Raw genomic sequence first — 144,179 nt, 5'->3', positions numbered from 1 at the left:
GACCCAGCCCTCTCCTTGGACTGGAATGCAGCTCCGGCTTGGCCGGAGGCACCACGTTCTCTGGGTGTTGGAAGCCCAGCTGTGGGGGGCCGAGCCCGTGCGGAGCCTGGGTCTCAGCCGCTCCAGAAAGGCTGCCTCCCTGCCCGTGGACATGACCTTCCAGTCCTGGTGGGACTGCGTGACACCCCCACTCAGCCCCGCGGAGCGCCGCGGCCCTCACCAGCCGCGTGAGCAGACCTGCCCCGGAGCCGTTAGGCAACACAAGGACCCCTCAGAGCGAGGGGGCTGCTCTCCCCCGAAAACCTCCTTCTGTGTTTCCCTTGTGTTCGAAGATCTCCTTCCCGCAGTGAAAGCAACACGTTCAGGACAGCTTTCAACTGATCACTGAATCAGGCACCGCCCGCTGCGCTGCTCCCCGGGAGGGGGGTGGCTGCCAGGACGCACCGCGTGGTGCGCTCCTCCCGCTCGGACCCGCCGGGACCCGGCCCCACTTCCTTCTCGTCGCTCTGCATCCTGAGGGCCTTCCGATGAGCACCCAGAGGCCTCCACTTCGTGCCGTTTACATGTGGTTGTTACAGGAAAATATCATTCCATGGGCCGTGAATGGGCTTAACAGTCTTGTTTAAAAATACTCAGAATTCCCACAGTTCCTGTTTGAGGGGAACTCGCAGGTAAAGCGTCTGCCCTGACCCCTCGTTTCCCTTCGCTAACATGGACTCGGCACGTGGTGGGCTCGCTGCTCTGGCACTGGCCCGTGCAGCCGCCCAGCAACCCTGCCCGGCTGGCATCAGGACCCCTTAGAGGGGGGAAATGGGTCCCCAAGGTTAAGTTCCTTTGCAAATGGCAGTGTCAGGAAACAGCAGTCATGACAGCCCAGGGGTCTGACTTCTAAGAAAGGTCTGTGCTCCTCCCACTGCACCAAGCAGCCTCAGAGAACCCGGCAACCGTGGTTAAGAAGCCAGAGTCTGGGGTGGGGCAGTGGGGTTCAGCGACCTGGGTCGCGTTCCTCTCGTCTGTCAGGTCTCCGTCCCCCAGCTGTAAAGTGGGTTTGATTATGGCGACTCGTCCGATTGCACATCCAGCCCCGGGAGGGAGCCTGGCACGGGCCTGCATTAGGCACGCGTGCCCACTGTTACCGTCCTCAGCCCCTCGCACCGCACCTTCAGCAGCAGGAGCACCGGCTGTGTGTGTTGCCATGGCTGCAACGGTCTACCTTAGCGCTGCCAGGACTTTGGTCCCTCCGGGACTCGTGTGGTCGATGGCCATGGATCTCTCTAGCTTTCCTGTGCATTTCTCCTCTTGCTCTTTGAAGCACTTTTACAGATGAAAATATCCACGTCTCTCTCTTCACACACAACTCCACATTTCACACCTGCTCCCAGCCCCCATGGCCTGGAACCTTCTTCCAATCCCCTTCTCCTGGCTGGTCCCCACTTGTTGGAAGCCTCCCCTCACCCCATCCTCTGGCCCCACCCACCCCGTGCCTCCGCTGTCCTTGGCCCTTGCCTCGAAAGCCGCACTGCCAGTGCCTTGAACTGCCCGAAACTGTCTCCTCCCATTTGGCAGTGAGCTCATGCTCCCTAAATGCCAGGGGGTCCCCAAACCCTGCTCCCAACAGAGACCTTTCCTCCTCACTCCGGGCATGTGCTCACCTCACCCTCCTTGTATACGGCAGGGGTACTGCAGAGCTATTTGAAGCTGTAGACACAGCAAAACTTGCGACCTTTCCCCTGTGGCTGCTGTGCCCCGAGTTCCCTGGCTCAGTAGGTGAAGTCTCCTTGGAGCATCCCAGAAGCAGACCCTGTACAGGCAGTGGGAGAAGTGGTCAGGTTCCAGATGTGTTTTGAGAGCAGCACCCACAGATGGCTCATGTGGTGTAAGACAAAGGGGAGTCAGGGTGACGTCAGGATTCTGACCTGCTCAGTGGGATGTGATAAGGAAAAGAAACCCGGCAGGTGGTGTGCCCCCCAGTATTGTCAGCAATGGCCACGTGGCCATGATTTGATATGCCACAACAGTCTCATCATCTCTGTAATTGATCCACAGCAAAGTAGAAAACGCATTTAAGAAAAGGGAGACACTCCTAGGAGACGTCAGACTGGAAGGAAGAGACTGGCCAGTTAGAATACGAGAGAAGGCTGAGTAGTCACTCAGAGGGGACAGGGAAGTCACAAGGCCACTGGCACCAGAGCCAGTCAGTGGGGAGGCCAGTCAGCGTGCCTCCGTGAGTCCCTGGGAATCTACACTAATAAAAGAGAAACATGCAAATTGACCATCACTCCGCTACACCCACCAGCCAATCAGGAGCAGGTATGCAAATTAACCCAACAAAGATGGCGGTGGCCACAGAGCTGGAGCGAGCAGGAGGCTTGGGTTGCCCCCGGTGATGGAGGAAGCCAAGCTTCCCGCCCGCACTGGCCGGCCCTGGCCTCCACTCAAAGCTACAAAGTTTCAATTATAGAAGATAAATAAATCCCAGATACCTGTTTCCAGCCGGCCTTGGCCTCTGCTCAAGGAGGTGCTGAAAAAGGAAAAAAAGGAGGGGCTGGGAGCTTGGGTCACCGGGGGCCATGGCCAGCCTGCAAACAGCCATTAGCCCCTCACCCAGGCTGGCCATGCACCCCAGTAGGGACCCCCACCCTGAAGGGGGTGTGGCCAGCCTGCAAACAGCCATCAGCCCCTCACCCAGGCTGGCCAAGCACCCTAGCAGGGACCCCCATCCTGAAGGGGGTGTGGCCAGCCTGAAAACAGCCCTCGCCCCCTCACCCAGGCTGGCCACACCCCCATGGGGTGAGGGTCCCTGCTGGGGTCTTGGCCAGCTGGCAAACAGCCATTAGCGCCTCACCCAGGCTGGCCAGGCACCTCAGTGGGGACCCCCACCCTGAAGGGACTGTGGCCAGCCTGCAAACAGCCATCAGCCCTTCACCCAGGCTGGCCAGATACCCCAGCGGGGATCCCCACCCTGAAGGGGATGTGGCCAGCCTGAAAACAGCCCTCGCCCCTTCACCCAGGCTGGCCACACCCCCATGGCCCATTCCCTGTAAACAAGCAGTTGAACATCCCTTGAGGTATCCCAGATTGGAGAGGGTGCAGGCTGGGCTGAGGGACAACCCGCCCCCCCCCCCCGTGCACAAATTTTGTGCACCAGGCCTCTAGTCTATATATATAAAAGGCTAATATGCTAAGTGTCCAACCTGTCGTTTTGATGCACACTAACCACCACGGGGCAGACATTCAATGCAGGAGCTGTCCTGATGCGCACAGAGAAATGGCACCATGGACCTGGTGCCCACAAAGCAACACTTGTCTTCCCCCAAGTGGGACATAGGCCCTGCCACCACCCTGGAGTGACAGCCCACCAAATCACAGCTGACACTGCTGAGACCCCATGGCACAAAATGTGGCCCACACCCCAGCCCAGCCCAGAAACAGTCACTGTGGGCGCCGAGTAATGACATCATGTAGCAATGCCTGGCTTCCTCTCCCTAACAACTAGCCTCCTTGCAGTTTCTTTAGCCCAGGAACATGACTTGCTTTATAGCCAGGTGCAAACATTTCACACTTTAACCAAATGTCTGCGATCCTCATAGAAGTCCTGGAGTAGGCGGATAGGAGACTTGGTGGAATCCTATTTTCTTTGCATTAGCCAGAAAAACGGAGATTTAGAAACTTGGCCTGACTGAAAATAAGTAAGAAGTGGTGGACCGTGAAAATGACTTCAGGTTTTCTCACTGCGCAGAATATAATCAAACACTGCTGAGGTTAAATATTTTACCCTTGGTTCTCCCTGTGTGATCTACAATAATAATCTGCTTCATGTTGATATTTACTGTTGTGTTGTTGACAATTACCTGAAAGAGAAGTTAGGTTCCTTCACTGGGCTGGAAAAAGTTTAGCTACATCAGAGAGCAGGTCTAATTAAGCAAGTTTATTCTATATCTATAAAAGGCTAAGTTGACTAGCACATGCACAATACATATAAAGCTCTCGCTGGCGCCAATCACACATGTGTGTCTCAATCTGTCATTGTTGACCGTGAATTTGGTTGACACTTCTATTATAGAGAAAGGGCGAATAGCGATATTAAAATATTTCTTCTAATTAATTTCCTTTCAATGGTCACAAATTCGAGCACCGAGCCACTAGTTGTCTTACAAAAGCTAACTTTCTTAGTGTCGGTAAGTCATCTAGATGATCAAGTTATGTTTGTTGTATTCTGCTTAAATGATCAACAAAGTATGAAACCCATTATAGAAAAACCCCATCTAAAATGCTTCACATAAAGTGTTTGCACTTAAAAGGACAATTCCTCAGGTACCTGGGAAAAGGGGGCTGCCTCGAGATTCTAGGAAGCTGCATTTCATTGTAACAGCGTAAACGCACCAACACTCAAACATGAAAGACAGTCACATCCCTTAGCTCCTCTGATGCCCATAATGGCCTATGAGATGGATCATTATCCCTAACTCCACAGGCAGGAGACTTTAGATGAGATTTGGGGGGTCACACTGCACAGTGGATCGGGCACTCCTCCCGCAGGTTCTCGTCACTGGGCCACGCCCTCCCAAAAGCCACCTGCTGAGAAAGCCGCCATGGTGGGAACATCGAGCCCCCGTTTTGCCACAAATGCCATGTGACCTGTTGTCATCTATGGACAGCCAGTCATTCTCATTTGCCTGCCAAGTCTAATTCCTCCAGATGCTGCCAGAAGTCGGAGGCTGAAGGATTCCACGGTCAGACAGACTTGACTGGAACAAGACAGGTGTTGTATTAGAATTGTCTTTCATCCCCGCTGGTGTGGCTCAGTGGTTGAACACTGAACCATGAACCAAGAGGTCGCTGGTTCTGTTCCCAGTCAGGGCACATGCCTGGGATGCAGGCTCTAACCCCAGTAAGGGGGGGGGGGGGGGTGGGGGGGGGGGGGAGGGGCGGGCACGTGCAGGAGGCAGCCGATTGATGATGTTTCTCTCTCATTGATGTTTCCATCTGTCTATCTTCTACCTTCCTCTCTCTCTAAAAATCAATAAAAGTTTATTTTTTTAATTGTCTTCCAGGAGCTGAGACGGGGGAAGAGGTCCAAGATGGCAGTGGCCAGGGGGACGCTGAACTTGCCCCTTGCTGTGAGAAAACTGAAGCATACACGTGCTAGTATACTGACACCAATTACTCCTGAGAGAGGACTGGGGCTCAAAGAACAGCTTCTGAACAACAAAGATGGAAAGAGCATGCAGGCCTCACAGCTGTAGGTCCTGAGGTTAGACAATTTACACATTTCCTTCCAAATCACATGTCAGGTGGTAAAGTCTAAACAGAAATGCCAGGATCGTGAATAAAGGAGGAAGGGGAAGTCATGAGTAGCGCCGTCTGCGTACATATTAATCTCTCTCCACAACGCCGGAGAGCGTCTGCCAGGCAGTTTTTGTGTCATAACCACGTTTTCAAATATTTATGCCTCGCGTTTTCAGACGAGCCTCACTCTGAGAAGCTCAAGGTAATACAGTCTGCTGACGCTTTTGGCTATTTTCCAATTGCCAGATGTAAACATTTTATCTTCATCTTAAACAGGAGCCAACCAGCCTTCGCTCGGATTTCCAGTTGGTGTGTTACTGTTAAGAGTGGAAGTCCTTTTATTGCCTCATCAGTTACTCTACACATCCTAATTTGTTGGATAGATGACATTTTTACGGGGACATAAAACCTTGGCCTAAACGCAATGAACCAACCCACAGAGGGGACGATGACGTCATTCCTACACCACCTCCACCCAGAGCAACGTCACACCGGACGCCGTGTGCTCTGTGGCCTCGCTGTAGAGTCTCACGGGACAAGGCGGGGAAAAACATCATTGACGTGTCTGTAACAAAGGTCATCTCTGACCATCTCAACAGGCAAAGGTTTAGCTCAGTTTCTTCGACTCTGACTAATGCCCCAAATCCCCTCTATTTATTCCCCCAAACAATCACACACCTGTGAGGGCACTTGCAGCAAGCAGGAACTACCCTTTGTGAGCACAAATACAGGTCCAGGTGTATTTTCCCGCTGCGGCATTTAACACACATTACATTCATGGCAGGTGATTCTTTTAAAACATTGCTTTAAAGAATAGTTTTTGTTTATAGAGAGAAAGGAAGGGAGAGGGAAAGGGAGAGAAACATCGATGTGAGATGTGAGAGCACAACATTGATCGGCTGCCTCCTGCACCCGCGCCCCCCCTAGGGATGGAACCGAAACCCAGGCATGTGCTCTGACCGGGAATCAAGCCAGTAACCTCCTGGTGCACAGGATGACGCCCAACCACTGAGCCACACCGGCCAGGGCGGTGGTTCTTTTTAATGGTGATATTAAAGACTAGAGGCCCGGTGCACGGATTCGTGCATGGGGGGAGGGGTCCCTCAGCCTGACCTGCGCCCTCTCGCAATCCGGGACCCCTGGGGGGTTTGAGGCCTAAACCAGCAGTCGGACATCCCCTGAGGGATGTAGCAGTGCACCAAGCGGGAGGCAGCCAGGGAGGAGCCCGAGCTGGGGCCAGGGGCTGCGCCGCTCACGCTCATCCCAGCCCACTGTGCCTGCTGCTGCTGCTCGGTAGCACTGCCATGGTGTTGGGAGAGGCTCCCGACACCATGGCAGCTGTGCTCACCAGCCATGAGCCCAGTTTCTGGCTGAGTGGCACTCCCCCTGTGGGAGCATATTGACCACCAGGGGGCAGCTCCTGGTGGCGCATCATAGAGACTGGTCGACTGGTCGTTCCAGTCATAACGGTCACTTAGGCTTTTATACATATAAACTAGAGGCCCAGTGCATGAAATTCGTGCAAGAGTAGGCCTTCCTTCCCCTGGTTGCCAGCACCGGCTTCCCTCTGGCACCGAGGACCTGGGCATCCCTCCAGCCACTGGCAAGCACCCAGGACTTGGGCTTTCCTTGTAGCCCTGGCTTCGTCCAGAAGGATGGAAGGACATCCAGAAGGACGTCTGGTCTAATTATCATATTACGATTTTATTATTATAGATAAGGAAACAGAAGCTCACTGGCTCAACAATACTTCTTGAGCACATATGAGATGCCAGAGACTGATTACATAATGGTGCCCGACTGGGTGCCTGACACTACAGTTTAGCTTCATAAATGTTTGTGTGTTTTTTAACATTTTTAAATATTTTTATTGATTTCAGAGAGGAAGGAAGAGGGAGAGAGAGAGAAACACCCATGATAAGAGAGAATCATGGATCGGCTGCCTCCTGCAAGTCCCCCACTGGGGATCGAGCCCACAACCCGGGGATGTGCCCTTGACCGGAATCGAACCTGGGACCTTCCAGTTCGCAGGCCAACGCTCTATCCGCTGAGCCAAACCAGCTAGGGCTTCATAAACATTTTTTACACTCAATATCTTCTTTTTTCAATTCTTAAACAATTTCATACACCACACCACCACCGACAATTGAAGATAAGAACACTCCCCTAAAGTATTTGAGTCAAACAGGAAATGAAAAATAATCACAAATGTTTTAAATATAAAAAATGAGAAAACATAATGTGTCCAAATTATAAATATAAAATCATAGTTTGAATCCTTTACTTTCAGTAAGCTAAGAAAATACCTTTACCTAAAAAATAGCAAGAGCACAATAGCATATTAAAATAGATATTAATGAACTAGAAAATTTTAAAAGTTTAGGCATTAATTTAAGAAAATATTAAAATTTTAGAAGTACTATTAGATGGACAGAGGTTTTTAAATATGAATACATGGCTGATGGGATGTAAACGGGGTCAGCCGGCTGGGAGGGTGGAGTTTGGCAGTTCCTTAAAAAGGTATTTCTTTAGTCTCCAGCGATCCCACTCCTGGGTATTACTAAAGAGAAATGAAACATGTGCACACAAAAACTACACCAATGTCAGGGCTCCATTACTCAAAACAGGCAAAGCTGGAGACAGCCCAATGTCCCTCTCTGGTGAATGCAGAAACGAGCTATGGTATCTGCATGCGAAGGTTATTATTTGTCAGAAAAAGAATCAAAGTACTGATACAGATGACAAGGTGGATGCACCTTGAAACATTTTATTTATTTTATTTTATTTTATTATTTTATTTATTTTTTTATTTTATTTTTTTATTTTATTTTATTTTATTTTATTTTATATTTTATTTTATTATTTTATTTTATTTTATTTTATTTTATTTTATTTTATTTATTTTATTTTATTTTATTTTATTTTATTTTATTTTATTTTATTTTATTTTATTTTATTTTATTTTATTTTTTAAAGTATTACATATAGTAGTACACCTTGAAACATTATGTTAAGTGAAGAAAGCCGGACACAAAAGCCAAGTGTCAGATGACTTCATTTATAGAAAGTGTCCAGAATAGGCAACTCCACAGAGACAGAAAAGTAGACCAGTGGCTCCACGGGCTGGTGGGAGGGACAAAGGAGTTACCACAGGGTTTCTTTTGGGGACAATGAAAACCCTCTAAGATTAGATAGCGGTGATGGTTGCACAGCAAAAACCACCACGTCGCACATTTTTACAAGATAAAGTTTATGGTATATGAATTGTGCCTCAATAAAGCCATCTTTTTGAAAAAATCAACTAGCATGTCACTGACTCTGGGCTACTAACGCTCTCAGTGAGACCACACCTAGATCAGAAGCAGAAGCCCACACAAACAAGCATCACAGTGTGAGGAAGGCAGAACAGCAAACACAAAGGGAGGAAGAGATTATTCAGGACACAGTAAAAAATACATCAAATTTACATCCGCACCGCCACCCTGCAAAATAGATCCTGTTTAACGATGCGCATGTACAAGGAGACGGGGCACAGACGGAAGAGCATTTATTGCTCCACGGATAGGCCAGACTTCCTCAGCATAAAAGCAGCAGAGGAAACCACAAATTAGAACTCCGAGGGGCATGCACCTATGAACAGAAATGCAAAGGGCAGCAACGACACGGCACAAAATGAGCCCAACAAACTAGCGTTTCCTGTTCTTATTTAAAGGCTTCGTTCAAATTGGATGCACCCTTAACTGGAAATGAATAAATCATACTAACAGAAGAAAAGCAAGTAGCTAATGCATATTCGTTTTTATAAGTAACAACAAAATATAGGAGCATTTTCGCACTTACCCAACGGGAAAATATCTACAAAGGTGGGCTGATGAGCAAAGAGATGGAAGCATGAATCGGTACGGAAGTTGTGGTGCAACACGGAAGCGCTTAAAAACGTTAACAGCCAGGCAAGCACGTATCAGTATTTGAAACAGATTTATTAAATTAAATGTTAAAATAACTCATTACCTGGTAAGCCTACTTCTAGGACGCTATCCCAAGGAAGCAAGTAAGATGTGTCAAGGAGGTGATGCGTGCGTATCAGGTTTATGCCCTGGACGGCACCTACTGAACACGTACTGGGTGCCAGGTCTGTCCTGGGTGACGGTGACCGTGGGGAACTGAGCAGACAGAAACTCTGCCATTATGCAGTCTTCATCCGGGACGGACAGCAGACAGATGTCATGTCAGAGGCTGAGGTGTACACTGGAGCGGGGACTGGCCTCCTGGTGTCCTGCTGGGTCCCGGGTTGTGCGGCTCCTTCTCCGTGTGGGTGCCCTCAGGCGGGCATTAAAGACACACACAGACGAGAAATCAAGATGGCGGCATAGGTAAACACCTAGACTGCTGCCTCGCACAACAATTTCAAACTACAACTAAAAGACAAAATTGGAACCACAGGAAGGCGGGCTGAGTGGAAATTCTACAACTAGAAGGAAAGAGAAAAGCAGGGAGACAAAAGCTCCTGACTGCGCTGAACTCCAGTTCTGGGCGAGACTCTGGGGACCCAGACTCATACGGGGAGAAACTGGACTGTCAGGAAAGAGAAAAGCACACTGAATTTTGCCTACTGAGACTCAGAGGAACTGCGGAAGGCAGAGGTACTGAGGCGCGCGCATGGAGAGGGCGGGCAACTGAGTACACGGCTGGCTTTCTCAAGCGGGAGGGAGACAAAAGCTCCCGACTGCACTGAACTGCAGTTCCAGGCGAGACTCTGGGGACCCAGACTCATTCGGGGAGAAACGGGACTGTCCAGCAGCAGGTGGAACTCGAGGGCGGCTTTCTCTCAGAGGTGCTTGCAGAGATTACCATGGGACACTGAGACACAGGGGCCAATTAGAGCAGGGCTGATGGGAAACCAATGCTGTCTGCTCCACCCTAAGACTCCGCCCCAGCCAAGCTGAGCACAGAGGCTTTTGCAAGTCTTACCTCATAAGGGTGTCTCCAGCACAGAAGTTCTCCCAGCATAGACACAGCTGATCCTCACAGCCAATTGGCCTGGAGGTCAATTCCTCCCAGTGATACCAACAACAATCAAGGCTTAACTACAACAAGACTGTGCACACAGCCCACAAAGAGGTGCACCAAGAGTGTCCACCTCAGGTAACTGGGGAGGCTGAGCCACTGGGCCCTATAGGACACCTAGCACACAAAGCCACTCTATCAACTCAGGGAAGCAGCCAAAATGCGGAGACAAAGAAACAGGTCACAAATGAAAGAAATGGAGAAAAGCAAATGACTGGATATAGAGTTCAAAACCATGGTTATAAGGTTTTTCAAGAATTTTCTAGAAAAGACTGATAAATTTAGCAAGACCCTCGAGGATATGAAAAAGGACCAACTAGAAATTAAGCATACACTGACTGAAATAAAAAATATTATACAGAGATCTAGCAGCAGACTAGAGCAGTGGTCGGCAAACTCATTAGTCAACAGAGCCAAATATCAACAGTACAATGACTGAAATTTCTTTTGAGCCAAAAACTGACTTCTGCGCATGGGCCACGAAGTTTCAGTCTCACTGTACGTGCGCGCCTGCATGTGGTATTTTGTGGAAGAGCCACACTCAAGGGGCCAAAGAGCCACATGTGGCTTGCGAGCCGCAGTTTGCTGACCACTGGACTAGAGGATTGCAAGAATCAAGTCAAAGATTTGAAATACAAAGAAGCAAAAAACACTCAACCGAAAAAGCAAAAAGAAAAAAGAATCCAAAAAGTTGTAGATAGTATAAGGAGCCTCTGGGACAACTTCAAGCGTACCAACATCAGAATTATGGGGGTGCCAGAAGAAGAGAAAGAGCAAGATACTAAAAACCTATTTGAAGAAATAATGACCGAAAACTTCCCCCACCTGGTGAAAGAAATAGACTTACAAGTCCAAGAAGCACACAGAACCCCAAACAAAAGGAATCCAAAGAGGACCACACCAAGACACATCATAATTAAAATGCCAAGAGCGAAAGACAAAGAGAGAATATTAAAAGCAGCAAGAGAAAAACAGTTAGTTACCTACAAGGGATTACCCATACGACTGTCAGCTGATTTCTCAATAGAAACTATGCAGGCCAGATAGGAGTGGCAAGAAATATTCGAAGTGATGAATAGCAAGAACCTACAACCAAGATTACTCTACCCAACAAAGCTATCATTCAGAATGGAAGGGCAGATAAAGAGCTTCACAGAAAAGAAAAAGCTAAAGGAGTTCATCACCGCCAAACCAGTATTATATGAAATGCTGGAAGGTATTCTTTAAGAAGAGGAAGAAGAAGAAAAAGGTAAAGATAAAAATTATGAACAACAAATACATATCTATCAGAAAGTGAATCTAAAAATCAAGTGATAAAAAATCTGATGAACAGAATAAACTGGTGAATATAATAGAATCAGGGGCATAGAAAAGGAGTGGACTGGCAATTCTCAGGGGGAAAGGGGTGTGGGGTGTGCGGGAAGAGACTGGACAAAAATCGTACACCAATGGATGAGGACAGTGGGGGGGGGGGGTAAAGGCAGAGGGGGGGTGGGAACCGGGTGGAGGGGAGCTATGGGGGGAAAAAAGAGGAACAATTGTAATAATCTGAACAATAAAGGTTTTTTAAATTAAAAAAAAAAGACACACACAGCCCTCCATCCTGCACGCTCACAAAAGGCTTGCCAGCCTCTCCCATGGGGTGCCCGCACTCTCCCGCGAGCGAGCGGCGGAGCCACAGTCAGACCAGGCTGCTCCTCTGCCTCCAAACGCGGAGCTCCGGCAGGGCTGCCCGGAGACGGCACAGGTGACCACAGGCCAGCGCTCCAGGACCCATGTCTGTGCGGCCGTCTGTCCTCCGCCCAAGTAACGTCTCTGGGTTACCGAGAGACGGAAATAAAATAAAACCCTAAAACAACAAAAACATGCCCTAACCGGTTTGGCTCAGTGGATGGAGCATCGGCCTGCGGACTGAAAGGTCCCGGGTTCGATTCCGGTCAAGGGCATGTACCTTGGTTGTGGGCACATCCCCAGTAGGGGGTGTGCAGGAGGCAGCTGATCGATGTTTCTCTCTCATCGATGTTTCTAACTCTCTACCCCTCTCCCTTCCTCTCTGTAAAAAGTCAACAAAATATATCTTAAAAAATAAATTTTAAAAAAACAAACAAAAAATAACAGAAACACAACAGGACGTAAGGGCTCTGCTGATGTCTGTGAGCGCCTTTTATTGTTGTCATCATCATCATCGCCTCAACTGAAAACCACGACAGGCTGAAGGGTAATGAGCCTGACAAGTAAGGAAACCCCTCCCGGGGCGCTTCCTTCCTACCCGGGGCTGGGAACCCAATGGATGAGAAAACTAACCTTGAGCCCAGGCGCGAGGGTTCATGCTGGGTGACACCAGCCCGGGTAGGAAGCGGCCCTGACGACACAGGAACTCCAAGCGTGATTGAATGCTTGGGACGTTCCGCGTGGAGACAACCACGGCATGAGGCCATTAACTCTGGATCACATGACCAGGGGGCTTCTGACCCCGGAGAGGGAAGCTGAGAAAGGCCCATGGAGTCTGCGGGGAGCTCTCCAAAGGGTCACAGCCCGTCATCAGCACCCCGGCGAGGGCGGGCGAGGCCCTGGCATCTGGCAGGAGAGAGTTACTTACCCGCGTATTTATTCTACCTCGGCACCAAGCATCTGGAGGCAGTGTCCCAGCACCTGTCGGAGGCTGTGTCGCAGGGTGGGGTGTAAGAGAGGGCATGAGAAAGGGAATACATTAGACATCGGAGAAGAGTGGGGTGGCCGAGGCAGGAGAGAGTGCACGCCCTCGGTTCTTTGGAGTCAGACACCGTGCATTCAGCCTCGGCCCTGACCGTGACCGTGGCTCTCAGACGTTTCCTTCAGCGTCCTGAGCCCTGGCTTCCGCGTTTCAGGACTGTGGGAGTTAAGGTAAGCTAAGGAACATGCCAGATACAAAATACAACCTGTCTTCTCGGCCATTACGACAGCCATTGTCATCGCGGCCTGTCCCTGTGGGAGGCTGCAGAAGAAGAACATGAAAACAGATGGATTGCTTCCTTTTAATTCATCCGGACATCTCCAACCAAAGCAGCTGGGATTCAAAGCCATCAGGACAGGCAGAGGTCGGGTCACATTCAAAGAACAACTTTCCAATTATTTTGGAGCAAATTCTTCACCCCGCGTGAGGTCCCCGCAGTGCACAGTGTGGCGTGGGCCACCTGTGGTCCTTGGAAAGGCGCCGTTGCAGGTCCTGCCCTGGCTCCACTAAATCGGAGTCTGCATCTCAGCCGGGGCCCAACGTGGTCTGGACACCAGGCCTGCATTTATCCCCAATCACAGCAGATCCTCTGGTGAAGGGAAAGCAGTGTCCAGTCAGCCAAGCAGCTGACCCGTTGTCACACCCGGTCCACTGACGCCCAACGAAGACACAGCACAGCTGACCAGCTCGCATGGAGCCACGCCCAGTGCCGTCAGCCTCGATGGGAAGCAGAGGGTGCTGTGAAGGGCCACCCAAACACATTCCAAAGGAGCCCGCCCCTCGCCCCAAGGCGGGGCCCCGGAGGATGGAATGCTGGTCACGTGGCTAGGTGAGCAGCCTTCTCGGAGGACGCAGCCGTGTCCACGCAGCGCGAGGAGCAGGATCCGCAGCAGAGAGAGGAGGACGGTGCGATCTGAGCAGAGGGACCCCTGAGGGGAACGGCGGAGAAGTGGGCGGTGCGTTCAGAGGCACCAATGACCACAGCGACCACGAGAGAGAAAGCATGAATGATGTTTGGGGGCTGGGGCATCTACAGTCTTGACGGCTGAATCGGGGGTCCCGCTGGACACCAAGGCAGAGAATCGGACCATTAGGGATTTTGCCTTAAACGGGAGATGATTTGAATATGTCTTTTGGGGCCACAAAGGGTAACTGCTTCCTTTAGCTTTTGCATCAGCAGTAGGTGCAACCTCCCTGCGCCCAGAATCGAGACAACTCTGTCACCCGGCCTGCTGTGTCCTGTGCGGCGTCCGAGCCCTGCTGGGCCGCACCTCCAGGTGCAGGGACCCCACCCCTCTCTTCTGGGACTCCAGCCTCGTCGATTCCTTTCCTACCAGATATAAAATGGGAACCTCCGGCCCTTACCCTGTGGTAGAGATGGTGACAGAGCTGTCACAGGGAACCAGCCGCTCATTCGAGCCCTTCCCTTTCCCGCCCTCCCGTGCTCTTACGTGTAACCGGGAGGCCAATTCTCACCAGCAGAGCGAGAGCAGGGCAGCGTGCTCGTGCCTGGCCACAGCTCCGACCACAGTGAGATCCGGGCCCTGCGTTACCTCACGGGGTAAAGGCAAGCACCAACCGGGGATGACCTCACAGCACTGCCACGTCCACACACAAGAGATAAGCTGCTACTGAACCTGAGCCCCTCTGTCTTGGGATCTGTATGTTACAGCAGCTAGCATGACCCTGATACAAGAATGACTGCTGGGGCCACAGGTCAGAGAGCGCTTTGTACATCACAGCATCCTGAGCAGCACTCAGGCTGCGTGAAATAGTCAACAAGGACGGACGGGCGGCACTGGGCACCAGGCCTGAGCTTGGCTCTGCGTGGCCAGCAATGAGCAGGATCGACACGTGCCCGCCTCCCATATGAGCGCTCAGCCATGACCCAGCAGTGCCGGCTGGAGCAGAAGCATCGCACCATCTGTCTTCCAGCAGAGAACACATTGCATCCCATCCACGTTTATCCCTCCGATGGGACAAAGGCAGGCAAGATTAGAGCCTCTCTCATCGAACAGCTTTCACGGAATTTCTATGGATTCCCTTTCAAACACCGGCTTGCTTTGTTCCAGGCGAGACCGAAGGCAGTGTCCCAGATAGTTTAGTTTATAAGGAGCGTGAGAGGAGGAAGCAGAAACCGGGTGGGGGGAGGAAAGGGAGCCATGAACATCGTTACACATGCATCGCTAATGACGGACACATTTGCCAAGATCGTAGCTCTGAGTTTTCTGGAAACTGTGTCGAAACGCGCTGTTCTGTAGCTGGGAGGATGCCTGTAATCAAGTAGCTGGTGCCTGTACCACCACGCACTGCAGCTTCATGGAAGACGGACTGCCTTTCACTCACATTGCACCTGCATGACCTAGCCACGGCCCTGGACCAGGGGTCCTCAAACTTTTTAAACAGGGGGCCAGGTCACTGTCCCTCAGACCGTTGGAGGGCCGGACTATAGTTTAAAAAAAAAAAAAAACTATGAACAAATTCCTATGCGCACTGTGGGCCCGGGACGCGTCGGCTGCTAAGCAGGACAGGCAGCGGCACCCGGCGGGCCAGATCAATGTCCTCGGCGGGCCGCATGTGGCCCGCGGGCCGTAGTTTGAGGACACCTGCCCTGGACCATAGCAGGTCCCCGGTCAGTACAACGTAAGGTAAAAGCAGATCAAGCCTGAGATCCAGTCATTCTTGGCACTGAAAGAGGCCTGTCCCCCAGATCCTCAGAAAGATGAGCCAGCGTGGGGGTGACCTGCCTCCCCATCATGGGCTCCCAGTGGCCCAGGAAGCAACCCGAGCTGGTCCTCCTTCCCCACCCCCACCCACTGATGGCATCAAACCAAAGCACAGCCCAGCAAAAGCGGGTTCTGCAGGGAATCTGGAACCCTGTGACCCCAAACGCCCGTGACTGCTGGTCTGCCAGGATCAAGGGGGACTGCTGGCTACCTGGGGAGCAGAGGGCCCCCTGGCTCCTTAGCAACACTGTCCTCCTGGCACATCGGCTCCCGTCCATTGGGCAGCCTCACTGTCCCTCCCGCCTTTGGCTGGTCCAGGTCTGTGTAAGAAACCACGTTCTGCCCTGACCGGTTTGGCTCAGTGGATGGAGCGTCGGCCTGCGGACTGAAGGGTCCCAGGTTCGATTCCGGTCAAGGGCATGTACCTTGGTTGTGGGCACATCCCCAGTAGGGGGTGTGCAGGAGGCAGCTGATCGATGTTTCTCTCTCATCGATGTTTCTGACTCTCTATCCCTCTCCTTTCCTCTCTGTAAAAAATCAATAAAATGTATTCTTTAAAAAAGAAAGAAACATGTTCTGAGACCGGACTCCGGGTCTCCGTGTGGAGACTGAAAGGTACGGTCTCCAACGGGAAGGCTTTGTGGGCTGGGTGAGTCACACACATGCGCTCTCTGCTGGAGGATTCGGGGAGCCTTTGCCTCTGCCCACGGGCCCTCAGGGCTGGCTGCTTCCCTGTGGCTTCGGCCCCCCACTCCGGAGGCCGCATGGACAGCTCGGCAGCAGTCCCAGGATGCCCCAGAGCGAGCGATGATGGCAGCAGGTTCAGCGCGGCGGTGGCGGGAGGCACCCCGCAGCTGTGCCATGCCCGTCCTAGGGCAGAGCGTGCGGGGCGCCAGCGAGAGGAGCGACAGGCACCCACTGGCACGTGCTGAGGTGCCAGGCCCCGTGCCGAGGACAGCTCCTCCCCCTCACAGCCCTGTCGGCAGGCACCCCTGTCCTTCCCATTTCACAAGAGGGGGCGAGGGTCAGAGAGGGTCACCTTCCCCCGTCTCTCTGCTGGCAGGTGAGACCAGAGGCTGAGCCCAGTGTCTGACGTCACAGCTTATGCTGTACCCACTCGGATGTACTGTCTGCCCAACGTTTGAGGGCAACAGCCACTTTTCAAGATCTTGTTGCCTTCTGCCCACGCCCCTGAGGACAGACCCCGAAATGTCACCTGCTGACCCCACCCCTCATCCCAGGGTCGGCCCACCCCGCAGCAGCGGGGCCCACAGATCACCCGCAAACACGACCGAGAGGCAGGTCTGGCCCTGCAGACTGCCCAGCGCAGTGGGCTGGACGCAGCCTCTGATGGAGGTGGACACCCCCTATCCCCCCCCTGCACGTGCTAAGTCCCTTCTGTTGCAAGCAGAGGGCCCGCTCTCCAGGAAAGCCAGGTGGACGTGGTCAAGCGCAGAGCACAGCCAGGCCACGTCTGAGGGCACAGACAGGACCCGAGGGCGGGGGGAGTGGGGAGACGGCTGGGACAGCGTCCAGAGCAGCGGTCCGTATGGAAGAACCCTGCCCAGTGGCTGGGGCTCCTGTGACCAGGGGACACCTCCTGCCACACGAAGAGGGGACAGTTCTCCACGGAAAGAAGACGCACCCAGTTCAGGTTCCAGCGAGTGTCCAGGCGCCCCGGCCTTTCTCCCTCAGACACGTCATCCTGGAGAGGTGCAGCCCAACCCGTCTCACCCTCCGTCTTCCTCGCAGGCGTTAAGCTCGGCCAGTGGTCGGCAAACTCACTAGTCCACAGAGCCAAATACCAACAGGACAACGATTGACATTTCTTTGGAGAGCCCAATTTTTTAAACTTAAAATTCTTCTAACGCCACTTCTTCAAAACAGACTCGCCCAGGCCGTGGTATTTTGTGGAAGAGCCACACTCAAGGGGCCCAAGAGCCTCCTGTGGCTCACGAGCCACAGTTTGCCGACCATGGGTCTAGGTCATCTTGTTCTCAAACTGGCATCTCAACCTTTCACATGTAGGTTCAAGTGTTCGGTCTATTTGGACCAAGCCTGGTGTGGTTCAGCTGATGCATCCTCCCTTCCCTCCTTCCTTCTCTCCTCCTCCTCCTCCCCCTCCTCTACTCTCTCTACCCCCTCCTCCCTCCCTTGACACCTAGAGCTTACCCTCTGGACCAGGTCCGGGGTGATGGGGACCCTGGCCCTCTGGACCAGATCCGGGGTGATGGGGACCCTGGCCCTCTGGACCAGATCCGGGGTGATGGGGACCCTGGCCCTCTGCACCAGATCCGGGGTGATGGGGACCCTGGCCCTCTGCACCAGATCTGGGGTGATGGGGACCTGGCCCTCTGGTCCTGGTCCAGGTCCAGGGTGATGGGGACCCTAGCCCTCTGGACCAGATCCGGGGTGATGGGGACCCTGGCCCTCTGGACCAGATCCGGGGTGATGGGGACCCTGGCCCTCTGGACCAGATCCGGGGTGATGGGGACCCTGGCCCTCTGGACCAGATCCGGGGTGATGTGGACCCTGGCCCTCTGGACCAGGTCCGAGGTGATGGGGACTCTGCTCTCCTGCACAGGAGCTCAGCACAGGAGCTCAGCACAGGCACGGGAGCGGGTGAGTGGATGATGGAACGTGGTCCAGTCAGCCCGCACCACGGCCCTCCAGCCTCGCTCCTCCAGCGTCTGTCCCTCTGGTTCCCTGCCACCCCACGCCCTTCCAGACCCTGAAGCCTACTGCATCTCACCGTGAGGCCACACCCGCTGAGCCCTCCGGAGAGCAGGCGGGTGAGGCAGCAGGCCGCCCCGTGCTTGGAGCTGAGAGGAGCGGCCAGTCTGGAGTTAACTGAACCCGCTTTCCCCCCGAGTCGCGTCTGAGGCTGTTTACAGAGAGACAAGAGGCTGCCTTTTCCGATGCGGCTGGATCCACCTGGAATATTGTTTTAAAATGTCAGGGTCTATTTTAAAGTTTCCCTAGATTCATTTGTAGGTTCTTGCCGTTTTGAATCTTTGTTCAAACAGCTCTGCAGGAACAGAAAAACGTTTCCTACATTGCACGTCTCCTAAAGCCTTTTCTGTGGTCCCGTGCACAGCCTCCTGGCCCTCCCCCTGCCGCTGTGAATCAGCCCTTCCTGCCCCTCCTCCTCCGCGGGGCTAACATGCTGGGGCGGAGCTGCGTTCCGCAGCGAGGCGCACCTGGCACAGCCTTGCTCTGTAGCAGGTGGCTCTGTTTTCCTGAGATTTGGCCAAAGCCGTAAGCAGAAGCTTCCGCTGCCAGGCCTGCGGACGTAACTGCGGTACGGGGACGGTGCACAGTGTTTTCTCTACCCGAGGATGAGAAACCCTGAGGGGGGGCATTCGTTCCTGAGGAGGCGGAGGGGGAGGCAGAGGATGGAGACAGGTAAGGGGGGGCTCTGAAGGTCACCTGCCTGTCACGGCAGGGGCTGCTGCGGGAATTCAACGATAGTGCTTGACAGTTCGCATGGTCTCGGGGAGACGAACTCTGCTCCTGCTGGTATCATTCCTTGGGCTCTAGCCACGCACTGAGCACTCGAATCGAAAGAGCCTGAATGGGGGTGAGCCACGTCAGCCTCTGCCCAAGGCTGTCCCCACGGTGACAGAGGCACACACCGAAACTCCTGAGAGCAGGCCTGCCCCAGCTGGGGTGGGCCCACAGCAGAGACCACCTCAGAGACTTGGGGGACAGCACCATGGGTGTCATAAGGATCCCAGAAGGGGAAGAAGAGGTAAACAGGACAAGAAAAAAAAATGTTTTTGAAAAAATAATGGGCCCTTGGATAAAATCCAGGATCCTCAGACCCTTAATAAGATGAAGAATTTACCAACTATGCGGAAGAGACGGTCATAGGCAGGCTCGCCGAGGTGCTGACCTGGCCTGTGTGCCCAGGAGTACCCCCAGCCCCCCGAGCTCTGCTCTCTAGGATTCGCTCCAGGAAGCGTCCTGCAGACAGGACACAGCTCAGTGCTCCCAGGAGCCGCCTGGGGTGTGCGTGACCCAGGCTCCCGGAGGGGATGACCTTCCGGGGTGGGTGAGGGTTAGGAGGTCACTCAGGAGGTCAGGGAGGGCACAGAAAGGGAAGTGGGGGGCCTGCTCTGAGTCAGGCCCGAGGGAGCCCCCCTTACTGTCCTCAGCTCCACAAGCACCACTCAGCGCCGGACACCGGAGTCCAGGGTCAGAAAACTCATCTCCCCCAGGGGCCTCGGGAACCCGGAGGCGCGCCGGACCCCGGGTGGGGAGGATCGCTTTGTGTTCGCGTTCATTTTCCGAAGCGACGGCACGGGAAGGAAGGCCGCCCGGTGCAAAGGGAACAGCAGCACAGAGCCACAGATCACAGCTCTGACCTTGGCGGGGCCCCACCCCTCCCCCGGTGAGGAACGGAGAGACCCCGGGGACCGTAACCCACACAAACCACAAACACGGGCTCCCGCAGCGACAGGACAGGCTGCACAGGAAACGCTGCCATGACCTTCCGCTCACAGAGCACCTGAGGGTTCATTACAACGCCTGATCGCCATGGCAACCTGCCAGGCATGAGGCAGCGTCTCCATTTGACAGACGGAGAAACTGAGACTCCGGAGGGACCACGAGTTTCCCAGGCCGGACAGGAGGATCAAGACCGAAGAGCAGCTCGTTCCCGAGTAACCACAGCCCGGGAAGGCACAACCAGGCCGGGCCCCGGCAACACTGTGGAGAGGGCCCCTCCGCCTCCTTACGATGTCCCTCTCCCACCCCAGGCCCTCCCCTCCCCCCTCCGCCGGACGCACTCCTCTAACCCACCCCTCCCCCTGACGGAGCGTGCTACACTGCCCGTCCCTCGGAGATGCTTACATCCATCCACTGTCATGTAAGCTGCACGGCCTTCAGCATAGGGGGAAGGCCAAAGCATTCGTTCATGCATTCATCCTTCATGCATTCACCAGCTGCGATTCCCAGAGCATCCGGGGAGCCTTCCCATCACTGCTGCATCTCTGCCTCCAAGGGGAAGAACAGCATCGTGGGGGAGGGGTTCGCTCCCTCATTTCAGTGAGTTTTCTCTCAAGGTACAGTGAACAGTGGGTAAGTCTTCACCACCCGGAATTCCCCTGTCCTGTTTGTGCTAACAGCACCCCATTTCCCTCTGGCGGGGCGCCAGGCCCTTCACACACCTGCCTGTGGGAGGAGCGCCTGACCAGCCCAGCCGACCGAGCCCCGCCCACCCTGCCACGCCCTCCCGTGCTGGGACAAGGCACGCGTCTGGGAAAGAAACGGGTCCACGGGGTTTGGAGGTCCAGGAACGTGGAGCTGGGGCTGTGGCGGCTGAGCTGTGAGCGGGAGGAAGAAGCTGCCCAAGAACAGGGAAGGAGCCGCGACTACGACGGAGGAAACTGTCGTCATGGCCCGGGGCCCTGAACCGGCCTGCACCTGAATGGAGCCCCGGGCTTCCCGCCGCGTGAACAGCAGGAAATCCCCTCTGTTCTTCATCCGCTGGGGTTCATATTTGTTTTGCTGGCAACAGAAGAGTCCAGATCTGATGTGTCAATTATCTAAGATAAACCCCCCCAAAAAATCCCTCAAAATGTAGACTAATTCCTGATGAGCTCTCCCCAGGGCTGTGTGAGTCCCCACCTCCACAACGTGCCCGGGACCTGATCGGCCGGAGCCAAAGGAAGAGAAGGGCTTGTTCCGCTCCGACCCGCAGTCCCAGGCCTTGTCCCTCCACGTTCCTCCCCCGGGTGGACTCGGGGAGATGGGCAGCGTCTCAGAGCCCCACGGAACAGGCCGTCGCCGTCCCTTCAGACGGGGACACTGACTCTACCACGTGACTGAGCAGGGGGTGCCCCATCAGTGTTCCCCAGTGGCCATGCCCTCAACCCCGAGGTCCCCCGAGTTACTGGGGCCCGAGTTCTTCGGGGAGAGCCTTGTGGAGGTGCCAGGCTGAGCCAGCCGCCAGGCCCCGGCACCGTGGCCACCACTGGGTGCCGGCGGAAGGAAGCGGATGAGGCGCCCTCCTTCCGAGCCATCAGGCGTGGCGGGGGCCGTGTAGCTGCACACGCCGAGCTGCTCCGCAGAGGCCCAGCCATCAGCCACGTCGCCGACCGCAGGCCGGGGAAGTTCCGGCAGCCCACTGACTGTCCGGGCCCGCTGTGCATGCTCCCGGGAAACGCCTCAGCAGATGGAGAGGATGTGACATGCATCTGATGTGTGGCCGGGGAGCCCGGTTAACACCGGAGGAGAAGGCGTGGGAACGGCAGGAAAACGGGGGGACAAGTGGTGACAGGCAGGGGGCGCTGAACATGAAGAGCAGCAGCTTGGCAGACGGGAACGGGAACCATGTCCCGTTCCTGCTGTTCTGCAAAGTCAGCAAACCAGAGGCGCCCTTGCAAGTGCACGTTCTCGCCGAAGCCGAATTCATTACCACGCGGCTAAAAGGCGTAAAAATGGAAGATTCCCGTTTAGACAGGAAGTAAGTTTAACCAAGGGGACGGCAAAGCACGTTTCCTGACTCTGATTTGCCGGCTTCCCTCAAACTGGCCCGGAGGATGTGCTCACAGCGTGACGCCGCGGCCCGGCTCCATGGCGCAGCCTCCCCTTCAGAAGCTCCAGAGGCACCGGGCAGGACGGAGTCTGCCCACCGCCCTGTCCTCGCCATCCTGAGCCCCGGCCAGGGTCCCACCGGCTTAGTCAGCAGCTCCTGGAACACGTGGCCACTCCCCACCCCCAGCAGCTTCCTTCAGCGGCCTCCGCCACTCCGATCCCTCTCCTAGTCACAGGCCCGGCCTGCCCAGCCTCCTCAGCGGGTTCCTCCCCATCTCCCCGACCTTGAAATGCTGGGGAACCTGGGTCCCAGGCCTCACACCTCTTCTCTGCTCTCCCCACTCTCTCCCTGGGCAATTCCCCCCAGGCCCAGAGTTTTAAACGCCATCATAGGGGGACAATTCCCGAATCGTTTGTCTGTCGCCAACTCGTCTCCCCAAATCCTTCATCGTATATCCAACTAATGTCTAATATATATAAACGTAGCAGGTCCAAAACAACTGTCCCCCTCCCAGTCTCCCCTCCAAGCATGTGGCACCCCCATCCACGAAGACAAACATCTCAGCGTCATCTCTAACCCCTCCCCACACTTCATGCACCATCCATCAGCAAACCATGCAGGCTCCGCCTACAAAATGTAACCCTAACCTGAACCGCCCTCCCCCCCCCGCCACTGCCTCCACTGCCGTCGCCCCGCACCAAGGGCCACCACCTTTCCCGATTCCCATGGAGCCTTCTAACTGGCCTCCTTGTCCTGCCGTTCCTCCTGCCCCAGCAGCCGAAAGGAACTCGCAACATTAACTGCCCCACTACACCGTGTCTTCTGCACGTGACCCTAACCCAGGCTCACGTTACAATGCCCACCGCTGAGCGGTGAGTGCTCTCGAGTTTATAATCCAGACCCGTGGGAAAGCAGTGGTGTGCAGAGTGTGTCACTGAGAAACACCGAGACAGTCAGGAAGAGAGGATTTTCTCCCTCCCCTGCCCCCACCAACACAGGGAATAAAAAGCCAAGAGCCTTTACAACTCACGGTTTAAACGAGAAAGTGTTATGGATAACTTCTAGAATCATTCTTACAAAGCCCTCTCAGAGACCCGTCCTTGCTAAGTTAGCCACGTGATCCTCAGCGCCACGTCCACCCCTCCACGCCTCCAACACAGGAGGCGGCCGGGGGGGCCGCGCTGGCTGGTCACCGGAGATGAAAAGTCAATTTCACATCACAGCAAGAAAATGATTTCCCCGCAGTTACACAAGCCGACAAACAACAATATTCATATTCCTAGCACTGGCCTTGTCCAAGGAAATAACTTGAATTTAAGGAGAGAAAGAGCCCAAAGAGATTGGGGTGAAGTCACCTGCCTAGAAATTGACAAGACCGGTGACAAAATGCCAAAGCCAAGCTCCCAAGCTTTGCGAGGCTAACGGAAACGGCGGTATAGACGGCCAACTGCAGGCCTCTGGACGCACGCACTCCTCCAACGTGAACAGACAACCTGCCCGTTATACGCCTGGGAGCATCACTTCATCCTAAGAGCCGTCAGATGAAAACGGGGACCTTCCTCGTGAGCCCAGCAGTAAACACTGCCAGGTCAGTGCTGCCCTGAGCTGGCCAGTGGCAACGAGCTCGCGGCCCTGCAGTTTGCCACGCGTGTGCCCGATACGCTCCAGGGCAGAAAGGTGGACGCCCAGCTGTAGAGAGAGAGCCGCACGCATGGCAGTTTCATTCTGCTCCCCCCCACTCAGCCCTTGGGGCTCACTCGGGGCTGACCACAGAGGGTCCATGGAGGGTGGCCCATCTCCTGGCCTGACCCCTGGGGAAACTCCACCCGCTAACAACAGTGATGGCTTCAGTTTGATCCCATGGTTCAAACCTGTTGGTCCCCAAACTGGCCCCATACGCAGAGGGTAGGAGAGACTGAAGGAAGAGCAGCCCGTCCAGATGGGCGGGGGACAGTTTCACAAGCAGAACACTTACTTACATGTGAGGCTTGTCTTGGGCCAGAAGAGAAGGAGACCTCCCCGATCTCAGCCAGAATCTTCAAAGTTCATGTAGAGGCCTTAACGGGGTTTGGTCACGGCCACCTTCCTCTCAAGGCTGCGTCCTTGAACGAACACGGCTCCCGCTGTGGGAATGACCAGCAGAGCGTAAGTTCCGAGGACGGGGCAGGGTAGGGAGACTGCCGGCACGAGTCCAGCCTTCGAGTCACCTCTTGATGACCTCCTTCAAGGTCATCCAAAATTTGCTCAGTCAAGTCCCTCCTGGGACTTCTGCTGGAAACACTGAGCGAGGGAGGGCCGTGCCTCGCCTGTGGGGTTGCTAAGCTGATGGGAGGTCACCGGGAGTGTCTTGAAGCCGGTGCAGGGACGGAGAAGCTGTGTGAGAGAGAACAAAGGTAACAGGGAGGCAGTGCAGTGATGGGCCCGCAGGGACTGAGCGGAGCCACAGTCCCCTGGTCCTGTCCCAGCTGAAGTTACATCCACCCTCGTGTTGCCAAGTGACTTCTCTTTTTTTCCCTTAGGAGGGTGTGATGAGCCACCCGATGTATCTACCAAGCACCCTGCCCCCAAAGGGCACCTCTCCCCACGCTGCAACCACAGACTCAATCATCAGGCTCATCAGAGACCAGCCCAGGAACAAGCCTGTTCTGACTCAAGACTAGCAGAGGAATTCGAGAAAAAAACAACAACAAACACCTTTAAAAGCTTTGATAACTTCACCTTGCACGTGGCTGGTCCCATGGTGGGCCCCTCTGTGTGACCTTAATAAGTATAACAAGACGCTCTAACTACCCAGTAAACTACCTGGATCAAAACTCAATACACGAGAGCAACATGTTTGCAAGAAAAAAAGACACCCTAGAGGAATTCCAAGTGATCTTTTTATTATACTTGGTATCTTCTCACGACCCATGGCAGTAAAGTGGATGTTTAATAAATGCTTATTTCGTTAATTTGTCCTCCCATCTGCATTTACTTTGTTAAGCTTCAGGTTTCTTATCTGTAAAATGGGACCAATAAAAGCCACTGTGCATTGCTTCACAGGCTTGTGTTAAATGAGATAATTCACATGAGATTTTCTTTGTAAAATCTCAGGCACCAGGCAAACACTTCCACCTTCTCTGAAAGCAATCACCCAAAATTACAGCATGCTAATTTTTTTATTGGTGGAAATGAAATGAAGGTCAAAACAGTGACTTAAGTATACTGCCAAGAACTCAAGAGCTCCTTGAAAAAAACCTGTTTGCCATGGAAAAAAGAATGAACCTAGGGCAATCTCTTTTTATTGTCTGCCTTGCACACTCTAGTCCAAGGTTGGGATAGTTCGTTTTCCGAGGAAGCAGATGGATGTTGGCGGATATGTGACCCTGCCCATGACGATTCACAGCTTTATGGTGCTTTAAATCATCCCAGAGATAAAAATCAAACACAAAGTTTCGGAGCTTGTTAAAACCAGCCTAATTAAAGCAGCAAATGTGCTAGCTAGCAACTGTGTCTCCTCAATGAGATAACTCAGGCACTGCTGGCTGCAAGGTACGCTGGGACCTCGCTGACAGGAGTCGGTGGGAAGAAGGATAAAGACAGTGCCCAGCGGTCCAATATGTAGTATTTGCAGGCAGAGTGGACTCGGGGGCCCAAGCTCAAGAAAGTCCAAGCCTGTGGGGGCAGCAGGTGGGAGACAAGAGGCAGTTCCTTTGGGTAGAAGACCCTGGCTGGTGGTTGGTAGCATTGGCTGCAAGGTGGGGTGGAGAGCTGTCCACGGTGCTGAAATACAGCTTGCCTCAAACCATCTCAGTGGCCAAGAAGCTAACAGGCTCTCGGGGAGGACAAAAGCATAAGCAGAGAATTTTGACACAATAACAACAGCCAATCCCGTTTGCTGACCCCTCCTCTGTGCCAGACAGCGTGCTAGGCCCCGCATCGTCTGACACTATCACCCAGGACAGCCTTCGCCCCGACCCTTCCCGGACGGGCCCCTGCTGGGTGGGGGTGATAACGCAGACCTGGTCACAGGAGGTCTGGCCATCGCTCCAGAATGTGCCATGCAGACACGTGCACTTGGCACCTAGGCCTCTCTGGAGGAGAGTGAACTTATTTGGTTAAAGCAGTGCCAGGTGCCTGGGGCTGGAGGGAGCTGGGCTGGAATCCAGAGGGAGGGAGGATGACATGGTGCTGGGCCTCTCCAGGCCTTCACTTCCTTATTTGCCAACAGGAATCGTTTATAAAATACCCACTTGCTAGGGTTGTTGGGAAAGTGTGACAATTAAATTGGACACATGTAAAGCAGGCGCCCCACCGGCGTCCCACCAGCTAATGGCTGGTGCACGAAAGCGCCAGCCCAGGGGAAATTCACCCCGACACCGCCCGGCTCTGGGCGACCCGTGGTGCCAGGGAGGCATGGGGAAGGCACCCGCCACCCTGCCGAGGACAGAAGTGATTTGGGGTGATCGCTTTCAGAGAAGGTGAAAGTGTTTGCCTGGTGCCTGACGTTTGACGAAGAAAATCTCACGTGAATTATCTCATTTAACACAAGCCTGGGAAGCTACGCACCGTGGCTTCATTGGTCCCATCCTATATAATAAAAGCCTAATATGCAAATCGACTAACCAGCAGAATGATGGGCAGAATGACCGGACCTATGATGCATAGTGACCACTAGGGGGCAGACACTCAACGCAGGAGCTGCCCCCAGCGGTGGTGACAGGGGGCAGGGTCGGCAAGCGGGCAGCACCAGGCCAGTCAAGGTGGGTGCCAAGGGGGGCCCCCCAATTGCCCCACCAGTTATCCCGCAGAGGGAGGTGACTGGCGGTGGCAGAGGGGGGCTGGGCTGGTGAGCAGGCGGTACCAGGCCAGCCAAGGTAGGTGCCAGTGGGGGCCTCCCAATTGCCCCACCAATCACCCTGCAGATCGGCCCTGGTCACCAGCCAGGCCTAGGGACCCTACCTGTGCATGAATTTCGTGCACCGGGCCTCTAGTTACAGATAAGAAACATGAAGCTTTGGTGATGACACAAGCTCTGCAACGCAAACCAGCGGCACACAGCTGCGCGGACCAAAGGAGAGGAACCCTGAGAACTATCTCTGAGGGCCTGGGAGCCCCCGGAAACTTAGGAGTTACCTAGTGCTGCTCTGCTGGGGGGAGGGAGTGACAGACAGCTGGAGGGGAGGGGCTGACCTCGACGTGAACTCTGCAAAGTGAGGCGGGAGCAGCCAGTGTTCCATCAGCAAATGGCCTCACCACGGCAGGGCCACCCCATGGGCGTCCAGAGTCCACGCCATCAGAGATGGCCCGACTGCAGCGTGTTAGGGGACCTTGGGGACACTATGAAGTCCTCTAGGAAGTGGAATCATGATGTCTCCGCATTGAATCCTTACTTAATGCGCCACGGGCCATTTATTGATTTTTGTTTTAATGACCACGAAGCACACAAATGTGCCTGGGGCACTCCGGGCCATCAGTCAAGGTTCCCTGAGCCGAATTACAACAGGATGTATAATTTTACGGCCTCAGGGATGTCATTTGAAGGGCTCTGGAAAATGCTTTTCTGTGATAAGCCGGAATGATTAGATATCTACAGAAACAGCTGCTGCAAAGAGGCAGGCGCTTCGGGGGTGCACGCTTCACAACAGTTTCCCAGCCACCTCCCGAGTGGATCCCCTCGCACTCACCTGTCGAAGGAGAGAAAAAAGGAATTATCACACACTGTGCAGAGGAACCCGAGGCACAGACCAGATAAACGCCCAAAGTCCCCTCGCTGGTGAGTGACAACACCCACGGGGGCACATCACACCCTCTCTGATAATGACACGGAGGAAATGCATTGAACTCGTTCCTTGGGCCGGGTACGCCTCACCCTCGGTATCTGTCTGAGTTCAGCTGCGATAACAAAATATCACAGACTGGGCGGCTCATAACCAACAGAAATGTATTCCTCCCACTCTGGCAGCTGGACGTCCAAGAGGCCAGGGCCTGGCTGGGAGGCATCTGGGCTGATGTGTTCTCGGACCTTGACCCTGCACACTCCCAAGCCTCTGGGTCACAGGCGGCTGTCTTCTAGCTGTGTCCTCGCATGGTGGAAGGGCCAAAGGAACTCTCTGGGGTCCCTCTCACCCCACCACACTTCATCTTCCAGGGCAAGAAAAGGCCTCCCCTGCATATGCAGACTGGGCGACAGGGAGAGAGAAGAACGGGAAGGAACTGCAACGGCTGAACTAGTTAATATTCCAAAGAGCTGAACCCGAACAGGGAGAGCTAGAGAGACAAATGGGGACAAGTAAATTCATGGGGTGGCTAAGACTCCCCCCAGGGCTGTGGGGGATGCTAGCTAAAGAGAGTGCAGTTTCTTTCTGAGATGTTGAAAATGATCTAAAATCAACACATTCTAGCCCTAGCTGGTGTGGCTCAGTGGATAGAGCATCGGCCTGTGGACTGAAGGGTCCCAGGTTTGATTCCAGTCGAGGGTGCATGCTTGGGTTGCGGGTTCGATCCCCAGTTGGGGGAGTGCAGGAGGCAGCCGATCATTGATGTTTCTCTCTCTCTCTCTCTCTCTCTCTCTCTCTCTCTCTCTCTCTCTCTCCCTCGCCCTTCCTCTCTGGAATCAATAAAGATATATTTTTTAAAAATTGACACATTCCCAGGACAACACATAGGAGCAGTCAATTCCAAGCATGCACTCCAGGAAGGCTGGCACGGGAGGTAGCGCCTGACTGGGCTCTGGAGGATGAGGTGACGCCTGTCCGGACACAGGAGGGGCTTTGCTGCAGGGTCCCTCCGGCCCTGAGAGGTGTGAGCACTGACAGGGAGCCGGGCCTGGGCCCACGGGGGCTGCCAGGAGCCCTTCTACCAGCCGGGCCCCGTGCAAAGGCGAAGGCCATCCATCGGTATCCACCCCGAGGCCCGGCTTGGATTTACGGTGACGCGCATTGATTCCGGCTCCTGGAGGGCGTCAGCTCACCGTAAATTAGGAGATTTATTTCCAGGTGCCTCAGAGAGAAGTGGCTTTGCACATAAATACCTTTCCTTTTTACAAAACGAAGCATGCTAATGTGCTGAGGAATTTCAGGGGGACAGGCTTTAGGGCACTCCTGTGAGATCCTAGATCAGTTGTGGGCAGGTACGTGGAATGGCCAGGACGCCTGCCAGGTGCCCACAGTGTCATCCGCCTCACCTAACCCCACCCAAGGAAAGGGGGCCGCCGGCCTCCCGTACCTCGCTTGGCTCTCGAGGGCTCCCTCACTCACACACTCACACGTCACCCGAAGGACCCGCGTGCCGGGCAGAACCAGGGACTGTGGGTGATGCAGAGGGGACCTACGCCATGTCCCGACCCCAGAGCTCACGTGCCATGGAGGACACGCGCAGTGTCAACAGCGCAGGACAGAGGTGGGCTCCCTGCTGTGAGGAGAGTAAACTGACTGCTGTGATGGCATCGGCCAGCCTGGGCGGGGGCGGGGGGGCTGCTCAGACGGTGGTCAGGGCTGGCCCCTCAGGGTGGCATCTGAGCAGACACCCCGAGGATGAGGAGGAAGTCGTCTTGCAAAGAGGAGGAGGGAGGCGCTGCAGGCAGAGGGAATTCCAGAGGCATGGAAGAGTGTAGAACGTTCCAGACACAGAAAGGAGACAGCCGTAAATGCTTGAGAACTTTCTGGAACACCTGCCCCCAGGACAGTGTGCACCCCACCCCTTGTTATTCACTTGCTTAGTTCCTGGCTGTGCCTGAAAAGACCCCCCTGTCTGTCCCTCTTTTCCCTGACGACGCACCCGGAGACGCACATTGCCCACCAGTTCCTGGCAGAGCGGGCAATGCGGGTGCTGGTCCCAGGGTTGGGGAGCCCCAGCCATGAGCAGCTGGGGACGCGGGGATAGGCACCCAGACAGTGAGTGGAAGGACCTTTCCCTCAGCTGAAGAATGGCTGGGGAAGAGAGGAAAGCGGGGAACGAGGTGAGGGGCGGGGACAGGGCCAGCCCAGGACTGTTCCGGGTCATCTTCACAAACATGCAGGTGGAAGGACAGTCATCGCAGTGGCGCCCTCTTCCTGGTCAAGTGGCACTGTCATCACACTACAGGGGCAGGCACGGATGATGCCGACACTCTCAGCCATGCACGCTTGCGTGTGTGTGTGTGTGTGTGTGTGTGTGTAAGTGTGCGTGCACGTGTGTGTGTAAGTGTGCGTGCACCACCATTAGTAATTCGTGCTGCAGCTCTAGGGCAGAGCCGGAGCCAGCCTCAGCACCCCCCAACCCCCAGCACCCGCCCCCTGTCACGGGCCCTTTGCAGGATCGCCCGTTCCTCTCTCCGCCTGGGACCAATGCTGACATTCTCCCTCAGGCCTCTCCTCCCACCCACCCCAAATCAGGCTGCTACAGTGTGGTGACCTATCCTCCCTCTCACTGCCGCTAGCCTCACCCCTGCCCCTGTCCTCCGGAACATGAGCTCAGTCCCCACAGGCCCCTGCACCTGCAGCAGCCTATCAGGCGTCCAGCTCTGTGACTGGCCTTTGGAGATGTCCCAGGCTTGTAAGTGGCCCTGGGCAGGACTCAGGGGGGCGACTTTCCTGTGTCCCCCCCGCCCCCAGTTCCTGGTGGGGTGTGTTGGGCACACCCCCAGGCAGCCCTTCCCCCACCCCTGATCCAGGCAGAAAACATTAATTGCTTTTGCAGCTCCAGAAAGATCATCCACTTAATTAAGACGGCCCTCCCTGTGAGCACTGTCAGCTGCTGACAGGGCCTTAACAGGAGGCGGGTGGGAGGGGAGGGGAGGGGAGGCCGGGGGAGTGGCCACGGCACAGCAAGGCCCCATGGGTCGGCTAAATGTTCCCGGGGGTCAGGCCTCTGGTGTCCAAGGTGCCGTCGTGGGGAGCAGGGAGCCCAGCGGCATCGTAATTAACGCACAGAGAGCGCCTGGCCCCCGCATCACCTCTGCTTCCAATCACTCCATCCTCTAATCTCCCAGTGATTTAATTAAAGGCTCTCTCCCCCCACAGCAATGTCTCATTTTCCTTAGAGCAGCACAGGCATTAGGAGCCACAGAGCTGGTCTGACGGGGGTGTTTCCCTATCAGGACAGAAAGGGGCCAACAGGTGACACAGATTCTCCCCACCCCGACCCCCGACCCAGAGCAGGAGATCCAGGCACAGCGGGAACCAGTGGCAGGGTCCCTCCATCCCCTCCATCTGGCTGTCATCTTCAGGCAGAGACCCCAGTCGATCCCTCTCTAAAGTGGCATGGTCTCTGTAAAGGTTTAACTTGCTTATGAGTGTAAACGTGCTTGGTTTCTGGAAGTCAAACTAAAACACAAAGACCTGGGCAGAGGCACGCCCCTGGCCCTGCGGACCAGCCCCTGCCACGGGGCTTGGGAACCCGATGTGGGAGCCCCCTGGGCCGCCACCCGGCTCTGTGAGGGCGGGTGTCGGGGCACACGTGCACTCGCTCGTCATGGACAATCTAGGGCTGCTCTCAGGCGGCAATGGCGGAGCTGAAGAGCTGGGGAGAGCCCACAAGACCGATCTGCTCTCGCCAAGAAACACTCGCCAACCCCCACAGCACGGCAGAGGCCGCGGCTCCCTCAGGAACCCTCCAGGAGCCCGGGAACCAAAATACTACCCTGCAGCCAAGAGCCTGAGGACACACTGTGTGCCGAGGACGCCAGAGGACAGCCACACCCTGCAGGAGGGTGAGGACACCCCCACTTACGGAGGAGCTAAGTGAAGCTCAGAGGGTGAGCGACTGCCCGAGACCACAGAGCCATGAGCTGTGCACAGGGCCTCTCTCCACCCACCATCTGATGCCAGGGAATGCCAGGCTCCTCTGCACCACGCTGATGCCTTCCTTCCCCAGGGGTGGGCCCCAGAGGTCCCCCAGGCCCGACCTTCTCACCATGGCACAAGAAAACTGAGGTCCAGACAGCAGGAAAGACCTCCGAGGTCACTCAGTCGTGACAGCGATGGGGAAAGGGCCCAAGGCTCCTGGCCCCCCAGTAACGCTCCCTGCATCCTAGCAGGGTGAGTACCTGCCCAGTCAGGCGAGGCGCTGGCCAGGTAACAGACCTCTCCCTCCACTCCAGGGGTGCGGAACGTCCAGCCCACGGGCCGTATGAAGCCCGCGAAACCATGTGGTCAGGCCCTGCCGAGGCATGAGGGGTGAGTAAATTAAATGTTGGACCAAATACAGCAGGTGAATTTTTAAGTTGATAATTCTGGATGGCCTGTGAGTGATGTTATAAACATCCAAATGGCCCTTGGCAGAAAAGGGGTCCCCACCCCTGATCGACACAATAACCATGGGTTTGCGTCTCATCACCCCATTTATCAGAGAGAGGTAACTGAGGCACAGAAATAGAAAGGGGCATATCCCAGGCCAGCGACACAGGTTCTCCCAAGTTCGAAGCCTGCTTTCTGCCACCATCCCCGGCTGCCTGATGCACTGCGCCTGTCAGAGAAGCAGCGAAGGGCCACCCCTCTGCTCCGCAGGGCAGTCAGCCTGGCCTCTGCACCACTGCCAGCTGGCACCAAGCCCAGGTCAGCGGCTTGGGTCACCAGGAGGCTCCTAGCTCCCCCTGCTGGTGTAGGGTCGCCACAGCGCCAGTTCTCACCTCCTAGGACCCGCAGTCACTCCCACAGCGGCCTTGCACATACTTGCAGATTGCAAAGAGGTTCCACAGGCCTCAGCATAACTGAGACGCAGCGAGCACGCGGTGGGGAGGAGAGCCGGAAGGAGACGGCTCTGCATGAGTTCCAGGCCCTGCCCGCCGCCTGCGGGCTCTGACCTCCACCCAGCAAATCAATGTGCTCCTCTCAGAGCAGCCTGACCTCTGGAACCACGATTCCACCCCGGAAAGGGCGGCCACAGGCCGTGCCGGGGATTCGGCAGAGGGTGTGGAGTCCTAGCTCAGTGCCCGCGCCAGTCCATTGCCGTAGTGTGAGAACAGCCCAGCAGCGGTAACACTGCAGAGATGCCGAAAGCACTGCTCCCGAAGGAGAAAGGAGACACGCACTTTGGAGGGGCGACCGGTCCTGAGAAGGAGATGCCCTGAGGACCCCTGGGGAGCCACCCCTCCTGATCGCTGCCCTGGGGAGTCACCCCAGCCTCTGGGGCGCCTCTGCCCTCCACGTGTGCAACGCAGGGACTTCAGAATAAAAATGACGACAGTGAGGATAACAACACTAATTGAACTCTGCCAAGAAATGGGCATACAGCCCTCACCGGTGTGGCTCAGTGGATAGAGCATCGGCCTGCGGACTGAAGGGTCCCAGGTTCGATTCCGGTCAAGGGCATGTACCTTGGTTGCGGGCACATCTCCAGTGGGGGGTGTGCAGGAGGTAGCTGATCGATGATTCTCTCTCATCGATGTTTCTAACTCTCTATCCCTCTCCCTTCCTCTGTGTAAGAAAATCAATAAAATATATGTATTTAAAAAAAAAAAAAAAGAAATGGGCATACATTAGCCTGGCCTCAGCGAGGACGGTGCTATTATGAGCTCCATTTGAGAGATGAAAAAACTGAGGCTCAGGGAGACACTGCGATGGACCAGCCAGCGAGGGGTGGGCCCAGGACTCCAACCCAGACTGGGCAGACTCCACTGAGTACCACTGTCCACACGCCGTGACCCACGGGGACAGAAACCAGCCGAGCACCCCTCCTCCAGGGCCTGCTCATTTCCGCCCAGGGGGCTGGGTGAGACGCGGATGACCCGAAGTACCCGTCACAGGAAGCCTTCCCTTAGTAGTTTCCCCTGCTCATCACCGGACCCTGAGGGGTGGGCTGCTGCCTGGGGCATCTCTCCCTCACTCTCCACCTGTCTGGCTCTGGGAAAGTCAGAAAACTGCGGAGAATGAAAGGACCAAAGCTGAGCCCTGGGGGCGACAGCGGGCGCCCGGGGCACTGGGCCTGACTCGGCCTCCTTTGGTCTACTAGGCCAGTGGTCGGCAAACTCATTCGTCCACAGAGCCAAACAGCAACAGTACGACGACTGACATTTCCTTTGAGAGCCAAATTTTTTAAACTTAAACTTCTTCTAAGGCCACTTCTTCAAAATAGACTCGCCCAGGCCGTGGTATTTTGTGGAAGAGCCACACTCAAGGGGCCAAAGAGCCGCATGAGGCTCGCGAGCCGCAGTTTGCCGACCACGGGACACAGACCTGCCTTTTCCTTTCGTCTGTTTTGTGATAGTTAACATAACCAACTCTCAGTGACTTCTCGGCCCACAGAAAGTGTAGCAACTGTTATCTCCCACAAACCCCGGAAGCCTTACATTGCAGTGAGAGATCAGAATCTTTAAAATCGTATCCAGGTGTGTCCCCGCCATGCCGAGCTGACTTGAAAGGAACACACTTGATTTTCTCCTTCCCAAATTCTTCCTGCTACAACCGAAAACCATGCAGCCTGGGAGGGGACCGATGAGCCTGCATTTCATCCAAAGCCGGGAAATACCCAAATGGCCTTGGCAGAGCTTTCAAAAGGGGAGGGGTGGGGCGATGGGCTTGCAATCAGTCCTTTTTCTCTCGCCTTGCAAGGTGGAACCAAAGAACAGGGAAAAAGTCGTCAGTGACAACAGCTAATAAATTCTGAATACTTATTACAGGAAAAATTAATTTGCTAAATTGGCCCTGTAGATACAGATGATAAAAATGCGTCACCGTCTCCTCCAAAGTGCAAAACTCAGGAGCAAGGGAGGCAGCAGGGACTCGCTCTGCGTGGCCACGTGGAGGGCCACCCCCTGCTCCCCAGCACTGTCTCCAGGCCCAGAGCCCGCCCTCCACCACCAACGTGGGCTGAGCACAGCACCGGCATCGCCCGGGAGCCTCACGGCCCCGGGGGCATGAACCCCCTCAGCATCCTCACCCCGTCCCGTGCCGCCCCAACTGGTGCAGAGACCCCTCCCAGTGAGGTGCCACTACCTGGCAGGGATATCCCCCAGCGCCCCGCTGTGCAATGGTGAGGTGACCGGCTTTCCGAATCACACAAGTGCCAGGAGGTGGGAGCCTGGCAGGGGGATCCACACACAGCAGGTCGGGCACCCGGGGACAGAGCCTGGGTCCCTCCAAGACACGGCCAGAGAGCGCTGCCCCGGGCTTCCTCCCCAGCCCCACAAGGCTGGCGCCCACCTCCCGCCTGGACCTGGACTGTCTGCGGACTGGCCCTGGGCCCCCTGTCCCGCGGCTCCTGCTCACACCCGCTCTTGCCTCAGGGCCACACGATTCCCAGGCTTTGCCTTGCTGGTGTCAGGGCTGGAAGGTCACAGGGGAGGCGGCGTGGCACAGGGAACCTCGTACTGGATCCATGTCCCAGACACAGCACTTGCTGGCCTCCAATGTCACCCGGGGCAGGTTACCTGTGGAGCCTCTGTTTTCTCGGGTGTAAAAGGGGGAGAAGAGCCCTAGCCGGCTTGGCTCAGTGGATAGAGCGTCGGCCTGTGGACTGAAGGGTCCCGGGTTCGATTCCGGCCAAGGGCACATGCCTGGGTTGCGGGCTCGATCCCCCATGGGGGACATGCAGGAGGCAGCCAATCAATGACTCTCTCTCATCATGGATGTTTCTCTCTCTCCTTCTCCCTTCCTCTCTGAAATCAATAAAGAAATATATTTTAAAAGGGGGAGAAGAGTTGGCAGACAGCGCTTTGATTCTGAGTGCAGATCTTGCCTGGGCTCAAATTCTAGCTCTGCCACTTCCTGGGTGACCTTAAGCAGGTTTCTTAACCTCTCTGTGCCGACAGCCCCATCGATAAAACTCCGAGGACGGCGTCTAACGTGCAGGGTTGCTGTGAGGATGAAATGAGAATGCCTGTCCTGCATGGAGTAAGCGCTGTCTTGGTGCCCCCGGTTCGATCGTAAGACGCCGGTGGGCGGGGAGATTAAAGACCCTGGTACGGGCCCCGGCACACAGCAGGCACTTAGGACACATTATGAAACAGAAAGGGGGCGTCCATTCGGGCTTTCAGCCCCAACCTTCCCTCTCCGGGCACAAAATCCTGAGCAAACAGGTGGATGGAAACGTATGGAGTAAAAGGCCCGGAGCGGGGGGGGGGGGCTAATAATTGCTTTAATTGTACCACATGAATCAGAAAAGCCAACCCCTTCCCCAGGAAAGAACCTTGGAGAACCAGACCCCTGCCCTGTCCGCCCCTGTGCCCCCCCTCACCCCCCAACAACACAGGAGTCCTGTGTCACTGGCCAGTGAACTTTCTAGGTGTCCAGTGACTCAGGGGTAGGCTGGGGTGGAAAACAAGGATCAACGGCCTACTGGCCAGCACCCCTGTGAGCCAACGCCCTGGACAGCCCCGCCGGGTAAGGACTAGGGCCTAGCCGCCAGGTGACTCAGTGGCTCCCAGGGAGACAGTCAGCAGCGCCTAAGAGCGCTGTGAATGGCATTCAGTGGCAAAATCCTTCCCTCCCCTCCCTCCCTCCCTCCCTCCCTCCCATGCCCAGCACGTCTTGGGCCTCGCCTTCAGGAGCCCTGCCTCCCTCCTCTGGGCCTTCTCCCGGGACCAGACGCCCAGGCCCCTGAGTTTCCGGCTGCAACCCAGGGTCAGGGGTAGGGATGCGGGTTCCAGGCCAGACAGCCCGCTTCTCCGCTGGCTTTGCCTTTCTAGCTGCAGCTCTAGTTTCCTAACCTCCTGCCTCGCCGGTGCCCCGCTCGGTTGGCCGAGGACGAACTGGAACTTACCCGCGGGCTGCGTGCAGAGTCAGTGATGGGACGGATGCCATCCTGGAGAGCTTGGCACTGGGCTGGGCGGGCCCACATTCATTCCTTCCTGACTTTACTGCTCGTGTCAGCTAAACGGCCAACCACAACCTAAAGCCACCAGGAGCCCCACTCTGGGGGTGGAAAGGGGGGTGAAAGGAGAAACTTCACTCAGGTAAACACTTTGCAAACAGGAAACGCAGCCTCTGAGGGAACTTGGGGTGCCTGCCTCTGAGAACCGGAAGTGCCTGCTTGGGTTTGGTCCAACTAGCACTGTCCTGATTGGTCAGAATCATGCACCCTGATTGGTCACGATGGAGCCGCTCTGATTGGTCGGTAAAGACGCAAATGATGTAGCTGTGCCCCTCCGATGGGGCTGGGGGGAGGGGCAAGTGTCAGCCTATTGGTCAAACATGATGCCAGGGCCTCCTTTATAAGGTTCAGGCTCAGTGGGCAGCTTCTCCCCCTTTTAAAATATATTTCTTTATTGATTTCAGAGAGGAAGGGAGAAAGAGAGAGAGATAGAAACATCCATGATGAGAGAGAATTATTGATTGGCTGCCTCCTGCACGTCCCCCACGGGGGATCGAGCCCGCAACCCAGGCATGTGCCCTTGGCCGGAATCGAACCTGGGTGCCATGCAGACAACGGGCCTCTGTGAACGAGGGCTGTCCCCCTCTGATTATGACCTTGGGCTCTGTTACCTAGAGCACTTTGGACAGGTGTATTCCTTCTTGCAGTCCACACTTGCCATTTCCTGGGCAGGTCATGTTAGTCCAAGCCGCTCTGATGCTGGCCCTTCTCTGCCTGGACCCGAGGGTGTGGTACCCGCCCCGAGACCCGCTAGTGAGCCCGCCCCGCCCCTGCAGACACTTTCACAGCCTTCCCACCACCTGTCCCATCCTCTGCGCTCACTGTGGTGGATTTCTTGAGACCCAGACCTGTGTCCTCGATAAGTTGGGTGCCCAGTTCCTGGCTGCTGGAGGTGGTCAGTCAGTCTGCTGCAGCGCTGAGTGCGTGAACACACAGTAGGTGCTGTGACAGGACTGGGAGAGGGAGGACAGCGGAGCACAATGCAGTTGCTCGGTGAGGCAGCACTGGGTGTGAACCTCGCTCTGCTCACAGGCGAGCAAATAATACCCCCGTCTGGGCTGCCATTTGTCTGGGACTCTCCTAGGAACTCACCACGGACAAGAGGGAGGGAAATATTGTGTTCCTACTATGCGCACAGCCCACCTGATGCATGGACACCACCACTGTTCTGGAGTATTGTCTGCCTTCACACCCTGGGTCTAGCAAATGCCAACTCCCCAGGGCTTACTGAGTAAACCAATATCCATCACCTCAGCTTGTTCTGGCTTCTGGCTGATCTTTGACTCTTTCCCCTTAGAGCTACCCACCAGCCACCGGGATGCTATGGCTCACTGCCTGTGCCCGTACTAGCCCGCCCCCAGGGGTCAGCCCCACTATTCTTTTCTTTGGAATTCCCTCCCCCTCCCCTAACCCCAATTCTTGCAAGTGCAACGCCCATCTAGTCTACAAACCCTGATCACAGGCCACCTCCTCCAGGAAGCTCTCAACTCATCCCACACGGGAAGTGTCCCTCCTTCCCTGGAAGGCCTCATGCACTTCTTCCCTTCCTGGCTTAGGGCAAGCCGCCTTCCCTCCTTGTATTAGAGCAGCCTTCAGGCTCCGCTGGGGTGGGCAGGATGGCAACAGTGAAGGCCAAGTGCACGGGGCTGTGGACTCGGCCCTCTTCAACCACACCAACGACCACTGCATCGGTCTGTCCACCTGCTGACACACCTGCATGAGATTGCCTTTCAAGAAAGGGTCCCTGGAGGGAACGAATCTTGACCTTGGTGAGCTGGACGGTGGGTGCTGTCAGGCGACCCAGGGCTGGGCAGGGTGCAATAGGACTCGCCCAGATGTCACCAGTGCTGTGCACAGAGCAGGGACTCAGAAAGGTGTAGGACTTACCCTCGAGCACCTGGACTGGAACCTTAGTCACACAGTGTGTCGCCAAGGCCTGATCGTGGGCACGAAGTGTGCAAAGCGGAAGGGACAGGTGCTGCCACATCTGGGCCGGCGGCAAGTCAAATGCTGGCACAGATGACAGTGAGGTCGCCAGCCCCCAACACTGGGCCCCAAAGCAAATCTAAATGCTTCCGAGAAAGAGCTCCAGGGCTGCCTCTAAGGGCCCTGGGTTGCGGACCGAGGGGGTCGAGGTGGGGGCCAAATCCAAGATCTTGATTCAGGAGGGGGGACGCAAACCATCCAACCTAAATACTCAGGCAGAGACTGGTTTTATTCTATCCACCCTGCCTCCTTAGAATAGGAGGTGAATAGTAAAAGTGCATTTTTTTAAAAAAGCCAAAGAATGCCAAGACTATAAGCTGAGACCCCACCTGGGATGGCGGAGGAAGAGTCACGGAATTGTGGTTACTCCATGATAAGCGCCTTGATACGGGGGGAGGGTGGACTGTGATACTGGGGGAGGGTGCATTGTGATAAGCCTGCCCCTCCTCCTTCCCGTGGGCCCCTTGCTCTGTGGTGGCCGCCTCTCTCACCAGGCTGCACGCAGTCCCAAGTGCAGATTCAGCACCTCAGTGGGGTCAGGAGTTGGGGCTGGGATTCGGGAAGATGCTGATGGGAACTGGGGGACAGGGGGGGTCTCTGAAAGGAAGGGGGCAATGCGGTGTGAGCCATGTCTGAAGAACTGATGCAGAAATCTTTCCAGAAGCAGGTCATTCAGGGTAAGGGGGGGCTGTGCTGGGGATGGGGATCCCGTATCGCTACAGATGCCCATCACCTTGCCCACCCAAAGCAGGGCCAGGAGAGCCCCCGTGGCGGCCGGCGGGGGGGAGGAGCACAGAGCAGAGCAGTCAGGACAGCACCGGGCGGCAGCCTCCCCGCCCGGCCCCCGGCGCCCTGCACAGCCTGGCAGCCGGCCCTGGCTCCAGCGGCGTCCTCAGAGCTCCGGGGCCGGCTGCGCCCCGGCCGGCTCCTCCGCGGGCTGCACGGCCTCCTGCACGTAGACGATGAACTCGGAGGGCTCCCCGCCCTGCGTGTACACGGTCACCGTCTCGATGCCCTCCACGTCGTCCGAGGACACAACCAGGTGGTGCTGCTCCGCCAGCCCCACGGACGCCTGCTGCAGCGTCTCCTGGATCATGACCGTGTGGTTGGCGCTGGGCTCCTCGTCGGTGACCTGTGGGGGGCGAGGGAGACGTCACGTCACGCAGGGCCTGCTTCTGGTCCGGCCGTGACAACGGCCACGCCCTGCTTACGGAGCATCTGGGACGCTCCAGAGCGCCTGCCCACCGCACGCAGACCTCTCCACGGGCGGCACTCGCTCCCGGGCACAGACGCAGCGTGAACAATGGTCCACAGCTGCCCGAGGCCTCAGGGCCGGTGGAAGCCATGGGTGCAGGGCTGGGTGGCTCCCACCACGGGGTGCAGTGCGGGGTGGGCGGGGCGGCCAAGGCAGAGGGCAGGTGAGCTGGTGGCAGTGACTCCAGGGGAGAGGGGAGAGGGGAGAGCTGGGCTTGCTCCCACGAGCTCCTGTTCATGGTGCCTCCTTCCCAGCCAGCATGGGGGCCTCCCCTCCCTGCCCACCCCGAGTGACACGCCATGACTCCACGCTATCTCTGGGCCCCGTGGCGAGACCATTCCCTGTGGGCAGGAGGGGCTGGCCGCTGGCAGGGGCCACGCTCACTCAGAGGAGCTGGAAAGGCCACTGGGGTGGCTCCACAGAGGGAGGACTAGGAGGAGCACTGAGTCGTGTCGCTGACAGAAGTCACCGGGAGCCAGCGAGCTGCTGGGAGCGGCATTACGAATGCATCTCGGCTGATGTGTTTTTCCGGAGTGAATTTGTTTTATTCCTTCTTTTCCTGCTTGTTTCAATTTCATTTAAATGGGAAAACGTACTGTGAACTAGGACTTCAGAAGTAAATACCGATTCATTTCACTCGGAGGGGGAGCGCCTGACGGAGGGCGGGGACTGGGGGAGGGAACACAACGCTTTTCTCTGAATGGCCCGTCATTTCCCCACGGGGGAGGGGTGGTCGGGGGCACTGGTGGCTTAGGAGGGGCCCTGACCTCGCAGGTGCCACACAAGCCTCCTGCTGTTCAGTGACCGGATGAGAGGGTGAGCCCAGAGCGGGCATGCCCATAGCCGTAGGCCGCCGGCCGCCACTCTATGGCCAACCCGCTGGACACAGTTCCCTGTTCACCTTTCCAGAAGTTTCTGCCGCCTGGCACAGCGTGCCGCCCTGCTAGCTGCTCCCACGGCCTCTCTTGGCCTCTATCTGCCCTCCCCCTGCCCGTCCGCCTGCCCACGAGGCACTCCCGGGCCTCCATCCCGACTCCCTCCGTCCCCACGGAACCCCACGTCCACCCGGCCCCTCGCAGCTTAGTGAGCACACACGTCCACACAACATCCCGTGGCGCGAGCGTTTCTGGCCCGGTTTACAAGTGGGGGCACGGGAGCTTCTAGGGGTCCGGGGACTCATCGGCGGGCAAACAGTGGGAAGTAGCAAGAGCTGGGCCTGAGCCTGGGTGACCCCGTGTCCTCAGACCTTCGCGGAGGGTGCAGTGTGGCGGCAGCTGAAGGGACCACGTGCCACAGTGAAGAGGGTTGAATTCGTGCTCTGACCTGTCCCAATCCCTTTACGGCTGGCTGTCCAGCTCTCACCATTCTCTGTTCAAATCCATCACTCCAGGGGCCTAACCCATTAGCACAGGCTGACACTGTTCTCCACGCCAGAAATCATACGGCTCCCAGTGTCACTCCCCCCGGGACGGCGCTCCGTTCTCCCCAAGTGCTGAGCTAACACATCTTGCAGATGAATTATGAGCAGCACAGAAAGCTTAATAGAAAACGTAACCCATGGGACGCACAGATTATCCATAAACCGCCGAGGCCTGCACCGCTACCGCCTCCAGGTCCACGGAGCCTGGACCGCATCGCTGTGGGACCAGCGCTCTGCTGGCTCCACTCGAGGCCCCAGGCCCCCAGCTCCAGGATGGCTGCAAGCACTCTCTCCTCCTTCTCCCTCTCTCTCTCTCCTTCTCCCTCTCTCTCTCTCTCTCTTTCCTCTCCCTCTCTCTCTCCTCCTTCTCCCTCTCTCTCTCTCCTTCTCCCTCTCTCTCTCCTCCCCACCCCCTCCCCTCACTGGTCTTGCTTTCTTCTTCCTCTCCTGCCTGCCCTGCTAGCACCCCTCACCACATCACTCGGGGGTCCCGACATGAAAGGCACTTCAAGAAATACCTCTGTCTTTCGTATGTAGAACCTAATGAACAACATAAACTGATGAACAAAAATAAATCCAAAGACACAGAAGCACAGAACAGACTGTCACCCCTCAGAGGGAAGGCAGGGCTGGGGGTGGGGGGTGGGAAGGCATCAACCAAAGAACGTGTATGCATATGTGCATAACCCATGGACACAGACAATAGGGTGGTGAGGGCCTGGGGTGGGGGGCGGGGCGGGCTGGCAGGGGTCAATGGGGGAAAGGGGACATATGTCATACTGTCAACAATAAAGATTAAAAAAAGTACCTTTGTGAGTGCCCAAGACACTTCCCCTTCCCTAAATTAGCCGTTTCACGTTTCCTTCTTGGCTTCCGTTATACAACTCTGCGCTCAATGCACAGAGGAGCTGGGGTAACTCTGAGAACACACCCCTCTTCCGGGTTTCTGCTCCCACGTCACAGACCTGCCCGACGACCCTCACGAACAGCCCAGCAACTCCCGCCCCCTCCGCGTTTCTCCAGGCTCCTGGCACCCCGTGACATCCTTCCTGTCTGCTCTGTGCGCGGTCTCCTTCTCACTGGAGTCACCGCCTGGACCCGCGGACCCTGCCGCAGCAGTGGGCACCTACTGAATACCTCCGACCGAGGGCGTGCAAGTACGGGTAACCACGGAAAAGACTGCGGCCAGCACGTCCCCTCCTCCAGAGCCTGAGCTCGACTCTAAGCCAGACGCCCTTCGTCCATCGTGGCTCTGAGGGGCTCCCTGTGTTCTTGTGTTTTTAAGTATTTGCAGCCGAGACTCAGTCTTCCGTACAGCGAAGCAGGGGACAGGGGAGAGCGGAGTGCGGGCAGACAAAGCCGATCGGGGCTCTGCACTGTGACAGAGCAGCCCCGAGGCTGGACGAGGAGCAGGCGAGCCGGTCAGTGTAACCTTCGTTCAGAAACGGAGCACCTCCCACCGGCACAGGAACGCGGTGGGGATCTGGTTGGGGGGGCTTGGTATTTAGGAGGCCAGCCCACGTGGCCCCTCCGGCTCTCTGGCTGCCCCACGCGTGGGCTCACTGTGCCTCCGGCCCCGAGGGGGCATCTCATGACACATGTGCCCAGATGTGTCCGCATCCTGCTGTCCCCCTGGCATTCTTGCGAGGAAATGAATGAAAAGTTCCGAGAATATTCAGAAACATATTACACCTTTCCCCCGAAACACACCTCCATACACGGGGCGACTGGAAATACAAGTCCGTGATAATCACAGGTAGAAACGAACACGCGTGAGACTAGACCCACGCGTGCCGGGTTCTGCTAGGGAAGTGGGTCAGAGCCTACGGGCCCTTACCTGTTTCACCACAGTCACCGTCCCCGGAGCCATGGCAACCACGGAGGCCACGGCCGTGGCGTCGTGGGCCTCGCTGCCCAGCTCGATGATCTGCTGGAGGATGTTCACTGCTGTGGGGTCCAGCCGGTCACCTTACGGGGAAGAAACAAAGGGGGCCCCTTAGGCCGCTGGTCCCGAAGGTCCCTGAATGCCAACAGCCAGAGCTCCAGCCCAGATGCTCGGAACCCCAGTGTGGTGACACGACCGCCTCTCAAGGCGGAGGCCTGGGCAGCGGCAGCCACGGCGTCAGAGGCAGAGGGGGGGCCCCGGGCAGGCGGTCGGCAACAGCGCGCCAAAGACATTGCACAGGCTCTGGGCGAAACAGCCAGGAGGTCTCACTGTCAAAGCGACGGGCTTAGAGTCCCAAACCTTTAAGCTTGGGTTCTACTTGAATCATCTCAGAAAACTGGAATCCAGCCCAGCCGGCCGGCTCAGTGGTTGAGCGTCAACCTGTGAACCAGGAGGTCACGGATCGATTCCCTGTTGGGGCACATGCTGGGGTGCAGGCTTGGTCCCCAGTAGGGGGCGTGCAGGAGGCAGCCGATCAATGATTCTCTCTCATCCTTGATGTTTCTATCTCCCTCTCCCTCTGAAATCCATTTAAAAACATACTTTAAAAAATTAAAGGATTAGAACCCGTGTGAACGGGTGGCTGCTGAGATACCGCCTGCCCTCGCCATCGGGGACCCGTGGCTCTCCGGGACACGGAGCCCTGAGCCCGGCCAGCCGCTCACCAGGAGGAAGATGAGGGCCTGGTCGATGTTGGCAGCACATCGTGCCGCCTCCTGCTCAGGGCGGTGTCTGCCCCACGGGGGTCAGTGAGAGGCGGGGGCGCTGGGTACTGGGTAAAGGGCAGGATGGGGCACATGACCACGGCTACGACGACGTTCGTGACCTGACCACCTTCACACGCACCCCCCAGGACCCCCCACGTATAGCACACGCTACCGCTCTCGGAGGTGTATCTCAGGTCCTGCAGCGCGGCCACAGCGGCCTGCGTGCCCTGGACGTCCTCCTCGGCCTCCGCGATGTGCAGGTACTGGGCGGCCGGCTCCTCGGGAGTCTCTGTTGCTGGCTGAGCAAACACATGACACCGGGTGACCTTCTGGACGGCCACGTGCCCACCCTCCCCCGCCCCCCCCAACCCCCCCCCCCCCGCCCCCGGGATGAGGTCAGAAGACAAAACCAGAGCACTCTGCACCCGCCCCCTTTTCCCGCGGCACCAGCTGCTCCAATAACAACCCGATTTCCCAGGGAGAAGCTTCCCTTAGAACAGGGAGGCTTCACCCCGCTCTGGTGGGCAGCCCCTTGCCGCACGCCCTTGCCCGGGAACAGCCGTGCAGACCAGAGACTAGAGATGCCCGGGGCTCCTGTGCATGCTCCTCTGATGGCTCCTGTCTCTGCCCATGGCGCCAGCACCGCCTCTTATCGCCCACACCCAGCGCCTCTGCCACTGGGCTGGCAGAGGAAGGGTGCACCAGTGGGGGTGGCGGCAGGCGGAGGAGGGGGTGGCTGAAGGCGAGGGAGGGGGTGGCAGAAGGCGGGGGAGGGGTGGCGGCAGGCGGGGGAGGGGGTGGCGGAAGGCGGGGGAGGGGTGGCGGCAGGCGGGGGAGGGGGTGGCTGAAGGCGAGGGAGGGGGTGGCAGAAGGCGGGGGAGGGGTGGCGGCAGGCGGGGGAGGAGGTGGCGGCAGGCGGGGGAGGGGTGGTGGAATGCGGGGGAGGGGTGGCGGCAGGCGGGGGAGGGGTGGCGGTCAGGTAACATGGATAAAGCCTGCGGCACAGGTCCCGGCGCCGGGTCAGAGCTCAGCGCGCCTCAGCTCTTCGCGCCTTTTCCCTTCTATAGGACAAACCACAGTGAGCACAGCAAACATCTGTGCAAAGTGAGGGCTCAGGAGCGAAGCAGGAGCTACTGTGACTGACAGCGAGCAAAATTCTCACACGCAGGGACAGGAATAAAGACCTCCTCCTGGAAGGGATGCGAGGCCTAGGAAAACGCCAAGGGGAAGCGTAACTGTCCACAGTAACGGAGAACAAAAGGGAGCACTTGGCACAAAATGCACGGGAGCCAGGCATGCTCGGTGAGCCGTGTCACTAACGGGCCGGCTCGAAAGAGCACGCGGTCACGGCCACGTTCACTCAGGCGTCCCAGCCGGGAGGGAGGAAGCGCCCACAGGCACAGCTCGGCCTCCCGGGGGGCGCCCTGGGCCCGGAGACGGGATGGGCGAAGGCGCCCAGGCCGCCCAGCCAGGAACCGGGGCCTGGCTCGCTTCTGGCTGAGCAGGGTCGGGCCGGCCCGCCCTCGGAGCCTCACCTCCCACTTGGGCTCCCCGCCCGTCTCCACCAGCTTCAGGCCGTGCTTGTTCTTCAGGTGCCGGTTGAACTCCCACCGGGTGCCGTAGACGAAGCTGCACACGGGGCACTTCAGGCCGCCTGCGCAGAGGGAGACAGGCGGTCAGCGCAGGGCCCCCCCCCCCCCCCCCCCCCAGTGCCTCACTTCCATCCGGGCTCGCCTGGCGCTGCCACGGGAGAGCCGCGGGCATGCTTTTCAGGGCAGAGGCTTTTAAACGTGGTGTGTCTTTCCCACTCACTGAAGGAGCACGAGTCTGTCCGCCCCCATAGCCACGGGTTCCACAGCCGGGACTCAACCCACCACGGGTGGAAAATATGTATTTCTTTAAAGATACGCTGTAGCTGATGTGCGCTAGGCAGTCAGACCTGTGACGGCTGTGTCTGCACAGATTCTTTTTCATGTGGCTATTGCCCAAACAACACGGCGTTTCCATGGCCCGAGACACTGAGTGACCCACAGGTGGTTCTACACCCAGGCCCCGCGGGCGGAGTCGGCAGGGCGAGAGCCACAGGCGCCAACCCCTCCACCCCGCGTGTCCCAGGAGAGGCGGCTCCGAGAGACGCTGTTTCCTGACGGTCCGCGCTCTCCTCTTCTTAGGCGAAACCTAACGCGCGTGATTTTCGTGGCCAGAGGATAATAAAGCTTTGTCATCATTTATTCATCATCGATTAAAATCACATTTTCCCCTGATCGCTTTTTAAAACTCCCCGGGGTGTGAGACTCGTCACTTTTTTCTTCTTGGTAAATCTGATGCTGGTTCTATAAAGACTAACAATGAGGCAACCAAAAAAAAAAAAAAAAGCAAACCACCTAAGGCTACACTCAGGCGTTCACACTAAATTAAAGGCCGGTCAGAAGCCCTCGGACTGAAGGGTCGCAGTTCCGCTCCTGATCAAGGGCACGTACCAGGGCTGCAAGTTCGATCCCTGGCCCTTGGTGGGGGCACCTGTGGGAGGCAACCAATCCATGTGTCTCCCTCACATCCATGTGTCTGTCTGTCTGTCTCTCTCCCCCTCCCTCCCCCCACCCCACTTCCATTGTCTTTAAAAACCAATGGAAAAAATATCCTTGGGTGAGGATTGACAGCAACAAAAAAAGATTCCTTACAGAAAACTAGCTGAGGGAGGAAAACATCCTTACATTTAAATTAAAATTAACATGATAATGCCCCCACATTAATTAAAACTTCACCTCAGCCACAGCGATGTTAATGAAAGAACCAGTGGAAGTCTGTAATCTAGACCGAGGGAGTAACGCTGCCAGGAGCTGCCATCAGAGCCGAGAGACATTAATCCAACCTCAGTTCACGGCATTCCCAGGGCAGGCACAGCCAGGCCGGGGCACCTGGGTGAACCCGCTGGCAGGGCTGATGGGAAGCGCCCACCGGGAACTGCACGCCCCGCCCCACCGTTCCCATCAGGCCCGATGACCAGGCACAAGAACAGAATTTCAGGAGCAATTTTCAAAATCGATGGTGGCATCCTTTGCTCTTTAGGGAACGTAATATATTCTGGAGGAGTTTCAGGCATTGAGTACGCGTGCTCCTTTGTGGTGGCTGATATGAATGAAAATTCAATTTCATTTTCAATAATCTATCTCCCGGGATGGCCGGGCTGGGGAGTCAACGCCGGGCTGGGGAGTCGAGGCCGGAATGCACGTTGGCTCACTGGACCCAGAGCCAGCTCCTGGACCTCCAGGGAGGGGAGTTCTCTCTAAGGTGAAAGCGCTGACACTAGGGTCCCACAAGCAGGCAGCAGGACGGCCCCAAGGCACTGGCACCCTTATCACTGCAGGGGAATGCTGCCCTCTGGGCATGATGCGGTGAAGGATCTGGAGAGGGGTGAGGATGCCAGTGTAACCCCCAGGGCGCCTCCAAGAAAGAAGGACGGGGCGGGGGGGGGGGCAGCACTGGGCCATGAGGCTGCTGGCCATCGTGGGCTCCGAAGGTGAAGGGAGGGGCTGGAGCCAAGCAGTGTGGGGGCCCCTAAGAGCTGGCAGAGGCCAGGAAATGGACTCCCACCAGAGCCACTGCGACAGACTCGCTAGCAAACCTGAATTTCCCCAGGAGACCCGTCTGGGACCCCTGACCTTCGGGAACGAACAGCAGCTGGAAGCTGCAGGCTGCACCCGTTGTCCACTGGGCTAACAGCGCGGCCGTAAGCACGTCGGCATTTCTCTGTACAGCAACAGCGCACGCGCTCAACCCTCCGGGGCGGGAATACGTGACTGATCACTGAAAAAAGCAGCCAAAAATCTCCAACCTTCTCAATCACGGGAGCGGCTCCACCCAGTCTCTTTAGTGTGAATATTCTGGATGGTTTTTCCTTTTCAGGGTAAGTAATCGGAGGACTCGGTAAATAATTTGAGCCCCCCTTGAAAGAAGCCCCCTATAAACGTGCTTGCCACAGCAGTCTCTGCAATTGCAATACAAAAGCCTGGGAACCCCACAACGTCCTGCCGCAGGAGCATGGACAAGGGAGGCCCGGGCTCGGGTGCTGTGTCACAGAGAGCCTGCGAAATGACAACGAGAAAGACCAAGAGGAAGTGGCACATCCGTGCCAGTCAGTGTGAAGTAGAGAGGAAGCCGTGACCTTCCGTGTGTGCAAAGTGCATGCTGGGACACAGAGCAGAAGGCAGTGCAGACGAATGAGTTGGGGGCAGAGGGGATCTGTGGGTAGATTATGACGGTTTCATTTCCCATTTCCAGTGAGGTTGCTCTAATACGGCCAAGAAGGAATGCTGGTAGATGACTGGATCAGAAAACTATGGTACATCTACACAATGGAATACTATGCTGCCATAAAAAAGAAGGAATTCCTACCATTTGTAGACACCTGGATGGAACTGGAGAACATTATGCTAAGTGAAATAAGCCAGTCAATGAAAGAAAAATACCACATGATCTCACTCAGTTGTGGATAATAAAAAACATTATAAACTGATGAACAAAATGATAGACACAGAGGCAGTAAAGCATCCAACAGACTGTCAAATTACAGCGGGAAGGTTAGGGAGAGGTGGGGGAAATAAGAGATCAACCGAAGGACTTATGTGCATGCATATAAGCATAACCAACGGATGCAAAACATTGAGGGGTGAGGGCAGGTATGGGAGTGGGGTGGGGGGATGGTAAGATATGTACACATATAATACCTTAATAAAAATAAATAAAATTTAAAAAAAAAAAAAAGGAACGCTGGTGAATAGTAACGCGGAGGAGGCGGGGGACATGGCGATGATGAAGAATGAACAGCACATTCAGGGACCAGGATTAAATGACCACGTCACGGCTCCGCAGAAACGCGGCCCGGCGGGGGCTGCGCGGGCCCCGGGCCAGCCTGTGCCTACCTTGCCGGACGAGCGCGTCGGCGGCCAGCTCCCCGGCGCCCACGTTGGCGTACTCCTCGTTGGGGTGCTTCCTGTTGTAGTGCCTCTTCAGGGAGCCCGAGATGTTGCAGGAGTAATGGCAGTGGGCGCAGCGGAAAGGCTGTGGGGACAAGGAGGACGCTTAGGGGGAGGGGAGCCCTCCGGATGGGGAGCTCGACCACTGGGCCACCCCAGCCGGCCTAGGCCAGGCCTTCCCGTCCTCCAACAGCACAGAGCCGCCTCTGTTGGGACATCAGGCAGAGACGAATGCAACAACTAGGAGGGTCAATGCTGTAAAACCCCGGTACCACCGGCTGGAGAGTGGGAGCGCGGAGGCCGTTGTCATCACCGTCCGCAGCAGGAAGTCAGCCCGCGCTGCTTCTCGCGCTGGAGCTTAGAGGACTCCGCCGCGTCCTCCCGTCATTGATTTTTTGGAATCGCTTGTGCGGTCAAAAATGCAGTGTTTCCAGAGACGACAGCGCGCGTTATTAGACAGACAGGATTTTAATTTAACATAAGTCGATCCAATTTTCTTTTTTTTTTTTTCCCAGAAGTGCTTTAAAAAGATCTCACACACAAGGAAGCAGAAGGTGGCATCAGGTTTCCAGCAGAGACATCGCAGTTCTAACGATTTAATAAACCGCCGGCCCTGCCGGGCTATTCTTTCTCCTCGAACTGCACAGCTTCGGGGACAAAGGGAAACTGTGACCTCCAACCCCTCACCTCCTCCCCAGGTGAGAGCTGAAAGCAGACCCAACGCCGGCCCTCTCCTGCCCATGGCCCCCCCCCCCCCCGCCCCCGGGGCTCAGGGACGCTGCTGACCCTGGGACATGTTCCGGCTGCTGAACTCAACCTCGGTGGGCATTTGCTCAGGGTTCCGCCTGCGTTTGCTAACTAGACCGCGACTGCAGGCTCGTGCTCAAAGCAGCGAGGGAAGTGGGGACGGGCCCTGTGCCCCTCTGCGGGCCGGGAGAGGCCGTTCTGGAGGGAGACCAGCTCCGTCTGACAGAGACCAGGACAGAACCCCAGCAACGCCACTCACTCCCGAGCACGTCCTTCTCAGGCGTTTGTGAGAATACTCGAGTTGAGCACATTTTAATTTGACAACGGCAATGCCTTGCTCACTGAGGATCGGCTGGTGGTAAACACACATCGAACCGAAATGCCACGTCACAGTGTCTTCCAGACGACGGTCTGCCTGGTTCCCCTTTTGAGAGAACGAGCTCGCCTCCCCACAGGTTCCGGGCCCAGGAGAGAGGCCAGGCCGGGCCCGGGCCCGTGGGCAGGTGGAGGGTCAGAACAGTGGTCTCACAAGCCAGGCCTGCTTCAGCGCCAAGTCCGCGGTAAGAAGCAAGGTCAGCAGTACGTCTCGCTGAGCAGTTTCCAGAATGGACAGATTTAGAAAACTGCTGACTTCAGACTGATTGTGTGTGTGTCAGACTTGCACAGCCACACATCAAATATTTAACTTGCTTTCCAGAACCTCCCGGTGCTCTTGGAGCCTCACAGACCACAGGCCAAGTGCCCACTGCCTGGCCCTGGGCCCCTGGGACATGTCTCAGCACGAGGCAGGAAACGGTGGGAAGCAGGACGTGGAGGGAAAGATGGCCAGGCCCTCCTCCAGGGAAGCGGCTCTGAGAGCAGGGCAGGCCCGAAGCGCCGGGCAGCACCAGGCCGGAGACACTCACTCCGGGAGCGAAGGTGGAGTCACGAAGAGCTCCTGCGGGAACGGGCCTTGGGAGAGGCCCTGTGGTGAGTGACATCCGTGAGGCCAGGCATGTCTCCCGGGATGTGCCAGGCAGGTGAGGGGAGCTGTGTCCCACCCTCGAGCACACAGGCATGTCCCAGGCACCGAGTCTCGCTAAGGCCCCTACAGAGGACGGCACTGCAGGCAGGACCACCTTCTCACGAACGGAGAAAGGAAGACAGCAGGTGGAGTGTGGACGGAGCTGTCATCCGCAATGACGTGCCAGCCCTTTGTAAGCACGGACTACGCGCCTTCCATAGAGTGACAGGAGACACCGCCGGGTCCCACACTGCAGGAAGGTTAGAGGCCACGCAGGTAGCAGGGGGCAGGGCTGGAGGCAAGTCAGAGTGACCACAGGGCCCGGATGTGTGAAGTCAGAGAAGGAAGGGCTCACACAGGCTGCCCCCTGTCCCTTCTCCCAAGGACACAGCCCGAGGGCCCCCATCACCCGCCTCCCTGCCCTGCCCGTGAGCCGGCTGCGTGGAGACCTCCCAGAGGGCAGGCCGCACTCCTGGTGGCGGGATCCGCTTAGCTGCCTCGGTGACCCTCCTTGCTCCCTTCCTTCAGAGCGGGCGGGCGGGAGGGGGTCACGTGACCATTTCCTGGGCACCTGCTCTGTGCAGGCACGTGGCAGGCATTGTCAGAGATCCCACAGTGGGGGGTAAGTTGGGGTGATTTTTTCACAGCGGTGATGGGAACTGAGACAGGGGGCGGCCGAGGCGTGGGAGAGAGTGTTACCAGACAGAGCGAGGGCCGAGGGCAGGAACCCACTCATCCCGCTTGTCAGTCCCGCCATCTGAGCCACGACCTGGGCTAACGTAACTAGAGGGCCCTGTCCTGGAGGAGGAGAGGGGCCAAGGGGGGACTCGGGGCTCTCCGTCAGGCCGGTCTCACTCACAGCGGGCACAGTTCCAGCAGGCACCTCAGACATCACTTTCCCATGCCCACGTCTATACACCAACAGCCGCAGCAGCATCCATACTAAGGGTCAAGTTGCCACGCGCTGGGCCCAATTTTTTACGAGGCAAATTCGCTGGAGTCAAGTGGCTGTCAACAAGCGAACCAGAACTGCTAGCACCTACATTGAAGGAGCGTCCATTAGGGGGAGGGGAGGACAGGGACGGGAGGACAGGGAGGCCGCCATCTCCTGGCCCCTGCGCGTGCTGGGCACTGGGGTGGGCACTCCTGGGCACCATCTCCAGCTCCGCAACAGGCGGATGGGCATCCGCACTCCTGTCGGATCGGATTCACTAGGGAATCCAGGACCTGAGGGCGCACATACTTGTCCGCAACGCCCCATTCCTTCCTCTCAATCCCTGCAGTGTCTGAGGGCAAGAGCGTGCCTCCTCCCGGTGGGCCTCCTCCTGCACACGCCTCCTGGCCTCCGTTGGCGAAGGACGGAAGATGCCACCCTCCTGAACCGAGCCCAAGGCCCAGCTCCTTCCTCCGTGAGCCCTGGGGGCCGGAAGCGAGGGGCTGCCCCCCCTGCGGGAAGGCCGTGCATTTGCAGCTGCATGGCCTGCGCGCCCGGGCGCCTTACCTTGAAGGAGGCGTGCTGCTCCATGTGCCGCAGCAGCTGGGGCTTCTGGGCCGCCGTGTAGTCACACACCGTGCACTTGAACTGCTTCCCTGGGGAGAAGGGAGGACAGGTGAGAGGCGCCAGACTCCCGGCCTGCGTGTGCGGGCAGTGCCAGGCCCGGAGCCCCAGGCACTCGAGGACGCCCCTCATCGGGAGTTCAGGGTTCGGGGGAACCAGCAGGGAGGGGCGCAGACACAAGGCAGCCCGCTGGTCCCCCACAGGTGAGGGTGCTTGACGCCTGATAATGCCTCTTGGCAAATTCTACCAGAACTCCTCTAAACTCCGGCATGGGGGGGCGGGCGGCTGGACTGGAGGGGGGAGGCAAAGGCACTGCTGAGCTGCAAAGCTCTTTTCATTTCACGACTAGAGACTCTTGCCTGAGTACACGCCACAAAGGCCCTGTGCGTAGCATTCCCCCGCCCGCACCTGCTACAGGTGAGCAGAATCACGGACAAACGTGCGCACACCACGTCTACGCTCTCTTTAAAGTCAGAGGGGGGACGTGGCACAGCACGGTTTTTTGCGGTGAATTCTTGCATGCTGTCGGCGTCCGTTCAAAGGGTCTCCTCGGGCCCTTCACCGATCGGTGTCTCTCTGTGCATGTGGACGGCGAACCTGTTTAAGTGAAGCCTTCCCCCAGATGACCCAGCCCTCACAAGGCCCGGTGCTGAGCTCCTCGGGAAAGCAGGAATGAATAAGCAGGGATAGGTCACTCTAAGGACGCCGGTAAATGTGAGCAATGCCAGGGGTCCTCAAACTACGGCCCGCGGGCCACATGCGGCCCGCCAAGGACATTGATCCGGCCCGCCGGGTGCCGCTGCCTGTCCTGCTTAGCAGCCGACTCGTCCCGGGTCCGCAGTGCGCATAGGAATTTGTTCATAGTTTTTTTTTTTTAAACTATAGTCCGGCCCTCCAACGGTTTGAGGGACAGTGAACTGGCCCCCTGTTTAAAAAGTTTGAGGACCCCTGAATTAGACTCACAAGCAGGTAAAGGACGGGTAATTGCCGAATTCCTTTCCGCTGCATCAAAAGATGCCCGCGAAGACCCACTTAACAGCGAGCTCCTCTCCCGTACTGAACATCGAATCCGCAAGCATTTGACTGAACAGAACTGGGAGACGTGATGGGGCCACGGCCAGGTGTCCAGTGCTGCGGTGTCCCCGCCCCCCTGTGCAGCACCTTCCGTTGCTGCTGCTTCTTCCCACTCATTTCATCAACAAAAACTCCACCAACAAAAGCCCCTACACATAAGACACAGCGTGAGGTGCTGGGGGTTACAAAACAAAGTCAACAGCCCCTGCTTGCGGAGGGGCTCACAGTGCAGCGGAAGGCGCAGAAAACCGCCAGGAAGAGACGCAGCTGCACCCCAGAGGAAGGCCTCGGGAGGAACAGCAGGGAGCGGGGAGGGTCCAGTGGCCGAGACTGAAATGATGAAGGAACGTGCAGCCCACGAGGGGCAGGTAAGCCAAGAAGGGACGCTAAGAACACAGGGAGCCGAGCTGACCTGGGGGAGGGGGTGCGACTCGGTAACACACAGTCGCTAGGGAAGGGGTCCCGAGAAAGGGACCCTGGAGCAGAGGCTGGAAGGCTGGGAGCGAGGTCTCCAGTGAGCACCTGGGGGAGAAGGTGCAGGCAGCCTGGGGGGAAGGGATCGGCTCGGAGCCTGGCCGGGGAGAGCGCATCGCACCTCTGTCCCCTACACCACCTCCCAGACTCCAGCACGAGGCTCAGAGACCGCGAGATGTCAAGCTCACGCCCCTTTTGCGGCACACCGCGAAGAATTAGGTGTATTCATAAGGCTTCCTCTTTGCACAGATTTGGAATTCATAAGCTGTCACGTGACATGCTGCTTCCATTACTCGGGATACGGCTGCTTCGCTGTCACTGTATTTTTCAATGTTTTGATTGTGGGTTTTTCCCCCAGCACTCTGCTCACGTGGGAACAGCTGTGGCTCGGCCTTTCCTCCGCCTCAGGCAAGCCCTGGCCTTAATCTGACCAATCCCAGCTAAGCCCTGGTCCTTAATCTGACCAATCCCAGCTAAGCCCTGGTCCTTAATCTGACCAATCCCAGCTAAGCCCTGGTCCTTAATCTGACCAATCCCAGCTAAGCCCTGGTCCTTAATCTGACCAATCCCAGCTAAGCCCTGGTCCTTAATCTGACCAATCCCAGCTAAGCCCTGGTCCTTAATCTGACCAATCCCAGCTAAGCCCTGGTCCTTAATCTGACCAATCCCAGCTAAGCCCTGGTCCTTAATTTGACCAATCCCAGCTAAGCCCTGGTCCTTAATCTGACCAATCCCAGCTAAGCCCTGGTCCTTAATTTGACCAATCCCAGCTAAGCATTCCGTCTTTTCCACCGAGTCCCCAGAGCCCAACCCAGGTCCTGCCCAGGCTCCCACGATGTGAAGGGGTCCCCAGAACGTCCTTAACGGTAGGATCCAATGGCTACCTCGCCTCTAAGTTCTGAAATAAAAAATCTTTATTGAAATCACTGGATACTTATCCTAAACTCCAACTCTTCCATGTGATTATGCTGAGGAACAGCACACTTACAAACACAGCTTATTAGTCTCGTTACGTGGAGCGTTCACAAGTCCCTCACAGAACGTGAAGGGAAATAAACAACGTTGAAGGCCTTTCAGGCTCAGCTGCCCGTCTTCCTACAGTTCGCCTTCCTTGCTCTATCCAGCCCCTCGGGATGACCTCCGGACACTGTGACCGAGGCCCACCGCCCTCCTGCCCACCAGGACTCACGCGGCCTCCCAGCGCTCCCTCTCCTCCCACCACAGCGCCTGCCTCGTCCAAGGCGCAGGCTCTCCTCCCCTGGCAATCACCCCCCTGAGGCAGGAACCGCTCCTTATCAGCCTGTGCCCCAGAACCTACCTTCACGGCCGCCGCGCAGTAAGAACCCGGTCAATGGTTCTTAACGAATGAATGAAACTAGAAATCCACTTCACACTTTATCAAGGTCAAGGCTGCCCGACAGCGTTTGTATTTTAGACTCAGCCCTGCTGCGGACGGAACGTGAAAACCCGACGGGGCTTGGATGAAAAGCGCCCCCAGTGGGAACACCAGGAGGGGTGATCAGGGACACCCCCGAGCATCGCAGGCTCAGGGGGATGGAGGTTGAAGAGGATTGCAGCTGCAGAGCCAAAGGCCGAGGCCTCCGAGGATGACCCATTCATTCCCTGAACCCCTCCACGCTCTCCCACACTGTGCACACGCACGCATGCATGCACACACACACGCACACACACAATCCCTGGTGGTGTCAGGCGCGGCTCTAGCACTGACTGAACCTGGGGCCGTGGCTGCTGCCTCTCAGAACGAAAATTCCACAAGCCGTGCCCTCACCTGCCCCGACACCCACAGTTCCTGCTGGACTCGGGGTGCAGCCTCACGCCACACGGGAGGGAGGCACGTACTCACCGTCCGCAGTGTGCAGGAGCTTGTGGCTTTTCAGCGTCCCCTTGGATTTGAATTTCTTGCCGCACATGTCACAGAGGTGGGTCTTCTCCGTGCTGTGACGATTCATATGCGCCTTGAGGTTGCTCTTGCTGCGCGTCGCGTACTCACACAGAGAGCACTTGAAGGGTTTCACGCCTGCCGAGGAGAGGCAGGACGTCTATGCCCACACGTGTACTTCTGTGTGTGTGTGCGCCCACCCCCATCCTGGACAAAGCAGCACAGTGCTTGCCCTAAACACGCCGCACACGTTCCACGCCCCGCTCCTCCCGGCTGCGCCCCCGACTGGGCTGCCCTCTCCTCCTCAGCCTCCCAGCCTCCCCTCGGCACCTCCTCCCTCCTCCTCAAGCACATCCCCGCTTCCCTGTCTCTGTGCCCAAGCCCTGCAGCTCTCAGCCCGCTGTGTGGCTCAGGCCACGGCAGGGCGCTGTCCACACGCCTGTCCCCACAGCCCTGGAGGGCTCGGCCCTGAGCAGCTCATCCACCAGATACCCATCAAATCCACTCAAATGCCGTAAACTGGACAAAACTAAACCACCAAGGGCCTTCGTAAAAACCAATGGGGCCCGGCCAGCGTGGCGCAGAGGTTGAGCATCGACTATAACCAGGAGGTCACTGTTCGATTCACGGTCAAGGTACATGTCTGGGTTGTGGGCTCCATCCCCTGTGCGAGTGTGCAGGAGGCAGCGGATCATGATTCTCTCTCATCACTGATGTTTCTCTCTCTCTCCCTCCCTCTCCTTTCCTCTCTGAAATCAATAAAAATATACTTAAAAAAAACACACACCAAAAAAACCCAGTGGGGTCAGACACTCAGGGTCAGAAGCGAAAGCATGTTTTACTTCCGAAACCCAGCAGAGCTCCCCAGCAGGTTGTAGGTGGGTGATGACTGGGGTGGTGGGCATCTTGGCCTTCAGCTGCCCTCCAGTCCACAAACATGGACAGAACCTGCCTCGTTTGGCACTGCGGCGTGGTTTGAAGTTGGGAGACCCAGGGTGCAGGGTCCGGGGGAAATGCAGACAAGCAAAAAGGCCACCAGAACCTAGTGTGACATGGGGGAGGGGGACTGAGCACAGGGTGTAACACACACACGGTTGTGCACAGCATCCTCACCTTCTCCGCCCACCCCGTGACAGAGCCGAGTGCGCGATAAATGTCCCCCGCGGGGCTTCGCGCTCAGCTCCTCCTCCTGCCCCGTCCGGCTCCTACCCCATCCCTCCCGTCCTCCCACTGCCCTGTTCGTCTCTCCACCAAAATCAGGTCACTTTCCCCCATTTGTGGGAAAGACTGAGTCCTCCATCCCTCAGAGCCGCCTGGTCCCCTGCGGTGTTCCCGTCCCTAACTCACAGGAGGGACGGGGCCTCATCCCCAGGGAGCCGTGCCCCTGCTCAGGGGAGAGCGCACAGCTGGCGCCTGCTGTCTCTAACGGCCCCCCAGCTTCCCGGAGTCTCACAGACCACTCCCCACGCTCCCCTCCACGGGCCAGCACCCCAACCGCACAGCCTCCATCCCTCCTCCTAGAGCTTCATCTGCACCCAACTCTTCCACCCACCCATCCCACCCCCCCACCCCCCCACCCCCAGGGTGGGAATAGAGGGCTCTGAGGTCAGACCACCAACACTGCTCAGCCATACCAGCACGGCGCACCCTTGTGGGCACCGGAGGTACTGCTGTGACTGAGGGGGCCTTGCTGCCTGGTGCAGGGCCTCCTGGCGACGTCTTTAAGGAGAGCTACAGAGAGCTGCACACCGCTCACCACCGCAATTGCAGCTACGTAGCTGAATCCCTGGTCGAACGGATGGACGGACACGCTTCTCCGTGTGCGAGAGGAGTTCTACCGGCAGGAGACCCGAAGGCGTGGCCGCCTCCAGACCCGCTCCCGATGGGAGCGTGCACCCGCCACGCCGCACGGCGGACACTCACCTTCGTGAGCCCAAATGTGCCGCTGCAGGTCGGAGCCGTTCTTCATGAAGTAGAAGTCGCAGTACGGGCACTTCATGGCCCTCTTTCCGATCAGCCCCTTCAGCTGAACCCTCCTGCCCAGCACCTCGGAGATGGTGCTCATGGAGACCTCTGCAAGGAAGGCAGGCGGTCACCACGGCAGCCGGGACCCTCGCGCCGGCACCTGAGCCCACGGGTCGGGCCCAGCAGCACAGAGAGGCCGACCGGGGGGTGCCTCACGGGGTCACGAGGGGAGCTGTGCCTAAACCGTCGCCCCAGAATCTAGTCAGGTCTCCAATCCAAATATCTGCTTGCATGACATGGGAGGGACGAGAAACGACATCGGATACATGCGGAATGTGACACTGTCACAGGAAAGGCCACCGGTTCCTCCGACAAAACCACGTCATGGGGAAACACGCAGCGGGGGCAGGGTGTCCTGTGAGACACGACACTTCGGTGACACACCCCGAGAGCACGGTGTGGGTCTTGCTTCAAACACGCCAACTGTGCAAGACACCACCTGTGTCGTTTGGGGGACGGGAAGTGGCCTGATAGGAGGTGGGAGAGGGATGAGTGTGATTCCGCCTGTTTCAACGGTGGCCCAGCGGCGATGTTGACAAAATCCTCATTAGAGGCGCATTCGAAAGCTTTGTTTGTGGGAAATGACATGATGTCTGGGGTGTACTTTAATATTCCAGGGAAAACAAGCTTGGGGGGCTGACACAGGAGACAAGGGTGACAATATGTTGGTAGCTGAGGACTCAGCTGTGGGTATCTGGGAGCCCTCCCGGAAGAGGTCCAGGGACCTCGGGGACAGTACCAATGACTAGAGCACGGGGGTGTGCGCATGTGATGGGGGCATGCAGTGGGGTGGGGGGGCCCTGCCCCACACCTGGGCCACCAAGCCTCCCCGAGGGGCTCTGAGAGGAACCTAAAAAGGAAACAGGAGTTGCCTGGCTGGTGCGCGTCAGTGGCAACTGAGCATCAACGGGTGAACCAGGAGGTTGCTGTCCAATTCCCCGTCAGGGCTCAGTCCCCAGTAGGGGGCGTGCAGGAGGCAGCCAACCGATGATGTCTCTCTCTCTATCCCTCTCCCTTCCTCTCTCTCTATTATAAATAAAAACATATTTTTTAAAAAATTTAAAAAATAAACAGGAATGAATCGGACAGAATGGAGATGGATCCCAGGCGGTGAGGATGGAAGCGACAAGATACGAAGGCCCAGGCCTCACCTTCCCGCATCTGAGTGGCGTGGAACTGACCAAAAGTGACGGTCACTCCAACTCACGGAGGCGCCTGGCCTGGGAGGAAGCCCGCACCCTCACAGACCACCACGCTGGGCAGGCCTGGGCTCCGGGGTGGCCGCTTCTCAGATGCGCCCGAGGTGACCCACGTCAAGCCATTCGAAGTTCATGTTAGGGAGGCGGAGGGGACTCGTGTGACCGCGGGGAGAGAAGAGGATACATGAGGCCAATAATGCTAGACGCTCCCGCTCTAAGTAAGGAGGACCGTTTCCCTCGCTCACTCCTCCGTCCTCCCTCCTTGCTAGCTGATGGGTATCGCTGTTCTGAAACGAGTGTGAGCGTTTTCAAATCCATCTCCCACTCCAAGCTGCATCGCCTTACCAGGGTGGTTCGTCTTGATGTGCGACTTTATCAACCGATCTTCTGAAAAAGACTTCTCACACACAGGACATGAGTAACTCCGTTTGTCCTTAACAGAAAGAGAGCGCAATCAATGACTGTCTGGTTTCACCCGGGCTCTGAGGGAAGGTCACCGCCCCACCACCGCCGCCACCACCATGGCAGCTGGATGCGCGGTACACCTGTCTAGGAACGCGCGTGCGGCCCGCCCCTGCCCCGCACGGCCTGCGCCTGCCCCACATCTGCCCGCACAGCTGGCCAGCTCCGCAGGGGCAGGGGAACGCGGCCACCCCGTGGCAGAGGGAGGGATGGGCTCAGGGAGAGGTGGCCGTCCTGCCGAGGCGGCCAGGCGGCAGGGCAGGGCTCGGCCTCGAGTCTCCACACAGGCCAGCGCACAGCGCGTCCCCAGCGCTCAGCGCGTCCCCAGCGCTCCGGGCACGGCGCGCACGGGGGTCAGAGGAGAGTTTAGGAGGCTCTCCATGGACGGCCCTTATTGTGCTCCTGTTACAGATGAAGGGACTGAGGCCAAGGGCTCCCGGGAGGAGCCGGTGGCGGAACTGAGTGTGCGGATGCCCAGCTGGGCTCCGCCTGCCCAGAGCCGCCTCCCGCCCGGGCTGCGGTGAGGCCCGTCCCGGGCACGGCCGCCGCCTCACCGGCCAACCCTCACGCCGAACCAAAGACGTTACAGGAAGAGAAAACCACAGGCCGGTGTCGCCCATGAACACGGATGCAAACCTCAACAGGAGGTGCGCACCCCAAACCCAACGGTGCATGAAGGAACCCACACTGCGGACCAAGTGGGGCTCGTCCCGGGTGGGCAGGGCGTGTGGGGGCGGGGCACACGGGGAATGTGTACGTTCTGCTCATTTTGAACCGAAAGCTGCTCTAGAAAATAAAGCGTGTCCAGAAGGCACACACGGTGCTCAGCACAGCGAGTGCTGGATGAACGTGGCCAACGCTGCTGCGGGGGGCGTGGCTGTATTCCCGCAGCTCAGCCTCAGAGCACAGACCCTCGGGGCCCTGGGGACCCCCTGGGGGGGTCTGAACGAGCTGAGCGCACCTCCAGACTGCCTGGTGGACTCGCAGGACGTCCCAGGAGGCTGGTGCTCCTCAGAGCACACTTAAGGAAAGGGTACTTTGTATTTAAAAACAACAACAGCTTTGGCCAGTTTGGCTCAGTGGCCACAGCATCGGCCCGCAAACTGAAGAGTCCCGGGTTCGATTCCGGTCAAGGGCCCGTGCCTTGGTTGCAGGTTCCCCAGCGGCCCTGGCTGGGGTGCGTGCAGGAGGCAACCAACTGATGTGTCTCTGTCACACTGACGTCTCTGTTTCTCCCTCTCCCTTCCGCTCTCTCTAAAAAAATCAATGGAAAAATATCCTCGGGTGAGGATTAACAAAAATAAAAATAAAACATGAAAAAAATAAAACAAAAAACAAAGTCCCTCTGAACAGCCAACTGGTGTGGATGCATTTCACACCTCCGGGTTCCAAGCACTGCCCGCCAGGCCAGATGTCCGGGGTGCAGGCAGCCAGCGCCAGGCCCAGCCAGCGCCCAGGACTTCGCCCCGACTGCATCACGGCTCACGGCTTCTCAGCGTGCTCCTGTCACTGTCCTCCTCCTCCCCACCCGCCCAGGTCACCTCGGCCTCCCGCACTGCACACAGGAGCGCACACAATGTCACCGTGACATCTGAAGGATGCGCCCAACCGGAGGAGACCTGTCACGCCCACGTCCTGAGCTGACGGAGGCTCTCAGAAGCTTTGAAGGAGTCGGCGGTGATCCCCCCAGAGTCCTTGGTATTTGATTTTTTTTTTCCTTTTAATCTCCGATCGTCTGAAAGCAATTTATCTTAGAGCTTATCAGGGCCCCTCATTTCTCGATGCCTTTGAAGACTGGCGGAAGGACATGGGGCGGTGGGGAAGGGTGCCTCTTAGAACTCATTTATGTCTTTTTCAAAACCTCCGCTCCGCACCGGAGATGAAAACCCGGACTGACAAAGCAAACTTAAAAAGCGCGGTGGTTCAAAGCGTTCCTGGCAGAGGCAGCGTGTGCGAGCCACACGCCGTGGTGGCGGGAACGGAGCCCAGCCCTGGAGCTGTGTGTTCCCAGGGAAATGACCTTCAGAGCAGCACAGACTCTGAGAGGAGGGAGGCGGCAGCTGGAGGCCACAGCCACGGCCACGGCATGCGGTGCAGCCCCCGGGCCGATGCTCGGAGCCCCGCTCTCCCTGGGCAAACCTCGCCTTGTCTACACCCCTGGGCCACAGGATGTGTTAACTGGCCTAAGTACACCTATAAACTATGTGCGATTCACTTAAAAACCTAGGGTGGGCTCAGCCCTCCCGGTGGCTCTGTGCCCGGCTTCGCCCCGAGGACAAAGGCGGGAGACGCTGAGCCACCGGCAAGGAACAGCAACACCCGGGCCGGTCATCACGGCGGGACACGCGCAGGGATGGAGGAGACGGGCAGCTGCCGCTCGGGCTGGACACTTAGGAAGGAGCCAGAATGGGGCTCCCTTCGGGGTTTCAGCTCCAGGGTCTCCCCTCTCTGGAAGCGGCTCTGCTTTGCCAGGCCGCGCCCTTGTGGTTCGGGCCCGGGCCGCTGCCAGGAAGCTGCTCTGTGCAGGGGACACTCTGGTGGCCCAAGGTCCCCGGTTCTGTGGGCACACGCCCACGGGCGACACAGGAACAAACTGGCCTGCGACCAGGTAAGGAAGGCCCACAGGCCCGCAGCCCCGGGAGAGGAACCGTGTGTCCCGTCGTTTAGGTTCCGGAACCTTCTCCTCCACTTAAAGAAAGGAGGCCACCGCTCCCAGAGGGCACTGGGCAGCCCCCTTTCCCTCTCCGGTGCCCTGTGGGCACACACCACTGGTAAGGTTTTTTACACTAGTTCACCTTCATAGCCAAGTAACCAATGCACTTACAGGTGAGGGACTCACAAACATGTCACTTCGCCACCCCGCACATACATGTACATATACGGACACGTAAACATACGGAAACAAAGGTCTCAAAAATAACACTTACCTTGGTGAGGGTGGGTAATGCTGACAATTTCTGGTTTGTTCTATTCCCTTTCCTTTTTAAGGTAGAGTAGCCGAGGTCCACCGAATTCAGTGAGCGGCCCCATAATGGATCGGGGCCCAGGCCAGAACACGCTGACCTGGTTATTCTACACGTTTCCTAACTTAACCCTCCCCGCCCCGCAAATAGGACAGAGGCGTCATGTCCATTTCACAGATGAGAAAAGTGAGGCTCCAGGAGGCTAAACAGTCACCCTAGATCCCAGACGTGGACGCGGGGTCTGACTCCAGCCTGCCAGAACCCCAAGCCCCTCTCGCCGTACAAATAGCATCTTCCCTCAAGACTCCCCTTCCTCATGTTTGCACAGGGGTCCAGACGTGTCCCCGACCATGACCCTGACCAGGCCTCCACATCTCCTGATTCCAAGGCAGCCCTGACGGTACGTCACACCGGCTAGTTGCTAATGGGAGGGCGGGGTGCCACGCCTTCCATCCTTCGGTGGACCCTGAGCTGAGAAACAGCTGAGTCCCCCGGGAACGAAACCAAGCACCCGGAGCCCTAGCACAACGGGAACAGACCGGGGTACAGGTCCGTGTGGGGGCAGGGCTCCTTTTCGATGTCCTGACTTGGCACTGCATGGGCATCGGTGTTGAAAACAGGCCAGTCCTGCATCGAAGGGGAGGGTCCAGCGGGCTTTCCACACGCCTGGCCTCAGCTCCGAGGGTCACAGTGAGAACCACGCCCCAGGCTGACGCGAGGACTCACCCCGCTTAGGACAGCACCCCCTCCCCACCCAGCCAGCCCCACCCTGGCATCTATCTGCACCTCCACATTCCATCACGAAGCTCACCCGTGCACCTCGGAGGAAGGGGGCAGCGCAGTCACCCCACGCCTCCGAGTGCCCATACCGAGAGGGGCCCCTTGGGAGGAGATTCACAACCACAGGAAGGGGACAAGAGGCGCTTCTTAAATGCCAGTTATCAAGAAAATCGAAAGCACATGCGTCGGGGCTGGAGGGCTGAGAGCAGGTCCCTGACACCCCCTGTTGCCTGTGACCCCTTGGATGTGCCTGGGAGGCAATTACCCCATCCAGGGGCTAGAGCATAGCTGGGGGGACCCCGAGTCCCTCCGACACATGCACTGGGCATGTAAAACAGGCCCAGGCTGTAAGCCTCTCCTCCAGCTTCATCTCATCAGGCCCAAGTCCGTGTCTGAAGACCCCTGCACCCGGAGCACCACGTTCCGAAATGAACAAAGGAACAGGAAGGGGAGTGGGGCCGGCGCCGGCCTGTGATGCCGCTCCACGCCGGGGCTGTGCGGGCATCTGCCTACCCTTCCTCACTCCGTCCCCCCGAGGATGGGTAAACTGAGGCACGGTCCTGTAAGTCGTCCTGGGGCTGAGTGGGGCAGCAGTCTGGTTCCTGGGATGAACGGCGACACCCCACGGCTCCCTGAGAATCCTGCTCAGTGTCGGCCTCCCTCCCTCCTGACTTCACAGGCATTTCTGGCGAAGTCACAATAATGACTCCTGACACCCGGTTTCCCGGCCCTTAGAGAACCTGGAAGCAACGCCAACCTGTCAGCCATTCTGCAAGGAAGCAGGACCGTGAGCAGGGAGACCCAGGACTGTGAGCAGGGAGACCCAGGACCGTGAGCAGGGAGACCCAGGACCGTGAGCAGGGAGACCCAGGACCGTGAGGAGGGAGAACCAGGACCGTGAGCAGGGAGACCCAGGACCGTGAGCAGGGAGAACCAGGCGTCAGGCCAGCGCTGCCACACAGCCAGCCACACCAGCACTGAGCCGAGTTCCTCATCTCGAGCATTCCATTCTCACCTCCCACTGACTCTAGGCATCCATATACACACACAAACACACGTGTGCATGTGTGTACATGTGTGTGCTGCTTGCAGTTGTGTTTAATGGATGTGTACATGTGTATATTAGACTTACTGAGGGATCACTTCATAAATTATATAAATGTCTAACCACTATGCTGTATATTTTAATATAATATTAAATGTCAACTGGAAGTGAAAAAAATCATTTAAAAAATACGTGTGTGTATACACATGTATATGTGTGCGTATATAGCTGTGTATGTGCGTGCATAAGACAGATATGTACTTTATTAATACATATGTCATACAGAAGGCCACTCAGAAAGGATAAGTGACTCACCCAAGGTCACACAGCCGGTGCGGTGCTGGAGACAGGATTCGAACCCAGGTTTCTAACCCCAAAGGGCATACTCTCCCCTCCCCACAAAACCTGGGAAACCCTGACTTCGCCCTTAGTGACAACACGCAGTGTTACCGATCTTGGTGCCAGGAAATGGTGGCACGACATCCAGTCTCCGAAGCCCCGCTTTGTGCCGCTTGCGGCATAGAAAGCTGCCATGGGAACGGGCCCCACCCGGGCCCGCGGTGCCCGACACCCGTCTCACATCACTCCCACCGTCAGCCTCTCCGGCTGGATGAGCAGTCGCAAAAATCAACAGCCGTGCGCTGTTACACCACCCCCACCACACAAGTAAACCGTTTACCACCGTGAACATGACCCGCACCTTGAGTAAACACATCACTTTTCTAAAATAAAATCGCTTGCCCGGCCGGCGTGGCTCAGTGGTCGAGCGTTGGCCTATGAACCAGGAGGTCACGGTCCGATTCCTGGTCAGGCACATGCCCGGGTGATGGCTCCATCCCCAGTGTGGGGCGTGCAGGAGGCAGCCAAACAATGATTCTCTCTCATCATTGATGTTTCTCTCTCTCCCTCTTCCTTTCTCTCTGAAATCAAGAAGAAAATGTTAAAAAATAAAATAAAGTTGCTTCACTGATATTCTCGATTTCTTACAAATTACACAATCGTTAGACAATATGTGGTTGTCACGGTTTACTGTGCTCTTTTTTTTTTTTTTCTTTTTAAATATATTTTATTGATTTTTTACAGAGAGGAAGAGGGATAGATAGTCAGAAACATCGATGAGAGAGAAACATCGATCAGCAGCCTCCTGCACACCTCCTACTGGGGATGTGCCCGCAACCAAGTTACATGCCCTTGACCGGAATCGAACCCGGGACCTCCCAGTCCGCAGGCCGACGCTCTATCCACTGAGCCAAACCGGTTTTGGCGGTTTACTGTGCTCTTGCTGTGAACCAACGCCTTATCATCACTGGGCAGGCGTCATCGAATTGGATCCCTCCCCAACTCCTGGTGGCAGCTCTGGGGACTAGTTACCCGTTATTAGTGTTCCTAACACATCGCTGAGGGACCTGTCTACTTCTGTTCTGCAGAGCTCCCTTCTGCAGACTCTCTCCCGTGCTGACCATTTTGCACAGAAAGCAAGTTTACTCCCTCTAATCTTTTTTTTTTTTTCCTTTCATCCAACTGGAGGCTCTCCTATGAAGGCTCTGGGGAGGCGGAGAGCCTGCGCGGTGAGAAGGCTCTCTGGGTTCAGGGTGGACGCTGACACACTGCATGGACACGAAGCGGGGACATCTCCATAGGCATGAAGGTGAGCAAGCCATGAGCACCCAGGGGAGACGGGCTGCCCCCCGCTTCTACTTACCAGCTCTGTGTGCACTTTAAGGTGGGCCTGCAGCTTATATTTATCTGGAGTCGAGTAGTCACAGCCATCAGTGGGGCACTTCAGCAGGATGTTACTGTGTTTCTGAATGACATGGCGTTTAAGGCAGTTTTTGGTGATGGAGGAATAATGACACTGGGAGCAATAATACAGATGTTCCCGGGTGTGGGTGCGGACATGCATGTCAAAGTGCACTTGGTACCAAAAAAGTTTGCCTAAAAAAACATGTTCACGTGAGAACAAGGAAGTTTCTTTTATACTGAACTTGATTTTTTTTTTTCAAATTACTACCATTTAGTAACTACTATATTTATCTGCGTCTCCGCCAGTCCGGGTGACCCTTCACACTTTCCGCCACCTTTCTGTCTGGAATTTACTTTCAAACGTGGGCGCCTGCAGACATTCAAGGTGCTACGTTTCTTGCCTGAGGTCAGAGCCAGGGGGGAGGACCATTAGGTGCCAACCACTACCATGCACACGCATATCTCGAAGAGTCTCTGAACGCCAGGGACTCCGGGGTCCCCAGTCCAGAGCTGGACCTCCCGCTCCTGCCCTGCCAGCTCTCGGGCCGAGGCCGAGCCTGCTCTGTGCCTGGAAGGTTCTATCCGGGGCCTCCCTGCACAGTGCTGCAGCCACGTCTGTGCCCTCTCTGCTCCTCTGGACCTCGGCCACACGTAAAGCCCTACGTGACCCGCGGCCCGTGCCAGCACAAAGCTCTCCTTGGGTAACACCCTGGCAGAGGCGGGCAGGGCTTCTGCGTGCGCCTGAGCCCACACTTCGCTGTCCCGTCCACCTGGCCGCCTCCTGCCGCCTCCGCAAGGACCTCACCACCGGGGCCACCATCGCTCTGGAAAGGAGGGTCAGCTCTCGGGAGAGACGTGGGCTCACAGCGCGCACGAGGTGACCCGAGCGAGGTGGGAGGGTGGCGGGAGGCCCCCAGCGCCCCGCCGCCTCTCTTACCGCAGTATTCACACTCCAGGTCCCCGTACACCTTCCGGATCCTCTCGCACAGGCCGGGGTCCATCCGCCTCTTGGCCAGGCCGTCCAGGATCCGCAGGAACGCGTTCATGTTCGCCCGGCGCTCGGGGCCGGGGCCGCACAAGTCAGGCGGGCGCAGGGCCTCGGCCTCCTCACCGGTGACCAGAGGAAGGTCCGCGGCCTCCGCTGGGTCTGACCCGAGACACCTGTTGGGGTCTGGCCCGTGGGGCCGGGGGGTCTCGGCGCCCTGGGTGTCCTGGTTGGCGGCAGGGCTTCTGGCCTTGGGCAGCAGGGGGGTGACTTCTGCGCCCTGAGACTGGGCGGAGCCTCCGGGCTGGGGGTGCAGGGTCCTTCCAGGAGCAGGGTGAGCCTCGGCAGAGGAGGTACCGCTTTTCAACAACTCATCCGACACCGCCCCTTGCGAGGGGAGGCCGGAGGAGACCCCCGCGGCCCCCAGCTCACAGTGGGGCAGGGCAGTGCTTCCGGCCTGGGGGGCGGGCACTAATTCCCCGGGCGGCGCAGGCACCTGCAGCGGGGCCTCTGGCTCCCTCCGCCCCGGCTGGGGCTCCGCATCCTCCTTGGGGGCACTGGCCCCCTGGAAGGCAAAGCCCTCCTCGGCGAGTGGCGGCCGGCCGCCCAGCGCCTCCGGCTGGATGTCCCCGCCGGGCTCCAGCAGGCAGAAGCTCTGGTTGATGGAGCTGGTGAAGACCGCGGCCTCGGGGGCGGCCCCGTGCGCCTCCCGGATGTGGGCGCGCAGGCGGATGGAGCTGACGAACTTCTTGAGGCAGAGGGCGCACACGTAGACGAAGGGGTGCTTCCGCACGTGCAGCTCCAGCGCCTGGTACTTGGTGGCCCCGTGGCCGCAGAGCTCGCAGGCGAAGGGCCACTGGTCCCCGTGCACCAGCATGTGGCGGTCGCGGTCCAGCTCGTTCTTGAACTTGCGCTCGCAGACGTGGCAGTCGTAGAGCAGCTGCCGCTTGCCCTCCCGGGTCAGCAGGCGGAGCCCGTCCAGGGCCTCGCGCACCTGCGGGTCCTGCGGGTCGTGGGCGTCGCGCACGTGCTTGATGAGGTTCTTGACGTCCGAGTACTTCTTCTTGCAGAAGCGGCAGTGCTGCTTGACCTTCTTGTGCACCCGCTCCACGTGCACCTTGAGGTGGCCCTTGCTCAGGCAGGTGAAGGCGCAGCAGTCGCAGGAGAACTTCTCGCCCGTGTGCTTGCGCAGGTGCACGTTGAGGTTGGCCTTGATGGCGCTGGCGTAGCTGCAGTGCGCGCAGGTGTAGGGCTTCTCGTTGGTGTGGATGCGCAGGTGGGCCTGCAGCGAGTGCTTGAACTTGAACACCTTGTTGCAGTACTCGCAGGTGAAGATCTTGAGCTGCGTGGGCCCGAGCCTGCGGACAGACACAGCACCGTTACCGCCGGGGCCTCTGACTCTCCTGAACCTGACAGCGAGGGCTCAGAGGGGAACCACGTGGGATTGAGCGTGGATGTGTGATGCACGCACGCACACACTCATCAGCCAGCAGGACCGGAGGAGCGGGAAGGGGGGCGCTGCTCCTAGGGGCTCACTGTTGGGGGTTGGGGGGGCGGGAGGGAAGGACAGTCAGCACTCTGTTGGGCCTCAGTGCGTGTGCTGATGGCGATGTGAGCAGGTGGAGAGAGAGAGATACAGCTAACCCAGGTGAGGGTGGGTGGGAAGGTGCTGGAGCGGAGAGGTCTGCGTCCAGGCCCAGAACAAGGAGGCGGAAGGCGGGAGGAGGAAGAGGAACGTGCCGCTCACTGCATGCACCGTGGCCAGCTGAGTGTGACCCACACAGGTTGCCTCGTCCTTAAATTAAACACATATAAATGGATGCAGCCCACAGCCGCCGGAGGACACAACTCACGGGTGTAATGAAAACACTCAAATGGGAACGCCGCTGGCCCGCCTGCCCCCGGGGCTAACGTAAGCGACCTCATTTGGCCCTTTCTCAAATGACAGAGGCATCCAGGAGGCGACGTTTGAATTGGTGCAGAGAGCTCCGAAGGCAGGGATCCTGGAATCGTGGCGTTAACTGAGTGAACGCGCCACCGAGTTTCCTTCTGTAACGCAAGAGCTAACTGGTCACTGGACCGATGCCTGATCAGGGCATATGCCTGGGCTGTGGGCTCAATCCCCCATGGGGGGCGTGCAGGAGGCAGACCATCAACGTGTCACTCTCACATCCATGGTTCTCTCTCTCTCCCGCTCCCTTCCTCTCTCTCTTTCTCAAAAGCAAAAAGTAAATAAAAAATTAAAAGGCAAGATACAAAGTTCCTCATAAAATAGAACCTCAGTGTTAGGAAACATATGGCCTGTAAGTGACACCAATAAATGTTGTTATTTTAAAAGTAATAATGAAACATACGGAGGGCTGGAAGGAAATACATTAAAAACGTTACCAGTGCTTATCTTAGGCAGTGAGATCACAAATGATTCTTTTAAACACTTTTCTGGACTTCCAAAACTTTCTGTATAATAAATCTGTGCCCTATTTGTATGAGAACCTAACTGATACAACCTAATATTAGGACATATTGCTGTTCCCTAAAAGTTTCTGTATTTTATAAAGCAAAATCGTCATACAAAAGCCTTTCCCAACTATAATCACGCGTGACAATAGAAACACAGCCTCAGTCTGTTAGTGAGGTACTGAATGTATCTCCCTGTAATTGAACCAGCATTCAGTTGAACCCCTCACGACAGACCTTGAAATACAATGAAGGTAATTAGCTCGGGCCTACAAATCACCCCGTGTTGAGACCTGAATGGTCTTCACATTTAATTCCATTACAGTTTTGCCAAAGGAATGGGCGTTGTCCACTCCGCAGGAGGGTGGGCGGGGGCTGGAGAGGAGCGCGGCGGCCACGGCAGCATGTTCCGGTGCAGCCAGGGCACCGCATGCGCCAGACACGCCGCGTATTTCATCACCCACTCCCCCCCCCCCCCCCCCCCGCTGCACTGAGCCAGGCTCCCCTGGACACGCTGACGGCTAGTGCCGCGGGCTCGGGGGCGAGACCCCTGCCTCGAGTCACAGGAGAGCGAGAGCTGCATCGGCAGCCGCAGACCTTCACCCCCCTGACCCTGACAGCCACAGGTGTTCACTCTGCTGCTCTGGCCTCGAGTAGAAGAGTCCAGAGCCGTCCAGGTCGAAGTGGCACTAACGCTTGTCCTCCCTGCAAGAAGGCCTCCTTCCCTCTCCCAGACACAGAGGGGCCCCCGGGGGAAACCTCGGCAGAGCTCAGCTGCCCCTCAGGTCCACGCACGGCCGACGGGCCGGGGGCCTGTGCAGACCACACACTCCCTCCCTGGGCTGCAGAGTGGCCACGCAGCGGGCTTGATTCTTCAGTTAAGTCAAGAAGCCAATGGCCTTGCCCTGCCGGTCTGGCTCCGTGGATGGAGCGTCGGCCTGCAAACTGAAGGGTTCCAGGTTCCATTCCGGTCAAGGGCACAAGCCTGGGTTGCAGGCTTGATCCCCAGTGGGGGACGTGTAGGAGGCAGCCAATCAATGATTCTCTCTCATCGTTGATGTTTTTCCCTCTCTCTTCCTCTCTGATACCAATAAAAATATATTTTTTTAAAAAGAAACCAATGTCTTTGCCTGGCTGGTGTGGCTCAGTTGGTTAGGCGTCATTCCATGCCCAGGAGGTTGCTGGTTGGGGCATGTGCTCGGGTTGTGGGATCGATCCCCGGCAGGGCGCGTGCAGGGGGCAGCTGTTCAGTGTTCCACTCCAAGCAGGTCAAACTCGCGGCCGGAGGGACAAAGCAGGGCCCGGCCAACCAAACGTGCCGGCTCCCGCCCTCCGTGGGGACACGGGCGCCCCGCCTCACGGAGTCACACAACTGGCGCGGTACCTGCTCGACTTCATGGGCTGCTCGTACGGCGTCTGCTGGATGGCGTACTCCTGGTACCCTCTCCGCGGTGCCAGGTCCGTGGAGGTGGCCTCGGGGTTCGAGGCTCCTGTCTCTGGGGGCCCCGCCTCCACGGGAATAATCTTGGTGGCACCTGAGGTGGAGGCAAAGGCACCGCGTGGTAAAGAGGTGCAGCGAGTGGCCCCGCCCGGGCCCCGTGCAGGAGCAGAGCCTGGGGAGTAGGGCTCCTTACTGCCCTGTACCCTGCATCCGTTTCCCTTCAGTTCATACATGTAACGTGCACGTGTGTTGGGGGGTGGCACATTTTCTAATAGCCTATCAAAGCGTCCTGAGGTCCATTTTCACTTGATCTATTAACTAAAAACACAAACACATCGATAGATACATGCGTATGTTTACCCGCAGCGTGTTACATGAAATCACGTGTGGGACGCTGCGTGAAAGTAAACTGGCATCGGGACAGTGTCAGCAGGGGGATCAGCTGGTCAGCCTGGGGTCCATCCCCATAGGACCTTCCCCCAACTCGGGGCCTCTGCTTCCGCCCAGGAATCACGCAAAGGTCGCTGCCCTGCAATTCTACATAGGAAATGGCCAAAGGCCTTTGAGAGCAGCAGACACTTTGTACGCATGTACATGCATGTGCATACATGCCACATGCATGTATCAAGTGCAGTAAAGGAAAGCTCCGGTCTGCCCCGTTTCTGCGATAGCGAAGGAGATTAATCATCCCTTTCACTCACTCACAGAAATCTCAGAGCACTACCGTCAGCTTCTCAGATGTTATTGTGGAGACTTCCTCCAGAGGCAGCGGGGGCACGCGCCTCTGTGCTGGGACTTTGTTCCCAGACCCACACTGCTTTGTCGGGGGGGCAGGGGGGCAGGTTAAGTGGCTTTCCAGAAAGTTCCAGTCGCCAACTTTATCAGGATCATCCTCTACTTGTCCCCTGTACTCGGCACTGAGGTATTAAGAGGCATTTATTCAGCACTTTGACGTTAAATAATGAGTCACTGTCAGCCCTGAAAATAGATGCGTAAAAGGCTGCAGCTGTTCTTAAAATCCTAAACTTAATTTTTATTTGACACCAATCACTCCAAATGGAAAAAATACACCATTATTTTACTTTGGAATCTATGATCACAAGCTGCTTTTAGTCTAACCCTTCCTGGAAGAGACCTTTTCTGAGAAAGTAGTAAAGTATGTCCACTTGCTACTTTCTGTGAACGGAGAGGAGACAGAAGTGCCCAGTACTGTAAGCACTTGATGAGCCCGCTAAAACGCACAAGGGACTCAGGCGGAGGGAACCGAGCACTCAGGGGTGAGGGGAGGGCGTCCAGGAGAGGGTGGGTCACAGCAAAGAAGAGAAGCCTGCTCCTGTTGGGGAAGGGAAGGGAGGGAGGGGAGGGGAGGAGAGTGGAGGGAAGGGAAGGGAGGGGTAGGGAAGGAATGGGAGGAGAGGGGAGGGGAGAGAAGGGAAGGGAGGGGAAGGGAAGGAATGGAAGGGGAAGGGAGGGAAGGGAAGGAATGGGAGGGGAGGGGAGGGGAGAGAAAGGAAGGGAAGGGAGGGGAAGGGAAGGAATGGGAGGGGAGGGGAGGAAGAAGAGGGAAGGAAGAAGAGGGAAGGAGAGGGAGGGGTGGCTGCAGCCAGTGGCCACAGCAGCAGCCCTGGCACCTTTCCTCTCTACCTGCCCCACAGCAGCCCTGGCAGTGACACTCTGCCGCGTCCCTGATTCATGGGTGATTAAATGCGAGCCGGACAGGAGCAAGCTGCCCAGGATCCCAGGCACAGCCTCGCCCAGAGACTCTTGTGTTGTCACTCCCCAACCATCGTGGTCACTTGGGGTAGGTCCCCTGGGATGGGTCACCTGGGACGGGTCACCTGGGATGGGACGGGTCACCTGGGATGGGATGGGTCACCTGGGATGGGACGGGTCACCTGGGATGGGATGGGTCACCTGGGATGGGACGGGTCACCTGGGACGGGTCACCTGGGATGGGACGGGTCACCTGGGACGGGTCACCTGGGATGGGACGGGTCACCTGGGACGGGTCACCTGGGATGGGACGGGTCACCTGGGACGGGTCACCTGGGATGGGATGGGTCACCTGGGATGGGATGGGTCACCTGGGATGGGACGGGTCACCTGGGACGGGGTGGGTCACCTGGGATGGGGTGGGTCACCTGGGATGGGGTGGGTCACCTGGGATGGGACGGGTCACCTGGGATGGGACGGGTCACCTGGGATGGGGTGGGTCACCTGGGATGGGGCGGGTCACCTGGGATGGGGTGGGTCACCTGGGATGGGACGGGTCACCTGGGATGGGACGGGTCACCTGGGATGGGACGGGTCACCTGGGATGGGACGGGTCACCTGGGATGGGGTGGGTCACCTGGGATGGGACGGGTCACCTGGGATGGGGTGGGTCACCTGGGATGGGGTGGGTCACCTGGGATAGCTTCGTGGGCGGTTAACACCACGCTGACGATGGGCTTCTTTGCTCCGGGCCCCTGCGCAGCCTCCTTTCCCGAAGAGACCTTCTGGACCTTCTCGGTCCTCTGCGTCCGCGGTCGCCTTGGGGCCTTTTCTCGATCTTCTTCCTTAAACTTCTTTTCCAGTTCAAGGTCAGACTCGTTACCTAACGAGCAAACAGCATGCGTCACCTCGGGCATCGTCTCTGGTTCTTCACTCCCATTCAAGTCCCGCTGCCCAGGCCACCCCAGGCCACCCCAGGCCCCGGACGCCTCGCTGACAAAGCTGGCACGGCCCTCTCTGGTTTCCGTGAGCCCCCCGGACTCTGAGTCACTGATGAACAGCACTGGGCAGAAGAGAAGATCACCCCGATTGACAGCCAGGAAGCAATCAGCCGCTGGCCTGCCTAGCGCAGATCGATCGAAACAAACACTAAGTCCCAGGCTCTACAATGGCAGCTCTGGGCGCCTGCCCACCAGCGGGTGCCTGGGGCGATTCAGACCTGGTGAGAACGGTCTTCCGGATGTTTGTGAGCTGACTGGACGTTTACGTATCATTAGCCCGTAAAGCAGGGCTCGCCAGGTCCCCTCCACATGTCACCTTCTGACCTCGGAGCAGCCTCACGGCACACCTCTGCTCCCCGACCTCACAGCCAGCAGCCCCCGGGGACACACACAGCAACGCTCAGCCCCTGCCTCTGACCAATGAATGAGTGACCTACCGCAAGGGTTCAAAACACTCCATCTTCTCAGCCCTAACCACACATGGCGCATACACACACACACACACACACACACACGCACACGCACAAACCCTTAACTCCGATGACCTTCTAAAACCTGCAAAGAAAAAGGCCTGTCGGATACTAACACCTCAAGTCAGACCTCAGTTCCCTGCTCCCGGCTCACCACCCTCCGGTCCCGGAGGAGTCCGCAGGGAGGGCTGCCGCCGTTTCCCACCCCACGCTCTCAGCGGGGGATGGTGTGTAGGTTTTTACCCGCCAGAGTCCTTGCACATCAGAACACGCACATCAGAACATGAACATCAGAACACGCACACAGGCGGCCGATGCGGCCGCGGGCAGAGGAAGAGTTAACTGTGCGGCCATCACGTGGAGATGCCCACAGGTTTATGTATCACCAGCACTGCGGTTACACGTGTCCCAAAGTGCCTGTCCTAACTGCCGAGAGCTAATTAAATCTCGGGGCGCCAGGAGCCGAGTGCCATCAGCCTCCTCGCTGCGAGGCCCAGGACAGCGGCCAGAGCGCAGTGACAAGGGCTCTACCCGGGCTCCCCACCAACGCTCCCTCGCTGCTCACGGGACAGTTTCAGAGACACCTTGGCCCACAGTCATTCCATCCGACCTGGGGGCGTGCACCGCGCCGCTCCGGCGGCCTGCTCACATCCTGCGCTCCCTCGCTCTGAGGACAGGCAGGTGCACCCCTGCTTGCGGTCCCCACGGAGAGGCCAGGAAACCAGCAGAGGCGGGCACGCGGCCTCTGTCTTCCACGTGACCCTGTCTCCCTGCATCCTGACTGCAGAGAACCCCGGCATTCCCCACAGGCACCCATGCCCCAAGCTGCAGGCTTCTGGTGAACTGACAGGAGGGGAAAATGCCTCCCACCCCTCACCACCTCCACAATGCCAGGCCGGGAGCCCTCCTGGATTCCCCCGCAGACATGGGCCCCGACCAGCCCTGCCCTCTCACATCTGTCATCTGCTCCCCTCTCTGTCCTCCTCGCAGGGCAGACGCTCAGCGCAAGCCCAGGAGCAGGAGGGAGAGGACGCAGCGAAGACCTGCGGCTGCGGAGACCTCCCTCGCATCTGCTGAGCCAGCTCCTGGCTCCCGGGAGCACCAGGCGGAGTGGCACGCCAGCCCGGCTTTAAAGGCTGCGGGCCAGGGCCATCACCCGGCACTCTCAGCACTCTGCTGTCACGGGAGAGAGCGTTCCTTCCCAAACCAGGGGTTAGAGCCCACAGCAGCCACGTGTCTTGGGAAGAACCGTCCCTTAAAAGCCCGCTGTGTCTCAGGCTCCATCACCTGCCACCAGGTCCCGCCATGCAGGACACGGCAGGCAGCCCACTGAGCCTCGGACAGCCAATGCAAGGGGTCGCTCCCTCTGCCTCCCAGCCCCACGGGGCAGCTTCCCGCCCGTGGTCACTGAGCAATGCAGCCCCAGGCTGGCCTCCAAGACCCTGGACAAGAAGGTGTCCCCTCACCCAGCCAGCGTGGCTCAGTGCTTGAGCGTCGACCTATGAACCAGGAGGTCCCAGTTCGATTCTGGGTCAGGGCACATGCCTGGGTTGTGGCTCCATCCCCAGTGAGGAGCTTGCAGGAGGCAGCTGGTCAATGATTCTCTCTCGTCATTGACTAGAGGCCCAGTGCACGAAATTCATGCAGGGGTAGGGTCCCTAGCAGCTGCCAGCGGCAGGCCGGGGCCTCCCTTCCTTTGTTACACATTGCCCCCTGGTGGTCAGTGCACGTCATAGCGAGCGATCGAACTCCCGTTGGTCAAACTCCAGAGGGGACACTTTGCAGATTAGGCTTTTACATATATAGATGTTTCTATCTCTCTCTCCCTCTCCCTTCCTCTCTGACATCAACAAAAACATATTTTTAAAAAGAGAATCATCATGAAGGCTGCAAGTGCATCTCATGTAAAGTCTTCACCTGAGTGCCTTCTTCTTTAAGAGGACTCAACGAGAGGACGCACCTCTGCCACTCTGCACAGCGTGACCCCAGGCACAACAAGCTGGCAAGGGTCAGGAGTCCCTGTCCAAGCCCCACATACCGGCTTCTGCGGCTACAGAATGCTTTTCAAACACACCAGCTGCTGCTCAGAATGGCCTCAAAAGAAACCTGCTTTCCCGGTTCCTGTGCCTACCCCAAGAAGGAATAAAGGAAAAGCTGAGCACATATCAAAGGCGTTATTTTAACTTGCCTGGCTCAGAGCAGGGGAGAAGTTTATTTTGTTTTCCTCTAACAGTTTTTCTTTCTTTCTTTCTTTTCTTATTGATTAAGGTATTCCTCTAACTGTTTTAACAAGCTAAAGAGTCAAGGCCGAATGTGTGAAATGTCCCTAAGCTGCTCTCTACAGAGCACAATGAAAACAATGACGCGAGAATTTCCCTAAGTGTGATATTGTGCTTGGCAAACGAGGAGCAATCGCTGTGGACATCAGCCACGGGGCAGCTGGGCATAAGGTCATCCCTGCATATGTTAGAGGTGTCGCAGCGGCCAGCGAGGGAGAAACACCCAGAGCTTCTTCTGCATTTCCAGTCGGTATTTGTTCTCATCTATTTAGTCACTCAAATCAATGGCACTCGAGGGAGGCCGGTTTCTAGACAGGTGGTTACCAGAGGAAGCTGATCATCGTAGTAGGAAGGGCGTGCCTGCCAGGTCCCCAGGCACGGCCTAACTGATGACGGCGCAGGAAACATCAGAGCCACCGGAGCGCACTTTCTACCTCTTACGGGGGGAGGGGGGGGCCGCTACGATGAATGCAATCTGTATCCGTGAAGCAGAAAGGGCCCTGCTTTTAAGACACCAGTGGGTAGGGCACAGCTGGCCGCAGGGCAGGAGAGGGAGACGTGGGAGGATGCCTGACCCCACCTCAAATGAGTGTGGCTCTGGACGATCGTCTGTGGGGACCCCAACTTCCTCCATTATAAAATCCTGAAACTGGGTCTGAAAAAGGGGGTTTTCTCTGCCAATCTTAGAAGGTCACATGCTGTGGGATTCAGCTGATCTTGAAATGGCAAAATTACCGAACTGGAGACCATCGATGGCCGCTGGGCGTGGGGGTGGGGATGGGGTGACCATGAGCGGGAGCCCCGGGAGATTTTGGGGGTGACGGGACCCTGCTGGCTCCTGCCTGCAGGGGCGGCTGCACGCCTCCCTGGCCACGCCCTGATTTTGCGCCTGGGTGATGTGAGATGCAGCCACCGGGGGGGAGGGGCGTGTGCATGAGACCTCTCTCCGGTCCTCCCAGCTTCCTGTGAGCTCTTTCCAAAGCACGAAGTTCTCCTTTGAAAGGGTTTCTCAGACTCTGACCCAGGCTGCTCTCTTTTCTCTGCGGACCCCACGATTTGAAATATTTATCGACCAAACTGCAGGCATGAAGATCACTCCTTTGCCTGTATCTACCGACCAGATATGCATCTCCCTCACCTCACCAAGGGTGGAGACCGTCTTACCCTCTGCACCCCCAGATCACCTACCGAGTCACCCCTGGGCACCAACCACCCGAGAACACGTTCAATCAAAGCTTTCGCTCCGTCATCGCCCACGATCGTGACAAAAATCAGCTCCTTCCCAGAGGTGAGAGTTGTATAAATAGGTGCTCTTTCCAAGTAACGACGGACCAGGGAAAGCTGACAAGGGCGGTCAGAGCTCTTAGAGGACCCGCCCCCCGCAGTTACCTGCGTCGCCCTCGGCCTCGCCCAGGCTCAGCACGATGATGCAGATGTGCTTCCTCAGCTGGCGCAGGTTGGAGAACTTGCGCGAGCACTTGGGGCACTCCAGGCAGCTGGGCGCCAGGCTGCTGCCCTCCTCCAGGGCCCGCGGAAGGGCCTCGCTCGGACCCACGACGCTCCCCACCAGCTCCTCCTCGGCGCTGGGCTTCTTCGTGGACCCCTTGGGCCTGCCCCTCTTCCTCTTCGTGACAGACAGCTCTACAGGGAAAGCAGAGGGCACGATGCGGTCACACGGGCACTGAGCAGGGCACACACGCACATCCTAGGTGGGAATCCGTCCAGGGGCACATCTTGTTAGAAATGAAAAGCGTGAGGCTGCAAACAATACCGTTAGTGCTAATGTCTTTGCATCTGTAGGCCAATAGGTTACAGTTGTTGGGATGGAAAAGAATACAGTACATAATAAATAATAATACAAGAATAAACTGTGTTGCCCGGCCGGTGTGGCTCAGTGGTTGAGCGACAATCTATGAACCAAGAGATGTGCCCTGAGTGGTTCCATTCCCAGTCAAGGGCACACGCCTGGGTTGCAAGCTTGATCCCCAGTGTGGGGCGTGCAGGAGGCAGCCGATCGATGACTCTCTCTCGTCATGGATGTTTCTCTCTCTCTATCCTTCTCCTTTCCTCTGTCTCTAAAAATCAACGAAAACACTTTGTAAAAAGAAGAATAAACTGTTTCACGTACTCACAACTGGAAACCCACCCTGTATAGTCAATGTGTCATGCTGTGACCTGGAAGTCATTTTAGCAGGACCTCTGCACAGGCTGCTTCTGTAACGAGGGGACCCCCCAGCCCCCGGTCCCCATCCCCATTGAGATCCGGGCTCAGAAACCCCGAGGATTCCTCTGTACTAAGTCAAGGGTTCTCGGAGGCGGCGTAGCCTTTCATGCTTGAACGCATTACACAGCTAGTCCGATTATTTCGAGGCCTCGTAATTATCACAGCCAAACTGTTCTGATCCAAAAAGAGAAAAAATAATTATAATCTGAAACCACCAATCAGGGGACTAAAGACCTAATATTTCTCGAGGTTCCCAGCAACCTAGCGATTTAAATGTCAGGGTCAGAGCTGCTTCAGAGCAAGTTTCAAGTCATTTCACAACTTGTATTTCTTCTGAAATGGCATTTGCTTCTAAGGCTTTCGCCTCCAGAACGGAGGTGGGGATGGAGGGGAGCGAGCCCTGGCTGGTGGGGCTCAGGTGGATGCGTGGTGTCCCAGGCTCCGAGGCTCCCCGGCTCGGATTCCAGGTCAGGGCACAGGCCAGGTTTTTGGACTCGATCCCCACTCGGGGGCGTGCAGGAGGCAACCCATCCTTGTTTCTCTCTCATTGATATTTCTCTCTCTTCCTCTTCCTCTCTCTCGCTAAAATCAGTAAAAACCTTTATTTTAAAAAAAGAGGGCTGAGCATCGTGCTGTGCTGACGGTGGAGTGGCGTGGTCCCGGGTCACGTGACTTGGCCAAGCAGCGCCTGGGCACCGCCTGGCTGGCATCCCATCTGAAGGAGGCATCTATGGCCCGTATCGCCAGAATGAATTACCTTCTAATCGTTTTTTTAACATTTGGACAATAATTCGTTCCCATGGCCCGAGCTTCTAACAGGAAGAAAGGGGCGAGCAGAGTGCGTCTCCACCCCGTCCCACAGCCACAGGGTGGAGACCACACCCCCAGCCCGAGGGGACCCGCCACCGGGTTTTATTTAATCAAAGATGAGGTGAGCGCGAGGAAGGCAAGAGCCCCACAGCCTCAGAAACCTCACGGCAGGAGCCCTTCATGTGTACGTCGCTCAAGTCCTCGGAGAAGCCTGAAGAGGTGGCGCGGCCCAGGTCACTTTCACCCCACGAACGGAAACCGCGTCCCCAAGGCTGAGCGACCCCCGAAGCAGCCGCTGGATCTGGGTTTCCTCACTCCCGCTGATTTCCCGCTGAGGGCCCCGGGCAGGGCCATGTGGTTGGCATGCGGGGTGCGGAGCACACGGCTGCGGGGCGCCGACCTGGGTTCAGGTCCCCCCGAGCCTCGGTTTCTACCGTGAAAAACAGACACAACCGACTCCATGTTACAGAGTCCGTTAATACGAGAAATCCACCAAAACGCTGGGCCAGCCCTCAGGAGGCGACACCTCAGGAGCCGCTGTTCACAGGCGGACGCAGCCATTCGTATTTCTCTCTGAGAAACTGGCCCCACCCAGCCAGGCCGCTGGTGGCTCTCGGGGTGCCTCGGTGTTCTCGTACATCGGGGCCCTTTGCCTCGATTTCCTCCTTTTACAGCATGTCACACACCAAGAGCTAGGGCTCCGCGGTGCCTCAGGCCATGGATGGGCCAGCCTGCCCGTCCCCCTGCGGCTCCATCTCTGCTCAAACCAACTGGCGGATCTAGAAGAACCCTGACCATGAACAGGGCCGGGCCTGACAGCCCATCTCCCTGGCAGAGACTTCCAGGCGGCCGAAGCAGCAGGAGACGGTGCCTATGTCCCAGAAGCGAGGGTCCGTGAGCCTTGCAGGTTTATGGGCTGCGCAGACACCCTTCCTGGGGCCGGGAGGCGAGGCTGCCCTCAGCCTGCTCCACGGGGTTTCGGCACACTGACCCGGGCGTGCGTGTAAGCCACAGCACGTCGTTGTTAGGAGGCGTGTGCATCGCGGGCACCACACGAGTCGCTGGCCCTGAATGTCCATCAAACCCCCGAGGGAAGCATTAGCACTGTGCCCATTCTGCACAGGAAGACATTGAGGCTTCAGAAGATGAATGCATTTGGCCGGAGACACAGAGCTAGTAACTGGCAGAGCGAGGACGGGAAGCCAGGTCTGTCTGTGTCAGCTACTATCAGAGCACGGCGGCAGCGCCTGACCTCTGAGCTCTGCACAGAAGTGGTGATGGGGCCACCCGGCTCCCTGCCGCCGCGTGTCCGCCCCTGAACTGAAGCTCAGATGGTTAGAGGGACAGATGGATAGGAGCAAACAGGGCTCTCCGGAGACCCACAGGAATTCCTCCTGGAGCAAGCCAGCTGCCCAGCCTCCATCGGGACAAACAAATGTGTGCACACACACACTCACCCCTATACACACTCACACACACACTCACCCCTATACACACTCACACACACACTCATATACACACTCACACTCACCCCTATACACACTCACTCACACACTCACCCATATACACACTCACACACACTCACCCCTATACACACTCACACACACACTCATATACACACTCACACACTCACCCATATACACCCTCACACACACTCACCCCTATACACACTCACACACACACTCACCCCTATACACACTCACACACACACTCATATACACACTCACACATGCACTCATATACACACTCACACACTCACCCCTATACACACTCACACACACTCATATACACACTCACACACTCACCCATATACACACTCACACACACACTCATATACACACTCACACATGCACTCATATACACACACACACACACTCACCCCTATACACACTCACACACACTCATATACACACTCACACACTCACCCATATACACACTCACACACTCACCCATATACACACTCACACACACACTCATATACACACTCACAACTCACCCCTATACACACTCACACACACTCATATACACACTCACACACTCACCCATATACACACTCACACACTCACCCATATACACACTCACACACACACTCATATACACACTCACACATGCACTCATATACACACTCACACACACACTCACCCCTATACACACTCACACACACTCATATACACACTCACACACTCACCCATATACACACTCACACACTCACCCATATACACACTCACACACACACTCATATACACACTCACACACTCACCCATATACACACTCACACACACTCATATACACACACACATTCATATACACATTCACACACACACTCACCCATATACACCCTCACACACACACTCATATACACACACACACACTCATATACACATTCACACACACACTCATATACACTCACACACACACTCACCCATATACACACTCACCCATATACACACTCACACACACACTCACCCATATACACACTCACACACACTCACCCATATACACAATCACACACTCACCCATATACACAATCACACACACATATTCACCCATATACACAATCACACTCACCCATATACACAATCACACACACACTCACCCCTATACACACTCACACACACTCACCCATATACACAATCACACACACTCACCCACATACACACTCACACACACTCATATACACACTCACACACACACTCACCCATATACACACTCACACACTCACCCATATACACACTCACACACACCCATATACACAATCACACACACTCAACCATATACACACACACTCACCCCTATACACACTCACACACACACTCACCCCTATACACACTCACACACACTCACCCCTATACACACTCACACACACACTCACCCATATACACACTCACACACACACTCACCCCTATACACACTCACACACACTCATATACACATTCACACATGCACTCACCCCTATACACACTCACACACACACTCACCCATATACACTCACACACACCCATATACACGATCACACACACTCACCCCTATACACACTCACCCCTATACACACTCACACACTCACCCCTATACACACTCACACACACACTCACCCATATACACACTCACACACACCCATATACACACACACACACTCACCCATATACACAATCACACACACTCACCCATATACACAATCACACACACTCACCCATATACACAATCATACACACTCATCCACCCATATACACAATCACACACACACACTCACCCATATACACAATCACACACACTCACCCATATACACAATCACACACATTCACACATACACACTCACACACACCCACCCGTACACACACTCACACCCACCCGTACACACACTCACACTCGCACACTCTCTTACACTCACACACACCTATGCACAGGAGGGAGAACGAGCTTGGCCGATAGGCCGTTTTTTCTGGGACCGAAGCCAGATTTGATTAGGAAGCGGGAGAGAGAAGGAAGGCTCTCCGGCAGCCTGAACAGATGAAAAGGCTATAAAGTAAACCAGAGGACTTAGGGACCTTTGCGTTGTAAAGGGAGACCAAAATGATAAATCAATTACTGCTCAGTTAGAGGTTTAATTAAGTGTCTCTCAAGCTAAAATGCATTGTGAAGGTTAAACCTGAATGGAAATCACTGGAGGGGAACTAAGCCTCCGCAAGCCTCCGATTTCATGGACCGCACAGGGAAGAGGAGGAGGACGGGAGTTCTGACTAAAAGGCTGTGGAAGAAGTTTCCTCACATTGAAGAGTCTGAGCCATTAAAGTCACAAGAAACACTTTTTCAAAGTAAGTGACACAGCACCCATCTTCGTTCACACAGGAAATGTATTCCAGGAGAATTAAGTCAGAAGCAAATTCGGTAATAAGGAAAATAACTTATGGAAGCAGCTCAATGGTGAGAATTGGATTACACCTGGGACCAGAGAGCGGAAACAGCCTTCCCCCGGCGTCCCTGAGGAGCAGGAGAACGGGACAGGGACGGAATGCATCCGGGAGGACAGAGCTGGGGCGTTGGTGGGGCTGCAGGAGCCCAGAGAGACCTCCTACCCCTGCCCCAGGCCGAGGGACGAGTTCCCAGAGGCGGCCTCGAGCTGCCTGAGCCTTAGGAACAGGCAGGGGAACCGGGCAAAGACCCTGCCAGGCCCCCAGGCAGAGCGAGGGGCCAGAGCCTGCAGGATGGCGAGAGGGAGGCCCTGGGCTTGAGGGCTCACAGTGGGAGAGAAGCGGGAGGTGGGCCCCCAGGAGGAGGTGGGGTCCAGGACCAAGGCCGGGGGACGGGGCTATCTCTGACCAACATCAGTGAGGAGGGAAGGGGGGAGTCAGGACACGTGCGCACAGCATCCCAGGTGAAATGCGTCTGCCCTATTATCACTTATTCATTTATAAACGGAATGAAAAATTCAAATTACTTTCCCTCTGACTCACATTACATTTCAGCAGGAAGAAAATCTTAATCAGCAAAGCTGGATACCAGGAGAATGAGCAGCTTTGTAACAGGTTTCGCAAAGTTCTTTCCACGGGGATCTTGAAGACTGCTATCTGCCATATGAATTTTACAGAAGAGATGATGCGTGTTCCTGAGCTGACAGATGTTCAACCCAAGGCAGGTATGCACACACTGAAGTTCTTTTTTTTTTTTTTAATACACACACACACACACACACACACACACACACACATATATATATATATATATTTTTTTTTTTTTCAGAGAGGAATGGAGAGGGACAGAAAGATAGAAGCATCAATGATGAGAAAGAATCATTGATCGGCTGCCTCCTGCACGCCCCCTACTGGGGGCCAAGCCCACAGTCCCGGCCTGTGCCCCGACTGGGATTGAGCTGTGACCGCCTGGTTCACAGGTCAATGCTCAGCCAGAGCCACACCAGCTGGGCTGGGAATCTGTACACTTGGATCAGCACCTCCCATCCCCCGGCCCCTGGCCACCAACGTTCTGCTCTGTGGTTCCGTGAACTCTGCGAGTTTACGTTCCACGTGTAAGTGAGACCACACAGGGTCTGTCTCTCGGCGTCGGGCTTATTCTGCTTGGCATAATGTCCTCCAGGCTCGTCCATGTTGCAAAAGGAAGAATCTCCTTATGTTTTTTGGCTGAATAACGTGTGTGTGCGTGTGTGTGTGTGCGTGCGTGTGTGTGTGTGTGTGTGTGTGTGTGTGTGTGTGTGACATCTTCCAGACCCACTCCTCTCTCCATCGACACTTAGGCGGTTTCCATAGCTCGTCTACTGTGCCTCACACGCAGTGGACACGGGAGGGCTGTTCTCTCTTTGGGAGGCCGATTCCATTTCCTGTGGACACATGCCCCGCAGGGGGACTGCCACACCACTTCTCCAGGAACCTCCACGCTGTTTTCTCCACAGCGGCTGCCCCAGGTCCATTCCCTCCACGGCGCACCAGGGACCCCTCTCCACGCCCTCGCCAGCTCCTTATCGCTCGCCTTGCTGCCGACGGCCGTTCTAGCAGGTCCAGGCGCTATCTCATGGTAGCGTTGGTTCTCACTGCCCTAATGATTAGTAATGGGCGCCTTTCATGTACCTGTCACCATGTGGACATCATCTTTGGGAAAACGTCTGTTCAGGTCTTGGCCTGTATTTGTAATTGGATTATTTGGTAGATTTTTGGTGGCCAACATAGACCCCTGTCACCTCCCCCCTTCCCTCCCCCCAAAGCAGAGAGCATCACCTGGGGACACCAGGTGAGAGGCGGCATTGTGACCGCCCGGCTGCGTTCTCGGTGGGGCGAGGACGGGTCTCACAGGCCAGGGGGCTGAGGAACGGCGCCTGCGAGAGAAATGCTGCTTGTCCTCCGCGTGTGCCGTGACTGGTCAGTGCTGGGCTCCCGGCGCTCACCTGACGCGCTGACAGCGGCCAGAACAGCTCCTATTGTCTCGGCGACTTAACGCCCTATCGGGTGCGCGGCTCTGAGCCCGGAACGTCCGGAGGACTCGTTAACCACAGCACTTCCTGCCCGAGTCTCTCCTCGGCCTCGGAGTCAGACAGACAGATGATCAATAAGCCAGCCTGCTTATTGGAGACGCGGCTGAATAATTCCCAGGAAAGGGCGACCGGCTCATTAGTGTGGCCATGAACCCTGGGAGGGGAGCCCCGGCCCCGCCGGGCTCCTGCAGGGGAGACTGGCCGTTCGCTGTCCCCCCACATAAAAATAGTTTTGTGGGGGCCTTTTGCCAACTCCTGTTTGCAGCTGCTCCTCCTGTACCGCGTCGGCTCTTTGTCTGTGGGGACCTGGTTACACGGCCTGCCTGCACGCTTTCTCTAACTCACCCACCGGCTGCATCTGATGCCACGCAGGGGGGACGTCCAGGCAGGCACACGGGTGTACCTTACCTCCATACTGACCCTGCCCACGAAGGAGTCTGTGCGCATCAAAGCTTTTGGCAATTTGAATCTGTTTTTAATATGTAGCGTGCATGTTATGGATCATGTATGTTCCAAGAACAGCTTCCCTTTATGTCCTCTCGGTGCCAGGCGCCATCCGGGAGCTGCGCTATGTTCTCTGCGTCACCCTCGCAGCCGCCTGGGCCAGGCCAACCTGCCCTCACCTTCCAGGTGAGCAAAGGGAGGCCGAGGGGAGCGTCAGGGACTGCAGCTCGTGGGTGCCAGAGCTTATCTGACAACAGCGCGTGCTTTTTAATCTGCTGGATGGTGCCACCTCCATCCAGTCATTAATTCATTCGCTCACTCATTCGTTCATTCAATCGTTCATTCATTCAATCATTCATTCATTCATTCATTCAATCGTTCACCCATCTACTGACCAGGCACCTCAGGCACAGGGAATTCAAACACCATCTTATTTGAGCAGATCTACAACTAGACAGTTATTGTGGCTTCTGGGTTAGATATTTAGATTTTCCACGTTTCTGTGCCCATCAGACAAAAACCAAACACCAGACAGAAACCCAGAATCAAAGGATTTGAGAGCAACTCAGCACTATCGTCACAGACACACACATCCGTGGGTGCGGCGCCCCCACCCAGCACCCCGGCCCCCTTACCGTCTCCGGCTTTGCTTGGGTGGGTGGGTTCGGGTGTACTCAGAGGCCGAAGGGGAATGATGATCTCATCAACGTTAACCCCTTCTTCCGTGTGCTTCTCAGACACATGGGAGAGCAGCTCCGACTGACTTGGTGAGAAAAGGTTACAACATTTACACATGAAGATGGCCGGGTTTTCTGTAAGAAAAAACACACACGTTAGCTCACTTCACAGAGACAATGATCCCTTCCACCCACCGGAGAGAACCCCTGAAGGCTGCCCTCCAACCCTGTGTCTCTCTCGTGGACACCTGCAGAGCCAGGCACTCCCGTCTAACTGCCGGTGGCCCGCTGCCCGAGAATTCTTCCCTCCGTGTTCAGGACTCCGGTCCCCCTGGATCAAGTCCATCATGCACTCCCTGCTACCCAAACCTGCCCGCAGCCTCGCTGTCAGTAATGACACAGCAGCACAAGAAGGAGCACGGGACTTGAAGAATTATATCCAACCTCCAACTGAATGCACTGCCCCGGCGGCGATTAGGCATTCTAGCTGCACTCTCTTAAATCAGGGGCGAGCAAGAACCCATCAAAGTAGCATTTCTCAAGCGCCAGGACACCGTTCCACCGGCTGGCACGGAAACCAGGAACAAGAAGGATGGGATCTGTCGCTTTTCTAAGCCACTTACTTCCTATGTCAAGTGTCATCACCGTCCACAAATATCTCCCAAGCGTCCGTGATGCTCACCCACGGTGCTAGCAGGAAGATGTAATGGGAACGAGTCCCCGATTTCCGAGTTGATAAAGTAATTACAGGCGCAGGTAAGCATACTACATTTAGGATCCAATAACAATGAAAAGCTGGAAGTTTTTAAGCATTTTTTATTGGCTTTAGAGAGAGGAAGAGCGAGAGAAACCTAGATGAGAGAGAAACGTTCCTAAGGAACCCACAGCGCCACGGGCCCCAGGCCAGCCTGTGAGGAGCCGGCTCGGCTTTGCTAATGACGCGACCTTTGTTGAAGGGACACCTGCACAGCCAGGCAGCCTGGGTCCTGGAGCCGGGCGGAGTGCAGGCGCTCCCTCCCTCCCTCCCTCCCTCCCTCCCTCCCTCCCTCTCTCCCTCCCTCCCTCGCAGCCTGGGACTGCGCCTCCCCCGGGAACTGCTCAGAGGCGTTTGCAGAGCAGCGTGCAGAGGGCAGAGGCCCGGGCATGCGAAGAAGTGCGGGTAGGCTGCCTTCCCAGGTATGAAGGATGATTAATCTGCCAAAATGCCAACAAAGGAGCTGTCTCCCGTGTTAGAGCAGAGCGTGTGAGGAAGATGGGCCTCCTCCCCCGAAATCCAATCACGCTGTCAGCTGATTGTGATGAAGATGCCATCAAGCGGACGCACTTTTAGGCCCAAGTACCAGGCACGCGTCCTTAGCAACAGGGAAGGCCCCGAAGTCAGGGTTTGACCACTCAGTCCTGTGCATTACTTACTGGTTTTCAGGCAGCTACTCTGTGCTGTTAAAAAGGAACATCTTACAACAGCTGCCTCAGCAAGCCCTGGCTGCCTGCCGAACTCTGACTTGCAATCAGCCGGGTCCTGTGACCTCAGACACCACTCGGTCGGGGGGCCCAGGAACACGTGGGGCCTCCAACCCCGCTCCTCCCTGGAGAAGGTTGGGAACTGGGATGGGCTCCCAGGTCCCGGGAGGTGGGCTGGGCCCCGTGGACTCTGGGCAGGGTCACTGGGTCCCGGTGGGTCCCACCCCTTCCTCGGGGCCCGGGAAGCACAGTCCTGAGGCCCCCTCCCTCCCCAGATCTCAGGGTGGAGGGGCTGGGACCCGGGAGACTGGCTGTGCACCCCACATCTTTGTGAGCCCCTTCCCCACCCCCACGTGCGAGCCCCACCCAACCCACCGCCGGCTTCCCCGCAACAAGGACGCTGCAGCGAGAGAGCAGCCGCTGATCATGGCCGTGCTAAGCCTCTATCAGCAGCCACAGAAGACAGTGCTACATCATTAGACTATTAAGTCACGTTACTCAGAAGCGACAGCTTTTTAGAAAGTCTCTCCCTTCTTCCCCCGATCCGTATAAAACACCCTCTCTGCTCCGTGGGGTTAACTCGAAGGCGAGCTGGGTGCCACAGCTCCGTCCCGTTCCATAGTCTCCCAGGAGGGGGGGGTGGCAGGCCCTCCCAGAGCTGCATGTTCACTCCTTGGCCTTCGCCTGCCCCGAGGTTATTAAATCCGCAAGAGCTGGCAGCTTCCCAAGGGGGGTGGGATATTGAGCATCATAGAGCCACCCTGCTTCCCGTCCCCGAACACGTTGCGCAGCTCAGTACGATTTAAAATACCTGTTCCTTTCTCTTCGGGGAGAGAGGTTTGGGAGAAGGCCAACCATCTTCCTTCCGTTTCGTTTATTTTACGGAACTTTTTTTAAATATTTTTTTTTATTGCTTTCAGAGAGGAAGGGAGAGGGAGAGAGAGACAGAAACATCCATGATGAGAGAGAATCACTGATCCCCACCCTGGGGATCGAGCCCACGACCGGACATGGGCCCTGACCGGGACTCGAACCGGGACCTCCTGGTTCACAGGTCGACGCTCAGCCCCTGAGCCCCGCCCGCCGGCCAGGCTGCTTTATGAACTTTTAACAGCTATGGATACACCCTGTGTCACGTCATCGTCATCGTCGCGCGAACTGAGAACTTGCTGTAACCAAGTAACGGGACTCGAAGAGGAAGAGGAACGAGAAGGAAGCTTGCGTCAGTTAAACCCTCCAGCGCGGGCACCGAGCAAGGCTCCCGCCGGGCCTGTGCAACCTTCACAGCCCTCCCGAGAAATGGGTTTATTGCCTTTCCTCTATCTCAAGAGGCCCCAATGCACACACCAACTAAGAAAAACACCACCCAATAAACAAGGCTCGTCATCACACCACGGGAAGGCGCCTCCCGGTGGCAGAGATGCTAAATGCGCGTCACTGGATCAAGGAAACTCAGCAGCACCTGCAGGGTCCGGAGGCGCGCATGGCCCAGAGCCGGGAGGCGGGCCGTGGACTTGGGAGAGCCCGACGCCCACCCCTGCTCTCTCCTCACAAGGCCCCATGGCCCGCTCGGCACCCTCAGCATCACCCTCCGGCGGGAGCCCCACTTCTGGGTGTACCCCGGCAGTACCCCGCACCCCGACTCCCGGGGAGGGAAGGAGGAGAACATTTCTGAGTGCTGGGCACTTCCACACTCCTCCTCGCAGGGACCCTGACAGCACCCCTTCCTTAAGACAAGCGCCCCCTGTCTGCAAGTGGCCATAATACACTGATTTTTTTAAAATATATATTGATTTTTTACAGAGAGACAGGGAGAGTTAGAAACATCGATGAGAGAGAAACATCGATCAGCTGCCTCCTGCACACCCCCTACTGGGTATGTGCCCGCAACCAAGGTACATGCCCTTGATTGGAATCGAACCCGGGACCCTTCAGTCCGCAGGCCGATGCTCTATCCACTGAGCCAAACCGGTCAGGGCCACTGATTTTGTTGGAACAGGACACGCAACTACCACTGGCTGAAAACTCGTGACAAATGGACGCATCTACACATGAAACGAGCCCCCGTGGGTGTGGCGCCCTCGCGCAGGGCGCAGTCTGCACGGCTGTCCCCCGGCCCTGCTGGCAAGGCAGCTGTGAGGTATTATCCGCGTGACAGAGGAGGGAACTAGGACTTCCCAGCAGATCAGATCCGGGCCCGTGTGGCGCCAAAGCTACGTGGTCACTGAACTCTAGGCAGGAAAGAAGCTGTGGGTGTACCCGTGGATGTGCATGTGCCTACACGAGAACATGCCAACCACATGCCTGCCGCAGGAAAGCACGTGGCGGACGCAGACCTCCCTGTGGCTGAGGCACCGGGGAAGGCAGGCTCCTGGGGGAAGGGAGCTGCAATGGTCCCGGGGCAGGCACACAGCACGGCAGGGCGAGGGCAGGGCGGAGCGGGGACTCCGGCAGGCAGGGAGCGTGGCTGGCCTGGCGGGGTGGGGGGCGGGCCGCACAGAGGCGGCCTTGCCCTCAGCCTTGTGTTGGAGAGGGGAGGGAAAATTCAGGTTAGGCGGGCAACCCAGGTGCCTCTGGAGGAGGCAGCAGCTCCTGGTCCGGGGAGAGCCCACGGGCATGGCAAGCATCCTCCCTCACCACCCCGCCACCAAGAGCCAGACCCAGAACTCCACATGTGCTGCACGGGCCAGCTGAGCACCGGGCCAGGACCAGAGGGCCCGTGGTTAGGGGAGGCCGGGCAGGGAAGGCCAGGGGCTCCCCGAGCTGGACGCCCTGGGATTCCCACGTGTCGGCCGTGAGAAGGAAAAGCTTCAAGTTTCCACGGCTCAGAGTGGCACCCAACCTCCCGGCCCCCCAGTTGCAGGAGAGCCTCAAACTGCCTCCTCTGTTGACGCACAGCGTCACTGCTGTGTCTGCACCGAGCTCCTGATGTCCTGGGAAGCGCCCAGTAGGTGATGGGCCATCATCACCCCACCCCCACCCCAGCACCACCCCATCTTCCCCATTCCAGAGAGCAGAACTCTGGGCACAGGGACGTTCATGAGTTGCCAAGGAGCCCAGCCAGATAAAAAGTCCACACGTGACCCAGGTGACCTTCCAAGCTGACCGCATCTCTGCCCGTCTGCCCACCCACCTACCCACCCACCCGGCGGCCAGCACCATGCCAGGGGAAAATGCCTATTTCCTGTAACAGGCAAGCAGGTCCCTGTGGGGAATGCAAGCCTTGGTCCCCAGTCTGTAGCTGGCATCATGGGTGCAGAGACATTTCAAACAGTTAATTACACTAAGAAGGGCAGCTACTGCCAAGGGGGCCTTTGCTCTCCGCCTGTTATGATGTCCTGCAGCAGCTCACCGCAGGCCGCAGGGAGCTGGAGAACGGAGAGGCGGAAGGGGACGCTATCCACTCACCCACAGCAAACAGCTTTCTTAGGGAAAATACAAACAAACAAAAACACCAACCCCCAAGGCACAGGGCCCTCAGTCATTCATGGGCGGGCACCATACACGTGCTAGTGGTGCCCTCTGGTGGCGGACCCGGGCACCACACCTGCACTCATGGAGAAGCACACACTTCTCTACATGTAAGTCATCAGTTTTTTCATTTTTACTTTGGTTACCCTTCATCCAAGGATAGCTTTCCATTGATATTTTATGGAGAGAGGAAGAGAGAGGGAAAGACAGAAACATCAATGAGAGAGAAACATCGATCAGCTGCCTCCTGCACACCCCCTACTGGGGATGTGCCCGCAACCAAGGTACATGCCCCTGAGCAGAATCGAAGCTGGGACCCTTCAGTCCGCAGGCAGACGCTCTATCCACTGAGCCACACTGGTCAGGACTCGCAGGTGAATCTTATTTAAAACGACACGGTGGGTGAGAGAAGGCCCTGAGGCCCAGACCAGGGCCCACCTGAGCCCCAGCAGCCTGAGTCCCCAACGCAGGCACTTGGCCCTTGCAGCTTCCGTGTCCGCATCTGCACAGGGCTGGGGCGGGGGGGCTGCGGGACACTGTGAATGCCATGTGCCACTCAGTGACCTCCCAGAGGCAGTTGGACAGGCACCTACCTGAGTCAGGGCCCGGGGCCCCCAACCCCCGACGGGCTCGCCTCCAGTATCGGGGATACTGTGTGAGCCTCTGAACATCCTTAGGCCTCCGTTTTCCCTCTGAAAGGCGAGGGGCCCTAACGGAAGTGGCCTTCGAATGTTCTAAAGTGGAACTGGTCTTCAGGCCTCATCCAGAGGCTAATGTGTAGACAGATGGTCAGGGTCACCTGGACCAACACAAGGATGTGGGACAGCCCCACCCAGCACCCACCTCCCTACAGCCTGGAGGGGCCCCTATGCACCTGTCCTCCCACCCCCACCCCCACCCACAAATAATCTCCATGGTGCCCCCCAGCTGGGAGGCTCAGGGGCAGCAGTCCCAGTAAATGCACGCCCTAATATGTGGTATTAGCATCACGCCTCTCATAAAATGCTGACGAGCGTGCCAACTTCCATAGCTCACCGAGTTAACGTTTTTATTAAAAGCAAGAGAGAGAGCCTGCGAGTGCTCCTTTGCTGAAACTGGATTAACAACATAACCTGAGACATGCTGGGGATCAGCTCTAATGAAGGCTGGGCCCCTGTGGCACTTTAACGTTAGGCATCCACACTTCTTCCGGGCTGCAACTGGCATCACGCTTTTAAAGTTACTTTTCAGCGCTCTCCCAGTGAGGGCCCTGGGCAGTGCAGGCTCCCATTTAACACTGTCACCGCCGAAGGGAAAACACCCCAAACCCTTCCTGTAAGTCAGGAGCAGCCCCCATTCGCTAAGTGCCAGCAGGACCCAGCAGATGTGTGGTTAGCTCTGAGGATGTGGGAAGCCCCCTCCCCCCCCACCCCGCCCCGCAGCCTTTGGTCATCACGGCTGCCTCTCTAGAGTGAACACGTCTCTGGGATCACGTCCACGTTAAAAACTAAATGTGCTGCCCGCCCGGCGTGGCTCGGTGGTGGAGCATTAACCTGTGAACCAGGAGGTCACGTTTCGATTCCCGGTCGGGGCACAGGCCCAGGTTGCGGGCTTGATCCCCAGTGGGGGGCGTGCAGGAGTCAGCCTATCAGTGATTCTCTCTCACCATTGATGTTTCTCTCTCTCTCACTCTCCCTTCCTCTCGGAAATCAATATATATATATATATATATATATGTATATATATATATATACACACACATATATATATATGTATATATGTGTGTATATATATATAGTATATATGTGTGTGTGTGTATATATATATATATATATATATATTTCTTTTTTTTTCCTAATTCCTAAAGTGATCTTTTATTTTTTTAAATGATTTGTTGTCATACAGAGTTGAGCTCTGCTTTTCTTTTCTTTTTTTTAATTATTTTTTTTATTATTGTTTGAAGTATTACAAATAGTAGTACATATGTCTCCTTTTTTTTTTCCCCATTGACCTCCCCCCCAGCCTCCCCTACCCCCCAGTACATGCCTTTACCTGCCCCCCGACAGTGTCTTGTATCCACTGGTTATGCTTATATGCATGCGTACAAGTCCTTCGGTTGATCTCTTACAGCTCCCCTATATATTTATTTCTAAATGTGCTAATAGGGTAGTGAAGACCTGGTGGGGGCAGGGGCTGGGAGGAAGGGGGTAAAGAGGGGGAAATGGGAGACATCTGTAATTCTATCAACAATAGAAAGTATATTTTAAAAAGGAATAAAAATAAATAACATTTTTTATGTGCTAAGTCCTCTCCCATTGGACAGTGGCTGTGAGGGGACAGCGGCGCCCACGGCCACCACGCCACGGGCCCCGGGTTTCCCGTTCCACCGTCTGCGTTTCTCTCGGGCCCTCTGTGCGGCCGACCATCTTTCTCCGCGCTCCTCAAGGTGAAGGCCGGAAACTCAGCCCTTGCCGCCCAGAGTCCCTGCCCCCACGGCTAGGGCAGCGCAGCAGCGGACACATTTCCGCTCGTGACGGTCACGGCTCGGCAGCCGGCTACGGCTCGGCAGCCGGCTGTGCGTCCCGGGCTCCCGGGCTCGTCCTCGAAGGAGACAGAGTAACAGCCGGGGTGGCACTGCAGGCGGAGCTCAGAAACGTGCAGATCCACCTGCGAACTTTGAAGGAAAGGCTGAGACGGCCTCGGCTATGACGTGTTCTGAACGGGAACATTAATTCCAGGAGGAAGAACTGCCTTTAACATTCAAACCTGCCGTAGGTCCTTCCACATTCCAGAAGAGACCTTTCAATTCAAGCGAGAAGAGCCGCGGGGAAAGGAGACTCCCCGGCCGCCCCGGCCACCCGTCCGCTCCCCTCTTCCTGGGGCTAAACCATGACCTAAGCATTAGGTGTACTTCCCAGACACCTGAGCTGTTCTGTTCTGATGAGGGGAAAACGTAACTTTAACTTATGTGTGTTAATCTCACATTCAACATCTAACTGATGTGCAATGTATATCACATACTGAGCTAGAAGTGAGTAAGGCACAGACCCGCCCTCCAGGAACATAAATAATTTTGTTCCTAAGAATAACTTCAAGTGACTGCAGGGTTTTTGTGGGTTTTTTATACTAGTGACCCACTGCATGGATTTGTGCACATTGAAAGGAAACTAATTAGAAGGTGGCCGTCAGGGCGGGGCGGGGCGGGGCGGGTCGAGACGGGTTGGACACGCCCTGGAGACAACCTCCCTCGGTCCCTCCGGGGCCAGCAGCACCTGGAGTGGCACCGTGGCTAGAAGGGCATCTGTGGAGTGAGCGGGGTCCCTCCGGCATGTGGGGTCCCTCGGCCTGGCCTGAGGGGATCGGGCTGAAACGGCTCTCCGCCATCCCCTGAGGAGTCCCGGAGTGCGAGAGGGCCCTCTGCGAAGTTGCTATCACACAGGGTGAGGAACACAAATGCAAGTGTGCAGTAAACCAGATTCGGGCCGACAGTGCCCCAGCAACAACATGACGCACAGCCAAAGGTGGAATTGCGTGGCCCCTCGAGGAATCGGGCTCCCTCCTCTCTGGTTTCGGGGTGCGTCACCCAAGGACCGCCACTGCCAAGTCACTGCAGCTCGGCAGCTCCTGTGTTGAGTGTGTGCCCCTTGGTGGTCACTGCACATCTTAGCAACCGGTCGGACACTTAGCATATTAGCCTTTTATATATATAGAAGATATTTTTTATTGATTTCAGAGAGGGAGAGAGAGAGAGAAACATCAATGAGAAGAGAGAATCATTGATCAGCTACCTCCTTCACACCCCACACTGGGGATCAAGCCCACAATCTGAGCATGTGCCCTGACCAGGAATTGAACCCTGACCTCCCGGTTCATAGGTCGACACTCAACCACTGAGCCACACCAACTGGGCAAGTGATCGCAGTTGTATTTGTGGTCTAACTTCATCGGCTCTTGCCTTAGAAGGGATGGAGAGGTAGTAGGTCCAACCTCCCGGCCAGTTTCTGGGGCTGGTGAGGGGGACAGGCAGGTAGCCCACCTCACCCTCACCCTCACCCTCACCCTCACCCTCACCCTCACCGAGTGTGGGCAGCCCCCACTGACGTTCACAAGTTCAGGCAGCCGCCCTTCTCCCAGACCCGGCTCTGCTAGTGCAGCTGTGGGGAGACCCACCAGGCCAGCTCCCCCACAGCCCAGCACCACAAGCACCTGCAGGCCTAGCTCTCCTGCTCGCGCCTGGGGCCGGAACCCAGGCCTCAGCCAGGCTGGGCAGGCCCCGGGCTCCGCGGTGCCCGCACCCCCGGCCAGCTCACAGCCCCCACCTCTGCTGACAGGGGTGTCTCCCGAGTGACCTGCAGCAGTCCAGTCACAGGCGCGTCCCCCAGTGGGAAAGAGAGGGCAGCGGAGAAGTGGCCTCTGGCCTAACTCGGAGCTGCACCCTGGAACCCTGCAAAGCGGAGAGGACCTGCGGGTGCCTGCACTCTGCCCATCCCACTTGTTCTTCCCATTCGGAGCCTGACTGCTTGTCTCCACTCCGACCTCACTGTCTCAGAGGCCCTTCTTAGGCCCCGCCCACAGGAGTTGGGTCCCCTTCCTGTCTCTGCCCGCCCCCTCCATATTCACCTTAGGAGAAACCACCACCCTTTGTAATCACGTATTTAATGGTGTTAAATCTGTCTCCCCTAAAAGATAAGCTCCAAAGCCATCAATACCATTTAATTGAAAATACAGTCAAAAGCTTAAAGAGCTCGATGATGAAGGGAATAAAGACATTCACCGTAAACAGAGAAATGTGCGTGTTCTGCATGAGGTCACGTGCAGAGTGTTCACGGAGCAGCCCTGAGAAAGGGGTCAGCCAAGTGCCCTAACTCAGGCTTCCTGGCAACACAGCCAGTCAGTGCGCGGGTGAGGGAAGGTGGGCGGGGCGGGACCGGGCCGGGCCCAGCAGAGGGAGTGGAAGCACGTGACCCTCCGGTCCCAGGACCCCCTGTCTGTAAAGTGGGATGAACCTGGAAGGGAAAGCGGGCCTGGAGGAGAGATGCTCAGGAAGGTTAACAAGTCCAGGTGTGAGCAGGGCGCTCAGCCAAAGGGGACGTCGCACTTCAATTCCGCGCCTCCCGAGGGCCATCCCCCCACCCCAGCCTCCCAAGGACCCCCGCGCCGCCCCAGGACGACCCCGCGCCTCCCCAGTACCCCCAGCGTCTCCCCAAGACTCCCCAAACCCCCGTGCCTCCCCAGGACCTCCGTGCCTCCCTAGGACTCCCGCAGCCTCCCCAGGACCCCCGTGCCTCCCCAGGACTCCCGCGCCTCCCCAGGACTCCCCAAGACCCCCGCGTCTCCCCAGGATCCCCGCGCCTCCCCAGGACCCCCGCGCCTCCCCAGGACCCCGCGCCTCCCCACAAAAAGAGAAGCAGAGTTCATTCCTTTCGCTAAAACACAAGACGTACACTCACTCTAGAAATTCACACTTCAAAAAGTAAAAAATAAACAAGTCTTGGGGGAAACCCTAAAATAAAATACAACAGAAACGGATGAAGGGAGCCCTATCTGAAATGAGCACCCACACTGCACGGAATGAGAGGGGACCAGCCCAGCAACCGGGGAGCTGGTGTCTGCGCCCAGGCCTCAGGCTGGGAAAGAGACCACAGTGCACGGGGACACGGGCCAAGACCCCCCCCCCCCCCCGCGGGGCCTGAGACCTCAGACAGCACCTAACCCCGCAGACACTGTTTGTCCCTGCACACGCAGACCTGGGTCACTTGCACATGAGGCGCGGTGGGAGGCTGACGGTAACTCACAACCAGTAAGGAGTTCGGAAACGTGGTCGCTCTCCGAGTCTGTACTCGCCCTTCGTCTTGCGATGACGCGCGATGACGCAGTGACAACCCACCCCTGGGTGTGTGTAGACGTCCCTCACCTGCAGTCCATGACTCGGTGTCTCTCCTTCCGGGGGACCCCTTGCGGAAGGCTCCACCCTAGGCACTTACTACTCTGCTAACCTCCGCAGTTTGAGGCGCGATGGCAAAGCGGCGAAGCGAGCACAGATGTTCCTCCTCCTGAACCCCACGCGGGCGATTCCTTCTGACCGCGCCTGGGCAGGTCCAAGGAGCCCAGGTGTGAGCAGGGGCTCGGCCAGGGCGCCCACTTCAACCCCGCGGCCTCCCCACGACCCCCACATACAACTGTTTTTTCCTAATGGAGTTGAGATATTTTTTTAAATGAGTTCTACTATTTTATTTACAGATTTTTCCATACACAATCATATTCTCTGTGAATACTAAAACTGTATCTGTTTATTTCTATGTTTATATCTTTGATGTATTTTTCTTATTGGCTAATACCTTCAATAAAAGATGAAATAGAGCCTGGCCAGTGTGGCTCCATGGTTGAGCATGAACCCATGAACTAGGAGGTCAGGGTTCGATTCCTGATCAGGGCATGTGCCTGAGTTGTAGGTTCAATCCCCAGTAGGGGGTGTGCAGGAGGCAGCTGATCGATGAATTCTCTTATCACTAATGTTTCTATCCCTCTCCCTTCCTCACTTTGAAATCAATAAAAACTTATTTTTTAATAAATTAATTTTTAAAGGTGAAATAGAAGTGACAACAAAAAGCATTCCTATTTATTCTTAATTTCAAAAAGAAAGCTTTCATTGTATCACCAATAAATATGTTTTCTATAGGATTTTTATTTTTTTATTTTTCAATTACAGTTGACATTCAATATTATTTCATTTTCGTTTCAGGCACACAGCATATGGTTAGACATTTATATAACTTACAAAGCATTCTCTCCCTGATAAGTATGGTACCCACCTGGCACCATGCATAGTTATTGCCATATTATCCTATCCTATCTAATAAAAGAGTAATATGCAAATTAACCATCACTCTGCTACACCCACCAGCCACGCCCACCAGCCAATCAGGAGCAAGTATGCAAATAAACCCTACCAAAGTGGCTGCAACATGGAGAGCAGGAAGGAGGCTTGGGTTTCCCCGGCGATGGAGAAAGCCAAGCTTTCTGCACACTCTGGCCAGCCCAGGGCTCTGCTTAAGGCTACAAAGTTTCAATTATAGAAGATAAATTAATCCCAACAGAAATGGCAGCAGCCATGGAGCTGGAGAAAGCAGGAGGCTAGGGTTGCCCCCAGCAATGGAGGAAGCCAAGCTTCTGCAGCCCTGGCCTGCTTTGGCCTCCACTTAAGGCTACAAAGTTTCAATTATAGAAGATACATAAATCCCAGCAGAAATGGCTGGCACCAAGGAGCGAGCAGAAGGCTTGGCTCCACTCCAGGCTACAAAGTTTCATTTATAGAAAATAAGTAAATCCCTGATACCAGGGCCTCTGCTTGGGTTGCCAGGGGGCGTGGCCGGCCTGCAAACCACCACAGGCCCCTCGCCCAGGCCACCCCACAGCCCAAGGGAACCCCCACCCTGATCCGGGACACCCTTCAGGGCAAACCAGCTGGCCCCCACCCATGCACCAGGCCTCTATCCTATCTAATAAAAGAATAATATGCAGATTGACCATCACTCCAACACACAAGATGGCTGCCCCCATGTGGTCAAAGATCCTGCCCCCATGTGGACACAAGATGGCCACCACAAGATGGCCAGCAGGGGAGGACAGTTAGAAGGGACCAGGCCTGCAAGGGAGGGCAGTTGTGGGCGATCAGGCCAGCAGGGGAGGGCAGTTGGGAGGGACCAGGCCTGCAAGGGAGGGCAGTTGGGGGCAATCAAGCCTGCAGGGGAGGGCAGTTAGGGGTGACCAGGCTGGCAGAGGAGGGAAGTTGGGGGCAAACAGGCTTGCAGGGGAGCAGTTAGACATCCATCAGGCTGGCAGGCAGAAGCGGTTAGGGGCAATCAGGAAGGCAGGCAGGCGAGCAGTTGGGAGCCAGCAGTCCTAGATTGTGAGAGAGATGTCCGACTGCCCGTTTAGACCCGATCCCACTGGGATTGGGCCTAAACGGGCAGTCGGACATCCCTCAAGGGGTCCCAGATTGGAGAGGGTGCAGGCTGGGCTGAGGGACACCCCCCCCACACACACTCTGTGCACGAATTTCGTGCACCGGGCCTCTAGTTAACTATATTCCCTGTGCTTACTTCAAAGTTGAGAACTTTCACCTTTTCCCTTAAAGGAAGGACTTTGCGGCTTCTCTGTGGTGCATCCGAATTGCCAGCTTCACTACTCTTGCCCTTTGGGGCCGTTCTTATGAACACACCCACTGGGACACCCGACAGTCGATCTGGTCACCGAGGTGCTGCCGAGTGCGTAGCAGGCGGGAGTGTCTACAGCAGGGAGACGTGGGTGGACCAAGGGGTCACTCACAGACCGAGCGGGAGATTTCATCACGCTACTCAGAACGGTGCACTATTTAAAATTCATGAGTTGTTTATTTCTGGAATTTTCCCTTTAATATTTTTGGATCACAGTGCGATGGCCATGGGTAGGTAACTGAAACCATGAAAACCGAAACCGCCGATAAGCAGGGGACTGTTGTAATTAACTATTAAGCTCTAGCCCACCGGTGTGGCTCAGTGGTTGAGTGACGACTCATGAACCAAGAGGTCACGGGTTCGATTCCTGGTCAGGGCACATGCCCAGGTTGGGAGCGTGTAGGAGGCAGCTGGGATTACCTAGGGCAGTGGTCTGCAAACTGCGGCTCACGAGCCACATGCGGCTCTTTGGCCCCTTGAGTGTGGCTCTTCCACAAAATACCACGGCCTGGGCGAGCCTATTTTGAAGTGGCATTAGAAGAAGTTTAAAAAATGTGGCTCTCCAAAGAAATTTCAATCATTGTACTGTTGATATTTGGCTCTGTGGACTAATGAGTTTGCCAACCACTGCCCTAGGGAGAGAAAGAACAATAAAGGGGAAATCCCTCTGCCAGGCACATTTGCAGCAGGAGCCAAGGGGCAGCCCTAAGGGGAGGTGTCTCATCTGGGAAAAGACCTGCCTGGTTAGGGGGCGGCCCGGCATAAACCACAAAGGATTAGGAAAGAGATTGCTCAATTCGAAAGAGCTGGTCCTTCCCCAGCCCAAGATAATGTCATCAAGCTTAACCAAGGCCCCTCTCTCCGTAACACGTGTTCACTTGCCCCTTCGTCCACGCATTTTTCTCTCCTTAGCAGCCTCTCAGGCCTGGCAGCTGCTGGACCCAGGCACGGGCTCCACGTGTGGGCTCGGCGCAAGCCTGGGTGTGGGAGCACAGCAGCGGCCGGCCGGGGCGCAGCGGGGAGCGCGGACTAAGCCAGCCAGATGGGGGCACAGATGGGGCTGGACTAAGCTCTGGCCTGGGCGGAAGTCATGGCACAGAACTTCTGGGCCCTGGCCCTGCTTCTGGGCTGAGGAAGACAATTGTGGCTGGCCTTCCTCCACAGCGAGGAGCTGAACCCCCTGGCGCGGATGAGACACAGCCTCCGGGCACCTGGGGGCAGTCTTTCATTTCTGCCCCCCAAAATCTTTTATATATATATTTCAGAGAGGAAAAGAGAGGGTGAGAGAGAAACATTGAGAGAGAATCACTGACCAGCTGCCTCCTGCACCCCCCTACTGGGAATCGAGCCCGCAACCCGGGCATGTGCCCTTGACAGGAATTGAACCCAGGACCCTTCAGTCCGCAGGCCGACATTCCCCAATAAATCTGACCACTACACCCCATCCTCCCATGCCTGGGTCTTTTGACTCCGTGGAGGATCCCTATTTCCACCAGCAACACCTTGACCCTGACTCTAAACACGAGCCAGGAAGCAGTCACCACATCCCAACCACGTCCCTCCCTCGGGCTGTCTTTCCATCCCCTCTGCTCAGTGCCCGCCGCCAAGCTCTATTCCTGTCGTGCCCCTCACGTGGGCACTTCCCACATGGCCTCCGTCTAGAGAGCAAAGGCTGGACTCGAGAATGCTGAGAACCTGCTTCTGCAGGGACGCCAGAAACCAGAGAGGGCTGCCTGGAGGAGGTGGCGTGTGAGCTTCACGAAGGGGAACAAGGCCCCCCGCAGACCTGGGCAGCAGGTGGAGAGTAAATTCCAACTTATCACAGCGTGTCACAAGGTCACCAGTTGCAAGGCCAGTCCCTCGCGTTTATTGCATCCCCTAGTAGTGACTAGTAAGACCCAAAGGCACTTTCCTTCAGCAGCTCAATTGCACTCTGTCCCTTCCAAGCGTCCTGGCCGAGTACGCGGGTCTAAAGGTGCTACCCACTTCACAGAGGAGGAAACTGAGGCCAGGCAAGGCTGAGGTTCAACCACAAGGCCAAAGTGTTGGCAGCGCCTGGATTCGAACCTCCCGCCCCCGTGGCCACCGGATCCGTCGCTGGCGCGTGCCCCAGCCCCGCCCGTTGCCCTGGAAACGGCTCGCGCACGCGCAAACACTGCCTCCCCGCTTCCGCCAGCACCCTTGTTACATATTCTTTTTTTTTTTTTTTTTAAATAAAAAAACCCAAGGCGGCGGGATACTGCCAGCGACGGAGCGTGCTGTCGAAGGACGCCGCTACGTGCGCTCCCCGCCCCAGGACGCGGATCCCTCCGCCGCCCCGCAGCCTCCGCGCTTCTTCCGGGCCCCCAGCTGCAGGCGGCCTCGCGCCGCGCCCCACCCCCACCTCCCCTCCACCCCCACCCCCACCCCCAGCCCCGCTCACCTGCCGCTCGCGTCTCCATGGCAACGCCCCCACCGCGGAGGAAAAAAAAAGCCTGGGGCTCTTCCGGGCCCCCTCCCGTGCCCACCGACAAAGCGGGGCGCCCCGCTGATGCTTCGGTTTTTATTTTTATTTTTTTAAGAAAAGAGCCGGCGAGGTTATGGCGAATCTGCGGCATCCAACATGGCGGCTGGAGTCTTCGCCCTCCTCCTCCCGGGTGGCTGACGCCGGCGTGGCGGACGTCAGCCTCGGAGGACCCTCCCCCGGCGCCGAGCGCGGCGAGGCCGGCTCGGGCTACTGCGCATGCTCGCACCAGAGGCCGCGCTTTGCATCCGGTTCCGCAGATTCCGCCGCTCCGCGTTTTGAAGCACTCCAGGAAGCGGCTACGGGGAGGCCTGGAATGCGGATCTCAGGATTCGGAGCCGTCCCAGTTCCGCTACCTGCCAGCCAGTGCTTCCACCCGCCTGGCGTGGAGCGGCGGCCCGGACGGAGAGGGCGTTCAGAGTTGGCGTCCCAGTTCTGCCCTTTACTAACTAGTCTGGGGCAGCGATTCAACTCTTGTTGGTCTCAGTTCCCCAATATGGCAATCGGGTGAACTTCACGGGAACCATCAACCTAAGTCAGTGTTTCCCCAAGCGGATGCTTTGGGCTGGAGGGACCGGACTTGATGGAGTCCGTGCGGACAGAACTAACCCGGACCGCCTTGAGAACCCTTCTGGCCACCCTCCTGGTTGCCTTGCAGAAAGGCTCAGTGGGTGAGCGCACCTCTGACACTCCTCCTGCCCCTGCTTCTGGCTCACACATGCCTTCTGCAGGCAACAGTATCTAGTTGAGGTGCAATCACCTTGTTTTCGTGGCTGTTTTTTTTTTTTTTTTTTTTTTTATGTTATCCAAGTTACCCGCACACCCTCCCCGCAAAGCGCCAAATCCAAGGTGGTTGGCCGAAACCGGTTTGGCTCAGTGGATAGAGCGTCGGCCTGCGGACTGAAAGGTCCCAGGTTCGATTCCGGTCAGGGGCATGTACCTTGGTTGCGGGCACATCCCCAGTAGGGGGTGTGCAGGAGGCAGCTGATCGATGTTTCTCTCTCATCGATGTTTCTAACTCTCTGTCCCTCTCCCTTCCTCTCTGTAAAATATCAATAAAATATATTTAAAAAAAAAAATCCAAGGTGGTTGTCAGCTCTGCCACATCTTTCAGATCTCTGCTCAAATGACATCTCCAAGGGCCCCCCCCACATCACCCCCTCTAAGGGACCCCTCCTCAGTCACTTGGTCTTTTCTACATAGTGTCCATCACCGCCTCTCACTGGCTTTTCTCAGTTGCTGGCCTTTGTCCCTCGTGGTCACCCTTTAGCCCCAGAAACTGGAACTGAGCCTGACAGCTATTTGTTAAAGAAATGAATGCGATTGTGCTGCTTGTATTGTTAAGGTTATCTTCAGTTCATAACAAATGACAGTGTGTGTGTGTGTGTGTGTGTGTGTGTGTGTGTGTGTGTGTGTTTTCCGCTCATTTATAAAGTTTTCTTTTTGAAAACATTTCTTTTAAATTACTCAACTTAAAATGGCAGACGTGTTGCAGACAAGGCAGAAAAAGGTGAAACTGAAGCACAAGAGAGAAGGTTGGGAAACGCTGGCTTATTTTTAGGGTGGAATGAGCTCCCCTGTTGCTGCTCAGTTTGGAGAAATTCCCCTTGGGGCATCGGACAGCCCTGCTGCTGGTGCCTGTGCTCCACGGCTCTGCCCACACGTGCCCTGCAGTCCCCACACCCGTCACATTACCTGTGGGCACAGCCCTCTCCCCGAGCTGCCAGGGCACAGGAGAGGCCTGACCGACGGGCTTTGTCACCCTGTCCCCCAGCGGCCACCGCGCAGCGCTGCTGAGCGAGCCCACTCGTTCCTTCGTGTTTGCAGCAGCCTCACCCCGGCTGGTGCCATGACTTCTCGGGAGCCTTTCTGCCCGGTTCCTTCCTTCTGTTCTTGGCACCTAAGGAGTCATTCTAAGGCCCCGCATCTGCCCATTAAATACATGCCCAGAGGAGCCCCTCTGCCGTCCTCCCAGCTCCGGAGGGGTTGGCATTGCGCAGGGAGCATCGGCATCCCTGTACAGAGGCGGGAAGCCGTGTGCAGAGGCGGGAAGGCGCGTGCAGAGAGGGGTTGTGCGTGCTGAGCTCACACAGCAAGTCCACGAGGACCCAGGTGTGGCCCTGGGCTCTCCACGCCCGTGCTCTTCCCGCAGGACCGCCTCGCCATCTGGGATGTACCCCGGTCACCCACACACCCTCCTGCAAGCACCAAATCCAAGGCAGTGGGAGGGTTGTTGGGACTCACCCACCTCACCCCCTTCACTGGATGGGTGGCCAGGTGGGGCCCATCCCCCTCTGCAGTTTGAAAACGCCCGCATCGATAAGCTTTCCCTTTCTGGACGGTAAACATTTACAATCATCGCTCATTTGGCGTGGATCGATTTCCTTCAGGAACCGCGGGTCGTCCCGGGTTGCTGAGAGTATCAGCTTTGTGCTGATTGCCTTTCCTGCGGCGGCCTTTCAATGGTACCTATTGATTATGGGCGGAACGCAAATGAATTTTGGAAATGTGGAAATGAAGCGATTTAAAATTTGTCTCAAAACCCCATTGCCTCAGAATATATCAAAGTGAAGTCTAAAAAAAAAAAAAAGAGCAATTGTGGACTTGTGGACTTGGGCCGGATGCTGGGTTGTTGAGACAGCTGTGGTTTTCTCCGTTATTCCCATGGCATTTTCCTCCTCCATCCAAAGAAGGGTCCCTGTTACTGAGAACAGCCCTGGCCCCAGGCATCCAGAAAGGACCACGTCCCTTCCCCAGGAGCAGACCTGACAACGGAGGGGTGACTCCACCTCTGGCTCCTCCACCGCTTGGCCGGGTGATTTGCCCATTTCCAATCGGCAAACATCGTTATTCTTTTCATTTGCCAGGAATCGCTCAAAATGCCTTCAGTTAATGAGGAGGCATTCGCGGAATTAAATATAAATTGCTCCAAATTATATCATTAGTGACATCCTGCTTCCACAGTGGTCCCTAGGGCCGATGAGCTCCCAGACGGCCGCCAGCCGCTCGCAGCTGCACGTGCGTGAATGGGTGTCAATAAATGTAGCAACATGACATGGCATTTAGTTACAAATCAATAATTAATTTAAATAATTGAGTGTATTTGTGTCCATACTTTTGTAATTATATCTAACAGCTATGCGACAACAGAATAATTTTCATTACATGAAAACAGAATAATTCTATGTTGGTTTTTTTTTTTTGAGAGAGAGAGAGAAACATTGATCTGCTGCCTCCCATACAAGCCTCAACAGGGGACCCAACCAGCAACTTAGGAATGTGCCCTGCCCAGGAATCAAACCCGCAAGCTTGTGGCCTACGGGATGATGCTCCAACTAACGGAGCCACCTGCCAGGGATGCTTGTCTTTATAAGATATTTTCTTGAGAAAGGGTACATACAGGTGACCTCAAAATAATGACCCTAGAGGCAGACCGCGATGATGAAGTCAGAGTTGGGGTTAATCACAGTCTGAGTGAGATGTTAAAAATCTAAGTAGGCACATTGTAGAGTCCATTCGAAATTGTATGAAAGAAAAGAAAAAAAAATATATATATATATATATATAAAGCCCAGCCAGCGTGGCTCAGTGGTTGAGCATCAACCCATGAACCAAGAGGTCGCTGGTTCGATTCCTGTGCAGGGCACATGCCTGGAATTGTGGGCTCGATCCCCAGTAGGGGGTGTGCAGGAGGCAGCCGATCAATGATTCTCTATCCTGACTGATGTTTATATATATATATATATATATACATATATTCTTTCATACATATTTTTAAAATTGTATGAAAGAAAGAGTATAGTAATACCAGAATGATCCGAGCAGTCTCGCCGTGAACATGGCTATGACCTCAGGAAGCGCCGCCTCTCTGAGTCCTGTCTTCTCCGTGGCTGTGCAGAGCCATCTGCTCACTGGTCCACGGCTCCCCCGGCATGCAAATACTGACCTCCGTGGGGCGTTTCATTAGCGGCAGCCAGGGCTCCTTCAAAGAACCTGAGCCCCGTTTGGGAGCTGGGGGAAGTCAGAATGGCCTGGACGTGTCGCCGCTGCCAGAACACCAGAATGCTGTGAGAAGAAAAAAATAAACCCGGGCTATAGCTGAAGAGCCCAGCTGAAGGGAAGGGGGTCCCTCTGGTCAGGGCGTGACAACCTGCACATCACAAAGAATAACCGGGTGGGCAATGGTTGATCTACAAGTACAACCTGTCTGTGAAAAGCCACGGCCTCGATGAGAAAAAGGAGAGGTTAATAGTGTATGTACTAAGGCACACACGTACATGGAAAGGAGAGGTTAATAGTGTATGTACTAATGCACACATATACATGGAAAGGAGAGGTTAATAGTGTATGTACTAAGGCACACACATACATGGAAAGGAGAGGTTAATAGTGTGTGTACTAAGGCACACACGTACATGGAAAGGAGAGGTTAATAGTGTATGTACTAAGGCACATATACACATGGAAAGGAGAGGTTAATAGTGTATGTACTAAGGCACATATACACATGGAAAGGAGAGGTTAATAGTGTATGTACTAAGGCACACACGTACATGGAAAGGAGAGGTTAATAGTGTATGTACTAAGGCACACATACACATGGAAAGGAGAGGTTAATAGTGTATGTACTAAGGCACATATACACATGGAAAGGAGAGGTTAATAGTGTATGTACTAAGGCACACATATACATGGAAAGGAGAGGTTAGTAGTGTATGTACTAAGGCACACATGTACATGGAAAGGAGAGGTTAATAGTGTATGTACTAAGGCACATATACACATGGAAAGGAGAGGTTAATAGTGTATGTACTAATGCACACATACACATGGAAAGGAGAGGTTAGTAGTGTATGTACTAAGGCACATATACACATGGAAAGGAGAGGTTAATAGTGTATGTACTAAGGCACATATACACATGGAAAGGAGAGGTTAATAGTGTATGTACTAAGGCACACATACACATGGAAAGGAGAGGTTAATAGTGTATGTACTAATGCACACATATACATGGAAAGGAGAGGTTAGTAGTGTATGTACTAAGGCACATATACACATGGAAAGGAGAGGTTAATAGTGTATGTACTAAGGCACACATACACATGGAAAGGAGAGGTTAATAGTGTATGTACTAATGCACACATACACATGGAAAGGAGAGGTTAATAGTGTATGTACTAAGGCACACACGTACATGGAAAGGAGAGGTTAATAGTGTATGTACTAAGGCACACACATATACATGGAAAGGAGAGGTTAATAGTGTATGTACTAAGGCACACACATACATGGAAAGGAGAGGTTAATAGTGTATGTACTAAGGCACACACATACATGGAAAGGAGAGGTTAATAGTGTATTAATGCACACATATATATGGAAAGGAGAGGTTAATAGTGTATGTACTAAGGCACACACGTACATGGAAAGGAGAGGTTAATAGTGTATGTACTAAGGCACACACGTACATGGAAAGGAGAGGTTAATAGTGTATGTACTAAGGCACACACATACATGGAAAGGAGAGGTTAATAGTACATGTACTAAGGCACACACATACATGGAAAGGAGAGGTTAATAGTACATGTACTAAGGCACACACATACATGGAAAGGAGAGGTTAATAGTGTATTAATGCACACATATATATGGAAAGGAGAGGTTAATAGTGTATGTACTAAGGCACATATACACATGGAAAGGAGAGGTTAATAGTGTATGTACTAAGGCACACACGTACATGGAAAGGAGAGGTTAATAGTGTATGTACTAAGGCACATATACACATGGAAAGGAGAGGTTAATAGTGTATGTACTAAGGCACATATACACATGGAAAGGAGAGGTTAATAGTGTATGTACTAAGGCACACATATACATGGAAAGGAGAGGTTAGTAGTGTATGTACTAAGGCACACATGTACATGGAAAGGAGAGGTTAATAGTGTATGTACTAAGGCACATATACACATGGAAAGGAGAGGTTAATAGTGTATGTACTAATGCACACACACACATGGAAAGGAGAGGTTAGTAGTGTATGTACTAAGGCACATATACACATGGAAAGGAGAGGTTAATAGTGTATGTACTAAGGCACATATACACATGGAAAGGAGAGGTTAATAGTGTATGTACTAAGGCACACATACACATGGAAAGGAGAGGTTAATAGTGTATGTACTAAGGCACATATACACATGGAAAGGAGAGGTTAATAGTGTATGTACTAAGGCACACATACACATGGAAAGGAGAGGTTAATAGTGTATGTACTAATGCACACATATACATGGAAAGGAGAGGTTAGTAGTGTATGTACTAAGGCACACATACACATGGAAAGGAGAGGTTAATAGTGTATGTACTAATGCACACATACACATGGAAAGGAGAGGTTAATAGTGTATGTACTAAGGCACACACGTACATGGAAAGGAGAGGTTAATAGTGTATGTACTAAGGCACACACATATACATGGAAAGGAGAGGTTAATAGTGTATGTACTAAGGCACACACATACATGGAAAGGAGAGGTTAATAGTGTATGTACTAAGGCACACACATACATGGAAAGGAGAGGTTAATAGTACATGTACTAAGGCACACACATACATGGAAAGGAGAGGTTAATAGTGTATTAATGCACACATATATATGGAAAGGAGAGGTTAATAGTGTATGTACTAACGCACACATATATATGGAAAGGAGAGGTTAATAGTGTATGTACTAATGCACACATATACATGGAAAGGAGAGGTTAATAGTGTATGTACTAAGGCACACATATACATGGAAAGGAGAGGTTAATAGTGTATGTACTAACGCACACATATATATGGAAAGGAGAGGTTAATAGTGTATGTACTAATGCACACATATACGTGGAAAGGAGAGGTTAATAGTGTATGTACTAATGCACACATATACGTGGAAAGGAGAGGTTAATAGTGTATGTACTAATGCACACATATACGTGGAAAGGAGAGGTTAATAGTGTATGTACTAAGGCACACCTATACATGGAAAGGAGAGGTTAATAGTGTATGTACTAAGGCACACATATATATGGAGAGGAGAGGTTAATAGTGTATGTACTAAGGCACACATATACATGGAAAGGAGAGGTTAATAGTGTATGTACTAAGGCACACATATAAATGTGCAATTAGCCCAGCCAACATGGCTCAGGGGTTGAGCATCAATCTATGAACCAGGAAGTCACGGTTCGATTCCTGGTCAGGGCACATGTCCAGGTTGCGGGCTTGATCCCCAGCAGGGGGCGTGCAGGAGGCAGCCAATCAATGATTCTCTCTCATCTTTGATGTTCTCTCTCTCCCTCCCTTCCTCTCTGAAAGCAATAAAAATATATTTAAAAAATAAATGTGCAATTACAGTGCTATCGTGATTCAAAGGGTAAAAATCAGGTCTCTTAGGAAGCAGGTAAGTTTGGCGTACATGGGGTTCTGTTTCTTCCCTGGAGTTCCGTGTATCTGTTCATGAAATGCTATGTCTCTGTGAATTGAGAAGAGCAGATAAGCGGACTACGAGTGAGTCAGAGATTTCCAGAGAGTGGCGGACCCACACCTAAACCAGGAAGGGGGCAGGTCCAGACCAGCGGTCTCACACGTAAGCCGGTGGAGAGCGTTTACTGTAGTCACGGGTTTTCCAAGTTAATGCATTAGCCAAATGTCCTAGGTCCTAGGAGAATGGCTGGTTGATTAAACTGCCATATGGCCCTGCTAATTAAAATGAAATGCTAATGAGGCATAATGAAGTTAATTGTAAACTGAGGCAGAACATCGTGTGCCCGGGACTTAAAGGACATAGAGGTAAAGGTCGCGAGAACCTGCTTCTCCGTCCTGTGGACACAGCAGGTGAACCTGGTCTGAGAGGGAGCCCCGGCCAGCATTGCCAGGGAGTCACCTTGAAGGACTCTGTTCTAACCGGGAACCCAGCGCCCCCACAGAGGCTGTGCTTCCCAGGGGCCCGGGGTCACCTTCCTCCCCGGGGTCTGATATCGCAGTCCTGGGGTGTGCAGGCATGTTTTGTGGGGATAACAAGTTCATCAGAACAGTAGTTAGGACTTTTACAGACAGGCTTGGGTACAGGCACAGTGAAAAGTCCTGTGTTTTTAACGTGTTGGAAGCATCCAGAAGTGACGTTAGCCTCCGACAGAAGACACGGGGATTTCACCGAGTGTGTGAATGTGCGAGGCCATCTATTTGTGAGGCTTTACATTTTGATCAGTTGTCCGTGTTTAAAATATATGTTTATTGATTTCAGAGAGGGAGGAAGGAAGAGGGAGAGATGGAAACACCCATGATGAGAGAGAATCATGGATCAGCTGCCTCCTGCACGCCCCACACTGGGGATCGAGCCCGCAACCTGGGCACGTGCCCTGACCGGGAATCGAACCGTGACCTCCTGGTTCATAGGTGGACACTCAGCCACTGAGCCACACCGGCTGGGCCACTTGTCTGTGTTTAAATAGTTTAGAGAAAAGTTAATAGATGTATATACCTGGCAATAGATTAACTTAAGCCAACTACCAGTAGTAGTACCGGGGCATGAAAAAATGGGGGTCCCAACCACAGGAGAAAAAGCCAGGAGGGCCACCCGCCCAGCAGAGTGCCGGGCACATCGCGGGGACCAATAAGCCGGGCGGCAGAGGGGCAGCGGATGGGAGGGATGCACCCTGCAGCGAACCGGCGGGAGAGGAGAACGGAACATTTATTTTGTGGCCCCGTGCTCACAGCACCGTTAGATGTTCAGAACAGAGGGAAAACAGATTTCAAAAGGCGTGGGCATCTGGGTGTCCGTGACCGGAGGGCACGGCTCATCGGAACATGGAAATGCCACGCAGCTGCTTCACAGAGTGAGGCCAGGCCTGGCCGGTGTGGCTCAGTGGCTAGAGCACTGGCCCATGGAGGAAGGGTCCTGGGTGCAATTCTGGTCAAGAGCATGGACCTCGGTTGCAGGCTCAATCCCCGGCCCTGGTTGGGGCACATGCGGGAGGCAGCCCATCTCACATCGATGTTTCTCTCTCTGCCTCTGTCTCTCCCCCTGCCTCCCCCTGTCCCTTAATGTCCATGGAAAAAGCATGCTCGGGTGAGGATCAACAACAGCCACAAAGAGCGAGGCCGTAGAAATGTGGCTGCGGGTGTGCCTGAGAGACACGGCTGGGCGAAGAGGCAGGTGCAGGGTGGGGGGAACCAGCTGTGAGCAGTTTTCTAGGCTCCCCGGGGGCTGTGCAGGGAACGCCGGAGGGGGCAGAAGCAGGCATCTTCCCGGAGAACCCCGAGGGCAGGGATTCCGGGGGCTCCTGGTTCACCGAGCAGCCGTGAGGCCACCTCCGTGTCGGGGCCCAGAACACCCGCCGGCCGGGCTGGCTGCTGGGGAAGTGAGTCACCGGCCGCTGCCAGGGTGGGTGCGGAGGGAAGCCAGAGACAAACAGCGCGGCCAGCCTGGGGTGACCGCCCAGCCTCCCCGCCGCCCTCTGACCTGGCCTCCCCGCCGCCCTCTGACCTGGCCTCCCCGCCGCCCCCTGACCTGGCCTCCCCGCCGCCCTCTGACCTGGCCTCCCCGCCGCCCTCTGACCCGGCCTCCCCGCCGCCCCCTGTCCTGGCCTCCCCGCCGCCCTCTGTCCTGGCCTCCCCGCCGCCCCCTGTCCTGGCCTCCCCGCCGCCCTCTGACCTGGCCTCCCCGCCGCCCCCTGTCCTGGCCTCCCCGCCGCCCCCTGTCCTGGCCTCCCCGCCGCCCCCTGACCCGGCCTCCCCGCCGCCGCCCTCTGACCCGGCCTCCCCGCCGCCCCCTGACCTGGCCTCCCCGCCGCCCTCTGACCTGGCCTCCCCGCCGTCCTCTGACCTGGCCTCCCCGCCGTCCTCTGACCTGGCCTCCCCGCCGTCCTGCGGGGAAAGGGGAGGAGGCGGCCTGGCTCCGAGGCCGGCCGGGAGAACAGCAGGCGACAGGGGCACAGGACAGTGGGCTCCCGGGGGCTGGAAACAGGGACAGTCGGCCAGGACTTTCTGCAGGACCCCCATCGTCCACTCGGGTTCTGAGCCGTTGTCCGGGGCACCAGGGATAAGGGATGGACGGCGGGGAGGAGCCGTTTTCCACCTGGGCCCCGCGTGTGCAGAGCGGCGTGGGGTGTGGAGTGGCCATGGCAGCCCGCCTCCCGAGGGAAAGGCGGTGCCCGCGGCCACCCAGGTCTCTGCTGTGAGAGGCCACATCCCACTCGCTGCCGGCTTTGTTTGACCCCCACCGCCCCCCGGGCATTCCACGTGTCCCCACCATTTCTTTTTTTTCTTTTCAAATACATTTTTATTGCCCTGGCTGGGTTGGCTCAGTGGATAGTGTCGACCAGCGCACTGAAGGGTCCCGGGTTTGATCCTGGTCAGGGCACAGGCCCGGGTTGCAGGCTGGATCCCCAGGGTGGGGCGTGCAGGAGGCAGCCGATCAGTGATTCTCTCTCATCCCTTCCTCTCTGAAACCAACCAAAACAACTCCTGCAACACAATGATTCTCAAAAATCATAGCTGTTTCTCTCTCACTCACCCTCTCCCTTCCTCTGAAACCAATAAAAATGTTTTGAAAAATGGATGCAGGGCGGTGGTTGGTCTGTGAGTCTCTGTCTCTGACCCCATGAGGAGTCCCTGGTCACGAAGCTAGAGAACAACTGGGACTGGAACCCAGGTCCCGACGAGGAAGAGGAACGGCTGCCTGGTGGCCAGGGCTGTGCGCAGACACGAGCATTCAGCCCCCGTCCTACCTCCCAGGAATGATGATGCTCCTTTTTGCACATGAGAAACCTGGGGCCAGGCGAGGGTACGAACCGAGTCAGCAGCAGCAAAAATGACACTGGATCCCAGTCCTGTCTGATTCTGACCCCATATTCTCTCTCTCTTTTTAATCCTCACCCGCGGATATTTTCCCATTCATTTTTAGAGGGGGAAAGACAGAGAGAAATATCAATGAGAGAAACACATCGATTGGTTGCACAAGCCTGCAACCATCCTATGTGCCCTTGACTGGAATCGAACCCGGGACCCTTCGCACAGGCCAACGCTCTACCCACTGAGCCAAACCGGCTAGGGCCTGACCCCATATTCTTAAGCAGCTCCACGGGCTTCAATATGGCCCTAATATGAGCACTGCGTGACTATAAAAGTAAGTGGTAAGCCCCTGCTACGGAATATTATCCCGTCACCACTGGCTTCGTCCGCCTGCAGCCGGGGCAGCTAAATCCTATTAGGGGGTGGTTGTGCTGGCTGCCTCTGGGCTGGCACTGGCCAGGGCACCTCTGGGACAGACCTGGCCTCCCCACTGTGGTTCTCTCTCTGAAGCCAGGGGCGGGTGGGGGTGGCAGGCTCGCAGCCAGGGCAGGGGGCAGGCAGCACAGCTCACTGCGGCTAAGGGGCTGGTCCTGTGTCCTTGGGACCGGTCTCTGTTTGGGGGAGGAAATTTTTCTTTGTTTTTAAATAATTTTTATTGATGTCAGGGAGGAAGGGAGGAGAGAGAGAACATCAATGATGAGAATCATGGACCGGCTGCCTCCTGCACACCTCCCACTGGGCATGGAGCCCTCAACCAGGGCATGTGCCCTGACCAGGAATCGAACCCTGACCTCCTGGTTCACAGGTTGAAACGCAACCTCTCAGCCATGCTGGCCGGGCTGTGGGGGGACGTTTTCATGCACAGGGTGCCTCTCCGGAGTGTCTGTCTCCTGTATGTGCCCCATGTCACACGGTCACTCTGAGCAGTCATAGCATCCCATCAACATTTACGGAGCAACCGTCAGGTGCCAGACTCTGCAGGGAGCTGGGCTTCCTCCCCGGGGAGCTGGCTTTCCGGGAGGAGGGGACGATCCTGTGAAGACATAACTGCAGGGCAGTGTGGCAAGTGCATCAAAGAGGGGCGGGCATGGGGCCAGGCGGGCGCTGCTGAACCCACCCCAGCATTAGGGCAACAGCTCAGAGGAGCCGAAACTGGAGCCCGGTCCTGCAGAGCAAGGGGGTGCTTGCCCGGAGGCGGGGCACGCCCCCAGAGCGCACAGCACGGGCTAAGGTGTGACGGTACGTGGTGAGTCCAGGGCTGCGGGCGCACAGCAGGGATGGCCCGGACAGAGCCATTTCCCAGCTGAGAAGGAGCAAGCGCACACGGCCGCCCGCTGTAGGCATGGGGAGGGGAGCGCAACCTCATCCGCTTATCAGCTGGGCATCGCCCAGTCCTGCCTCCACGCTGGCTGCTCCGTCCTCCTTTGTCAGCAGGTCGCCACCCAGGGCGTGGGAACCGCACCTGCCGCTTGCTCCGTGCTGGGCTGGGTGGGCTGGGGGAAGTGATGTCTCATGGCTACAAGCTGCTTACCACCTGCTCCTGCTCCATGACCATTAGGGCGGCGGTCCAGCCGTGTTCCTGCACACGTCCACTGCGTCATCACCACCTGCCGTGTGGACGCCGGGAAGGTGGGAGAGCAGTTTTTTTTTTTTATTTTTTAATATATTTTTTATTGATTTCAGAGAGGAAGGGAGAGGGAGAAAGAGAAACATCAGCGATGAGAATCATTGATCAGCTGCCTCCTGCACACCCCACACAGGGGATCGAGCCTGCACCTGGGCATGTGCCCTGACCAGGAATCGAACTGTGGCAGGAACCGCCACTCAAGGCCAGCGGCTGGACTCCTGGCTTCGACTGGGAACCAGTGAAAGGCCTCTTCAGACCCACGCTCCCTCCAGGATCCCGGAAGGCTGCCAGGCTGGAGAAGGCCCATGAGAGGTCGAGGCCCAAATCTCACCCATGACCTCTCACGCGCACCCTTCTCCATCACTCCCAGTATCCATACTCTGCCTCCTGACAATGATTAACTCGCAGGTGTGAGGTTGAAGTTGGTAGGGACCTTGGAGAGGTTAGAACAGAACTTGCCTTTCTTCACATGACTAGAATAACCCGGCTCAGAAAACTCATTTTCTAACTTGCCCAAGGTGCATGAAGTGGCCAGGACCATGTTGGTAACGTGGATATGCCATCCCATTTAATGCTCAGTAGATACGGCTGACATAACAGACCCACAATGGGCAGTCATTCTAATAGCTCTGATGTGCTTTTTCCTTTTTTTAAAAATTTTTTTTTTACTGATTTCAGAGAGGAAGGGAGAGGGAGAGAGAGAGGAACATCAATGAGAGAGAATCACCGACTGGCTGCCTCCTGCTCGCCCCCTATTGGGGATGGAGCCCGCAGCCTGGGCAGGTGCCCTTGACGGGAATCGAACCTGGGACCCTTCCGTCTACAGGCCGACGCTCTATCCATTGAGCAAAACCGGCTAGGGCTGCATTTTCTTATTTTTATGTTTATGAAAAAACACCCTATTGTCTTTCAATGACTATGTGGTGCCCCGAGTCCCAGGGCTCATTGATTAGATTTACTGACACATTGGCAGGGGTGGACACATGTAGGCTTTAGTTGTGAGTACATGAAACAGTTTATTCTTAAATTCTTATTAATTCTGTATTATTTATTTGTAGAGCGACTGTAAACCTCCTTTCGCCAGCCTCGGTATTTAGCTACTTGAATGTCAGTTTACTGGGATGTAGGCTCCACGAGGGTAGGGTCTGAGATACTCACTACTACATCCTGTGCCTGGCAGACAAGCTGCCACCATAAACGTGCTGAGTAAATGAATGGATGTGTGAATTAGTGGTCTTTGCAGCAGCCGGAGTCGCATGAGCCATCCGAGGCGTTACCCCCTTTCCCGATGGAGGAAACAGTAGCCTGAGCGCGCCCAGCGGCTCGTCCAGGGGTCATAGCCAGTGAGTGGCCGTAGGTTCCCGGGGTGTCCGTGTACCTCCTTCCATTAGGCCACACCTGCTGCAACTCTGGGTTGGACGCGCGGCTTCTTGGCCCGGCTACGAGGGAAACTTCGGGGGCCTGGGGCAAGCAGACAGCTTGAGTGTTCCGAGCCGCGGTATCCGAATCACATGAAGCAAGGCAAGGGCTGTGCTAAGCTCTCCAGGCCCCTGCCAGCTTCAAACTCACACCTGGACGTCCATCGTTAGTACATTGTTTGATTCCTGCCTCAGAGGAGAAATACACGGCAGCGTATCAAGAGGTGGATGCGTGGCTCTGGGGTCTCAGACCGAGAAGTCCGCACGGACCTTCCTTTCCTGGGCAGGGAAGCAGGTAACCGGGTGTTTGCCGGGCAGCGGCTGCCCTTGTCCTTGCTCTCTCGTCTGGGGCAAACGTTCTGCTTTTCCAGATCTCTTCTGGGAAGGTGGAGTGGGACAACGCACTGAAGACGGAGGTGAACTGGCTCGTCGCTCTGCCGTGTGGAAGCGAACACTGCCCACACCCATGGCCCCGGTGTGAAGGTTGCTGCAGGCAGCGCCCACATTGCAAATACTGCTTAACCACGCGACTGTAGTAAACACAGGGTCCATGCCTTTGTTCCCTGGACGGTAAACTATTAAACATGCACTCTTGCACAGAGCATTAAGGCAGGAAGAATACAACCTTGACTGTGGCTCAGAAGATCAGCCCAGCCTCTGCGGCCAGAGGGAGGGGAGAGGCCCCGTGGCCAGGGCCGTGTCAGACACCGGGATACACCGCCGCGCTGACTGCTCGGTAGATACTGCTGACAGGGCAAACCCCTAGCCCCCGTGGCAGCCATCCCAATAGATCTGATGTGCATTTCCTTTTTATGTTCGGGTAAGAAAACCCTAGTTTTGTATGCATTTCGATAAATAGATGGTGCTCTCAGTCCCACCCTCCTTTTATTTATTTATTTATTTATTTATTTTTAATATTTTTACTTATTTCAGAGAGGAAGGGGGAGAGAGAAACATCCATGATGAGAGAGAAGCGTTGATCATTTGCCTCCTGCGCGCCTTGAGCCCACAACCTGGGCATGTGCCGACCTGGGAATCGAACCGTGACCTCCTGGTTCATAGGTCGACGCTCAACCAACCACTAAGCCATGCAGGCCGGGCCTGCTTTGACTTTGAATCACTAAGCACTATGCTTACAAGATCAGCCCATGTTCCAGGATGGACACCCAGCTGCTGCATCCGTCACCGACAGCACTGCAGCGCCCGCCGCGGCGTTTTACTCCCACTGGGGGATGCGGGGGGGGGGGGGGGGTAGGGTGTGTGTGTGTGTGTGCGTGCGTGTGTGTGGTGGGAAGGCGAGCCCGCACAGCCGTTCTGGAGGACCACCTGGCCACGCTGGTCCATCCAGCCACGCATCTGTGTTGTGTGTGACACCCAGGAGCTGGGGGTGGGGCGCTGGACACCCGTCTGGGCAGCTCAGGGGGGACCACTGTTTCAGGGATTTGGTGAGCTGGTTTCTCCATTCAGCCATCGCTCAAAGCTGAATTATATGTGTTAGTATATCACGTTATTTTACACATGCATACACACTGAAAACAAAATACGTGCTCCTGACTCACCACTCCCTAATGACTTCACCACGCTTTACCATGGGCGAGCCCTGGAGGCCACCGCATTCTGCTACATGGTGAAGCTACTTCAGGGGGTCCCACAGGCCAGCTTGTCCCCACTCCGGGCTCCGGGACGTCGAGCTGGCAGCTTGCAATAGGCCAAGGTGGGGATCGTCACACCACGGAAACCAGCAACACCGTAAACCAGGTTTGTGTTTGCTTGTTTTTGTTTCGCCCCGAGAGCCGCTGGTGAAACACTGATGGGTTCACTGGAGACCAACATTAATCCTCCTTCGTAAGGAGGAACACAAGGCTCAGCCAGGTGATGGAGCGTGCCCCACGCCATCAGACATAAGCAGGAAAGACCGGCTGGAGACCCAGGTTTGGCTCAGGCCTGTGCTTTGATGATGAAGATTAGAAGTGAGTTATTCCATTTAGACTATAAAATTCTTACCTCACCACCACCAAAGCACTTACAATTTTGGGGTGTGTGTGTGTTTAATCCATTGGCTGCCAGCACCTGAGTACAGTGCGGAATCAAGGAAAGCAGTTTTTAGAAACATCACTTACCAATCGAGCGTCGTTAGCGGCTCACAGGGGGGCTCCGTCCGACCCAGGAGCCCACTTGCAGGTGGCGCTGGGAGGCGGCAAACTAATCATGAGCATGGCGGCTGCGGCACTGTAGATACTGCTTAACCTTGCGCTCGTGAATAAGCAATGCCACCTGCACATGGCGGAGTGTGACCCTGTCCCTGCTGTGTCCAAACCTTGGCGTCTGTTTACACAGGAGTACTTCCTAAATTTTCCTTGAAGGGTGACTTAAAATTTAGCCCCATTTTTTTTCTTCTTTTCAAATAGCTCTTTTCTCACTGAGTCCTTCACACAGTCATCAAAGAACATTTACAAAGCCCGTTTTGTACAAGACATGGGGGAAATGAGAATGAGTAATGAATAAAGCATATCATTGACCCTCAGAGGCTAATAGTCCAGCATGAGAAACATGCATTTAAAATTTTTTATTTATTGATTTTACAGAGAGAAGAGAGGGAGAGAGGGGGAGATTTGTTGTTCCCCTTACATTCCTGGTTGCTTCTTGTATGTGCCCTACCTGGGCATTGAACCTGCAACATTGGCATATTAGGATGACACTCTAACCAACTACGCTACCTGGCCAGGGTGTGAAACATACTTTTTAAAAAAATTATTTAAACATTAAAAAAAAATTGCTTTATTTAAACATCAAAAATATTTTTTTAGGGAGGCGAAGAGAGAGAGATAGAAACATCAATGAGGAGAGAGAATCATTGATCGGCTGCCTCTTGCACACCCCACACTGGGGATCGAGCCTGCAACCCAGGCATGTGCCTTGACTGGGAATCAAACCATGACCTAATGGTTCATAGGTCGACGCTCAACCCCTGAGCCACGCTGTCCGGGCGAGAAACACACATTTTAAACCTGCAACTCTGATTAAGGTCCACAATAAGGCATGTGCAAGGGGTATGGGAACGTCTTCGTCCATTCAGGCCACTGTAACGAACCACCACCGACTGCTCATCAACAGAAATGCCTTTCTCCCAGCTCTGGAGGCTGAAGTCCAAGACCAACTGCAGGCTCAACCCCCTGCCCCGGGCCAGGAGCATGTGGGAGGCAACCAACCCATGTGTCTCTGACATAGATGTTTCTCTATCTTTCCCCCTCCCTTCCACTCCAAGAATCAATGGAAAAAACACTTAACAAAAGTAGAAAATAGGAATAAACCTGGGCCCGAGTCTCGGCAGTCCCCAGGGGCTGTGGGCAGGGTCTCCCTGTCGCTCTGCAAGCGTTCTGACCTGCACAGCATCCCTGGAGGCGGCTGGCTGCCTCACCGAGCCTGCCACCACTTTTCCTTTTCCAAGACTTCGAAAGACCAGTAACCAACGGCGCTAGTTCCACATCCCTCATCATCACCACCGACCAACGTGCAAATTCCATGCAGCCCCATCCTGCCCTTGACCTTGTTCGCATTGGGCAAACGGTTCCCAGGCCACCTCTCCTCCCCAGCTGTTCTCTTCCCGTGTAAGGAGATGAGACAGTGCGGCCGATGCCGTCCCCCGCTGTTCTCCCAGCTTCTGAAGAGTTGGGGCTTTGGAGCCGATGGGCTTTGGCAGCAGTGACGTAAGGAGCCGCAGGAAGAAAAGGACCGGAAAGCCGTGATGGTGGTGGGTGGCACTCTAGGCCATCTCTCCACTCTGCGAGGACCACCCTCACGCCGCTTGGAAGAAATGATGGTTTGACCACTGGCATGCGTCCCCTACACCCATCTGTGGAATGTTTTGTTTTCCAATGAAGAGTCGTGTCTGCACAGCCAGATGATAACCACGGGATACGGGAGGCCTGTGAGTGAGGGCCTAATCGATTTCAGGCCTTGGAAGGATGAGCTTTTTTAAGATAAGAGAACTCACAGATGAAGCCCTGGAGAGTAACATCATTTCATCCTTAGAGCATCGCACATGTTCTCACTGAGGATGCAGCGGAGAGCAGCGGAAGCAGGGATTCTGGGTTCAGTTAACATTCCTCTGCTGTGAATGGGCCGTGTGTCGCTGGTAAGTCACAAACCTATCTGGCTTTTAATTTATCTCCTTTGTAAGTGAGGATGCAATGAGATGTTGTAAACTCGTACATTACTATTCAAATTATCATCTTTTTATAACATCGACTGGGGGACTAGAGAGAATAGTGACGGGGGGGGGGGGGGGGCGCGGGGGGGAGCCCCACCAGTCAGGTTTGTTCACCTTCTCCAAAGGAGAAAGAATGAAGGAGCCAGGGGGTGGGCAACTAACATGTTAGGGGCATTTCTCTTTGCCTCTTATATTTACTGCTGATAACGGCTCCTTACTGCATAGCCATAGGAACACGGGGAAAAGTGGAAAATAAGAGACTTAAGATGGACCTGGAGTAACCGCTGCCGGAGACACGTGCTATTGGGTGGGAAATCGCCCAGCATCCCCAAGCCTGTGTCCTTAGCCACATAAACAGGAATAGCCCTTTAGGGTAATTGTGAAGGTTTCCTGAGTGAGCTCATGAAAAGGGCCTCAGGGTGTGGGCATGGTAGCTGCTCAGTAAGTCCAAGTTCCATTCTCTCCATAGAGAGGAACTGCTGCATTGATGACTCTAACTTTGTTAGCCATTGATTGAGAAGCATCAAAACCCATGAATGGAACTACACATGGGAGAGAAAATTCAAGTGAAAACCTCCATTGAACTTTTCGCTCTGTGATAATTAGCTGGGAGAGGTAATGTGCTAATTAGGGTGTACCGAAACAGAAGCTAAAATTCTGAGTGGTTTTGAAAACTGTTATACAATAAAATGTGCATGAAGTCACACGGCTTCCAATTCATTCCACCCCGTCTTACTGACCCCACCATCTGGAGCACTTCAGTGCACAGAAACCTTCAAGGATGTGGGTCGCTATTAAAGGGGAAATACATACACAAGCAAAGCATCCGTGGCCTTCCTCCCTCCCGGCCTTAAAGGACCCCATTTGCCTCCGGAGGAACAATGCGAAGAGCAGCACCCACCGAGCTGAAATTTCAGCTTACGTGCTTCTACAGCGTCCCAGCTGAGCTGCCATTTGTAAGCCTCTTAAAAATTAACTATGAAAACCATCTCCATCAGTCTTTTTTGGGGGGGCCTTCATGGAACCATTTTTCTTTTGCTGTTTAACAAGTGAAAGCCACCAGCATTGGCTATAAATACGCACCCGATACGGGAGAAGGCGTAGGCCTCCTGCTGGGCTGCTCCCCAGGGCAAGTTTAGTGGTGCCTGCACTGGGGGAAACCGAGTCGGGTCCCCTCTGAACCTAAGGCACACTCCCAGCCAGCAGCCACAGGACGCGGGTTCCTCTGGGTCAGTTCCTTCGACTCGCCTTCTTGGTTCAAAGTATCGAGACACTTCATTCACTTGGCCCATCGGAAAGTTACTTCCTTCTGGCCATCCTTCTGTTGTCTGCCCATCCAGCCATCACACGTTATTTTTACTACCGACTGTGTGCCTCACACCGGAGGAAGGACATTAAAGAGGAGGATGTGCCTGCCCCAGAAAGAACCCAACTGCAGCGTGGGCGCGTCGGACGAGTAAATGAACCATTGTAGCGGAGGAACCGCTGACAGGAATGACAGGAGCGGCCTGGAAGGCCAGGCCAGGGCATGAGGGGGCTTACAGGAAAAGCTCCCGAGGAAACGCCACTGAAACCAAGGGTCAGGAGGAGCTTCCTTCCTATCAGAAGGGCTGCCTACAGAACTTTCTGGAGAAAATCTTCGTTAGGGATGGCCAGGTGGGAGTTTTTGAGGCTAGTGGCCTGCAGATGGTGCATCACACGCTACCAGAGCAACTGGGGACGCAGCTGAGCTGGCAGGCTGCTCAGGTGTGCCCCGCAGGTTGGGCTTCAGGAAAAGGTTTTTTACGGAGTAAGTTCCACGGAAGATAATTCAGGGACTGTCTAAACGGAGGAGTTTGTGCCTCATCCTCAGACGGAGTGACAGACTGCTGTTGCTGCCTCATTCCCCGCAGGACAGTGCGTCTCAACAGGAGCCCAGGCCGTAAAAAACGTGGGCATTGCTTCAACCATCCTAACCACAAGAACAAATCTGACAAAACCGGCCGGTGAAATGTGGGTTAAATGTTGCAAGCGCTGCTGTGCAAGCTGCTGCTGCAACGTGGGACGCCCTGAAGGTGCGGGGACAAACGGATCTGGCAGGGCCCATGCCCTCCTGACCGCGGTGACAAGCAGAGAATGTGCAGGCAGGGAAATTTCCACTTTATTTACCTCATTAAAACATGAACCTTCAAGTTACACCATGCGAGGGGCCTTATGTACGAAACGAGGCTCCCCTGGCTCCAGTTACGTTTATTAGGAAAGTCTGGCTACAAGGACAGGATTTAGTTCTCTTTAAAAATCAGTGCCAACAGAAATAAAAAACACATAAATACCTATTTTATAAGCCTTTAAAGTCGGGGGAAGCCTTTAAAACGGCATTAGAGCACGTCATGATGAACTCCCTATTACAACCTTTGCCGCAGTAACGGGGTCTGTGCTGCCTTGAAATGACACTTGTCACGACTTACACCAACCCTTACCTTTCCAAAGTCTTTGTATCGATTACTTTATACCCACAGCCCTAAAGGCAGGACAACTGTGGTGGCTGAGGCTCGATATAGTCACACAAACGCACATACATAATCAGGGAACTGCGTGAAGGGACAAGGCAGAACCCAGGTCTGCCGAACCGCCCTGGGCTTTCCAAACCCCGACCCCTCACGGCACCTTACCACCACTTCAGAGAGGGTTTAAGAACTCAGTTGCAATCCAGAAAACACTGAACAGTTCTCTGATGTGGTGTGCTTACAAAATTATGGATTTTACGTCATAGGCTTTATCCCGACTGGTTGGCCTTGTTCCTGAGTTCCCGTCATTCCCAGGTTTCTGCATCAGCTCTCCATGGGGCCCCAGGCACTCCCCCACACCCCTGTCCTGGACCAGTGACTCCTCTCCAAGACACACACTGATGAGCAAGGCAGGGAGCCCAGGAAAGACGAGCCATCGTTAGCCCTTCCCCTTGCCAGCACTCCCTGGTCCTCACCCACCAAACCCCAGCCCCCCAGGGCCTCCTGCAAGTCCTGCCGAGGTCAGGGCCTCTGCTCGCGGGTCCAGCCCACACTAGTGCCTTCCTTCCCTGATCTCCTACAGGATTTCTCTTTACACTTTCAACTCTCAGATCCTGGCTCTCTTTACTGTCAGTTGCTTTGTGAAGCATACGTTTTGAAGCTACACACAGCAGGTTCAAATGCTAGCTCTGGACCGACTAGGTTTTTAGTTATTTAACTGACCCGAGGCCTCTGTTTCCATTGAGTAACAAGGATAATACCTTGTCAGGCAAACGTGAGCGCAATTAATATATTAAGCCCTTTGCTAACCTCCACCTAACACATAGTAGCGGCTCAGTAAATGTCGAATTGAAAGGGGGGGAGGGCAGAAACTGTCTTATTCTTCTCATCTCTCCTTTAACCTGATAGACTACATGAAAAAACTAGGTGGTTGGCATACGTCTTTCTTTATAGTTGGCACAACTCACCTTTGGTCTCAGGAAACGAGAGTACGTGATATTTTCCCTTCACCATTCTGTTTAGCCCATGTGAGTGTCATCACAGTCAGGAGGGTGATGGTAATACTTTAAATAAAACTCATTTACATTGTATTTTAACCTTTAGAAAGACCTTTTTCTTAAAGTTTATTCTCTCATTTTACTCTCCCAGTGACTCCCAGAATGTAGGTAGGAAACGGGTCGGTAAATTTCATCTACCAGAACTATGAATTCAGTGTGGTTCAAGTAGTACTGCTTCTACCCTAACTGTTTACAAATCATTTAAAAAACCACTTTAATTACTGAAACCCTAATAGCACTTACATTTCCACACCTTTAACATCTTCTAGATGAGTGGACACTAAACCTGGTATGGTCTCTGACTGCTACCAAGAGCGGATGGTTTTCCTGAAGAAAATACAAATTCCGTGTACTGTTCCCCTCGCACACCTGCAGTGAAGCGAGCGGCCCGGCACCAAGGGCGTTAACCTCTGAGAAGCAATGCTTTTCTGTTGGTGAAACAGATCGCCGTATGAATTCTCAGAAAGTTTCCCTTCCTTTCTGACTCCCTCATCTCTCCATGGCCTTCAATGTACAGATTCACAAAACGGACAGATAACTTGACAGGTCCTAAGCACAGCCATTGTTTGTTTCCAGAACCAGCTTCCGAGTTTCCACAGCTGGGGAGGGCGGACCTGCCAGCACTAACATACCGCCTGTAACGGGGCCTCTCTCAACACACAGGCCCGGCACGACCTTGGGCAGTTCACCGACCAAGGCCAGTCTCTTAACTCAGACCACGAGGAGTATGAAGCAGCTGAGGCCTTTAGCACAATCATTTTATAATTCTGAGCTGGCTGATTTAAGGAAATAAATGAAAAACATTAGTAAAATAAAACCACATTGTCATTTATTTTACGAGGTCTGATTTCCTCCCCTCACCCAAAACTCTCTTTTTAAGAATGACAATGCGACAAATAGTCTTACCATCCGTTCCATCCCCCCCTCGACACCCCCAAACCCCAATTCACCACTCTCCTGAGGTTTGGGGATATCCTCTTGATGGGATCTTTGTTTCACACATGCATTTACACACAACAGCTAAGTCACATAAGCAGTATTATCCTTGTTACTTTTTTCACTTAACAGTTTGAGATGTATTTATATGGACACTCCTCCATTGTAACTGTTACGATTTCAATGTATGAAATTACAAGGGGAGTTATCTGCTACATTTCTGCATTAGCTGGTCAACGTTTTCTGTGAAGTTTAGCCCGATAGCCAATAATCTAGGCTTCTCAGGACACCCATGGGTCTCTATTGCACTTTTAAATACAACCACTTCAACACGTTGTGTTGGGTCCCCAAGACCACCCTCCGATTCAGGGACACACAGGACTCAGAAAAATGGTTACAATTTATTACAGCAAAAAACACCGTTTAAAACCCGCACACGTGACAGGCTCAGAGGGTAGAGCCAGGAGACCAGACGCCAGCTGCCAGCTGTCTGGGAGCGGCACGGGCATCATTTTGTTCTTTCAGAGACGATGTGGGCAGCACACGTGGAACACTTGTCGACCAAGGAAACTCACCTAAGACTTCACGTGCAGGGTGTTCTCGGGGGTCAGTCTCAGGGGCATGAACACCCACCCGGCTGACCTCATTCAGCTGCTAGCAGCTCCTCCACAGATGAACGAATCCTGCGTGGGGCGAGGCCCCCACCACAACTCGCTGCCAGCACCACTATCTGGGGTTGCGCAAGACCCCAGTGAACAAAGGCGCTTGCTCACAGGAGGCAGGACGGCCGGGTTTCGAGGTTCTCTCTCTGGAGCCGGTCAAGGGCCAGCCTTATCTTTGGAACGTACAGGATTTGAACAGGCCATCTCTAGTCAACCCTTCATTACACGTATCAAAGCTTTCTCAGTTCAAGGGCCCTGGGCTGAATTTTACTGGAGACTCTGGCTTTTTCATACAAACAACTATAAACCTACTTTTGCCACACCCTGTATTTTATCATAAGCAACGAATTGCTGTGTTTTTCTGCTATTCCATACAAAGAGAAGGGAACATTCTGTCAAAGTGTTTTATTACACATATTTTCTCCCGATCTGACTGCAACCTTTGTCAGGGAGAACTACGATGGAGACAGCGTAGTCCACAACTGTCCTTAGTGTTATCTGCAAATGTAGCTGAATCCAAAGCTAAATACTAAGCTCTTCCTGTGGAGCGAAGGCTGTTTCTCGCTTAGTTCTTCTGACATTTCTAAGGTTGTCTCCAAGCGCCTGGTGCGCAGTCAGCTCCCCCAGCAGAGGCCTAAGGGGAGGAACCCGAGCTCTGCTCAGCGCCTCCTGGGCCGGCACGTGCAGGTGCTCACAGCGGTTTTCACGTTAAGCGTGAACAGGTGAGGGCGAGACTGTGGTGCACCCTCAGCTCTTTCTCCTGGGCGTGTCCGCCCCTCTCCCAGACCGCCCCGCAGTCTGCCAGGTCATGTCCACTGGGAGCTAAGCTAAGAATATCGGCCTGCTCGGAACAGCTCTCAGCTGGAGCTCCCGGCGCTATCCGCACGCTATGAGGGCCTGATGACATCTGCATGGAGTTGAGGAAGGGGTTTCCCCAGGGCTCAGGAGGGGCCAGGTAGTGTTAGCTGGGCTAATCAAATCCTCACGACCATTTAGGAGCTAGGAAGCCCATTTCACAGATGGGCCTAGGAGGGTTAACCTGAACTCACTGCTAAACTGGCTCTCCTGCCACACCCATAAAAAGCGAGCCCATGATGAGCTAGAGCACTGGACCGTCACAGAGGGAAAGGGACTTAAAATGTTTTTATTTTCTTGTTGAAAGTATTACAGATGTCCTCTATGCCCACCCCCCGCGTTGAACCCCCTCCTCGCACCTGCCCCTCCCAAGCCTTTGCTACACTGTTGTCTGTGTCCATGGGCTGTGCGTGTAAGTAACCCGGTTAATCTCTCCTCCCCCACTCCCTTCCCTCTGAAATCCATCAGTCTGCTCATGGTTCTACGTCTCTGGATCTATTTTAAGACTACAATGTTCTCATTTAAGGACAAGGAGTATGAGGCCAGCATGCTTCAGGAATCAGCCAAAGGTCACATAAAAAGACAGAGCTATATCCTTTCTTCTCTCAAGGGCCTGTCTGTTGTATGATCACCATGTCCTGAAACTATTATCCTCTTCCTGCTTCTCCCTTAACTCCTTCCCAACACTCGGAGGCACTGAGAGCGACCACAAGTCACACGTGGACTCACAGAGGGAAGTCAGTGACTTGAGTGTGGCGCGGGACACAGGCGTTAGCAGGTCAGCCTGTGTTTAAAACAAGGTAGCTACTGGAAACAGGGCTTCACAAGCAACGATATGAGACAGAAACAAGTAAAACAGGTCTGCCAACTTTTATGAACGCTGCTGCCCACACTGGACCCAGTACAGAGGGAAGTGGAGACAAGGCATGCGCTGCGGGCCCAGGTGTCCGACACTTCAGGAAAGACCTGTGCTCTGGCCCAGGGCGCCACCTCTCCGGTCCTGGTTACGTGCCCCGTCTGGCTGCCCACGTCACGTGTTCTGAGCACTCTGATTAGTTTCTCTGACGTCGGCCCCTGGTGGCCCGACTGCCTGCTCTGGCTGCCGGAGGGAGATATGGTCAACCATTGTTACACACAGGCAAGCAGTGCAAAGTGTTTATCTTGTTTGTTCAGTGCAAAGCTGAGGTTTGAATGCTTATATGAAAATAAGTTTGAATGGCTTCCCCAGGGTCATAATAAAAACACTATCATTCTTATTGTACACGCAGTTTGAAAACATACTTTACTTTAAAAGTTCAAGGTGGACCACTATGACTCCTGACTAGGATCCCAATGCTGGTATTTGCTCAAGGCTAGTGTGCAACTATAGTCTCCTGTTCTGGTTCTGGTTTAACACACAGGTGGAGAGAATGAGATGCACTTCTCTTGGTATCAGTGTTTTATTTCCCACCTTAAACTGAAGACCCAATTATAAATCCTATTGATTCTAAAATGCTTAACAATATGAAAAGTGACAGGATCCAAAAAATATCAACAAACTTATCAATAGGAGAGGGACAAAAGGAAACATTTACTTGGAAGCAAAGCATACACTGGTTCTGAAAAGGTACTGAAAATCAGAATCACACAATTTTAAAAATTATGGATGTTCCGTTCCAGATTGGCTGCATATAAGAGTGGACTTCTTCCACGTATTAATGTTAATCTTCACAAATGATGCAGACCCACATCCTGAGCAGGAGCCCGGAGGGCCCAGGGCACTGCCTCCGAGGCCAGGGAGCTCCACCACTGTGACCGCTCTGGGAGAACACGCACCTTAACTTCTCCGGGGCCCAGATTCCTCAACTGCAAAGTACACTGAAAACAGTTACCCCCAGGAGCCGCTGCCAGGGTTATGTGAGAGCAGACACGCCGGCACCTGGACAAGTCTCTGTACCATAGTAGGTGTTTCACATGCACGGTGGTACTTATGAGTGCTCAAGAGCTCAATAATGAAAGATGTGCTCAAAGGAATGACAAATTCAGAGGAAGCCCACAAAACCAAGGACTGTTAATGCATGAAGAACTGATAAAACAGACTTTCCTTTTTATGTAAGTTTTATGATTTAAAAAGATTGGTCTGAATAAATGTATAAAGCAGCTCTTTAAGGAACTATAGAATCTGAGATGGTAAGAAAGCATTGTTTCTCAAGATTTTGTTTTCTTCTTGAGTATATAAAATACTGCTGTTGGCCCTGGCTGGTTTGGCTCAGTGGATAAGAGCGTCAGCCTGTGGATTGAAGGGCCCCATGTTCGATTCTGGTCAAGGGCAACAGATGCGTGGGTTGCAGGCTTGATTTCCAGCCGGGGATGTGCAGAAGGCAGCCAATCAATGATTCTCTCTCATCATTGATGTTTCTATCTCTCTTTCCTTCTCCCTTACTCTCTGAAATCAATAAAGATATATTTAAAAATAAAATACTGCTGTTGTATAATCAGTGGCATTGCTTAGCTTTGATGAAATAGTTTTAAAACACTAAAAGATAATGTATTTAGAATAACCCTACATAATAAAAGGCCAGTGACCACAACAGCATAACAACCAGAACAACCGATTGACCAGTCGCTATGAGGTGCACTGACCACCTCTCGGTCCCTCCCCACAGCCCACAGGCTCCGATCGCTGGATGGCCAACGGGGAACCACGGGGAACCGGGGTGAGTGGCGGCAGGGCGGGACTGGAGACTGGCAAGCAGGCGAAAGATGGCCCTGATCGCAGGCTAGGCCTAGGGACCCTACCCACACACAATTTTGTGCGCTGGGCCTCTAGTGTATATATAATATTAAGGTACAAAGGCCTTCCTAAAAAAGACAACAAAACCCAGAAGTCCCACAGATTATACAAAATTTTTAAGTAAAGTTATAAAACATATAACAGATTAGGAGGAAATATTTAACACATATAGAAAGAAAAAATATTCAAAGTATACAGAGTTACTAGAAAGCAATAAGAACAAATTAACAAACCTAAAGAAAATGGGCAAGGGATATGAACATGCCATCAAGAAGATAACAATGGCCCTGGACGGTATGGTTCAGTGGTCAGAGCACAGGCCCATGCACCGAAGGGTCGCAGGTTCGATTCTCAGATAAGGGCACGTAAACGTATCTGGGTTGCAGGTTTGATCCCTGGCTCCAGTCGGGGCGCATGCGGGTGGCAACCAATTAATGTCTCTCTCTCTTACCCTTCTCTCCCTCCCTTCCACTCTAAAAACCAATGGGAAAAATACCCTCAGGCGAGGATTAACAACAACAACCAAAAGAGGTAACAATGAAAGAAACCAACAAATATATGAAAACTTGCTCACTTCACCTTTAGACAAGGGAATGCAAATACAAAAGATACACTACTTCGTAGCATTCAGATGAGCAAAAAAATGAACTGTACGTCTCCTTCACCTGGGGCAAGGACAGGCCTCCCTAAAGGTGGCTCCTGTGCTCCTGCACTGTTAATCAGAGTAGAACTGGCACAGCCTCTTTGGAGATTAATTCAGCAGTATTATCCACATTTTATTTATTTTTTAAATATTTTTTTCCTATTGATTTTTAGAAAGAGAAACATGTGAGAGGGGAACACTGATTGGCTCTTCCCGGACTCCGAGCCCACAGCCAGGGCATGTGCTCTGACCAGAATCCATCCAGCGACTCTCAGTGCACTGGATGATGCCCAACCAACCGAGCCACACCGGCCAGGGCTGTCCATATTTTAAATCGACATGTTCCTTGACCCAGTTTATGCCTTTATAAACTGTCTTGTAGAAATAGTCACCCCTAATGCACCAAAATACGTGTATTTTGCAGGACTGCCTATAATAAAGATCAGAGCAACCTATGGGTCTACAATAGGGAAAGAAGTACATTATGGCACATTTATATAAGGAATGTGAAAATTTGATACCTAAATATGGAAAGTTCTCCAAAATGCTTGAAATATTACAAGATACACACACACACACTAGAGGCCCGGTGCATGAAATTCATGCACAGGGTCGGGGGGTGTCCCTCAGCCCAGCCTGCACCCTCTCCAATCTGGGACCCCTCGAGGGATGTCCGACTGCCCGTTTAGGCCCGATCCCAGTAGGATGGGGCCTAAATGGGCAGTCGGACATCCCTCTCACAATCCAGGACTGCTGGCTCCCAATTGCTCACCTGCCTGCCTTCCTGATTGCCCCTAACCACTTCTGCCTGCCAGTCTGATCACGCTCTAACCACTTCCCTGCCTGCCTGATTGATGCCTAACTGCTCCCCTGCAGGTCTGGTCACCCCCAACTGCCCTCCTCTGTAGGCCTGGGTCCCCCGCAACTGCCCTTCCCTGCAGGCCCGGTTGCCTCCAACTTCCCTCCTCTGCAGGCCTGGGTCACCCCTAACTGCCCTTCCCTGCAGGCTTGATCGCCCCCAACTGCCCTCCCTTGCAGGCCTGGTCCCTCCCAACTGCCCTCCCCTGCTAGCCACCTTATGGTGGCCATCTTGTGTCCACATGGGGGCAGGATCTTTGACCACAAGGGGGCAGCCATCTTGTGTGTTGGAGTGACAGTCAATTTGCATATTACTCTTTTATTAGATAGGATAGTATAACTTCATGGTGACAGTACCACCACCACCCTAGCAGCCCGGCACATGTGTGTATAAGCATAGACGAGTGTGCAGGAGTATCACAGTCACAGTGTAACAGGAAGGAGGGCTGTGGCACCTGAACGGGAACAGAAAAGGGGCACCTGCAGATTTTACTCTAAATAGTGCAGATTAGTAATCAAACTTTAGTTATCTGAAAATAAGGACTTGCCAAATACCTAGTCCCCAAACTGTATTTCTCATTCATACTCATACCTCTACTCAGAAGTAGCTCAGCATTCTGTTAACATGAAATCTTTTTGTGCTATTGACTATACAGAGAAGATCGTTTTAAGCAAGCGATTATTAAATATAAACAGGATGCCCCAAATATTTTCACATATAACCTATAGGATAAGGAAAACTTATAATGTCAAAATTAAGGCAAATATATACCTTTAGGGACCTTTGATACTTTTAACCTTACAAAAATCCTTTCTTCTGGGGAATTTGAGCTCTTATAAATTTGCATGGAGAACAAGTAGCAAAGAAACTTTCTCAAATTAGTTTTAAAAAACCAAAACAAACAGCCCAAACCCTGTTTTTAAATATTTTTATACAGTAGGACAAATACTGAACACTAGGACAAACAGCTGGAGAGTCTTTAAAGAACCACTCTGAATTAAGTCAGGAAAGGCCAGCACTTTTAAACCAGTTCTAATTGCATCTGGTTAGTCCCAAGACAGTTAAGTAGCAGAACAGGTTCTATACTAAGATTTGGATTCATGGAATGGTTTTATGTTTTACTCAGCCTCACAGGAATAATATGTACTAAATTATAAAAACACCTTTGGGACTGGTTCTTTTCCATTAAATTAAAAGAAGTTAAGGCTAATAAAAAAAGTAATCCTAATTTATATACATATAAAAATGCTAAATGTGAAACTGCTATTGGTTTCATAATGGTAGCTCTGGGAAGATTTAAAAGTTAAAAAAACAAAAAACAAAACAAAAAATCTTTCATTTTCATCCACAATTTGATACAAGCATACTTCTAGTTTTTAAAAACCTTAATATTAAGCCATTAACAATAAAAAGAGATCATATAGTTACTTATTGTAACTTTGCATACTATTTTGCACTGAATAACACTTTGACCTTTATTAAAAAGCAGAATCACTTTTTAAAAAACTAAAATAAATAGAACTAAAAGGTAAGTTCTCATATATCACAGATTTTCCATTTTAACTGACATTTTTAATTACTGAAGTCTGTAGGCAACATTTGTTTGGAACCATAAAATTCGACTATTGGGAATCAATGAAATGAGAAAGATATAATGAAACAGGGAGAAGTTACATAATTTCTGCCAAAGGCTTACAAAATTATAAGAAAGAGATATTAAATCTTCAAAGGATAGAAAACTGTTGTCATTTCAGAACATATCCAAGTATTATCCAAGAAATCCAACTTCATATTGTTCTCTATCAACCAATTAACAAATGGCAATTGACAGAAATGAGATTTTAACATTCACCTAAATTCTGTAACATTTAAAACTGATAAGCACATGTTCATCAGAAAATAAATTTCTATTACATTTCTGATAAATACACAGTTTTTAAAGAAATCAAGATATGTATGTTTTTATAAAGGTGGGGATTAGCTCAGTATAACTTAGAATTGTATTAGTTAAGATAAATACTCCAATTTTCATTTATTTAAAGTAGAGATTTTTCTAAGTGACAAAGTGAGACAAAGCTGATAACCCACATAATCAAAGACCCCATAATATAATCAGGAAAGTACATACTATAAAGATATAAACACGTGACCACTTAACAAAAGAAAAAGAGCAATGAATTAAAAAACACTTGAATTAAGAATTTAACTTTCGGGCCATTTGACAGCCTACACCACACCACACACAAACATTTTTTATACTGGAGAATAGAGAAGAAAATTCACTGAGGTTCAAAGGTAAATTGACAAGGATTCCCAAATATGCTTAATTTGAAAAATGCATTTCATAAAACTACCTTTAGATAATATGATGCTTCCCTCATGCACTGTGATATTTTCCTTGAAGTATTATAAATTAGAAAATAACTTAAGCACTTGACAAGTTTCAAATGACTATGTGAAACTCACTGAGATATGTTCTACATCTGAGAACATAACAGAACAGCCCCCATTTAATAAAGAAAATAATGAAAAACGCTCACTGAACAAGTACCACGTAATGAGAACACCAGCACTCACCTTTCGAGAACAGGTCTCCACGCCTTCAGCTCCCACTGCTCTTTAGTTGTGAGTGTCTCCTGACATGGAAGCGTCTTCCCCAGAGCAGCATCAAATGTGGACCCTAACTCTGGACTTAGCCAAAGCTACAGCCCCTCCCACGCTGCCAGAATGATGTGCACTTGCTAAGTAATTTTGGTTTTGTGGTGGTGGTTTTGTTTCTTACTTATACAGAATGTGGATGTGTTACTAAAAAAAATGGAAAGTAAAGCTGATTTCTTCGAACTGAAAAACAAAGCTAAAAAAAAAATAATTTTAAGTATTTTCTATAAAAGCACAATATATGCAAGTACCATTTAAGCCAAAACAATACATAAATAGAACTAATTATCATGTATTCTCTTTAAATTATTTAGAAATGTATGACACAACTATATCCTGGGGAAAAAATAACATATGGCAAACATGTTTTTAAAATAATAATAATAGCTACCACTTACCAAGACCTTAGTATGTACCAGGAATTATTCTAACACTAGTGGCTCAGTGCACGTAATGTGTGCATGGGGGCGTGGAGGGGAGGAGAGGTTCCCTCAGCCCAGCCTGCACCCTTTCCAATCAGGGACCCCTTGGGGGATCTCAGACTGCCAGTTTAGGCCCGAACAAACTGGCAGTCGGACATTCCTCTTGCAGTCTGGGACCGCTGGCTCCTAACAGCTCACCTGCCTGCCTGCCTGATTGCCCCTAACTGCCCTCTCCTGCCGGCCTGATCTCTCCCCCAACTGCCCTCCCCTGCCATCCTGATCTTGCCCAGTCTCTGTCTCTGTTTTTCTCAGCAGTCCTCCAGGCTTCCCTGCCTCCCTCCTACTCTTTCCTAGCTTGGAGGGGGCTGGGCCAGTGGGGGCCGCTCCACCCTCTGCCCACCCTCCCTTCCATCCAGGCCTCTTCAGGCCCAGTCTGTTTTGTTTCCTCATTCTGAGAGAGGCTCTGAAAGTGAGCTGGGAGGGAGTGAAAGAAAGGGAGAAAAGGCTGTGAGCTGGTGGGCGTTGTGTGTGTCTGTGCGTGTGTGCGGTTGTGAGTGAGTGTGAGTGCCGGCCCCGCCTCCCCCGTCCCTGTCTCCGCTGCCACAAGTCCCCACCCACCAGAGCCTGCTGCGCGCGCAGCCTGGGCATTAGGTCGAGCCTCCGGTTGTTTTGGATGTGACCGACCCAGGGTTTTTATACATTAGGATACTAGTGGTATTAACTCATTTAATTTCATAACAATCCTATTAGGTCAGTAATGTTATACCATTTTAGCAGATTGGGGCAACTGAGGCACAGGGAGGTTAATAAATTCCCCAAAGTAACATACTGGTACCTAATAAATGGCAGAACCAGAATATGAGTTCAAGCTGGGCTTCAAAACTCTTTATCACTAAATTATGGTGGTATCCAAAGTGCAAACCATTTCCATTAAATCGGAAAGTTGACATCATCTTTATTCCTAAAATAAAACCAAGTTGTCCACTTGAAATGTGCCAGCAGTGATTTATTGAACACTGTAGTTAGCATTAATAACAACTGGCTTTTATTGAGCACATAACGTATGGCACTGACTAATGAGCCACTTTACCTCCATCATATAGGTCAATCCTACCACAATCTGGCGAAGTAGGTGCTGTACCTATTTAGCAAATGAGAAAAGCACCGAGGTGTGAAAACAAGTTTCTTTTCCTCCTCCAAATCACTTAGCAAATTCAGGGACAGAGCCCAGATGGCTACAGATGTATGACGTCAAAGCCCCCACTTGCTAAAGCACAGAGATGCCTACAACTACGACCCAGCCACCAAATAAGGACACTCTCTTGTTTGAATATGCAAAGTCTTGTGTCATGTTAGAGACAGAAAAACACAAATGAAAAGATAGGACAGTAGCTTAAATGTGCAATCATTACATTAAAAAACCACACCCCTGTATACTCTTCTTGCCAAGTCCTGCGTCGGTCGGTGTTAATGGCTGACATTCCAAGACAGCTGAAGTAAACATCCGCCTCCCAGCCAATCCATGTAGTACAGCTGAGTGTAGGATGTTTACATGAACTGAACTTGGTCTAAAGCAGGATTTACAAACCCTTTACTATGTTTACATTGGTCTTTAACCAAGACTCAAATTTATATTAAAGTACACATGAATTATTATTACATTTTAAAAGGATAACTTTATAGAATCTGTTGAAAAAAGAACAGTTACTGTGATTCACATAGATGAGGCACGAGTCAAGTTGAAAGCTATTTTGAGACAAAGTTGGGAATCCAAGGAAAAGGCAGAAGTGACATTCTTTCACTGCAGTAATTTATGGCAATATATGCAGACATTCTGTAAATGTTCCCGAGCTAATTGTGGCAGATTCCATAGCCTTTCATCTTCCTTTATCCCTCTGTTTAGAACCACTGAACTTGCATTTGTAAGAACCCATTTGATGACAAGGGCATCAATCACCCATTCTCCCGCATTAAGAAGATTCTTGTTTGGGGTAAAAGACAAAGTTAATAAAACATCTCTGCAGAGCTCCAAGCTTAGCTGTGGCCTTCTTTTCCTCATCCCCTCCCCCACCCCGCTGCTGCCTCTCCCCATCTCCTCCACCACACTCAGAATTCAGACCATTTCACCTGAGGAACACCCTCACCACCCTCCCTGATCTCTTTCCATCTTCAATGGCCCCAAGTGTCCTAACAGAACTCCCCTCCTCTCTCTGCTTTCCTCGGATTTAAAACATTAAAAGTGGTCTCATCAAGACACTTGCATCAAGAAGAAAATCCTCACATCTGGAAGTAAAATTAAACATTAGAACCACTGCCAGAAAAACTCTAAAAATATCTGGAATTTCACAGGCCTCCTGGACCCAGGGAACCTCACAGGTCTCTACCTGGCTTCTCACCCCTCTGTCGGCTTTTCCTGAAGTATCAGCTCTCAAGATTTAAATACACACACACCCTTTATTTTTCCCTCCAGGAGTATACTGTTTTTCTGTTTCAACTATTCTTACTGCAATGTTTTTTTTTTTCTTCTTCTTCTTTTCTTTGCAAATATATTCAAATAGGTTTTTTGTGCACTAGACTAGACCATTAAAGTGATCCTTTATCTGGCAGAAAAGTGGGTCTCAGGCTTCCAACAAACCTTTTTAAATCAAACTTCTGGAGTACTACATATTTCCAGTTGGGGGTTTTATGTATTTTTCTCCAGTCCCTAATTGGACGTAATACCGAACAGGGACCAATGGTTAGATGAGCCCCCTGGTTTTGGAAGCATGGATCCGGAGCAGCATCGGCAGCACACGGGAACGTATGGGGAAGAAATGTACACCGCAAGCCTGCCCCAGACCTGCGGTGGGCGCACAAACTCTTGCAGGGCCCAGCGATCTGTGTTTTAATGACTACGCCCTCCACGTGACTTTGACACATATTAATATTTGAAAATCAGTGGGCTGTTTTCACCAACTACGCTGAAAGCCAAAGCAAAGATAGCAACAAACATCCAGTTATTGGGAGGTTTAGAACATACTACAGGTTTTTAAAAAAGGCAATGGCAAAACACGTATCCTATGTCCACCTATAATTAACCAGGCTGGGGAAACGGGGGCAGGGACATCTGAAACAGCACCATTTTTAAAAAAGTAATTAAGCTCACACTGATATTCAAACTTAATTTTTTTCCCCTTGAATATGCACAGCAAATAAAGGCACATTCATTCAGTGAATCAAGTTTTAACCAGAAGAGTGAATGGGAGTCAGAATGTGCTACATGCAACAAGAAAGGCATGCTGGGATTTAAGGCTCATTGTCCTGAGACCAATGAGGACCGATAGAACAATGTAATTTTAACCACAAATATCTGAACATAAGCATATGTAATTGGAAATGAACTTGAAGACACACTTTTGTAGTTGTTTTCTTTAAAAAAGTAATCCCTAAGTTATCTCAAAGCAAATATTAAGAAAAAAAACCTGTCATCTTCAGTAACTAAAAATAATTTACTTTTAATATTAGGTTTAACAAATCTCCGTAGATAGTAAAACTTGAGCTTTTTATGACCTGTCACACTTCTCAAACACGAACACAAAGGGTGGGGAAACCAGCTGCTGCAGGCTCACTGGCAAATACTGAAACCTAACATTTTAAGGCATTCATTTGAAATAATCAATTGCTAAATTTGCAAGCCAATGCGAAGTCTGTGAAGCTTCAAAATTAATGCGTACAGAAGTCATGTGCAAATGACTGCAAGGCTGCACTCCAGCAGTGGAGCAAGGACACCCAGAATCAAAGCCAACATAGCCTCCACTCCACCTCATTAGGGCAGAATAACACAGAACCAATGTTACATAATGCACGTTCCAGTAATCCCACAGCATGCAGGGATAACTGCCTCTCTGGCAGAGCATAACAGCTTTATGCAGAATACCTACCCCATTTTTAGCTTAGATTTGGGCTACCTTTCAAATTCAGCTATGCAAATTATTAAACTAGGCAGTTTCTTTCCATCTTGCTGAATTTCACAGCTATGTAACTAACTTTTTCATTGGAAATAAACAATGTCACTTGATCTAACAAATCAATCCTATAACCAGAGAATTCTTTCTACCTTTGCCAGGGACCATTTCTTGGGCTTTCGGAAATGGCTCCATCCATTCGCTTTTTGGAATCTAAGGCTGCCAGTGTGCCAAACACAGTCACAGGATATACAGTAAACCTGCTTTATTAAGAGGTCAGTAGGAAGGGATGCTTGGTGCATGCTAATCAGCAGGCATGAAGATTATACTTACAAGTTGCAAAGCTACCTGTGTCTGAAGCAACTAACCACCCTCTTTCCACCCGCTCTAACAAAGTATTGTAAACTACCACTCTCACAAAGGAGCGTTTAAAAACCAATGCGGTAGCACAGGCATTCAGAGTAGCTGCATTATGACCCAAACTGCCATTTGCTTGCTTGGACAAAGAACACAAGGAAACAGGAGACACTCCTGTAATACAATTAAGTTGTTATCGAGTCCTCTACATGCAAGGTGCTCTACTTATGCCCATGCCCTCAAAAAAGCTTGTAATCCAATCAAGGAAGAGATGCGTGTAAAATTAGATTAGCAAGAACTACCTTTTGATTTAATTATGCACTGAACCTAAAACAGAATGATGTTTAGTAATTTAGTAATAAATTATAAAAATACCAATGCTTTAATGAGGCAAAAAATTAGAACAGAAATGTTTCCTAGTGTCTGAAAGAGAAATAGAAATAAAACGTTTTTTTTTGAACTCAGGAAAAAGCGGTTATGAAATGATACGCTATCCACTCATCCACACTGAATGTCATCTATGATAAAAGCCCTGTTTGTCAGCTCTGTGGAGAAACACAAAAAGAGACCCAGTAGAGAGAACCAAGATGGTGGCAGAGGTAAGCGCCAGCACTTGCTGCCTCCAACAACCACATCAAAATCACAGCTAAAATAGCGAACTATCATTCAGAACCACCTAAAATCTGGCTATATGGATGTCCTACAATTAGAGAAGGAAGGAAGCAAGTGCATTGAGACTGGTAGGAGGGGCGAAGGCTGGTCCAACACCCACAAGTGGCATTTATTTAATCAGAAAGGATATTTCCAAGGCCTCCCATGAGAAGCAGGAGGTCCCAGCCACAACCCAGCCCCCCACCCCAGAGTTTCAGAGCTAGGAAGGTAAGTCCCCATAACTTTGGGCTGTAAAAACAAGTGGGAATTGTGGCTGAGTGACATGGAGGCTGCTGGAGTCTCAGGTGTTCCTCTTAAAGGGCCCACACACGAACTTATGGTCCCGATTGCTCTGAGCTCCAGCACTGGGCAGTGGCTTTGGGGGAACCCAGGGACATACAGGAAGGAACTGGACTGACTAGCATCAGGGCAGGAACTCAGGGTGGTTGGTTTTCTCCAAGACAGGGATGCTTGCAGGGGTCATTGTTCCTATGCTGGGGCCTCCCGCACTGCAGAGCTGACAGCCATAACCCGGCCTCATCCAATTTGCAGCCCCACCCAAACTGTTTTTCCATATGAATGGCCTTTTCCGGATCAGGCTTCAGACTTTGCTAAAATCTCTTAAACAGGCAGCAGCTGAAGTCAGTGTGCCCAACCTATCAATAAAAGGCCCAAGCACTAGCACCAGCCTGCCTTGCCTCATAGCTGGGCCTTGCCTGGGCACTTCCTACCTCAATACAAATAGCAGCCGTCTACAGATCTCTCTGTAGCTCCTGCTGGGTGGCCCCAGGCAGTGGCTGAGTTTGCACCTCCTGGGAGGCCCCATAGCCAGTGACCCGGTGGACCGCTTCAGACCATACCAGATTACAACTCTACACATCCATAAGGGACACACTCAAAGGGCAGACTCAGTGAGCACCAAAACCCCACTGAAGCAAGCCCTGCTCTGTAGGGGTGTCTCCTGCATAGCAGCTCTTCCATTGTAGACACAGCTGGCACTCAAAGCCAATTGGCCTGGAGGCCAATTCCTCCCAGTGACACTAATGAAGGCTCAACTAGAATAAGAATGATGAATAAAGAGTCAAGGAAACATGGAACAGGCTGACAAATCTCAGAGGAAAGGGGAGTGCGGGGGTGGGAAGAGATTAACCAAAGATCTTATATGCATTACCTATGGACATAGGGTGGTGAAGGCCTGGGGCAGGGCAGGAACTGGGTGGATGGGGCAGTGGGGGAAAAAAGAGGGACAACTGTAATACTCTTTAACAATAACAATTAAAAAAAAGAGAGACACACAGTACACCTGCCCAGAGGCATTCATACTCTACTGAGGAAAAGGCAAGCTACACCCTGAAATTACTTAGGAAAATATACTTAATAGACAAAATAAAATATAACAATGGTAAATATTGTAAATAGGCTCAGTGCTTTGAAGTGACGACATTCAGGGTGAGCAGAACAAGAAGCTAGCTGGGGGTGGGTGGGTGTGTGTGTGTGTGTGTGTGTGTGTGTGTGTGTGTGACAAAGTCTACACACACATCTCTTCCTTACAGAGAAAACTGAAACTTCTAGGCTGTATGCTGCTGGATGGTGATGGTAAATTTATTCTCCAGAACTCCCACAGAATTTCTGGAGGAGGAAGCAGTGTCCGGAACTGTCAGAGGTTACACTGCAGCATATTAGAAAGAGAAAGAGAGAATTAAAAGTCCACTGCGAGGGCAAACCCAGAAATAACCCAGTGTGGGCCGGGGATTCTCTGAGGCCCAGCAGCAGGATGTGAAGTCTGGGAAGCTCAGCTGGCATCTGCAACAGGATATCCCGTTGTCAGGACAGCGCCCAGCCCTGACTTCTCAGAACACATGCACTGGCCCAGAGCCGTCAATGAGGGATCTCAAGGTCTCTAGCGGGTCCCACACGTTTCACAGCCTCCCCAATTCCACTTCTCGGCATAATCACACCAAAACGATGTCTCCGAAAGCTGGTAGTAGCAAACATCTGACTGAAAGCTTCGTTCTGTCTTACAGCTTCCAGTCGGGGATGTTTACAACCACAGACTCTCTGAACAACCAACTCACAGAAGGAAGAGACGCAAACACTGCCAGTCACCATCTTCACTGGTGATTCTCAGGTTCTTCAGTGCCGAGTGGCTTCGGTGACATCTTGGAATAAAAATGGTAAGTCAATGACATTAATTGTCAAGACAGTAAGTGGTTCATCAATCGTAATTTTCCCTAATTTAATTAAGAAAGATAATGTGCATTATGCATTTATCTTGGCAACTATGCAGCATTACAGTATTACCCAATTATTCCACATGAAGATATTTTTCTATTTATTATATGCAAAAATTAGCTCTTTTCTCCCTAAATCTAGAGATTCAAGATAATAAACACACTAGAATGACAACCCTGATGATCAGTGACCACACATCTGCCCCCAAAGCCTCACTTTGTGCCTGCCGTCCTCACGTTATTAAAAGTGGCTCGTTTCGTGAACAAAAGTCTCCTAGCTCAGCTTGCTAGCAGAGCGGTGCACTGGCAGCGGGTCTACGCTGAAGAGCAGTCTATGTTTTCTCCCCACTGAGTGAGGTGAGGGATGAACAGTGCATGGAAATAAACAAAGCCAAGTAGATAAGAGGACTAAACTCATGACCTTGGCTTTGTTTATAAAGTGATACACTGAAACCATTTTGTTTCCCACACCAGGTTCCTGAAACACAGAAAGACTAGGTTAAATACAGTAAACCTGCATTCCACTGAAACCAAGATGTACTTTAATCTAAAACAGGTAAAATTACTGTTTCTTAAAAAAAATTATAAAACAGTTAAATCACAGTGATTTCCAAGAAATAAACATATATACATACACAAGCATGCATATCTCATACACACATACACACACACACATCCATACAGGTTAACTACCAAAAACACCAATAGCCACAATTATGAAAGGGTACTAATTTTCTAATATCAATTTTTTTAAGAAACCATGGAGTAAGGGATTTCAGTCACTGCTATTTACCCTGTGATGATATTTAAAGGTTACTTTTAAAAGTTCTTTTTGTGTTTAAATGTCGTAAATAACTCTACCCATTATAGAAATAATGCTGGAAGTAATGAGGAAAGTGCATGTGGTCTCTATGGACACCAGATGACCTTCATTGTTTCTGAAGACAAATACTTTCAAAGTCCAGTGGCTATTTACAGCGAAGACTAGTCAAGCTGTTCTACAATGGGAAATTTCCAGATTTAAATTAGAAAAAAAAAAAAAAAAAAAAAAAAAAAAGCTATTTCATGCCCAGGACAGCACATGATGCTTAACTAATTAGGGTGCTGCATATTAAGTTGCAGTGAACCAGTAATTACAACTTTCTCCTTCAATGTCCCTCTCTGCTCTCAGTTTAGTTTTTTAAAGGTTGATGAGAAGATAGGAATTTTTACCTCAGTTATGATCTTTACTCCCATACATAATATACAGGATCTTTTCTTCAGGGTTGTTTGGGAACTCTGTCAAATGCTGTACACTTGTACACCGTGTACTCTTTCAGATAGCTGAAAATTACATGTACAGAGTGAATAATTATGTTACAAGAAAATCAATTATAAAATACCTTCTACAATTATAAATATATTCTAGACATACTCTTCAGGTATAATATGTAATCTATAGTTCATAAATGTTCTTCAATTTTGTTCTTTTATTCATAATCAAATACAGGTGAAATCTAATGAGGTTGTAGCTGAGGCTAAAGACTGACCGTTTTTAGCATGCTTAGTGATTTATTTCTTTGTCACTAACATATTGCATATTGAGTTACCCTTCTTACTACTAGTGTTAGCACTTTTTCTGTTTACAAATTTTTATAAAGACAGGCAAACTGTACATTACATACATGTCATCTTCTATCCAGACAGAAATGAATTATTCTTGAACTGCTGGCTGGAACAGTGCTACTGTGCAGAAACTAGAATGTTCGTCAACTCCACCTGTCCAGGCAGTTTCTGAGGATCCATATGTAACAGATGCCACACCGCATTTTGCCTGATTCTGCCATACTTCACCATCTCTTAAGTACAATGTTACAAACAACTTAGGTACCTAAATACACCTCTTTCAATAGGCACCCTAAAATGAAGACATTATCCCCTAATAGTACTACTCTAAGGAAGTTTTATTGAGTTTAGGAAATTTTACTACAACACTTAAGAAAATAGTTAACAAGAAATATGTTGTAATAAGATAAGATAAACATGTTGGAACAAAACAAACTCAAAATCAGGTAATTCTCAATTGGCCTCGATTTTGCAGCCACTAAAGAAAGCTATTAATTTGGCTGAAATTCAGTGGTGCCTAGGCAACCTCTCGGCAACGGGATGCCACAATTTGGACCCTGAACTCTGAGACAGGCAGGGTAGCTGGAAGGGTTGGCTCAAGGAGTAGTAGCAGGAGTAGCAGCATGGCGTGACAGAGGGAAAAACTTGGCTGAAGGCAGTAATTCACAAGTCAGTGGGAAACAGGTAATGGAGCAGAAAACGCCCACATTAAAAGAAAAAACAACAGACACCCTAAAGGACATTCCATTCATGTTTCCAACCCATTCAATAAAACTTACCATTCTCTGTATACTCTATGTAAAAGGAACAACAGAGACACAAAGGGGAAAGAAAATAGTATCTGAATCAGCACACTCAGTTCATTTGGAAAAAAAAGTGTAAGGTGGCAAATGCTTAGGACTGATGGAAAGAGGAGCTTCCTGTTGTCCGAGGCCTCCTTACTCACTGTTATTAACTGTGTTTCCATAGTTTCTCACCTAGACCAGCAGCAGGGGAGGTGCTAACCTACTTTAGGAATGAGGAAGAAGGTACACACTAGAGACGACACGGTCTGATCAAGCTACGCCAGTGGTCAGAGCTACACCAGTGGTCGGCAAACTGCGGCTCGCGAGCCACATGCGGCTCTTTGGCCCCTTGAGTGTGGCTCTTGCACAAAATACCACGGTCTGGGCGAGTCTGTTTTGAAGAAGTGGCGTTAGAAGCAGTTTAAGTTTAAAAAATGTGGCTCTCCAAAGAAATTTCAGTCGTTGTCCTGTTGATATTTGGCTCTGTGGACTAATGAGTTTGCCGACCACTATGCCATTAAGGCTGATGAGCCGCTACCCAGGAACCACCTACCTGGTGACTACCTCTGAGGACAAATAAGCCTGGCAAACTGAAGTCTGTGAGGCTGTGACAAAGTCACAGGGAATAATTATGATATAATTAATAGTAATACAGCCCCCACCTACCTCCTCAAATTCC

At 54.0% G+C, this 144,179-nt stretch overlaps 1 protein-coding gene across 1 annotated transcript; it reads right to left on the bottom strand.

Moving 5' to 3' along the window:
- Positions 1 to 39,432: 39,432 nt before the first annotated feature.
- Positions 39,433 to 103,295, bottom strand: ZFAT (zinc finger and AT-hook domain containing). The gene is made up of 16 exons (XM_080646441.1): positions 102,398 to 103,295; positions 86,807 to 86,983; positions 78,103 to 78,354; positions 73,658 to 73,846; positions 71,194 to 71,344; positions 67,305 to 68,710; positions 66,327 to 66,559; positions 59,720 to 59,807; positions 58,074 to 58,223; positions 56,115 to 56,288; positions 52,646 to 52,734; positions 49,341 to 49,479; positions 45,954 to 46,072; positions 44,591 to 44,717; positions 43,604 to 43,734; positions 39,433 to 40,223 (listed from the first exon to the last, which is right to left on the bottom strand). The coding sequence occupies exons 1-16, from the start codon at positions 102,570 to 102,572 to the stop codon at positions 39,984 to 39,986; spliced, it is 3,840 nt and encodes a 1,279-aa protein (XP_080502567.1). The 5' UTR covers positions 102,573 to 103,295; the 3' UTR covers positions 39,433 to 39,983.
- Positions 103,296 to 144,179: the final 40,884 nt, after the last annotated feature.

The sequence above is a fragment of the Plecotus auritus genome, assembly GCF_963455305.1.
Source record: "Plecotus auritus genome assembly, chromosome: 11".
Lineage (NCBI taxonomy): Eukaryota > Metazoa > Chordata > Mammalia > Chiroptera > Vespertilionidae > Plecotus > Plecotus auritus.
Note: the sequence above shows the minus strand (reverse complement) of the source record. Positions and strands in the feature narration are given on the sequence as shown.

Excerpts from the sequence above, each read along its gene's own strand:
- ZFAT (XM_080646441.1), bottom strand. The coding sequence starts at position 102,572 with ATGCCGCAGATTCGCCATAACCTCGCCGGCTCTTTTCTTAAAAAAATA. Across the intron at positions 66,560-67,304 it reads CCTGGAGTGTGAATACTGCG|GCAAACTTTTTTGGTACCAA; the intron begins GTAAGAGAGGCG and ends ATGTTTTTTTAG. Across the intron at positions 40,224-43,603 it reads CGGTGACTGTGGTGAAACAG|GTCACCGACGAGGAGCCCAG; the intron begins GTAAGGGCCCGT and ends CGCCCCCCACAG.